Genomic DNA, 144179 nt, shown 5'->3' with positions numbered 1-144179 from the left:
GTTATGACTTACACATTTTCTTTCCCAAACAGAAGCTCTTTTGAATTGAAAGCAGTGATGAACATTCCTAAATCTTATCAGGAAAGACAGAAGCATGAATGATTTTATTTGTAAACATCCAAAAATGAAACACTAGTTAGTAATCTGTCTTGGAAAGCTCAAACTATATAGTATTTTTGCAACATAATGCCATTCAATTATTTTCAAATACTTAACAGATCATTTATGCATACAGTATGCATATATCTAAACAGTCATGGCATTGTCATCTTAACAATTCTGAAGGGGATCGTAATGGAGGCTGGTTACTCCATAGGCCAGACTTGAACCCATATAATCCACCATGTCAAATGCAATCAAATCTGCCTTGTTATCTCCTATGCTTTTTACTATTATCTAGAACAAAGTTCCCCAATCTTTCTTGCTTTACGGACCATCTGGCCAGAGGAGAGGAGATGATTCTGTGCAAGCAGCAGGCATGCGCACGCAAGCAGCTCAGTGGTGAGATTCAAATATGTGAACAACTGGTTCTCTGTGTGGATGCCGCTTCCAGAAGTCCATTCTGGGCTTGGGCAACAAAAAAATTAGCTACCAGTTCTGCCGAAGTGGTGTGAACTGGCTGAATTCCACCACTAACACAGCTCCATTTGCATGAGCAGGGGCACGTGCACCCACCACTTGTGCAAATAGAGGGCATGTGCACACACTCACCCCCTGCTAGCATAAGTGGGGATGCACACATGCGAGTGCTCACTCACCATTTCCGTGGTCCAGTTCTGAACAGTTCAAGGTCCGGTAGTGGGCCACAGCCTAGGGCAGGGGTTGGCTCAGGAATTCTGGGAGTTGAAGTCCATGAGTCATAAAAGAGCCAAGGTTGCCTACCCCTGGCCTAGGGGTTGGAGATTCCTGATCTAGAAGGTGCAAGCTTCCTATTTTTCCTGACTGTCTGGAGCTAAGCCACATGAAGGATATTACAGCAGTCAAGCATTTGCTCTGATATATAACTGGATCTGATGATGAATGTCCACCTATTTTTTCCATTTTGCCTTGGCCACTGGAGTGTACAGGTAGTCCTCAACTTACAACAGTTCATTTAGTGACCGAAGCTACAATGGCACTAAAAAAAGTGGCTTATGACCATTTTTCACACTTACGACTTTTGCAGCATCCCCATTCTCATGTGATCAAAATTCAGACTCTTGGCAACTGACCCATGATGGTTGCAGTATCCCAGGTCATGTGATCACCTTTTGCAACCTTCTGACAAGCAAAGTCAATGGGGAAGCCAGATTCACCCAAAAGCCGTGTTACTAACTTAACTACTGCAGTGATTCACTTAAAAATGGTACCAAGAAAGGTCATAAAATAGGGCAAACCTCATGTAACAAATACCTCACTTAGCAATAGAAGTATGGGCTCAAAGGTGGTCGTAAGTCCAGGACTACCTATACTGTACCTTAAATTGGACTACCTTTGAAAAGTGGCTAGAAGTTGCAACTGGTGCTAGACTGCTAAGAATTATATGGAACTTGTATCATAAGTTTTGCATTGATGTCAGTTTTTTTTAGTGGACAAAATTTAAGGTGTAGCTTTGTGGTGAAGGGGAGACACTAGCTTCTTTATAAATAAGCCACAGCTCAAGACCATAAGTGATTGCAGGCTCAGGGTTAGCTAAGCTTAAAGGCTGCTCTGCCAAAAGGGCAGGTACAGGGATTGAGGAAGAAAGAGATTTTTCACTTGATTAATTTCATTAGAGTTTCCAACTCTAACTATTCTAAAGCTGAGGCAATTGTCTGTCTTATAGCTGTTCTGAGGGCTTCCGGATATCAAGTGGCATAGTTACACATTACAAAAATAAACCTAATGCTAGGCAGACTTATTTCTAAGAGACATATTATATCCATGGCTATCTTGCTAAAGGGAACACCCAGCACAGGAAAAGGGACCATTGCAGCCTCCTTTGGAACTTTAAAGAGGTGTGATTTGGGACATTCTATACAACATGCTCAAAACTGATGAGTATTAGCATACAGTTTTGGCCACCAAAAGACACATGCAATCCTGGCACATATATGTTGAGATCCTTTGTATTCTGCCCAGGGCATGGTATAACTGATTCTCATTATGAAAAATCTATATTCCATGGGAACAATGAATCTAGAATCATGTTTGTCAATTACATCGAGGATAACATTCTTTTCAGTGGCCTTTTGACTACCTAGCAATAGCCTTCTGAGTTATGAATAAACTTCCTGTAGAGAAGGGTCAGATACTTGGTTTGGACTGCTGACACTCTAAAAAGTTTCAACCCCTGACTCTAAATGCTCAAGGCACTGGAAAGAATAAACTGCATCAGCTTTGCTCCATCTTTGGTGTTCAAACTCCACTTTCCACCTTTCTGACTACAAGGAGTTTTAACATTTACAGCTCTATACCTGACTCTCTAAGGATCCACATGTTCCTTTGCAACCAGCACAAGAATTAAGATTTACAAGAGAGGCCCTCTGGAAGATACTCCCTCCCAGGCTTGGCTATCTAGAAGTCAGGACAGGACCTTCTGCAGCATGGTTTTTGCATTCAGTGTGATTTCTCCCACTCTTTTTTCTTTTAAAAGAAGCCAACATTCTTAAAGTTTAATTTTGGGTTTTCTGCATTTGATTATTAGCCACCTTTAATGGTTACATTGTCTAAAAAAGCGATAGATAGATAGATAGACAGACAGACAGACAGACAGACAGATAATGGAACACTTTCTCCCCATATGAAAATATGCCTTTAGTGTATCTGTACTAAGGAATTGCAATTATTTTTAACCTTGCTAAGTATTTATGATTTGTGTTTACATAGAAAGGGAAAAAACAAGTTATTCCTACCACCCAAAGCCTACCTTTTAGTCAGCATGTTTTAGACAAAGGGGTCAGATAAAAATCTGACATCAAGCCAGTTCTCACCGTTTTGCAAGGAGAATCCAGGTCTGTTCACAGATAGAATTCAGAGAAACCAAGGAAGATCAATTTACGGCAATACAGAAGCTCTACTATCTTTGAACCCTGTAACTTCACGAGGAGAATAATTTTGTTGTAACTTGTACATCATGGATATGTAATTGGAGTCCAATGCTGCACAATTGGCATAAAAGAAGTGATACCATATTTGGTCAATGAGCTTTGTAATCAGTCCAACTGTGTTCAATAGGTACAGTATTGTTTTTAAAAAACTGCTGTTTTTTTTCCTTGATAAAGGATTGCATGGTCAGAAAACAAGGGAAAGCAGATATGAAGTGCCCTGTGCCCTGAAAGGAAACAGTAAAGAAAAGAGTGATGCTTCTACAGAGTATGGAAGGATTCATACATGAGCTGTGTCCCTCCTTCCTAAGCTATAGTGAGTGGCATACACAGTTTTGTGTGGTTTGCTGAACCACACAACTTGTCTATTCATTTTGAAAATCATCAAAAAAGTATACTGAATGATTTTGAACAAATATACTTATTGCAAATATTGTGAGGAAATGAAATTGGCAATATCTACTGTATGTTACTTCACCCAGTCTACAAAGCATTTGCCTTTATTCCACATTGATCATACATCTTGTTAATTATATCACCTTGTATAAAATACATTAGGTATTATGCTGTCTGGTATTCATAGCATGATAGGGAAGTTTTCTGGAATCTTACATTCCCCAATGCTGTCTCTGGTAGTTTATGTTTCAAGTCATTATAATCTCACTGTCTGCCTCCCATTCCCACAATATAATCATAGATGTTCAGAGGTGTCCAAAGGGAGGTTAAAAAAAAGTCAAGATGGTATCATAACTGTTAAGTACTCCATTCGCTTGCGAATGATGAATAAACATGGCAAAGTTTAACAGCTCTTTATACTTTAACCAACACACCTGAACAACGGCAAAAAGCACGCAGGCCTCTTTATGTGTCCAGAGACCCGGACAATGGCAAACAAAGTAACAGAGCGTTTTCGCGCCTTGCGCATGCGCGCAAGGTCAGCGCCACAGCTTTTGCAGGCTTAGGACACAACACCCTTCCCCCCTAGATGGAACATACCTGCGCCCACACATGTACGTCATACATTGGAAGAGGGTTATATAGTTCCATTAATCAAATGCAAGGAATGTGGTATACTCGAGTCTGCCCTCAGACAAACCCCTTCAACTTTGTTCATGCAATAAATGCATCCAAAATCAAAAAAATAATACAAAATACTCTACCCGTTATTCAGGGGCCTCATGAACAGAACCCTTGTGACTTAACAGCAACTTCACAAATTCTCTGAGATGTTTGGGTGGGCATTTGGCCCACTGTGACCTTCTAAGGCCAGGAGAAATTGCCTGGCCCACCTGCTCGCCTACCAGGCGAGGCAGGCCAGGGTGTTGCTGCCTCAAATCCCCAGGTGACCCTGGTGAGGGTGCCTGGCCTCCCTGCTCGCCTACCAGGCTATGCAGGCCAGGACCTTGCTGCCCCAAATACCCAGTTGACCTGCCCATCTGCTGGCTGGCTGGACCCTCCAAGTCTAAGCCAGCATACCTTGGACGGGTGGAAGTCCCTGGGTCCACAACGGACCCTTCTTGGGAACACTGTCCCTCAAACCCAAGGCCAGCAGATGGAGAGTGCTGGGTAGCGGAAGTGCCCCAGTACTCTGTGGCCCCTAAGCCCGTGTCCAAGGTGCCAGAGTCAGGAGTCACCTCCATGGCAATCCCCTTTGCTGGTGACCTCCTTTTGGGAGCAATTGCAGAATTGAGCAAGCGCCCCTGCTGGAATTCTTTTTCTCTTGCTGCTTGTGATTTGTGTGGATACCTCAGGTGGGTCTCCCTGTCTGGAGCACTATCTGACATAAATGAATACTATGGATACCCCCGGTGTGACTGCCTATCTGGAGTGATTATGGATGTGTGGGATGACCCCCTATCCTGTGAACTCCTGTTAGGAGCTTATGGAACCTTGGGATGAATCCCAAATAGCCTCAGTAGCGGCTAGTGATGGCCTGTTAGGCCTGTGAAACTGAGCCTCAGAATGCATGTTATAGTCCTCCCCCCCCCAGAGCAGAGCTAGGAGCGGAAGGGTGAAAGTCCAGTCTCCAATGCAGTTTAGTCTATGTGTCTGCGAAGAACGCGGCTGTCTCCCAAGGCAACTTCATATGACAACGGCGCAGAGACCTTGCAGCCCACAGCAGTGACCCAGAGATGACCAGGCCCATAGTTCCATGCCCAGACCGAATCGCCCACTTGGAGTCTCCTAGGTGCCCGCGGTTGTGATACCTGTGAAGCCACCCGGTCAGGGTGAAACCTGTCCAGTTTAGTGATAAGACAGTGACCCCAGCGGAGTTTAGCAGGGCTCTTCCCTGTGGCAGTGCATGGTGTGGTGCGGTCTGCAAGAAGGAAATCTGCTAACCTGTGATGCCAGTTACCATAAGTCAGTTTCTTGAGGGTATCTTTAGTGGTGCGCACCATCCTCTCTGCCAATCCATTGGAGGATGGGTGGAAGGGAGCCGATGTTGCATGCCAGATCAGATTGGCCTGAAGAAAAGCCTGGAACTCAGAAGAGGCAAATTAAGGGCCATTATCTGAAACCAGAACATCTGGAAGACCGTGTGCTGCAAAAATTCCTCTCAGAATCTGAATGCTCCTGGCAGTAGTAGTGGAGGAAACAGGAACAACCTCTAGCCACTTGGAATGGCTATCAACAACAACCAGGAAGAATTGCCCCTGAAAGGGCCCAGCATAATCTATATGCACCCTGGACCATGGGGTTTGAGTTTCCTCCCACCTATGTACTGGTGCCTGAGGCATTGCAGGCTGGGACTGTTGGCACACTTGGCACCCATGCACCTGGGCCTCGATGCTTTATCGAGCCCAGGCCACCAAAGATGGCTGCGCGCAAGCGCTTTCATACTGACTATACCAAGATGTCCCTCATGCAGAGAGATCAAGATTCTAGACCTCAATGAGGCTGGGATCACTACCCTGTTGCCCCATAACAGGCAACCCTTGAAAGTGGAAAACTCATGCTTCTTGTTCCAGAAGCTTTGGAACTCAGTATCTGGGCACTTGTCAGGCCATCCTGACAACACCCATGTCAGCACACGTGTAAGCGTGTGATCAGTGGCAGTTTCTGCAGCCACATCCCTAGCATTGAGGGGAGACTCAGGTAATTCCTGAATGGACATGAAGGGATTTTTTTTTTAATTGAAAATTTTTAGAAGTTTTTACAAAAAACAAAAAAGACAACAACAAAAAAAAACAAAACAACCCTCACCCAACCCCTCCCAAACCACCCCCTCCGTCCCCCCCGAGCTTCCCAGAGCTGAATATAGGCTTAATTAAAATTTTAAAAATCCTAAAAAAAAGTTAAACAACTTATAAAATAATTAACAATAAGATATATATAACAAAAAAAAACATAGGCATTAAAAAGAAAAAGTGCTTAAAAAAGAAGAAAAAAGAAAGAAGAAAAGAGATAAAAAAAAGAAAAAAGAGAAAAAATACAATCTATAAAATATCAAAGTTTATATACAAGTTATAAAAAGGCTAAATGGTATTTTTTTATATCCAATTTGTATTGTGTGAAATTTATCCATTTTTCCCATACGGCAAAAAATTTGAAGGGATTTTATTGTGCTTATGATTTTAGTATGTTTAAGTTTGACATTAGCATTTATTTTATATATAGTTTAACAGCTTTTTATTCTTTAACCAACACACCCGAACACCGGCAAAAAGCATGCAGGCCTCTTTATGTGTCCAGAGACCTGGACAATGGCAAACAAAGTAACAGAGTGTTTTCGCGCCTTGCGCACACGCACAAGGCTGACGCCGCTCAGCCTGATCCCGGGCAGCTTTTGGAATGCCCAGGACCAATGTAACGTCCCAGGCTCAGGACACAACAATAACCATGTGAGCAATGCCCCAACTCTTTTTACATTCATTGTGATCTCCCTTTATATAATGTGATGTAATTAACAACATGTATAATCAATGCAGAATAAAGGCAGTGCTTTGTAGATTGGGTGAGGTTAACACACATATTGCCCATTTCATTTGGGAATTATGTTGTGACTGACCTTAAGTAATCTGTGCATCACCCTTTCCAAAATGCTTTTGCTGTTACTTTAATGCCACATCAGTGCTTCTCTGGCTAAACTCCTTTCCTTTCCCTCTACTTATACTACTCCATCTCTATCCCACTGCACCCAGGGATAACAGTTTCTGTCAGAAGAAAATGGTTCTGGGAGCAAACTGAACCGAAACAAGGGTTTTATGGCACTTTCAATTGGACTTGGATATCAACTGGCAGCTAATATAGGTCCTACACCAGGGGTCCCCAACCCCTGGGACATGGACCAGTACTGGACAGTGGCATACCAGCAACTGGTCCACACAAACAAGCAAAGCCCCATCTGCGGGATGCAGGCAGCACACAAAACCACGCACCGTCCGGTCCATGGAAAAACCTTTCTCCACTAAACCGGTCTCTGGTGTCCAAAAGGTTGGGGACCTCTGTCCTACAGAACAACGCAGTCCGCCCTTTTTTTCCCCTTCAAAAGCCAATAGGAATTGTCCAGGCTGTCTCTGCCCTGCTGAGCCCACCAAAAGTCCCATTCTGCAAACGGTGCTGCACCAGTTGAGTAGTCCTTGACTTACGACCGGTTGAGTAGTCCTCGACTTACAACTGGTTGGGGGTTGCGGCATTAAAAAGGTTGAGAACTACTGCTCTAAGACCATTTCAATGGGGCCACAAAGTCAAATGAATAAATATTTTAAAATTTCTTATTTTTAATTTCTAATACAGTAAATATTGGTAAATATAATTCACTTAAATCAAACTTCTTTGGGGTCTTCCATCATTTTTATGAGTCTAAAAGGGTCCTGAGATCAAAATATTTGGGAACCACTGATTTAGAGCCTTATAGAGAAGAAATACAACCTCAAACTACAAGAGACAAATGATGAATCATTACAAATGAGACCTAAAATAATATGTGGTTTTGTAAGTGCACCTCCCTCCCAGTCTTAAACACTAAACTAAGCATATGCATCTCAACTTTATTTTACTTCCTCTTTAATCTCAGATATTCTAACCTCATATCTCATTAATTATATGATAATATATTGTTTTAATATTTTTTGTTGAGTATGAGGATGATTGAATGCAGATAAATAATTTTACTGACATTTTTGCCTTTTCTCTTCTGCTGATTTAGATTTTTTTCCTTTCTTTGTTTCTCTGTCTCCATCACTCCAGCACCAACATTGGGCTATGGAAGCTCCATTTTATATGCCTGCTCTAGATATCAAGAGTGTTAGGATCAGTAGCATGCGGTGCAATCTAATATTTCTTACTCGGAAATAAAGTTTAATTCTATTAAGGGTCCTTGCTTCCTATTAAGTACATTTAGTCTATACCTTGAGTGTTACAAGCCTATGATCTGACGCTTTTGAATAGATAGGTTAAAGGAGAACAGATTCTAGTTCCTGATAGTTAATCTGGTAAATCCTACAGGAATACATTACTCAACTCAATCCCCTTTGCACTGAACAAGCCACATGCCAAGCACATTCCTGTATAGTTTACAAGATTAATGTCCAGCCACAGACTTTGAAACTTTAACACAACTTTCCCCAAATCAATTCAAACCTATTGTAATTAAAGTTTGCAGCATTCCCAAGCAACATAATCAATATAGATATGTTGTTTATGAAAATCTTTATACATATAAAAGTTGATGACAACGCAGCAAAGTCAGGAATTTGGTTACAATGCCTGTCTGAATCTGGTCAATGTAAACTGATATTTATTCATCAGCTCTTGAAAGCTTTCTTTAAAAAGAACAACTTTGATCTGGCATTTCATGGTTTAGAACTCTTAAGAGGTCTATTTTAGAAGTTATAAGTGTTCTATTGATTTTAATAAATCATTTTTAAAAAACCATTTTGAAGCATTCTAGCACTATCGATGTGCCACAAGCTGTATATTTTCAGTGTTAGACATCTGGTATACTGTGTGTTTACTTATACACACAATAAGTGTAGTACGTGACTTAATACTCCAACCTTAAGTCTGTTAACTCTGTCACTGCACCGTCCTGTGGAACAGCATCCATCACCACCTGAGTTTCCGATGGCTCCAATTCTTTGAAGGCCTTTCTCAAGACATTAAAGACCGGTTCGTCCCCTCAGATCTTAGGTGAACTCTGTTGTCTGTTTATAAAATTGCAAAGACAATGGTGCATCTATTGGTTATCATTGTTATTGTTTTTAATTATTTGGACTGTTAATGTTTTGCTTTATTATTGGTAACTTCCCAGAGTCACTGCACTGAGATGGATGGCCATATGAGTTGTTTCAATAATTTGTTTAAATAAGTGAATAAAAAGGCATCAAACATTAGAAACTGTAGGATCCTCTGTGCGATAATGCCTGCTATGATATTTGTTTGTTCCCAGGGAGAACTTGTTGACATGACCTCTTTCCCAAACAGGAGTCGCCTTTTATCTTGGGCTCTAGTGAAGAATGTTTCCCCCATCCCTACAAACATAAGATATGTGTGAAGTTACTTCTCACACTGATAGGAATGACAGTTATCAAAACAATGAACAGATGTAGGCTGCCTTTCCATCATATTAAGAGGCAGATTTCCCGTCCATTTCATTGGAAAAGTACAAGGAAATGGACAAGAGTTTTTGGTGTCCTAAATTGCAGGTACACATACATGAATGCATACATGCATATGGTACATACATATACATATAGGCATACATATACTGTATGTGCACACATACATGTACATGTATATGTATGTGTATATGTAAAAGTACTTGCTGGAATTCTGTGAAAGGGAATGAGTGATTCTTTAGGGATCTGTGTTTTTAAATAATTAATAAATATCTCATGTCTGGAAGATTCCTAAAATGCTATAACTTTCACTTCCCACAAACTTATGCAATGAGCTGAACTAACACTTTCTTTCTGACTGTGTTATTAAAAGATTCCCACACTGACTTGTTACTGCAGACTCTAAAAATGAAAAACATCTTTATGTAACAAGGCATCTGCTTGCTACTAAAAACTGACGACAATAACCAGAGAAAACATTAAAATGTATCTCTCATCACTAATGTCTAATACATTTACAACTAATGTGCATCTGTGTCTGAGCCTTGTGAATGCAAATAAGATATTACAAGAAAATATAACCAATTTCATCTTAGTCTTTGAGAAAAATAAATCTGTGCAATTCATTTCCCTTTATTCTCTATATATTCTCCTCCAATTTCTCAGTTTACTAATTTGACCTAACTATGTATGGCACAAGTGCATTAAAAGATCAAGTTCTACCAGATGTTTGAGGCTTCAGTTGACTCTAATATTTGGAGATGACTGTTGGGCTCCTATATTACACTATGATACAATGTGCTTTCTTTTTATTTTGCCTTAGTGAGCTGTATGAATCCAATCATAATTCATGAGCCGTGGTTCATGGCAGAGCTGGAGAATTTCAGGCCCAGAATAGTATGTGGCTCATGAGAATCTTTGGAGATATCCCTAGAGATCTCTAAAAGTTGCTGTCATCTGGAGATTTTTTAACATGATAGATGGTAAAGTAATCAAGGGGAAAATAATTAAATATGTGGCAAAAGAGAATATGATGAATAATTTAATTTTTTAATGACATTTAAATGGCAACCTTAGTATTTGTCCTGGCCTCACCCACTATTTTTGAGAATGTGACCCCATCAATCTTTTCAAAAGTCACATACAGTGCTTTTCTCACAAAATCTTGCATATCATGATGTGTGAATCCAGCCAGTTTTGATTTAGTTTGGTCTTACCTGAAAATTTCTGACAGACCAATACCTTTCACTACATTTTATCAGAATATATAATTTTAAGGGATACAAACCAAGTTCTACAACAGAGATGGCTCTGTCTGCTTCAGTGCTATTCTCTAGTCCCAATACCTGCCATATAAAGCAGTTGTCTGAACCCACCCAATAGCAGAACTGGCCCTGTTGCCCATGATTGATTAATTATGTGCCATCAAGTAATCTTTGACTCTTAGCAACCACCTAGATAGATTTTTTTTCCCATGAGCTCTGTTGCACAGGCCCTGTTGCCAGTTCAGCTATCTAATATCCTGGAATATAAATTTCTTACAATATAAGAAGATGACTCATCCTCTTCTACGACAATTGCCTGATGTGGCCATTTAATGTGCAAGAGGAAACCAGCTCTCCCAACCTCAAATGGAAATGACTTCATGACTCAAAGTGATTTTGCTGGAAACTGGAAATAGCCCAGTAAGATTTATTTTTAAAGAGGTTAATAACAATTCAGCCACTGGAGCAAAATAAATAATAAACAAAATCAAGGACAAGATGTCAAGTACTATGATGGAGTCCATTATAGGGGTAGTAAAATGTTAGCATAGTTATAGCATAATCCTAGCAAAATAAAAATGGACAAGGGATTTATTGATAGCTGGCCTGAATTCATTGTGCCCAGCATGAACTGGCAGAGCAAAGAAGCATTTAGGATTTGCTAGACAAGCAATGAATAAACTTCAGAGGCCTCCTGGGGAAAACAACAGAGACCTTTGTTGGAAAATGTGTCATAGTTGTAGGTAAACTGCAGGCAGATAGTAGCCAAAGGGTCAGCATCATTTCTGCTATACAAAATAGGGAATTACTTCATGTCATACAGTGGTGCATGTTGAACGGGCTACCAGTTTGGGTGGTATAAAAGGGAATTAGAACATTTCTGTGGGTAAAGATCCCTGATAAATACTCCTTGTGGTGTTTTGCCAGCACAGCTTTACCTTACTGTCAGTGCTAGAAGCAATTTATCCTGGATTATCAGTTGGGAGTCAGACATATTGCTCTTATGTTCTTCCTTGAAGGTTTGTTATAATCACCTGTTCAGTTACTGTGAAAATAAAATCTTGGATCAAGCAGGCCAAACTCTCTTGTTACATTCAAGGGCATGCCTGTTATTTTGCCCTAGACATATCTATTTTTTCATCATACTTCTCTTTCGAATTGCTTGCTTCAGTCTTTAGTGTTATCTTGAACAAATAGTAATAAACTTTAGCAACCCTTTTCCAGGTTATCTCACAATAACAACTATACAAATGCATAATAGAAATAAGCACAATGTCTTCCTAGCCTGTATGTCTGCAGACAGGATTTAATAGATATGAACTCTTGCTTGATAGAAAAACAGCATGTCAGAGATGAGACCAGGTAGTTTTTTCACATATAACACTGAAATGTATAACTCCCGTCTACAACCCAAAGGGAAATAGGGTAGGGAAAAAATCCCAGGGTACTACAGAATATATTAACTGACCTTTTTGAGTCACTTAGATTGCCTTTGGACTGAGGTGGTATCGAATGATATAGAAATAAATAATAAATACACTTGGATAGCATGTGTTTTGTTAACTTTCCAAAGTCCATCATTTCAAATACTATCATTTATATTCAGGAAAATATACCGTATTTTCCAGCATATAAAACGACTTTCTAACCATGCAAATCGTCTCCGGTCAGGGGTCATCTTATACGCCGAGTCATCTTATACGCCAGAAAATACGGTAAATAGAAAAAGATCAACAGAAACTATGAGTGGAGTATATGAATTTTTCATGAAAGACAATATTGCAGGAACAAAGTCTTTACAAGATCATGTTAAATTTTTTATTTACCCGGGGGGTTGCACCACTACATAATTTTATATGTTACTGTTATATGCTGTTCAACATGATTCAAGCTTGTACTACATTTTAAATACATTAAGAGGAGGTTTGGGATCTTCAGTCTTCCACCCTGCAGATTTCAGCATTTTCTCTTTGCATATGTGTCTGTGTATATGTGTCTGTGTATATGTTTGTATATATTCTTTTGTTCAGTCATGTCCAATTCTCGGGGGCCACCTAGACAAGCCCCTGCAGTTTTCTTAGCAAAGTTTTTCAGAAGTGGTTTGCCACTGCCTCTTTATAGAGTTGAGAAAAAGTGTCTGGCCCAAAGTCACCCAACTGACTCTCCAAACACACATACACATACTCACACTTTTACCAAGACTTCAATTGAAAAGGCTTCCAAAATAAGTTAAAATAATTAAAAGAATACCAAGTCTTTCCTTGCCTGTAACTTTACAGACTAAAAAGTACAATACTGAAAGAAAAAGTGCAGAGATCATATTTGGAATAAAAATATTTCTGTGCTTAAAGTTTAGTAGCTCTTGTCACAACTATTAAGAATGGAGAGGAAAGGTGTGTTGTTACACTCTGCAACTTTGGTTAGTTTATGAGTTAGTGTGCTGTGTGAATCCATAAAACTAATTTAATTCAATAAACCATGGGACTGAAAATTGGGGGCTAGCCCATAAAATGACCGTTGTTCAAATCTTATTATAATGTACTATATGCCAAAAACAATAAATTACCCTGAGCTCTATATGTTTTAAATATCTCATCTAATCTGAATTCAAAAGTATTCTAAAGCATATAATTGTCCCCCCCCCCTTTTCCATTTGAAAGGGCTTCGGAGTATTTATTTACTGTTAAATAGATTACACTATATACAATGAAGCTATGTTTAAATACCTGTTTGTATTCATGAGGTCACAGATTTCAGGATTCACATGAATACCTTTGTCATATGATAATAGTAATTATTACTTATATACAATGAATCCACAACAAAGCAGCACTACTTGTACAACACATCTTTTAAAACAGAGAGGAGTAACTTGATCCCAAAGAGTCACTTGTTGTCTACAGTTCCCATTTTGAGAACCATGGTTTGGGGCAGAGCTGCCCTAAAATTGGCAGCAAATGGCCCGCTTGGTTTGGGTAACCAAATTCATAAGCACTATTATTTTAATTGTGTCTTAAAATTGTATTATATTTTGAATTGTTGCATGCTGCCATAGTGTGTGTTATTGAAGCAACCGATAAATATTGTTAAATAAAATTATAAAAACCCGACTCCCTATTTAAAAGCAAAAATAGTATTAACAATTTATCTGTTAAGCCTCTGCAAAGCAAAACACACACACACACACCCTTAAAAACACCAACCCTCCACAAAGACAAAAATATTCGACCCAGCAGCATGGCAGGACTTCATCCTGCCAGCAGATAGAATTCTATAGCTTACAAAAGCCAAGTCATTAAAAAATGCAGGCTGTAGGTCAAAAGAAGTTGTCCACACATGATTCGTAAGCCCTAAATAAGGCAGTTCTGATGGCCTGATGAAGAAAACGCCACTCCAGAAAAACATATAGGCAAAAGTCTTCAGTATAAATTGTATATAAATAGGAAACAAGTGTAGATGCAGAGGGATGTACGGTGCAATTTGAGTAGATTAGACTTAGAACTGACCTGAAATGTTGGGCATTCACTCCATAGTAGCTAGTACCACCTGAGCTAGAACACAGATGATACCAGATTCTGCCCAGAGACGAGAAGAGAATCAGTTAAATTTTCAGTTGTCATTTTCAATAAATGACATTTAATTACATACATCTATATCTATACATAGCATTATTTGTCCTGTACCCAGTATGAAACTAGGGTTACAAGTGTTACCATGGTTACACTCATACCCTGTCAATGGGTGGAAATCAGTTTTATATAACCAACACCCAACAGCATTTAAGATAGAGATTTACTAATTTAAACAGTTCTTCCCTCATCTTTCCTTTATGAAACAAGACACGGGAATCAAAAGAAAACTGCACAAAATGATCACAGCTCCAGTAGGCTTCTTCTTCAATAAAAGTATCAAGTCATACATAGGTTGCCATAAAGTAGGGCAACCTAGTAAGAACTACTTCTGCAGAAGCACATGGAGAAACAAGCTACATTTATTTATTTTCAATATTGTCTGGTTCAATTAAATGAGGCATTTTCCCTGTACGGCTTAAATTGAAATGCAGCTGTTGGAATTAGAAGTTCTCAATTTCTCTATACCCCTTCATATGTTACAGAACTATCACTCCTAGAATTGCTTGCCTTTGGTTATGCTGTTTTTAAAAAAATATTTTTATCCTGCTTTTATTATTTTTTTTACAAATGACACAAAGTGATAAACATATCCAGCACACCTTCCTCCTCCTATTTTCCCCCCAACAACAACCCTTTGAGGTGAATTGGGCTGAGAGAAAGAGTGACTGGTCCAAAGTTACCCACCTGACTTTCATGGCTAAGGTGGGACTTGAATTCATGATCTCCCACTTTCTAAAATTCACAGTCATTTCATATACAATTACAGTTAGTCCTTGACTTACAACCATCTGTTTAGTGACCATCTGAAGTTATAATGATATTGCAAAAAGTGACTTACCAGTCCTCACGCTTATGACTCTCACAGCCACATGATGAAAATTCACACACCTGGAAACAGGCATGTATTTATGATGGTTGCAATGTCCTGGGGTCATGTGATCACCATTTGTGACTTCCCAGCCAGCTTCTAACAAGCAAAGTTGATATAGTTAACAACTGTAGCAAGAAAGGTTATAAAACTGGGTGTGTCTAATTCAGGGGTAGGCAGCCTTGGCTCTTTTATGACATGCTGGCTCAGGAATTCTGGGAGTTGAAGTCCACGAGTCATAAAAGAGCCAAGGTTGCCTATCCCTGGTCTAATTTAACAACCCCTGCATAGGCCCACCTCCATCATGGATACTTACTGGTGGCTTTAGGCCACTTACTCTCTCTTACAACCAATCTCACAGGACTGTTACTCGGGGGAAGAATTGGAGGATAAAGTGCTGTGATGTTGCCTTGCACTCCAGAAGTTATGGCAGGATATAAATCTAACAAATATTATAACACGAGCACTGATTATAAAGATAAGGCCCATACCCATTTCATGAAAGACATGTATTTCAGAGCCCTCAAATTATGCAGCACAAACCAAGGAGCACTTTCTAGCAGAGTAATTGTCTTCACAGCTTGGAACTACGTTCCAAACTCCAATATGATCAGTTTCATTGAACTTAATTGTTTCCATTTTTCACCAGAAAATGCAGGTACTAAACCAAACCAGATGTGGTAGGAAGGTTCAATAATACAATCAGTTATACCACAGTGATTCCTATTATATCAGCGAAATCATTCTCTTAACTGGTTATTTCTTCTGAATTTTCTGCCAATGAAACCACATTGTATTTATTTGCCATCCTCTTGAGGCAGACAGGATCAAGAAAGAGGTCACTAAGCAACTTGAAAAGTACCATTATGTGGTTAGGGTATTGAAATTTTGCCAAACTCCCGCTCTACTTTAACTCATACACAAAGGGAGAAAACAGACCAACCTACCAAAAATAGTGCCATAAAAAACAGAACAGAAACGCAAGTCAAGAGAGGCAAGAAAACGGTAAGTGAGCACTTGTCCAGCCTAGACAAGTTCAAATCACCAGGACCAGATGGATTACACCCCAGGGTTCTCAAGGAACTGGCAGATGTGATCTCAGAACCATTGAACCATATTTTTCAAAGATCCTGGAGCACTGGGGAACTACCGGAGGACTGGAAAAGAGCTGATGTAGTTCCCATCTTCAAAAAAGGGAAAAAAATGGATCCAGAAAATTACAGACCTATCAGCCTGACCTCAATACCTGGGAAGATTCTGGAAAAGATAATCAAACAACGAATCAGCAAACACCTAGAGGCAAACAAAGTCATTACTAAAAGCCAACATGGGTTTGTCAAAAACAGATCATGCAGGACAAATCTTATTGCATTCTTTGAGCAAGTGACAAAATTAGTGGATCAGTGGAATGCTGTGGATATAATTTACTTGGATTTCAGTAAGGCATCTGATAAACTAGATCACAACCTATTACTTGATAAGATAAAAAAATGTGGGTTAGACAGCATTACCACCAGATGGATCCATAGCTGGCTGACCGGCCGTACTCAGCGTGTAGTCCTCAATGGAACCGCATCTACATGGAGGGAAGTGTGTAGTGGGGTGCCCCAGTGCTCTGTTCTGGGCCCAGTGCTCTTCAACATCTTCACCAACTATTTGGACAAGGGGATAGATGGGGAAATCATCAAATTTGCGGATGACACCAAGCTGGCAGGAATAGCCAAAACTCCAGAGGACAGGCTTAGGATACAGGAGGATCTGGACAGACTTGAACACTGGGCGCTATCTAACAAAATGAAATTTAATGGTGAAAAAAGTAAGGTTCTACATTTAGGCAAGAAAAACCAAATGTACAGGTATAGTATAGGGGGTACCTTGCTCAGTAGTAGTAACTGTGAGAGGGACCTCGGAGTCCTAGTGGACAATCACTTAAATACGAGCCAGCAGTGTGCTGCAGCTGCCAAAAAGGCCAATACAGTGCTGGGCTGCATAAACAGAGGGATAGAATCAAGATCACGTGAAGTATTAATACCACTTTACAATGCCTTGGTAAGGTCACACTTGGAATATTGCATCCAGTTTTGGTCACCATGATGTAAAAAAGATGATGAAACTCTAGAAAGAGTACAGAGAAGAGCAACAAAGATGATTAGGGGACTGGAGGCTAAAGCATATAAGAAAAGGCTGCTGGAATTGGGTATGTCTAGTTTAATGAAGAGAAAGACGAGGGGGGACATGATAGCAGTGTTCCAATATCTCAGGGGCTGCCACAAAGAAGAGGGAGTCAAGCTATTTTCCAAGGTGCCTGAAGGCAGGACAAGAAGCAACGGATGGAAACTAATCAAGGAGAGAAGCAGCCTAGAACTAAGGAGAAACTTCCTGACAATTAGAATAATTAACCAGTGGAACAACCTGCCTCCAGAAGTGGTGAATGCTCCAACACTGTAAGTTTTTAAGAAGAGACTGGACAGCCATTTGTCTAAACTAGGGTTTTCTGCCTGAGCAGGGGGTTGGACTAGATGACCTCCAAGGTCCCTTCCATCATCATCATCATCATCATCATCATCATCATTATTATTATTATTATTATACCTAATCCAAATAAGGCTAAGTTGTTCTGATGAAAAATCTCAAATTCCCGACATTGCTCTAATCTCCAGTTCAACAGCCAACTCAGGAGCAACAGTGAAAATTGAATCTGTATTAATCACCTAAATAGAGATTTCTCATTTGAAAGAAAAGTATTAGATAGAATTTTTGTGTTGTAACTTTAACTGATCTAGTAAATCTTATTAAACTGAGCTCAGGAGACCTGTTTTCTTGGATGGATCATCTCCAATCCTGATTGCTGTTAAAAAAAGTCTGACACTCTGGATTTTTATTCCTCAGATATGATTGGTTGCTTTATCTAGAGTAATCAAGTTCACTGAAGTAAAAAAACATGGAGTGAACAACAAAGGATACCCAGCAAGGCCTTCAGGCCTAAGGCAATTGCTTGCCTGCATTCACTGTATTTATACCACTGTTAGAGAAAGATGGTTAACAATCATTTTCTTTCATTTCTTACTCTTCAAAACAGCCCTCAGTGAACAAGACTAATATTTAACTTTCCATAATTGTGAGTGAACTGAACAAGGTAAATAACAGTATTGATGTTTCACAATAGAGAGCTTTATAAAGCAGCATTTGCATATGCTTGCTAGAAAAATAAGTCAAGTGAACAGGATTAGCCACAGTGCTGAAGTGAAGTATTTTAAATTCTTAGCATAATCTTCCTTAAATAAAAACAGAAAAAACTTGATATTAAGGAAGCTATTTTAAAAATGTTAGTGAAAGTGTTAAACAAGGAGCTAATCCACTTCAGCAGATGTCTTACACAACATAATGTAGCAAAATAATTAAATCTTGTCTAAAATTCAACAAAGTTTTGTTTAAGAAAGTGCAAAGAAGTGCATTTTTTCTTTTAAAAATCTAATAAAACATAAATAATTATAAGTACATATAAAATAAAGTTTATCACTGATTATAAAATCTTTACTACTAATTTTATTTATTATGCACAGGTCTTGATTAATGAGGGTGGATGATAGATTTTAATTAAAAGAGCACATATTATTTATTTAATTCTGGTATTTTATTACAAAAAGGAGCAAAAAGTGCAACAAATTAAGATTGTCTTTCCAAGAATTAGTATTACTTTGTTACATTGTATGAATATGTATGATTAAATCTCAATAGATGTTTTTGAATGAAATTTGAAAGATTTACTCAAAAACCTCTACCTGGATTTAATCAATTATTTCTGCTTCTTCCTCTATCCAAATGCTTTAGTATCCAGGTAGGTTGGCAAGAAGTGTTCAAAAGCTGTCACAGAGTGCTATATAGGCCTGCCTCTTGAAAGAGATATTCCATAAAGATATGAACAACTACTAATGGTTTTTATTTATGAAAATCTCCCAAATGATAGAACCTAGGTTATTGCTCAGGGTAATGATTTCAAAGAGCAAAGACAGATGATAATATCAGCTCTTCATAAATACAAATAATCTGGGAACCTTTAATTAAAAAAACATAATATAACCAGAATCCAACTTTTAAGCAGATCACAGTGGCTACATTGCATTAAAGGTCAGTTTAGATCAGGGCTGTCCAACCTTGGCAACTTTCAGACTTGTGGACTTCAGTTCCCAGAATTCCCTAGCAACCTGGTTTAGTTTTTCCTTTCTCCTTGAATGTAGGATCCATAACCTCTTCTTTTCCCAACAGTAGCTGATGAATCTGCTAAGCAGACCCATTTCTTACGAAAAGAAAATCACAATTGCCAATAGGTATAGCTTCCAAAATATGTTTAGAATGCCAGATTATTATGATAGCCTTCTCGGACATCAAAAAAATGACAAGATTTGAAAAACAGGAAATAGCAATCTCATCTTTCACTGATTAGGATAGCCTGTTAAGATGCAGCGTAGCATTACCATTATTGTTCTTAATGGCAATTCTGGAACATATAGTCATTCTGCTTTCAGCAATTTTATTTGGCTGAGGGAGTAAGAACTAGAATGTAAATATCAGCATCTGTGCTGATTCTGTAGCACTGATTCTGTGATGCTCTTCTGTAGCACTGAAAACTGCTATATTTAAATATACTTCTCTATTTCATATATGTATGTTCCTTGTGTTTCTTCCAGAAAACATTAACCATGGATACTAATTTTCCAGTAAGTATTATTAGAATTGTCTGAATAGATACATACATTACCTTTGATTTTACTAAAACCAATGAAGCAGACATAAGGAAATGAACTACTTGTTGATCACATACATCTTTTTTGAAAAATATATTATATTTGAGAAATATATTATTGACCAATTCTCTTTGTCTTTCCTTTCGTCATTCATTTTAGACAAGAATCAAGTTTTCAATATATATTAACAACCTAACATGTTAACGTGCAAGTTGTCTTTTGGTTTTAATATATGAAGTATATGTTTCTTAATTCCCAATAGAATTCCTTTTTTAAGTGATTATGACATTTTGAAAATATTTATCTTAAAAAGAAAATGTGAGAACTACCTTGGCACCAATACTTTTAAAAGCAAACATATTCAGTTATTGGGCTGAAACTAAGACTTTTGGATAAGCCTGAGATTTAAATTATTTGAAATGCCTTGTTTATAATATCCAACTGTAGCACACATTCACATTGATTGGTAAATAAGGACTGAAGTGGCTTGAAGCATTGAAGCTGTGGTCACATGATCATGATTTCTGACAAGCAAAGTCAATGGGGAACCTGGCAGGAAGTCAGAAGTCACTCCTACTCCCATTGCTTTTTGGCCCACCCATAGCAATTCTGTTTATCAATTTAGGTAAGGAAATATCTCTGAAACAATGATCCAATGAGTCATGGATCATCTAGCATGTGTGTATGAAATCAGTTACACAACACAAATGCACTATGTGGAAAGAACAGCATGATAAAGTCAAAAGGAAGATAAAGCTGGAGGGACTGCCAATTAAGGTTGGGGGAAAGTAAATGTAAGAGCAAGCTAAGACAATTTCATGGATTTTAGGAAGTCAGATATAGTCTACTTACCAACTTATAACTGGTTCTGAAGGTTGTCTGCCCTATTTTTAGAAATAAGTTTTGTTGATTAATGTGAATTACAGGGATGGCTGTGGTACATAGACATCAGCAGCAGAACAGATTGGCTGCTTGATAGTAAAAATGCTTGAAAAACATCATACATTCATAAGTTACTTTTATTATTGATAAAAGCCAATTTATTTATGAAATCTAGACTCTCTCCAGTCCAGCCTTTGGGTTCCGTGGCCCTGAATTCTTCAGTTTCCGGACTGCATTTTGCATATCAAATGTAAAAAGCACTGCTAGCTTTTACAGAAGAGGAAATGAATCCCTGGAAGAAGATGAGGAGTGGGCCTGAGAGAGAAGCAAAAAGAAGAAAGATGAACATTTTGAGTCACTTCTGTACAACATCAGACCAAGTATCTGTGAATTCAGAGCTAGGAAGGACTACCACTTTTGAGCAATCTAGTAACATTCGACTTGCAGATAGGGATGAAGGTAACTGGTAATGGCGGGATATTGGACATGAAATACAAAATATCTGGAGCAATTGAAAATTGAATACTGACTTCCTTCTTAAAGAGAAAACAAACTTCTGTTCCTCTGACCACTTAATTTTTATTTATAGACTAATTTTCTGAAATTGCTTGCTTGGCCATTTGAAACTGTGTTCTGTACTGTAACTTTGTATTTCCTTACCTGCTTTCCCTCGGAACTACTGCCCCATAATGTTTGACTCAATATCCTGATCTACTTGGACAATTTATCCAAATACTGCCTAGATAGGTGCCACTCAGTGTCTGTCTACATGAGCACTTTTCCTGGACATTACATGCTATCAGCTGGGTATTTCTGTAAGCACTTCAACATGTGTTGCAATGGTTTAGTTTGTTAAGGAGAAATGTTATCATAATTAAACATGGTAACTTTTGATTTTATGTATGTATTTATTCATGCATAGTGTTGCTCTGGTTTTGGCATGATTCTGCTTTCATATTCATTTTAATATGTTTTCTTTTCCTTTTTCTATGTAGTTTTTTAAATATAGATAGTAATTTAGTCTTTTTTAAAATATATATACATTTTAATACAATTGTAACCTAGTTTATATAGGTGTTTAGATTATATATAATAATAGAAATAAATAATTATTTTCAAGAAATATTAACTGTAATTAACATTTAATAAATAATCAAATGTTTTTCAGGGTTATTTATTTTATCATGCATTTATTGTTGAAAACACTTTTCTGCTTAATTAAAGCATTTTAGTTAAGCTTAACAGTCCTTCATTGGTGGCTAACAATAGGCTATTGATTCATGATAGACTTTTAAACTTAATTAATTTTTAAAAATACTTCCCTTACATGAATGTTTAAATTAGATCCATGATAACCTATTACTCTATTGCAGCGGTTCTCAACGTTTGGGTGACGGCGACCCCCGTCACATGGACGCGCTGCACATGCCGGCGCGGCCCCCTCCATGGTGGCGCGCATGCGGGGCCCCAATGCGCGGTGCCCATGCGCGGCACGCATGCACGGCACAGTGCCCATGCGCGGCACGGTGCCCATGTGCGGCACCCATGCATGGCACGGCCCCCATGCACGGCGTGCATGCGCGGCACCACCCCCATGCACGGTGCGCATGCACGGTGCCACCCCCATGCACGGTGCGCATGCGCGGCGGCGCCCCCTGAGGGGGGAAAATGGCGGATCGCATTGTTTGGCAACCCCCGTAAAATGGTCGTTCAACCCCAAATGGGGTCGCAACCCATAGGTTGAGAACCGCTGCTCTATTGAGATTGAATAGTTTGGAATTATGAAAGTTAAGTCTCATGCATATGTAAGGCGTCAAAATAAAGAAAACCAATTTTAAATATCAGCTATCAATGTATATGTACCAATAAAGGAGGATATTTGTAGCTCGGGGTTGAAATGAGGGCTCCTTGCAGCTCTCTGAGCTTGGTTATTTTCTTGCAGGCATTTCATTACCGAAACTAGGTAACATCACCAGTGCTAAGGGACAAGGAGGTTTCAGTTTACTCTTGATTTATCACAATTACATTGTGTATAATAAATTTTCATTACAGAACTTAATTTAGTTCAGTGCAAAGCCTTCAATTCCACCTTGCTGGCTTCTTCTATTATAGAATGGAGAGTTTGCTTTCAATTGCCTTATCTCTGTGAGCCTTTAAGACAATAGGCTAGATATTGAGAGGTCATGAATTCTAGTTCTTCCTGAGACCTAGAACTAACTGGGTAGTCTTGAGCAAATCACGCTCTCTCAGACCTAAGAAGGAGGCAATGGCAAATCACTTCCAAAATTTTGCCAAGAATACTGCAGGGATTGTCCAGGCAGTCATCAGGAATCAGTACTGACTTGAAAGCACTGGGGGAGGGGAGGATTGGGGGATTAGGTAGAACGACTAGAAGTCTTTCAATGTATTCTTTTTACTGGTCAATAAGGATCAAAGTTATTGACTTTATTAAAATATAACTTTTTTCAAAGTTAAATAAATCTACACACAAATAAATGATCATGGTTACATAGCTGTTTTGTAATTCTAGTAAATATCTATGGATTCTCACTGAAGTGGGGATCTTTTTTTTTCTTCAAATGTTTTTGTTCATATCATCTTTGTTCCCAAAGCTTGTCAATAAATAAAGTAGTTGCTGAAACAGGAAAGCTGCCTATATATTTCTTAACCAGTTTCCCAATATTGACATACTCAAATTCATATATTTTAATTTAACTGGGCTACATCCTGAAATGCAGGCCAATGCTTATTCACCTAAGAATAAGCCCCGGTGAATGCATGCCCCCCCCCAACAAACATGCACAGCACTCTGTTGTCAATGACTCGTCCCACTGTGATCACTGAGCTCGACACCAAGAGCAGTGTCTGTGGGCCAGTTATCTATAAACAGATGCACAACCAAGACATTAGTGGTGTCTGAAATTATGTCAGATGCCTCTAGTAGAGTACATAATTTTAGATGAGAGACAGGTTCATTTTCTTCTGTTTTGGGAGGGAGGATGTATGTGTTCCTGCATATTTTTAAGAACAAGAGGTCTTAATAAGAATAATTTCTAACAAAGCCATATACTTTTGTTGTTAGTTTCTGCATATAATGTTCCACTATAGAGATATTAGTAATATAGACAATGGAAAATACTAATCGAAAAAGACCCTGATATTGGGAAAGACTGAAGGCAAAAGGAGAAGGGGATGGCAGAGGATGATATGGTTAGATAGTGTCATCAATGCAGTGAGTTTGGGCAAATTCAGGGAGAAAGTGGAGGATGGGGGGGGGGCTGGTGTACTATGATCCATGGGATCATGAAGAGTCAGACACAACTTAGCAACTGAACAACAAAGACAATGTTGGAGGAGAATAAATGTAAACATGGCTGAGTTTCATGAAATATTTGAGTTATGATGAGTTTCAAAGGGATGGTTTGCTTTAATGCAGGTTTGTGCAAAGAACCCCTTCAAAGCTGCAGTGTGAGGCAAATCAGTTTCCCTGTTTTTAAAAGCCCAACCAAGTTGCTTCCATGCAAAATCTCATCAGGCACATACTCAGAAACTTCTTCCAATCTTTTCAATGAAGCAAAGTGCAGCCACCAGGAACACCCGGGCAAAGATGCACTATGAAACAAGTTGCAACTTCCCAGCCTATCTCCCAAGTAGCCTGCCATATCACTATATTTCAGTGCTCAGGAGCTTAAGCAAAGCTGTGCAAAATGTGAGTCCAATAAGGCCAGCAGCATAGAGGGGGACTGTCTTTGGGATAATTAGAAGACAAAGAAGAAAGCACAGTGCAACTGGACCAAAGCACATGATGCACTGCCTGAAATGTGATAGAGAAGCTTACTTCTTCAGGATCAGTTCTTGTTAGAGCATCTAGCTCATTAATGATGTGCTAATCATAGCACGGAGGTGGAAATTAAAAAAATGACTCATTGCTTCTACCACCTTTGTATCAGTTGTTAAGATGGAGAACTGCTGGGATTGCTCCAATAAAATGAACTCTAATAAGCTACATTTTGTCATTTTACTGGATAAAATAACAACAAAGGGACAAGAAGGGGAAGAGTATGTCCTAGCTTGCAATATAAAAAGGGTTTTTTTTTAAGATGGTGCAAGATTCTTGGCTGGTTTTGCTGCAATTTACACATATAGCTTTCCCTCTGGAAATCAAGCATGCCAACACTTCTTGGGCCATTAAGAAGCCTGAGATTCTGCAAATATGTTATGGGATCAGCTTTTTTTGGGACACAATCCAATTTCAGTTATGCCTTACAATAAAAATCTTTACTCTTGTTTTAAGATTGAAGAGACTTACAAGGACTGGCAAAAGGATGCTATTATAATGACCCAAATAACACTGTTTCAAGAACTACTACATTTTATATATATTTTAAGTTTAATTTATATTTTATTTAGAAAGTTAAAATACAAATTCAAAAAAAATACAAACAGCAACAGCAAAATAATAAAATATAATAATAGACAAATAGACAAAACATTTTAAAATGTGCATTGAAAAGGACAAAAAAACAAAACCACTCTGTAATACTTTTGGACTTTGTATTTTAACTTTTTGAATAAAGTATTAAAATTAAAATATATACAAAAGAATTACCATTTACTGGGCAAAGATAGAAAATAGTTATCAGCTATTCTGGAGGATATATTTTTTATTCACAGTAGTTGGGAATGCAGTCTTTTATCTGCTCATTTCTACAGCCAGAATATGCAGGGCAAGTTGATCATTGTAATAGATTTGATTGCAACCATTCATTTCACTGAACATGAGCAGGAAACCATTGTGGGGAAAAGTGCCCATTTGGTTTTTAATGCTCTATGTTGCATAAGGCAAGCAAGCAATCTAATGATTGTAGCTAAGAAGAATGTCTTGAAATAGACCTGTATCATTTTCAGACTGACCTTTTCATACTACAGTGAAGAGTTCTCTTGCTACGCCACCTCTGATAAAATCACACACAAGGCAACCATTTTATTGATATAATCTTTCAATGGTAATACACACACACATACATACATACATATCCATTAAGAAGGCGTCAGTCTTGGGTACCTTGTGGTTAGATCTTGTCTTCAGTATGGCTGTTTAGAATTCTGGTTATAACAGAAGCTTCACAGGCCCCATGATTAAGCCTGTTTCTTGGCCATCATTGCTGCTGTAGATGTTTGTTCAGCTCAAGTAACTATAAACCAAAATCTTTTTGCATTCAATTTTACAAGTATTAGCATGTACGCAAGCTAGCATCCTGTGAATACCTGTAAGTGAAACATATCTGAGAGATATCAGGTGGGATTGGAAATAGGGAACTTAGTCTTTACATGGAAAACTCTTCCAATTTTATAAAGTTCTAATGGATCCATAGTTTCAGACTTATTAGAATTTTAGCACTCCAGGTTCATTGGTAAGGATTATTTATCATTTTCACTCAAGTTGACTTATTTAGTTATTTTTACATTTGTGACCTGCTTTTTAAGCTCAAGGTGGCATTTCCCATTCTTCTCCCTCCTTTGTTTTCTGCAACAACCCTGTGTGGTAATTTGGGTTCTGTGAAGATAGTATCTTTGTAGATCCTATTATTAGACAGGGAGACTTATGTGTCAACAGACAAATGTCATTTTAACATCTGCTGATGCTTATGTTGTCTGAACTAGACTATTGTTCAGTCAACTGGCTTTCATGCACCACAATAGCTCTTTTGGGAAAAGTCTAGATTAGGGGAGCAGGGGTATCTATGGAGATTCTCAGTCATCCAGGTCACGGTTGTCCCAAAGGTGCTTTTAGAAAGGCAACTGGACTTCCTTGGTTTTTTTCATTGAAAACATTTAGCTTCTCATCCAAGAAGCTTCTTCAGTTCTGACTGAATGGTGGGGAATAGAAGGATGACCAAATGACTGTAAGAACATAAATACTTCTATTTCCCACCATTTGGTCACAACTGAAGAAGCTTCTTGGATGAGAAGCAAAGTGTTTTCAAGGAAAAAAACCCAAGAAAGTCCAGTTTTCTTTTGAATCGCACCTTTGGGAGGAGCAGAAGGAAAGGCAGTCAACCCTGTTTACATATTCCAGCAAACATCATATATAAAAAAGTGTTGTGCTGCTTACCTGATATACACAGATATTGCCATTGTGATTGCAGTGAGCAGACAGCAAACACAATAGCAGTATTTTTTTTTTAATAGACAGACGCCAGATGCGACAATGAGTGAATAATAGGAAACATGGAGGAGAGTTGAACTGTGTATAAAATATAGCTTGCTTTACCCAAGTTAAGCTGTCTGGGCATTGAGCAGACAGTCAACTTCTATTGAAATGAAAATGAATTGCCCATCCAGTTGACTTCTGTATATGAAATGAGATGACACCACCTAGCCCTTTGCCTCAACCATCAAAAATTCTGAAGTCACCTTGCATTGTGTTAAAATAACAATCTGACAGGGCATAGAATATACCTTTCTTTGCATATACTCTGCATGGCCAAGAATTGTTTCTCCATAACTTCTGAATATATAAAGAAAGGTCTTCATGAGAATAATTATAGATGGACAGATCTTTTTAGTATTACACAGCTTTTCATACATCAGAAATAGACTCTGCTCCATGTGAGATCACTGGAACATATGAAGAATACTCATGTTACTATGTGTTACATTACAGTGTACACTCCAGACATTGAATTCCAATTTACATTAGTCCAGCTTGCATAGTAGTCAAAGTTGATGGCCCGCAGATTAATAATAATAAAGGACAAAGGGCATTTAGACTAATGGCATAATGTTTTGTATATTTTATAGGAAATAATCAAATTTTTCATGGTAGTTTTCACTATCCCACAAAGATATAAAAATAATTTGCATAACCTATGTGTTTTTCGGCAAGTAACATTTAGTTATTTCACCACATTAAGTTCCATATAGCTATCATGAACAACTGTAAAGCTATAGTGTGTCCAGCAAAGTGTTTAAGCTCCAAGAAGTAGCAATGAATTCCATACATTTCTTGATATGATGTGTGAAAATAACATTTAGTAGATCACTAATCTACAGGAATTTTATGACTTAGTGCTCACTACAGTTAAAAACATTTTTTACACATCATGTGACAAACAGAATGATAAGAACAGGCATATAATAATCATGTTGGTTAATGCCAGAAGGGATCTTAATCAACTGGAACAATACAAGATATTGATTGGATTCAGTTTGGTAGGCAGAAGACTTTGACGAAAGAAGCAGAGCATTCCTGGATGATAGAATACAACATCAACAAGCCTAGTTTTAAATACCAGAAAAACCAAAGAGATCATTGTCGATTTCAGAAAAGGCAGGCACAGCCATACTTCTCTGTGCATTAATGATTCACCTGTGGAGATGGTTACCAGCATCAAATTCCTGGGTGTGCAGCTAACGAGTAGGCTGGCTTGGTCACTCAACAGTGAGAAACTGGCAAAGCAGGCACAGCAGCGCCTGCATTTTCTGCGTTGCATGAGAAAAGCACATCTTCCTTCCCCTGTCCTGACACTTTCTACAGGGGATGATCGAGAGCATCCTGTCATACAGCATCACAGTCTGGTTTGGAAGCATCACTGCTTCAGACAGGAAGGCGGTGCAGAGAGTGGTGAGAATGGCCAAAAAGATCATTGGCAGTTCCCTCCCTCCCATCCAGGACATAGCACAGAAGCATTGCTTGACCAGGGTCCGTAAGATTATCTGGGACACTACACATCCTCTTCACGACCTGTTTTCCTTGTTACCTTTTGGGAGGAGGCTTCATGGTATCCGTAGCAGAACATCCAGATTCAGCCATAGTTTCATTCCATACAGCATTAACCTTGTGAACTCTCAAGCTTCCTCCTTCCTTTATATATTCAAGATGGACAGTATTTAATATTTATTTGCTATGTATATGTAGGGGTGTGGGTCTATACATATGTTGTACATAGTATGTTTTAGGTGTGTGTCATGTATGTGTTTCACTTTGAGAGCGGGCAATTAAATTTCATTTTTGAAGTGTGCCGTTGTGCCCACAGTAAAAAAATGATAATAAAGGTTATCTTATCTTATCATATCTTAAAATAGGAAAGGAGGAAGAAAAAGATTACCTAAAACTTTCTTTAACATGACAGAGGAAATTGGGGTACAATATATTTGGAGAGAAACTAAACCAGAAAAATTACAATATACATTCTACTCGAATAGTTATAAATTTTGGTCCAGAATTGACATGATTTGGATGATGCCTGTATTAAGATCCAATATGCAAATAAGAATCAGAAAAACTGGCACAGCAAATTAAAAGAGCAAAACAAAATTTTTTTGAAAACGCAAATAAACCAGGAAGATGGCTAGCCTACAAACTTAAAAAAAGGAGAAAAAAATTGATAAACAATTTAATAGATGAAAAAGGCTGTTTGCAATTCAAAAATGAAGAAATAAAAAGATAATTAAAAAATATTATGAGAAACTGTATGATATAGAAGAAATTTCATGGGAGAAAACGATTCAATATATGGAAAAAAATAATTTACCAAAAGTCTCAGAAAACTTCAAAACTATGTTAAATGAAAAAATAACAATGATAGAATTGACAGAGGCTATAAGAAGACAAAAAATGAAAAAACACCAGGACTAGATAAGAGATAGCAGAACTGAAAATAAACAGAGAAAAAACTAAAGCGATAGTTAAAAAACTTATAGATAAGCAAAAAAAATGTCAGAAAAAATAGAATTACAAATAGTCAAAAAGGTTAAATATTTGGAAATATATCTAACAGCAAGATGTTCAATGATAAAAGAAGACATCTATATAAAATTATTAAATCAAATAAAACCTGACCTGGAAAAATGGAAAAACTTGCAACTGTCAATACTAGGAAGAATTGCTACGGTGAAAATGAATATATTACCAAAAATATTGTTTTTATTTATACTCCTATAAAACTGGAAAAAAAAATTTTTTTGAACACTTAAATTCCTTAATTTTGAAATTTATTTGGCAAGGAAAGAAAGCTAGAATTAAACTGAAATGTTACAAGAAGCTAAGGAAAATGGAGGTTTTGGCCTGCCAGAGTGGGTTTTATATTATCAAGCATCTGTACTAACATGGATAAAAGAATGGATAGCTCTTACAAAGAAAACGTTGTTGTATTTGGAGGGACATGATTTACAAATGCAAGTGAGATACGATAAAGATGTTAAATTGTACGGATTTTATAAAGACCAGACCTTGTTTGATCAGACATTATTAACCTCTGATGACAAATTAATTAAGAAAATGTATAACTTTTTATTGAATTTAAAAATGGAAAATGAGCAAGTAAAAGAAACAATAACATGGGCAAAGAATTTTGGATATAATATAGATTTAGAGAAACAGCAAAACCCGTGGGAAAGAAATTATAAATTGACAATGTCAACCTCTTACAAAGAAAACCTATATAAAATGTTTCATAGATGGCACAGTGATCTAGAATAGCTATTAGTCTGCATTAGCAAGTAATTCACTGAAAGCATACAGGAAAGACAGAATCAGATACATCACTACAATACATTATAACACCCTCCCCCGCTTGATTGAGTCATTTTTAAAAATTCACTGTAACTCATAGCTGGAAAATTTATGACATCTCCCTTTTAAAATTTAATTAGAATCTGAAAAAATCTATGGTAAATATTGCTTGTCCAACTTCACTTGTCATAGTTTAAGATTTTATAAATACCTTGCTTTACAGGTTGCTTTTTCTAAATATCAGAAGAAGAGATCTCTCTTCACATTCAGTTAATACAGCTAAGCAAAAGTCCATATATATCAATCACCCTTGCACAGCCAGATCATTGTGACACACATTTTGATGTGTTTTGATGTTATTCCAGAATCTGGTCTTGCCTAACTATGATCCCAGTCACCCGATTTTTCTCTTCAAAAACGAACTTTTGTAGCATATGCCTACATATTTTAATCCTTTTAAGACAGTGTTTCTCAGCCTGAGCAACTTTAAGATATAGGCTGGCTAGGAATTCTGGGAGCTTAAATCCACTCATCTTAAAAGTTCCTGAGGTTGAGAAATGCTTCTTTAAATCATCTCCCTCTTTCTCTCCCTCTCTTTCTCTCCCTCTCTCTCTCTCTCCTCCTTTCTCTCTCATATAAACAAGTAAGTTTCAGAATGAAGTGGTATCATTTAGCTCCGGATTCTCACTTTTTCACCCAAACTGCAACCCGAAACCCACTTATGCATCGAGTGCCGGGTGGGTGTGGCTCATTGACTGGGTGTTGCCAATTGGGTGGGTGTGGCTGTGGTGGCAATGGCAGACTGGGTGGGACTAAAAAATTCAATCAATCAATTCCAACTTTGCAAGATTTTTTTTTTTCCCCGAGAAGTTGAAATTGACTGAGTGGACCTTTTTTTTTTTTTTTTGCACACGGCGGCGGAAGCCTAAAGCGAAAAGGTTTTATAAAACCCAGCTGAAGGTCTGGGACTGGGGCAACAGTGCACGTGCCCACAGAGAGGGCTCTGAGTGCCGCCTCTGGCACCCGTGCCATAGGTTCACCACCACTGTATTATACAGAATTTTACTTAGTTATAAAGTAGAGTTAAAAGGCTGTGTCAGTATTGTATTGCCATCTTTTCGGAGGCACTGAGCCTACCTGAAATTTTACAAGCCAGTCATGGAGGCATGCCCATTTACAAAACAGCCACAGTAGGTGAGGACAGCTAAAACTGTTTATAAGAAGGCACACTGGTGAGGTTACTCATAGTTACCTTTTCTAATTATTCAGAATACTCCCCATCAATCTATCAGCTGGCCTTTGTACATTTTTTTCTGGGCAATTGGGCACATTTACAAGCTATTCGTATTTCTAAGAATGTGCATGTGTGTATTCTGGAAAATAAACATGATACTGGAGCCTGATATATTGCACTGCTATATGCCTATTTTTTTTTAACTGCTTGCATTGAAAAAGATCTGCTAAATAAGTACAAAGTGGAGTGATCAGGAATATGTAGACTGATTGAGGCCTAAAGGAGTCATGCTGGGAATTACAGATTTCTGGGAAAAGATAGATTTTGAGAAATATGGTAAAGCCCAAACAGTTAATGTAATAAGATGACAGAGGTTGATAGAAAGAAATTTAGGAGAGATATCATGGTGGAAGGGATATGATAAGATCTATATTGCAATGCTTCTCCTCAACCATCTATGAAGGTATATCTATGAAAATGAGTCCTGGGAAACTTTTTCTCGGAATTATTTACATGGTTACCATGCCAGAGAAGAGGCTATGCAAATCCCCTCAAAGCCAGACTTTATGGGCACAGTGTCCAAATTCCTTTCTTTTTGCATGAATCTTAGTTCAATAGCTTAATTATGCAACTGCAGTTGTGTTCCACACTGGAACAAAAGGAAGGAATTTTGATTGCGTCGCTGAAGAGCAGTTTACAAGCCTTCAGTTTCTGCAAAACAAGGATGGGAGGTCATACCATGCAGATTCAATTCAGAATCACCAAGGAATAAAGATGATCGTGCCCTACAACTTAACATTATTTATAAACCAGAGCAAAGAAATATTTTTCTCTTTTAGATATTCTATTTTTACAAGCTCTGTGTTAGGAGCCCTTATAAAAATAGAATATCTAAAAGAGGAGACATATGTGATAATCTTCTCCCAGATAAATGTGGGGTTAGATTTTTTTTAAAAAAAAAAAAAATTACAAGAAGATCTGAAACCTGGTTTTGTCCTGTGGGTCAATATAGCTCTATCCCATTTAAATCAGAGTATAGTTTCTTCATTCCTTGTCACTGATCTCTGGTTTTGTGTTAGTTTTAGAGAAGGAGCTTATTTCCCTTCCTAGCCAGCATAGAACATGGCAAATTGTATGACTTATAGCAATGATCTACATCAGATCCATCCCTTTTACTGCCATTGTGAATCAGTCCCTCCTTACTACAGTTTTGACTGTGGATGAATAAAGCTATGTACTTTCAAAGGAATAGTATTTGGTGTAAGGCAGGCTAGTTGCAATTTATTTATTTATTAATAAAATTTATATGCCGCCCAATCCCTAGGGACTCAGGGCAGCGTACAAAATTAAAACAATAAATATAACAATAAAAATGAGTGCATTCATACAGCATGTCTCAATCGTATCCTGCCCCCCCCCCCAGGGACATCAACCCCACGCCTGCCAGAACAGGAGAGTTTTAATGGCTTTCTTGAAGGCCGGCAAGGTGGGAGTAGTTCAAATCTCGGGGGGAAGTTGATTCCACCACGTTGGAGCCACCACAGAAAAGGCCCTTCCCCAAGGGCCCACCAGCCAACATTGTCTGGCCGACAGGACCTGAAGGAGGCCCAATCTGTGGGACCTCACCGGTCTCTGGGAACTATGCGGCAGTATGCGGTCCTGTAAGTAACCTGGTCCTAAGCCATGAAGGGCTTTAAAGGTGATAACCAACACCTTGAATTGCATCCGGAGACCCACAGGAAGCCAGTGCAGCTCACGGAGGATAGGTGACACATGGGTGTACCTTGGTGCACCCACAATCGCAATTGTTTTTTCTGCAGTCTTCACTATCTATTGAAATCTGTACCTGTGCTGTTCAGTTGCTGTACCAAACCAGACAGGCACTGGTTCCCTGATTAAGAGGAACAAAGATCTTCTTATATGTTATTTTACTCACCTGGCCCTCCTCCTGACACTGGAGATCTGGGGAAAAATTGTATTTGTGCATAAGAGAAAATCATTGATGGATAAGTGACAATATGACTGAAAGTGAAAATAAAGGGGCCAGAGGGGACCACTGTACAGTTTTAATTCCAACCTCACTCACTGCTGCCATATCCCCACTCATCCCTACTTTGAAGAGGAAAGTGCTACTTGAAACCAATAGAAAGTCAGGCTTCAAAAGTCATAAACGGCAGTGGGATCAAGTTCAATTGTTAAAGTGCTATCATTCATATCCTGTCATTGAGAAGAAAAAAAATGAAAAGTAACATATTTTATAAACTATATGGATTAACAAAATAAAATAGAAAAAAATGCTTTTATCTGTTGTAAATAATGTCAATTTCCCCTCCAGTATGAATATACTGATATTACATAACTGTACATAGGTATTTAGGTAGTACATTTTCCTATGCCTTTATTTACATTGTTTTCCTAATACCCTAATTTCAGATCAAGCCTTCGAGGCAGCTTGTTTGCCTGTAAAATGAATTTGCCTGACACGGGAACATAACCCACCAACCAGGTGGAATTGTATTGTTTCTCCAGTCACCAGGATATGTTAAAACTCCCCCTTCCCCCCACCTTATTTAATTAATGTTCCTTCTTCCTGTCCAATTTGTCACATTTAACCTATAAGCTAAAGGATGAAGGTTACTTAACATCATATATGATAATCTCTTTTTTAATATGCCATCACCTGTCACAATGTCATGCCAGCATTTCAAGAACATCAATAATAGAGTTTTAATTGATTAAAAGTCCTGTTATTCCAAACCTTTCAGGCTAGTGTTGGAATAAGGTGACTTTCCAATCTAGAGACATGAAACGGCAACTTTCACAGCACTGGGTGTTGATCTGTAGACTGGATCAGTTGACTTGGGATGCCAGAGATATGTTTCTGGAGGTATTCCCAAATATTCCTTTTAAAAACCTGATCTGTTGCCAGAACATGCTGTCCAGTAACAAATTGCTGGCAGTCTTCAACATTTTAGAATTTACACACATCCTAAAAGAAAGAAAGGACCAATTTCTGCCCGGCTGTAATGTCTGCAAAGAGTAGTCCCATGTTACAAGGAAAGGTACAAGCAAAAAGAATAAATGATTCTAAGCTTTTTTTATTAGAAGACAGGAAAAATCCTTTCTGGTCCTATCTAAGGTCTTAGGGAGCAACTAATTCAAAAAATTCAGAACACTGCCACTCTTGGTCAGCTCAGAGGCATTCTGCTCCAGGAACCTGAGTGACTGAACAACCCCCACCCCCCAATCAACCTTTATTTAGAACCTTGAATCTCTCATTTTCATGTCAGTTGAATGATGATATAGTAACAAGATATGTCTTTCTATGTGTGCATATGAAGCAGCCTTCAGAAACAGGAGAAAGTAGGCCTGATTAAAACAAGTGTCTCCTTTCTGCCTAAGTAGTATCGGTACAATGTAGAAAAGTGAGGATGTCAAAGAAATTACCATCAAGCAAATAAGGTTGCCTATTGGCACTAAGAAAAGTCCTTCCATGAACTTTTGCTGATTGAATAAGATGAATTTCTCTTCTGCAGCTCATCTGCAAGAGGATAACTGACTTTTGCATGGAGATGAGGATCAGTGATCCTGTTTCAATTCCGGGAAGGGTAAAAAAAATTAAAGGGGGAGGTTTAAAAGTATATATATTGAGATTTCTGTAGCCTTACGCATATTATGCATATTTATCCAACAGTAATTGTAAGAGTTACTGTTAAACAGAAGAACACTGATACGGACATCCTCTAAACTCCACTGAAGATGTTACCTAGCCTGGTAACGAAATATTTGGAAACCAAACCCAAAAGTTCAGAGAATGAACTTTCACCCTCAACTTTAAGAGTCCCCACTGGATTTGTTTCTGCATAAATGAGTATAGGTCTGGTTAACAAGAATGCACATCTATATAGAATAAATCCAACTGATTTTTTTTTTAGTGTGACTCATTTATGAGTATGACTAAGCTGTATATAAATGAAATGACTAGTCTTTTCTTCTATAATTAACTACCATATGACTTTCAGCACAAGTTAAATTCAGCCATTCTTTTTAAAGGAAAATAGTACATAAATTCATTAGTTTATAAAAATATATGGCTTTTGAAAACCATCCAGTTGACTAGATATATTGGCGATTGGTCATATAAACATAGGTGACTGGAGGTAGGTAACATCACTGACAAACATGGGATGGTAGAGGATAACATCCTTGTTTTTTTACTCTAGACTTGAGACATCTGCATGTCACATGGTATCTATTGTATACTGACAAGGCGCTTCTACTAATTCTGTATATCAAATTTCTTCATGGACTAGAAGTTTGGAAAACAGAAGTGGTAGTGCTAATTCTTTCATGATTTAAATATGGTTACAATTTTCACTGAACTTTGCAGGACTTATTTATAAATATGTATTAGATGGTAGTGTAAGACTACAACTTTAAGAGAAGGTTCACTGAGCAAAATATAAGTGAATGTAATTGTGCTTTTGATAATATTTCATGGATAGAATCAAGATTGTTTTTGATTTAAATGTTCCAAACATCGACCTTGGCTTGTTGTGTGGAACTCAGTACTTTAAACTGGGAAAACAGTGTTGTTGGAACAGCTGTGGGAAAGGCTAAAAGAGAATTAGGATAACTGTCAGCAAAAAATTGCCATCAAAGGAGCTTTTTGCTAGAAGCTCTTAAACAATGTTGCTCTGATCGCTATTTTCTTTGAAAGCACATAAGAAAAACAACACTTCATCTTACAGACTAATGCATGGACAAGAATGATCTTATGCGCTGCCCCAGATTCTTTCTCTTGCACACATATGACTTACTCCCTACTCATCTGTTGAAATATTCTATAAACTGAGGTAGGAAATAAAATTTTTGTGTATTTCATTGGAAGAGATTGATGGCTAGCATACCATTTGCTACTACTGGAACTCTTCGTGTCTTCTTACTTACTGAGCCAAATTTCATTATCAGATCCCTAGGACGTGTTTGTGGTCAAGATTATTTGTGTAGCAGAGAGAAGTGGCTGCCTGAACTCTGCTGAGGACCTGGGGTTGGTAGATGGGGCCCAAGCTGATCAGCACTGCCGAGGAAGACCAGGTGGGTGGCCAGTGGTTAGATTGGGGCAGCCACCAAGGCTGGAGCTCCGGTAGGTGGCTGGCTGGAAGAAAAAGGGAAGAGGAGGGGAGAAGAGAAGAGGAGAAGTAACTGAAGGGGAGGGGTTTGGGGTTTTGGTGCGAGAAAAAGGGAAAGAAACGGAGGGAGAGCGAGGAAGGAAGTTGGCTTGTTTTTTCTTCTGCTTCTGGGCAGGCAAGCTGGATGGAGAGGGAAGAGGGAAAGAGAGAGGTTTCTGTGGGGCAAGCCAGACAGAGAGGGAAGAGGAAAGAGAGAGGTTTCTGTGGAGCAAATCTGAAGGAGAGAAGGACGGGTGCCAGTGGGGCAAGGCAAGACAGAGAAGAGGAGATAGAACAAGGGAGGTTCCTATGAGCTGCTGAGACAGACTGACCATCATCACCTCACGTGAGCTGCCTGCGAGAAACTGACCACCATTATCTCACTTGAGCTGCTGCTGACAGAGATGTGAGCTGCCTGCTGAGAGAGACCAACCACCAGCACCTCACGTGAGCTGCCTACCTAGAGACTGACCATCATTATCTCATGTGAGCTGCTGCTGACAGAGACTGACCATCATCACCTCATGTGAGCTGCTGCTGATAGAAACTGACCATCATCATCTCATGTGAGCTGCCTGCTGAGAGAGACTGACCACCATCATGTGAGCTGCCTGTGAGAGACTGACCACCTTTATCTCACGTGAGTTGTTGCTGACAGAGACTGAGCACCACCGCGCCACAGGTCTCGGCCAAGCAGAGGTGTCCAAGTAAGGGACCCCTTGGACCAGCAGCCACACCAAGAGAGTGCCAGGAGAACCCGGACTTCAGCGATCCTTTCGGGGGCAGTGCTACATTTGGATAGTCTTTTTTCCCCTCCTCCTTTTAAATCAGTGGTCCATCTATTGATTTGCAGCAATAGGGCTGTGCAAAACATTCAAAATAAGTGCTTAAGTACATGTAGAAAAGCAAATTATGCTCTTTTCCTTAATTGATCAAGGCAGCTGTTGTTGGAGAAAATGATTTCAGTCCATTTCTGGACAGCAAGGTCTAACCTGATCAAAGACCAGTGAAGCAATTTCTTATAATCTTAACAGAAAGAAGTTTTCTTTTTACAGAATGTATATGGGAACAAGGCAGATGAGAGCCAGTTTGATGTAACGGTTAAGGCACTGGCTAGAAACCAGAAGATGTGAATTCTAGTCCCACCTTAGGCACAAAGCTAGCTGGATGGTTTTGGACCAGTCTCTCTCTCAGCCATAGGAAAGAGGCTATTGCAGGACTTCTGGTTCTGGTTTGCGGCATCTCTAGTCGTATGGAGAGACTTGTCTCCTCGTCAGCTAGCTTTTCCTCTGCCGGCAGACCCTTATGTAGGTCCAAAGTCGCCCTGGAGGGTGCGACTTCTGTTGAGGAGGCTCTGCTTGGCTAATGAGGAGCGGCAGCTCCCTCAGCTGTCTGAGCCATCTCTGAGGGCCGATCACCCTGCTGCTTCAAACCACAAGTCAAAGAACATCTAAGCTGTAAGAAACCCCGTGGTGAATCTGGGTGAGACTTTTCTTTGCTATTCTCTCTATTCTATTTTGTATTTGCTACCTGAAAGAGCCTTGTTGGAATTACTTCCCTGGCTTCAAAAAGGCAGCTTCTACATTTTTGTGGAGGCTATATTTAATATAATTTAGGCTTCTACATTTTTGGGGAAGAAAGGCGTTCTATAAAAATATAACAAAATTTTAAAGATTATATTTACTTTTATATTTTTTGGGGTACAGAAAAAAAAGTCTGTTCTTTTCCTCTTTTTCTAAGAACTGTACTATCATGCTATGCTGGAAGATTATTTCTTTTTCATATTATACTTTAAAAGATAGAAAAAGAGAAACGGCTTTGGGAAAGACCTTTTTTAACTTACTGAGGACATCTGGTGGTAAAAATTTAATACTGCAACTTCTGGTTACTTGATTTGAAGATAGCTGACCTTCAAAATACTTTTGAAGAGGAAAGTTAAGCTGGGTGTGGGAACTGTGGAGGTGGATATTGCCTAAATTATATTAAATATAGCCTCCACAAAATTGAGGCCTTTGAACTATGGCACCGGAGAAGACTCCTGCGAGTCCCTTGGACTGCAAGGCGTTCAAACCGGTCAGTCCTAGAAGAGATCAACCCCAACTGCTCTTTAGAAGGCCAGATCCTGAAGTTGAAACTCAAATACTTTGGCCACCTAATGAGAAGGAAGAACTCCCTGGAGAAGAGCTTAATGCTGGGAAAGATTGAGGGCAATAGAAGAAGAGGACGACAGAGAATGAGGTGGCTGGATGGAGTCACTGAAGCAGTAGGCGTGAGCTTAAATGGACTCCAGAAGATGTTAGAGGACAGGAAGACCTGGAGGAACATTGTCCATGGGGTCGTGATGGATCGGACACAACTTCTCAACTAACAACAACAATGGTGGCTTGATTAGCCGATTGTGCATTGTTGTGGTGAAAAGGTATTCTGTAGCCATACCTTTTAGGAGTCTCTGGCTTCAGCTGGTCCTTTCTATGCTGTTCTGGCATGAAGGCTGATCCTGTAGGATAATTTGCAGGCTCAGGTACCTTGGGTAAGGGGGGTCTGCTATCAAAGGTGCAGCTTTGCTTGGAGCATTTTTTTTTTTTTTTTTTGTAGGCTTGAGGCTTGTCGTTGGCCTGTAGTGGTGCTGAGTAGTAGCTTTGGCTTGCTTCTTGAAGGTTGTCTTTTTCATCGAGGTGAGCATTGCTGCTTGTCCTGGAGTGCTGATAGATGTACTCTGAAGTGCATTGCAAAGGATCTTGGGGTTCAGATTCTGGCCCAAGCACGTTGCTGCATTTACTGCATTCATTGTCAGGATATACAGCTCTCTCTAGGGCTTCCACTTCAGCTATGGCTGCTGCTACTTCCTTCTCTATGGCAAGCCATTCTAGGTTCACTTCTAACAGGGCTTTCTGCATTCCCAGGGATGCCTCTAATTGTGCTCTCCTTTTTCATTTCCATCTCTTGTTCAGCAAAGGCTGCTCATGCTTTTGCTGCTTCAGCTTTTGCACTGGCAATGGCTAGTGCATTACTTGCTAATGACTGTTTGGAAGAGCTAGAGATTTGGGACCTTGTCTTGTATGAGACACCCAGCTCTGTGACATGGTGTCTTCTGGAGGTGCTCGACTGTGTAGAGATTGCTGTTCTGGGAGTGAGGGTTCATGGGTAAAGGGGTTGGGTTAGCTTCAAAACAATAGATTCGTATTTGCTCCCCAGGCCACGACATGCGGCTAGAGAGCAACAACAATATGTATGTATGTATGTATGTATATATGTATGTATGTATGTATGTATATACAAATTATATGCTGGAGCCTGACGCATACTCATCAGTATATATTTTCCAAATGATAAGGGAATGTTTAACCTTGAAATAATTGGATAATTGGATAATATTTGCTTTAATTTAAATATATGGTATATATAGAATTACTGTTACAAGGCACAACATTGTTGAATGTTTCCTTGATATCATACAGAATTTTATCAGTAATCCTTCTGAATATGTTTTAGAAATGATATGGTGACCTATCGGGCAAAAATACATTCTAGAAACATTTAGGCACAATAGTGTTAAAGGATTTACAGTATACATCATAATCTACAGCAGGTAGAGACCAGCCTAGCCCAGGAAATCTGGCAACCAATGAAGAACAGATTTTTTTTGTCCTCTTTCCCAGGTCACATTTTAAAAATGATTTCAGTTTCAGTTTATTATAATCAAAGATCAAAGTGAGAGGGGGCAGCTCCATTTTGCTGTAAGCTTTTGATCTTTTCATGGGAGGGTACCTCTTCACCTACCTACTTCAGTCAGATAAGAAAGCCACCCTAACCCGGAGAAGGGCTGGAGAATCAATAGAAAATAGTTATCCATAGACAAATGGAACTAGATGAAATTAAGATTTTCATTGCAGCTGTATTTTAGGAATCATCTCAGCTGTGCCTTGTACTTTGTTCTACCAATATTTGTTCTATAGGTCGTCCTCAACTTATAACTACAACTGGGACCGGAACTTCCATTGCTAAGTGATGTGGCTGTTATGTATTTAGCTAATTCATAAGGTCTGTTATAAAAAAAATGGTTAACTGATTGTTCTATTTGAATTATAGACTGCCTGTCTGTATTACTTTAAGCTTTTGTTTTAGGCTGGAATGAGTACTTTAAATTGATTGGGCGCCTAGTGGCGGTCCATATAAATATGAATCAAGCAGCTGCTAGAGTTCGCTTCTGTGAGAACCTAATAAAGAACTGTTATTTCAATTCCGTAACTTCAATGCCTCGCTGTTCCCACTACACAACAGTGACCATGCCCAATTTTATAACCTTTTTGACTGCAGTTGTTAAGCGAATCATCACAGTTGTTAAGCAAATTGTACAGTTGTTAAGCAAACCTGTTTCCCCCCATTTGTTTGTTGGAAGCTGGCTGGGAAAGTCTCAAATGGCAATCGTGACCCCAGGATGCTGGAACGATCCTAAATACATGCTGGTTGCCAAGTGCCCGAATTGCAATACTGTGACTGTGGGGACGCTGCAACAGTCGTAAGCACAAGAACTAATTGTTAATTTTTTTTCAGAGCCATCATAACTTTGAATGGTCATTAAATGAATAGTCATAAATTGACGGCTATTTATACCTGTATTTTGTGTGTTTGTGTATGAAAGAAGAGGCACTGAGTTAAATACATAATACCCCAAAGTCTTCCTTTGGGGTATTACTTGTTAAATATAATCTGCATAATAAAAGCCTTGTGCCTTCTTTTGGAATCCATACTCTCATTCTGACAGATAATTTAGCCTACTACATAATCCAAATACCCAGGGAAACTACAGACAAGAAAAAAGTTGGGGCAGAAGATTGTTTCCCCTCACTTTTTCCTCTTGCGTAACAGAGCAGAGATAGATTAAAACTCAAATTATGACAGTATACTGAACAGGGTTTCCATAGGAATAGGTGCAGGTAATTATAGATGGAAGGTCTTCCCATTATATCCTGTACAGTCCCAGGGGGGCATCCAGCCTATTAGAATGTATAGCTTTCTTGAGATTTACTTGCATTTTTTAAGAATAAATCCTTGTTCTATTAATTCTGTCTCTAGCAGAATCTATTTGGCTTTAAGAATATTCTTCCTGTATTAACAAAACACTTATTCCAAAAGTTCAGTCCAATACATAACATGCTTGAATTGTATATGAAGCTAAGTTTGCCATCTAGTGGCTGTGGATAAAAAAGCTAAAACCAATGCATTTTTGTACTAAAACGTGAAAAGAACATAAGAAAATATAATCAAAGTACTTGTTTACTCAAGTATTTTCTATATGCAAAGACTGTGTTGCTTGCTGTGTCAAAACAAAGTTCTTTGATCAGGTATTTCAAGATTTCAATTACACTGGCTGGGAGTTTCTTCAGAAGACACACAGCTGATATGGATAATATTTAATATAAGTCTCTACATGAACTGAAATTTTACATTTTCAATCAGAATATCAAATTGTTAACCTCCCAAGTTACAAAAAAAATAAAGAAAGAAGGCGCACTATTTTTATAGTCATGAATGACACAACAAAGACATACTGGCTTGACTAAATAATATTAATTAGACTTCACAAATAATTCTTTAACATGGCCAAGTTTACACATAAATGGACAACAAAGAATACTCAAAGAACAATGATTTATTATGATTATATGCCATCAAGATGGTATTGATTCTTAGCAACTACAGAGATAGATCTTCTCCAGGACAATTTGGCCTTTCAGGTCTTCCAATAGTGCACCCACCACCACTGTAATCAAGTCCACCAATCTCGTTGCTGGTCATTCTCTTCTCTTTCCTTCCATCTTTCTCATTGTTATAGACTTCTTAACACTTATCTCTCTGGAGAAATTTATAATGCTAGGAAAGATAGATAGATAGATAGATAGATAAATAGATAGATAGATAAGAGAAGAGAAGAGAAGGGAAGGGAAGGAGAAAACAACATGTAGCAAGATGGATGGATTCAATTATATTAACAATGGCTATATTATTGGATGACGAGGAGGAGATCATCCTACAGAAAATCTATTTATATGGTTATGAACAGTTGATATTAATTTGATGTATTTAATTGGTTAAGCTCAGACCATCTACTTTATGCTTTATTATGTTATATAAACCACAACAGTCTATGTTTTATAAGTCAGGCCACAAACCCCTCATTTTGATACTAATAGCTGATCATTACTAAACTAAGTTGAGTTAAGGAGACATACAGTATATAGCCACTACAATGTTTACATTATGATTTTGTACAAATTAACTGAAAACCTTTAAGTATATCTTTTGCTTGGTCATATGCAAGATGAAATATCTAATACTGTACTATAAGTATTTTCTTCCTTTTATCTTCTGAGACATGCTTAGCCAATGGTACAAATGCTTGTTTTAGAGGTATAGGATCCTATTATTTCTAATTGTGGAAAGTATTTATCAAGACTATTGTGTTTAACATTTGATTGTGTGGAAGGTTAGTTCCAAATTCTTGAAGAACAATTCTGCTGTGGTCAAAGAGTTAAACTGAAAATACTGTCTTACAAATTCACTGCTCTGTGTGTATGTAAGAAAATGGAGGAATGCTATTCAGTTTTGACACAAAATGAACTATATAATACAATCTTAGCAAATAATTTTATGATGTTTTTCTTTCATTCAATCATGTCTGATTCTGAGACTTCCGGGACAAGTCCCTGAAGCTTTCTTGGCAATGTTTTCCAAAGTGGTTTGCCATTGCCTCCTTTCATGAGCTGTGAGAGAGTAATGGCAAAAGATCAGCCATCTGGCTTTGTACCCTAAGGCAGGTTTGTAGCCTGATGCCTTAACCAGGGGTCCCCAACCCCCAGTCTGTAGACCAGTACCAGTCCATGGCATGCCAGCAACTGGTCCACACAAACAAGCAAAGCCCCATCTGCGAGATGCAGGCAGCACACAAAACCACGCCCCCTCTGGTCCACGGAAAAACCTTCCTCCACTGAACCAGTCCCTGGTGCCCAAAAGGTTGGGGACCTCTGCCTTAACCGCTAACCAGTTTGTAATCTGATGCCTTAACCTTTACACCGGACTGGCTCTCAATATAATGATTAGGAGCTTGCAATTGCACAAAATCTCAAAGACATCCTAGGAATGGGAAATTTCTCTTCCAAGATAATTTCTGTTTTCAAAATGAGACATTTTTTAAATCCAAGCGTAGGAAGACTTTGAAAATAAAAAGAAGGCAGTAAACACATCTTCTCTGGTATATGGCTTTATTCCTGTCTGCACTGAAACAATTTATCTAACCATGACACTTTTGTGAGCTTCTGTTACAGTAAGTTGCTGACTATTGTGTCAAGTATCTGGAGGTTTGAGATTCATTGCTATGGTGGCCAGAGGCCTGACAGCTGTGAAGATAAAATCGTTGTTTTTTTTAACTAATTAACAGTTTATGGAGATTCTCAGTCATAGTTGTCCCTAAGTTGCTTTGGGAAACATCTTCAAAGAAAAACAAAAAAGTACAGTTGCCTCATGAAAAGCATCTTTGGGGGTTTGCTAATTAACAGTTTCACCCCTGCTTGCTTCCCCTGCAGTATGCACATATGGGAAGAACTGAAAGGAACAAAAGACTTTCTGGTGGCTTGCCCTGTCAGTCTTGGTGGAATGGTCTTGGAGGTTCTTTGGTTGGGCTGTTTACTGTTACCCTGTTTGGCAGTTCCTTGATTGGGGTATTGTTTATTTCTTAGTTGTTGGTCTGATGTTAATCTTGGAAGGCAACAGAGAGACCAAAGACTCATCATTTCATCTCTGAGCTACAAATATTCTCCTTTATCAGAACAAAAGGAAGAACAGAATAGTGTTAGCTCATGGTTCAGGCTCTCCATGCCCAGCTAGCTGATAAGAAGGAAGTGACTGAAAAGAACAGTAGCTCCTTTTATCTTTCAGGAAACAAAAGCCATTTAATCTATTTTTAGCTATCTGTCTGTCTGTCTCTCTCATAGTAACAACCTCTCCCCAACACACACAATTTTCAGTTACCCTGAAATGGGTTCCTGTGAGAAACAATGGAAGAAATATTGCTCATAAGCAACTAAAAGATGAGAGGAAGTTCATGGGAAAGCTAATCTCAAAAATTATATATAAACTATGATAGAATATTTTATTTGAGCATGTACAGATTTTTTTTTACTTTTTACTGATTACAGGCCTTGAAAGTAGCTAACTCAGGGAAGTGAAATAAGGTGTAAAGTGAAATAAGATGTAAATTCTTTTCTTACTATATATTTTGATTAAGATTATCATATATAAAACTCAAATGGTAATAAAGATAATAGGGAAATAAGGAAAGGGAAAGAGGGAAAAATGAGAGATAGGAAGGAAGAAAAATAAATATTGATTTCCAATTTTTTCAGTTCAATAAACTACAAATTAAAATTGTAGCCTCAGCTTAGTTACTATAAGCCATTTCTATAACAACTAAGTTAATCTGCAAAACACAAAATCAAGATTACATTTTTTAAAATAATATCTTATTAATTTTCCAATTTTACATTTAAGTATTTAAAAAGCAGCATGTTGGCTGGATAAATCAATAGTTCAATAACATACAAAAATCTTTAGTATAAATCTCAAGTTACAACATCAAATATTTCCTCTCTTTTTCCCTTAATATCTACTTTCTTGTATTTAAGCTAATACAGTTCTTGTTATATCAACTAAGTAAAAACATCATTATTACATTTATCAATAAATTTTTAGCTTATACGTATCTTAATTACTTTCACATTCAATCTTTACAGACAATCAATATCCTGTTATCGATTTTTTCCCAATCTTTAGTTTCCCATCAATATTCAAATTTAACATTTGATATTTATAATTTCCAGGCTTTAGGTAACCAAAGTTTCCCTTATCTCAATTCACAACAGAATCTAATATTCAAAATACATATCTTATCTATTTGAATATAGTCTTGTTCTATTTCCTAAAAGTTATTTATTTTCCACCATATTAAATCATCTAATTAATAATACAGTATCCCCTTTAATAAATCAAAACCATTATATATATTGTCTGGGTTAATCAATAAATCAAACAGTCATAATTAAGTTGCAGCACAGAAGTGTTATACAAATATATACACAAGAATCTGGTCAACTAATAATTGCTAGATAAGGGTCAAAGAAATTCAAAGTAGACTGGACTTAGATGGTTTGTAGTAATATAACTCTAAACTGATGACATATTTAACTTCACCCTCCCTGCCCCCCAACTCTGCCTGCTCTTCTACATCACGGCTCAGGATAAACTAGGTAAGGAATAAAATATTCAAATCAATAGATAGTTGAGATTAAATACATAAATAAATAATCCTGAAACTATAAAAAGAATTTCCTATCTTTATTTATGGTGAGATGAGTCTCTTTAAGGGATTTGAAGTGCTTCTCCCCAGATTTTTCTCCACCTCAGCTAAGCTGCAACTTATGAAATTTCTGTTGAATCTCAATTCCTTTTTGTGAGATAAAAGTATATCCATTAACAATATTAACATAATATCTCTATTTGAAGTTGCTAGCAAATAATGTTATTATTTCCCTTTCATGGTCTGTTTACTGTTCACTTTGTGGTGCCTCACTTGCCATTCTGCTTAGATCATTTAGATCTTTCCTAATTTTGGAATGTTTCACATTTTATTGGAAAAATGTGGAGAGTAATCTTTCGAACGCTTCTCAAATAAAACTGTTGGGAAACCTGAAGCTTTTAGTCCCAGTATTTGGTTTTTTTCCCCTGCCCACTGAAAAATACAGTATAAATCAATTGCAATAAAATCCGTTTTATGTTGATTAAGATTCTCAGTCATCTAGGTTTCTTGTGTCCAAAAAGTCCAGTTTCCATGCCTCAACTTCCAGACAAAATACCTTAAAAAAAAATCAAAGAAGTTTAAAACAGCCATGCATTTTGCTATCCGCCACAAAAAGCAACTACATGTTAATTTAAAGTAAAGAGTCAACTACATGTTAATTTAAAGTAAATAGTAAATAGTAAAAAAAAAGTTACTGGCAGACCTTCTGCCCCAATCCAATCCCTTAGAAGTGAAAAGCCCTTCACTCCATTTGGTTAAAGCAAAGGATTCTTTTACTAAAGGTATTGGTTGCAGTAAAGTCAAGCAAGCTCTGAAAGCTCCTGTGCTCACTAGATACAAAAAAAGGTATAGATTTTTGCCCACACCCATTCCCCCTCCTGAGACCACTCTGTTCCTGATCAACCACAGCTCGCCAAGGTGATTTGAGAATTCTAAGATGTTTGGTTATAATCCACATATTTCTCAGGGTACCTGGCTGTGGGATGCTCGTACAAACAAGATCTGGCTACTCTAGTCCTTATCACCTGTTTTTCCCCCTTCCCAATTTCCCATCACATACATAGCTTTATTGCCATTTCATCGTTCCACTTTCTTCCCCCTTCCAGCTTTTGATGGCAGGACGTCTATGAGGTGCCAAACTAAACCAAGCAGAGCTGACATTCTGATCCCCTTGATAGAGATGTTAGTCTGCAAAAGAAAAAGAAAAAGAGGGGAGGTAGAGATACACAAAATTTCTCAATTAACAAAACAGTTGTGGAATTTTTCAAGCAGTTTGGAGGCTTTAATATGTTGGGAGTTGACCCATTCAGTTTCTGAGAGGGAAAAGTCTTTCCAGGCTACTAAATACTGTTTTTCCCCCTTTCAACCTTCCCCCTTCTTTCCCCTTCCAGCTTTTGATAGCAGGATGCCTGTGAGGCACCAAGCCAAACCAGGCAGAGCTGACAAGTTACTGTTTTTTTTAAACTACTAATAAGAATAAAGTACTTAAGACTTAAACAATGTGTTACGTATGTCAAGCTGATTGTCACATTGCCACAAATAATGCCAGCCTGCATTTCAAGTTTCTCTGTCTCATGCAAAATTTTGAGGTAAGTGAGTTGATCTCCCTGTCATGCAAGAGTTTATTGCAGAACTCCTGGAGGAAAGAAGGAAAGTGGCTAAAAGTAGGAAAAACAGAAAGCAGACATAGTTCTCTGAACACTAGATTAAATTTGGAACTTTCAGGGAAAAAAGAGGAAGTCTTGCAAATTTGAGTAGAAAGGGAAATTTGATGAGGGCTTCCTATGTAAATGCTTTAGTTAGGAACTACTCCAAGCTTGATTTGTTTTATGTGCAATCACATCTTTCTTTCAGAAACATTTAAGAGAATTGGGTTTTCTGCTGCCTTGAACCTAACCTCAGAGTATGCCTGAAAATATGTTTTGTTTATTGAGACTCTTCAGGTAATCTGTATGTAGAGTTTATCCATAATTGTATTGCATTGTGTTTTTCCCAAATGAAGTTTACTTTTCTCTATCCCTTGTGAGATTGGTTTCATTTTCCAAAAGAGAGAAGATGGAGTTGATTTTTTTTAGTCACATGTCTTGAGGTTATACTGCTATAAGGTGGAATTATTTTTATTTTCACATTTTAATTGTCAGAAATATAGTATAGTGAAAGAATAATCTTTTCCATATAGCACAATCAGAAAAGGATGTGTGGGAAGTCAGCTCCCCAGAGAAGGAAATATTAAAAGGGCAGACATATATATTTTCTTCAAGGATCTTAAAGAGACAGAAAAGCATGCCCAGGTCTCCCTCCCCCAAGCAGAAGCCAGCCCTATACAAATGCAGATGTAAACCATCAGAAAGGCCCCAGCTAGGAGATCAAGAAGACAAAGACACCTAAAAACCTGCATACCCCACCCAAACTCTAGGAGTCATTAGCTCCAGGACCAGGGAAGCAGGATATGATAATAGGATTAACCCATCACCGTAAAGAATGGCACACCTCTCAGGTCAGAATAAATGACACAGGAAATAGCCTCAAAGTTCATGCCACAGGAACAGGAAACTATTCCAAACAAAAGGCTAGAGAGAGTATAAAAACCTACTACCCATGTGCTCAGCCCTTCTTTTCTCTGGTCTTTCCTGCAAGAACCATCTTTCTGGCTCTTCAATAAACTGCAACCTTCTTCCCAAAGCAGTCACCATGTTGTTTATTTATTCCCGGCTTGGATGAACCAGGATGAAGACTTTAATCCATCAGATGCTATCTTAGGAAATTCAAGAAAGATAAATGAAGGAATTTTAAAGCTAGTATGCCTAAGCAGGAGGCATAAGATTCAAAGGGTTTCTGGGGCAGCCAGTTTGAGAGTAAGTCTTACATAAATTTGAGATAAGCTTCTAGAACTTTCCAGAAATCATGGATGCTCTTCCAAACCTACCTTAGATTAATCTGGAAATTAATCTCTACCTCTACTTCAGAAATCAGAAAATCTTGAATTATTTTTGTGGACCAAACTGAAAGAGTTGGGTGAAATGTCCTTGCTCTCCTTATGGAAATCTTTTGTTCCAAAAAATACATGAACTTTCATACTTCCTTTCCTTAAATCAGTAACTTAGAAGGGAAAAAAACCTTCTTATATTACCACTTTTATTCTCAAATACTCAGAAGCATTTGGAAAACAGGTGATATTAGGTTATGGGATTAGAAATAAATCAATTCAACATGGGAAACACAAAAGTACACAACTATTTTCAAACCAGCTCAGGAATTTCATGTAGAAGAGCATTGGATCTCCTATAGTTTTATAGGCTTTCTACTTCTCTGTACAGCACACGTAGTTGATAAAAAAAAGTATGAGAAAGGGAAAAAGTGTGCACATCTTATATTTCAGGGTTTTATATCTATGAAGGAAAGCCAATAAAGGAGATGGGAAATATTTCTAAATTAGACTGTTATTTTGAGATTGCAAATTAGATTTGATCTAAGAATTTTACAAGCATATATTTAGCAATTGTTTGGAATGACAGCCTACCTGGCCAGCATTATTATTCCAAAAATGCTCTTGCTTTGGACGGGGTATTGCTAGGCTACAAGTGGCAAGGCCCTTTCTGGTTGCCAAGATGAAGTGCCTTCTACTCATCATTGAGTCTGTAGAAGACGGTGAATAATGCAATAAGTGCAATTTCAAACAATATTTGTGAGGGGCTCTGTCTAGGTAATCCTTGATAAATGTCACTGCTGAAGATGACAGTAGCTGCAAGCTTTTATTTTATATTTGTAATTGTTATAATTTTATTCATTTACAACATAAAATATGAAAATACAAAAGCAAATAGTAAGGGGCAACAATGGGAAAGGAAAAATGAAAAAGTGTGGAGAAGGGGAGGCGAAAAAACAAAAGACATTGACTTCTGACTCCCTCTGTTGTAATAAAATCTCAACTTTTTACATTTTTATAGTAGTATGACCTAACCATTTTTGTATCAACAAATCAGTCTAATCAGTAAAACTCCAAATCATGGCATCATTTTTTTTCCACCTCAAACACAAAATCCAGAAACGCTTTCAAAGTATAAACAAAGTACGTACAATCTTTTATCAAAACAGTCAATTTAGCCATTTCTGCTCATTCGATCAGCTTTTGTAACCATTCACCCCATGGTGGGAATTGAAGCATCCTTCCATTTCTGTGCATAGAGCAGTCCTGCTGTGGTCACCATATATAAAATCAGAGCTCCCAAAAAATTTTCCAAGTCTTTTTCCATTAGACCCAGAAGGAAAGTTTCTGGTTTAATCTTTATGTTCACTTTAAGAATTTTTTGCATTAATGTATGAATCCTACACCAATATTTCTTTGCTTTATCACATGTCCGCAAGCTTTTATGATAGTAGAAGAAAATATTGATATACTGTCACTACTAAATAGCGTGTTTTGGAGGGTAAAGAATCACTTCCTCGCATAGCGTTTGGTTTGTGGTCTAGATGAGGAAAGCAAAGAAAACAAGGCTAGATCCAATTTCTCAATGTTATAATAACTTAAACTTGGTGTTAATAACATTTGCAATAATATTTTATTCAATATTAGCAAATATCTGTTGACACTGGGGTTTTGTCTTTTTGTGCTGAACATTATAATTTTGCTCCCAAAAAGTACATTGTCTCTAAAGAAACAATGATGCACAAGTATTCTTTACCTCATTATACTGAAGCTATGTGCTGCAAATACAAGAGATATTGCAGGATGTACCAATTTCAATTCCTGTAACTGTTTCCCATTATTTGATGAATCTGGGCCAAATTAAACACAAGTATGAAACCAGTTTCTCCTTTCTCTCTAGATTTTTATATAAAATAATTGAAAAGTAAACTAAGTAAGGAATGGTAGAAACTATCTCCTCCCAGTCTTAGGGGGTTTTTTTGCCCAATGTCCTCTTATCTATTCACTAGTTCTCTAAGCTAATTCAGAACAAATCCCATTTGTACAATTTTTTTAGTTTTTCCGAAGTTGTCATCCTCTCATGACAGTTTCTCCACTTTGCTCTGACTGATAGCTTCCTCATATAAACAGGCATCTTGTCTTGTCTTGCCTTGCCTTATCTTGCCATCTTATCGTATCAGTTTATCAGCTTACAAAACATTCATTCTAGCTGCACTTATTTTGGGGGGGTGTCTTACCTTAGGACCACCACAGCTCCCACAGCTCCCACACCCTGACACCTGTCGTGCTGCTGCCTTCTTCAGCAGCCGATTGCCACTTGCAGCTGGACGCCATGTGGCGCGTTGCACCGTTACCGCACTAAGGGGTAGGGGGAGTGAAGCTGTCCCACATGCCCCACACCCACTTACTTTACCAGTAGGACCACTGCAGCCAGGCCTCCCTTGCCCCAACACTTGTCAAGCAGTGTGGCTCATCGCGCCAGAGTCGTCACTCACAGCAGGAGGTTGCACAGTGCTTCGGGCCATTGCTGTTACTCACAGCAAGAAGCCGAGTGGCTTTTCAGGCCATTGCCATCGCTTGCGGCAGGACACTGCATGATGCTTCAGACCATTTCTGCAGATGTGGAGCTCATGGCGCAGCTTCACCCCCCCACCCCTACCCTTCCCCCCAAACTAGGGCTTATATTAGGCCCATCCTGGAAAATCAAGTTGGGGCTTACTTTTGGGGGGGGCTTACTTTTGGGGAAACATGGTATGTAAAGGATAATTTAAGGTAGGCCACTGTTCAGCAATCACAAAGTGTAGCTCCCATATTTGATGGATTTTCTTTCATCCTCTTTCATTTTTTGCCTATCAAAAAGGCATTGGTCACTTTCATGCACCAGTCAGTCAAGTTCACTTATTTTGGCTATCTTGTGCTCTCTACTCTGGGATAGATTAGGTTGACAGTTGACATTGATGGTTTACTCTATTGCCTGTGCTAAGAATAGAATAGAATAGAATAGAATAGAATAGAATAGAATAGAATAGAATAGAATAGAATAGAATAGAATAGAATAGAATAGAATTCTTTATTGGCCAAATGTGATTGGACACACAAGGAATTTGTCTTTGGTGCATAACCTTTCAGTGTACATACAAACAATAAGTGATAAATCATGATTATAATCATCATAAGATACATTCATCAGAAATCATTAGATACAACACTTAGTGATAGTCATAGGATACTAATTAAGCAATCAACATAAATCATACTAGGATACTGAATAAAACAATTAATATAAATCATAAGATACAAGCAATAAAGCTATAGTCATAAGAGGATAAGGAAATAGGTAATAGGAAAATGAGAAGAATAATAGTAATACAGCTCTACTAGGTAGTTTGACAGTATTGTGAGAATTAGTTTAGCAGTGATGGCTTGCGGGGAGGGGGAACGACTTTCCTTGTGTCTAGTTGTTTTGGCATGCAATGCTTTATAATGTCTTGAGGGAAAAAGTTGAAATAATTTATGTCCAGGATATGAGGTAGATATTTTCACAGCTCTCTTTCTGGATCATGCAGTATACAGGTCCTCAATGGAAGGCAAGCTGGTAGCAATTGTTTTTTCTGCAGTCCATTGAATTCTGTGTCTGTCTTGTTTGGTTACAGTGCCAAACCAGACAGTTATAGAGGTGCAAATGACAGACTCAATAATTCCTTTGTAGAACTGTATCATCAGCTCTTTGGGCAGTCTGAACTTTCTGAGTTGGCACAGGAAGAACATTCTTTGTTGTGCTTTTTTATGACATTTGTGTCCATTTTAAATTCTGAGATGTTATAGAACCTAGAAACTTGAAGGTCTCTATTCTTGATATTGTGATTTCTAGTATTGTAAGAGGTGGTAGAATAAGAGGATTTCTCCTAAAATCTACTATCATTTCCACAGTTTTGAGTATGTTCGGTTCAAGATTGTTCTGACTGCACTAGAAGGCTAGTTGTTCAACTTCCTGTCTGCATGCGGATTCATTGTCTTGAATGATACATTCAAATATCAATACAATGTATGTATCCACATTATAATCACAAGAATATCACTCTAGTCCAGGGGTAGGCAACCTTGGCTCTTTCGTGGATTTCAACTCCCAGAATTGAAGTCCACGAGTCATAAAAGAGCCAAGGTTGCCTACCCCTGCTCCAGTCGATTATATCTGCAGGGGCAAAAACTTTTGAGGCTTGATATTGTAAGAAAGGAAACATCCCCTTCCACAGTCTGCAAATAAATGAAAGCTGCCTCCTTCAAATCCGATCCCTAAAAGGTCTATTTCCCTGGTTAGGTGAATACTATGCACAGTTCAAAAACAGGCTTCGTGTATTTTTAAGCAACAATTGGGGAAATTTTCAGGGGTAAAATAGTTCGCTGTTTCTACAGGTTCAGTGTACGATTGATTTACGCATGCGGTGTATTTGCACAGGCTGCTTGTGTGTTCAGTGGAGGCGGGGCTGTTTTACCGAGATAGAAACTGCAGACAAGTTTTTTTCTTTCTTTTTGAAATGTCCGTACTTGCTCCTTCAGCGCCCAGCCTTCAAGTTTTCTTCTGCAGTTTCCTTTGCCCCGGATTGCCGAGAGAGCGAGCGAGCAAAAGTGGTGTGAATACTTTCCCCTGCAGCCTCCGAAGTTGTTTGAAGAAAGAGAAGAGCAGTCTAACGGGGAACTTAAAAGAGTAAAGCTTTTGTTTTGGCGCGGGACAGACGACCGGAGAGGGAAATTGCTGTTGCATATTTTTGACTCGGGATTTTAGCTTTCTTTTGCACCACCGCAAGTCCTTATTTAAAGTTCGAAACTTTTTGCCCTTCCCTTTTTAGAAAGAGATTGTACGGCTGCATGAGAAGGGGCAGGCGCGCAATTTATAGCTGCTGTTACACAGCCTCCCCGAGGTAAGAGGAATGTGGGAAAAATAAGGAATTGTTCCTCCTCTAAGAGCTTTGTGACCACAATTTCCAGCAGGCCCGGACCCGTGGCCTTTGGTTCTTCAGCAGGGAGAGCCCTGCCTTCTTTGGCAGTTGGCTGAAATACCTTTTATTTTAAGGGATTGAGGCTTAAGGGATTGGTAGCACATTTCGAAAGAAAACCCCAGACTATTAAAAAGGTAAATGGGGAGAGAACTTAAAATAAAGACTTGATGGTCCCTGTCTTCCTGTAAAACAGCGTTTTTCAAACTTGGGAGTCCACACCTCTTAAAGTGGCCAAGTTTGAAAAACTGCTATAAAGTGAATTAGTGCCATTAAATCAGTATTTAGCCCCAAGAATAGTCACCTATGAGTAAAGAGGTGCATAAATCGGTGTCCTAATTGGAAATGGTTTAGTGCAGGGTTTAAGTGAGGGCTGAGATTGGATCTATAATGCTGGGTTCCCTCTGGAAGTTGGGGGCATGTCTGTTTGCAAGGTCCATTGGATACTTTTCTGGTAAGATTGTATTTCATTTTGCTACTGAAAGAAAACACGTATCTATTTGTTCACTGGTTGTTGCTGCTTAACTCTGGGTCAGGGGTGTCAAACTTGCCATGTCATGTGACGTGTCGTGATGTATTGCAACTTTTTCCCCATTACCAGAGCTGGGGTGGATGCAGTTTCGGCATGACACATCCGGCCCATGGGCTGGCAGTTTGACACCCCTGCTTTGGGTTGTGATTTCTACACCACAATGGGTTAATATCACATATGTATCAGACATTTATTAGCTACATGGGTTTATTGAAATCTTGGCAACCCACACTTTTAACCCTTATTCAGTTGACAGCAGACTGTTCTCATCTGCCTCTAAAGCAGATTGAGGTCAAAAGAGTCAAGACAGCGGCTACTGCTGTGTGATTGAAGTATGTGCTCCAATATCATAAGCACAGATGAAGGGATTGGGTGGTCTTGGGCACTGTCTTCACCTTTTTTATTTTTGTAATTTGTAAGCTGGTTTGATCTGGGCTTAGGTTACTAATACATCAAGATACTATTGGTAGTGAACCTTGACTTAAGATGCATAAATCAGATTTGTATGCCTTGATAAACAGGTAGCATTTTTTCTTCTTCTTTCACAATCTGCTCACTAATGTAATAGTGAAAGGGAAATTTGCTTTTTAAAGAAAAGACCACCCCTCTCAATAGGTGTGGAAGGTATGGCAGGGATAATACTGTAATTTATAAAGTGCCTGTCAATAGAGGCTGTCATGTTGAACAGTAGGTTATGTTGAACTTGGCCAGGGACCAAAGAAAAATGGATTGGAACACTAATTTCTAGCATTCTATAGCCAGAAGGGCATTCAGTTTGCTAGGAATTCTGGGAGTTCTATTTCCAACCAATCAGGAGAAACTTGGGTTAGGAATGGAAGAAATAGGGCATCTCTCTTCCAGCTCACATTAGACTTATTTAAATATTTAATTTTGGGGATAAGTTCCTTTTGAAAATGTTCTTCTCATTGGAGAAGGTAACATTTTGCAACTTTTTGCAGCTCTCTTAATCCTTTTGGAGTGCTATTTTGTAGTGTTTTATTGCCCTTGCCAGAAACTCTGTGTGCTTCATTTGCATACAAATCATCCCCAGGGAAAATGGCATTGGACAGAATCCAAGTACTAGTGATGATTAACAGCACTGAAAGGTAGGAATAGAAAGTGGCAAGGGTATGTGATAGGATAGCCCAGAGCAAAATCCTACAACCCAACCTCCATAGCTTCACCACAGATAAGAATAGCCATTTAGGCTACCAGATAACTAAACTGTTTATATAGGAATATTCAAAGAAAAGAATGTAAGGAGGAAATGTTTAAATTTATGCATACTGATTCACACAAGCAGGACCTATATATAAAAAGAACACTGGAGCGTCTGGTGAAACAGAGAGAGGAACTTAAAACAAATGTCAAACAATTGAAAAGTATGGATAATGTAGGTTTTTTTTCCCTTTTATTTTCAGAATTGAGCAGAGCTATTCCGTGCACTTGCCACCTGTGAAAAAACAGGATGTGCTTGTCCCTGCTTATTCCTGATCCTCAGAGCAATCAAATTAACCGCAGGTCTATCATAGCAGGTGGCCCAGCTTGAAACATTTTTCAAAATGCTTTTATTTTCATTCTATTTTTCCCCACTTCTGCCTTAGCACTGCAATCACACACCAAATCAAAGAAGAGAGGAAATAGACATTAAGACAGACTTTGTTCATGGGGAAAAATCATATGGTTGAAAAGAGTTTCTGACTTAGCACTCTTTAGGCTTAAACCATTTTATATCCATCCTTTATAATGAAATTTACTAATAAAAGGACAAAAGAAAAATGTTTGCTCCTTCTGATTAGAGGAGCTTGGTGAATGAAATATTTGCTTTTAAGTCTCTATACAAAAGTAGCTTTTCAGCTAATTTGCAGAAGTACAGTTTTATACATTCATCTGGGAAATATGAGAGATTGATACATTTTGTAAATTGAACCATGTACCTTGATCTCCAAGAGAAACATGGATATAAGGGATGTAAATGAATATGTTTCTATTAGGTTTTCTCTTTTCTGTGCAAAAGAAAACATGACTGAGTTTTGGAAAGAACCAAACAACGTTATCAACTTTTTAAGTACAAACTTCTTTAAACATTACAGATAGTTAGCTTCATTGTACACTTGAGATATAAATAAACATCAGGAAAATTACTTTCTATCTCAGTTGTTTAATTAGCACTGAATCATTTTCTGCTCTAATAATAAAATACTTCAAAAAAGCCAACTAGAAAATAGTAGGAAATCCAGATATCAAAGGGAGCAAAAACATAAATATAACTCTCCAAAGCAAAAGATGTAAGGGATACAGATCAGAAATGTCTAAGGCCTGAAGTCTGCAAAAATCAGAGCCAGACAGAAAGTTGAGTAAACGCACTATAAGCATTTTTTAAAATTGAAAATTAACAAAAATGGCATTTATATATTGATAATTATTTTCTTCCTATTTGCAACAGTTCATTTAGTGCCCATTCAAAATTACAACAACACTGAAAAAAGTAGCTTATGACTATTTTGTACACTTATGATCATTGCAGCATCCCTAGGGTCAGGTGATCAAAATTCAGACCCTTGGAAACTGACTCATATTTATGATGGCTGCAGCGTCCCAGGATCCTGTGATCATTTTTAATGACCTTTAATAACAAGCAAAGTCAATGGGCAAACCAGATTCACTCTAACAATTGTGTTGCTAACTTAACAACTGCAATGATTCACTTAATAACTGTGGCAAGAAAGGTTGTAAAATGGAGCAAAATTCATTTAACAAATGTTATCGATTAACAACAAAAATTTTGGGGTTGTAAGTCAAAGACTACCTGTAGTGTGATTTATAAAAGTGGAGATGAAGCCGTGGGGAACTCTTTTGTCTCTGGCAAGTGCTGGTTTCCTGCATTCTTGTCACTGGGATCTGGGGCATTGGAGGATAGTCAGGACGTGGTAGAATAGAATCAATAGGCTCATTTTCACGAGCTGCTATTGAAGTTGTAAGTTTGCATATTCCTTCACAGAAATGGATTTTGATCAGGATGTCCTTCTTTTTTTATTTTTTATTCTGGATAAGAAAATAAACCCAAGAAATATAGCACCACCCTTAAAGAAAGTGATTAGAATAATGGCATAGTAACTCCTAAATTAAAAAAAATATATGTTACTGAAAATATAAAGGCTTTTAACCTGTATAAATTGATTAAAATACAGCATCTCAAAACTGACATTTTTGATACTTAGCTGTGCCATACTTATTGGAAAGCTAAACTGAAAAGAGATGATATCTCCTGACTGTTGAAAAGAGGTAGCAACTTCTTCTAGCTAGAACAGTGGTTCTCAACCTTTTTTATGCCGCGACCCCCAACCGGTCGTAAGTTGAGGACTACTCAACTGGTGCAGCACTGTTTGCAGAATGGGACTTTTGGCGGGCTCAGCAGGGCAGAGACAGCCTGGACAATTGCTATTGGCTTTTGAAAGCCAATAGAATTAGACTCTGTTCAAGAGAGTCTATTCTATTGACTTTCAAAAGCCAATAGAATAAAAGGGAGTAGCACAGCTAAGGAAAAGGGGAAAAAAATGGTGGACTGCGTTGTTTGGCGACCCCCGTGAAATGGTCGTTCGACCCCAAATGGGGTCCCGACCCACAGGTTGAGAACCACTGAGCTAGAAGCAGATGTTGGCCTCTGGAGACTACAAAGGTCATTGGAAATTGAGTTAATTATTTTTATTTGGGGAAGGGGAAAATGAATAAACTAATTTTTTGGGGGGAGGGAGTATTATCCAGTGCTTTCCCATCTAGAAACTAAAAGCTACTTACACTTTTATTATAAAAGATAGTATTTTTATAGTAACCAGACTAGAAACCTGGAGATTGTAAATTCTAGTCCTGCCTTAGGCACAATACCACTTGAGTGATCTTGTGTCCTCTCATCTCTTATTTATTTATTTGTATCTTGCCTTTATTATTTGTACAAATAACTCAAGGTGACGAACGTATCAAACAACCTTCCTCCTCCTATTCCCCTCCCCACAACAGCAACAACCCTGTGAGGTGCATTGGACCAAGAGTCACTGGCCCAAAGTCACTCAGCTGACTTTCATGGCTAAGGCTAGTCTTGAACTCACAGGCTTCCCCTTTCTAGCCTAGTGCCTTAACTACTAGACCAGGGGTAGGCAACCTTGGCTCTTTCATGACTTGTGGACTTCAACTCCCAGAATTCCTGAGCCAGCCATGCTGAGGGGACAGGGAGAGGTTTCCATGCTGAGCCATGCTGGCTCAGGAATTCTGGGAGTTGAAGTCCACGAGTCATAAAAGAGCCAAGGTTGCCTACCCCTGTACTAGACCAAACTGGATTTCTTAATCTACATCTAAGAAGAAGGAATCAGCAAACATCTTATGCAGGCAGTTGCTAGGAGTCCTGAATGACTTGAAGATTTTTTTTTATTTACATATAAATGAACATTATTTGCAGAAAAAAACCGCTAACCCTTTGCTGGAATTTTGTGGTTGTCTATATTTTTCAGCTGAGATCTAGAAGCCCTACAAGGTTCATGGTCCTGCATAGATGAGTAAAATAAAGCTAATATTACAAAATGTTTCAAATCCTGTAACTTAAACAGGAATATTGTCTGTTTGTTCTGTCATTCATTCTTCCTCCAACTTCTCTTGGGTATTTGATTTACTTGATAGCTTTTTGCTTTTCACCAAATTAATTGCTTGCAAGTACATTCAAATTAATAAATTGTGGTTTGCATTAGTATATCGAAGTAGCATCACTGTATAGATCATGATTTAATGGTCTTTATTCCTGATTTCTGAGCTTGTACAAATCGAGACTGAGGCGACAAATATAAAAATATGTTTTCCCATTTAATTTAAATTTAATTTTTCTTTTGTGTTTATTGAAGTAAAAAAATGGAGGGAAACATTCCTAGTCAGATATCTTGTCTTAGCATTCGTGTTTTCATTTTTCCTTGGAAGCAAGTGGGAACAGGATAAAGACTATTGCAGGAAGAGGAAAGTCAGCTGAGGACCTTACAGTACCTTATAGTTATTGATTATTGATTGATTGATACAGCTACTGAGCTCTATTTTCATTAATCTGGAGATGTTTGGCAGTGTCAAAGTTTCATGACATTTGCTTTTAAAGTGATTGAAAAGCTAAAATAGCAGGGCTCTTTTGATTGCCTATTGCCCCAAATCATTTCTAATATACCAATATTCTGTTTTCTCCACAGTTTAAAGTTTTAATATTTTTGAATTTGCTGTTCAAAAATCATCACATAAGTTGATTATTCTTTTCATATAAAGTAATGTAGCCCAAATACATGTGCAGACTCTGGGAACAGAGATAAATAGGGATATTGGAATTATGTTTTCTGATTCAAAAATTTTTGGAAACCCCCCCCCCCACATCTATCAGTACCATTGCATTTACCTCCTCCTTGCATTAAACTGAGTGAGAATATTTACAGTGGAATTGAAATTTTGTTGTACAGGTAGTCTTCAAATAACGACCTCAGTTGAACTCCAAATTTCTCTTGCTAAGCACATTTGTTAAGTGAATTTTGACTGATTTTATGACCTTCCTTGCCAAAGTTGTTAAGTGAATTACTGCAACTGTTACATTAATAACACAGTTGTTAAGGGAATCTGGCTTCCCCATTGACTTTGTTTGTCAGAAGGTCACAAAAGGTAATCACATAATCCTGGGACACTGTAATCATCATAAATGTGAGTCAATTGTCAAGTATCTAAATTTTGATCATGTAACCATAAGGACGCTGCAATGGTCATAAGTGTGAAAAACAGTCATAAGTTACTTTTCAATTCTTTTGTAACCTTGAACGGTCACTAAACAAACTGTTGTAAGACGAGGACCATCTATACTTGTAACTTCTGGGCCAAATGTTTGAAAACTGAGAAATACTTTCTTCATTAATAGTGATGAATGAAGCTAATTTATACCTTCTGAATTGACAGAGGAATAATAGGTGGTAAAGATTAATATAAATAAGATATCAGGCTATGGCATATGTAAGAGATGACTTGGAGTATAAGAGGAATAAATAGTAAAGAGCACAAAGTAAATAGCAACAAAGATGATTAGGGGACTGGAGGCTAAAACATAACGAACGGTTGCTGGAATTGGGTATGTCTAGTTTAACGAAGAGAAGGACGATGGGGGATATGATAGCAGTGTTCCAATATCTCAGGGGCTGCCACAAAGAAGAGGGAGTCAAGCTATTTTCCAAGGCAGGACAAGAAGCAACGGATGGAAACTAATCAAGGAGAGAAGCAACCAAGAACTAAGAAGAAACTTCCTGACAGAACAATTAACCAGTGGAACAACCTGCCTCCAGAAGCGGTGAATGCCTCCACCACTGGAATTTTTTAAGAAGAGAGTGGACAGCCATTTGTCCGAAATGGTGTAGGGTTTCCTGCCTGAACAGGGGGTTGGACTCGATGACCTCCTAGGTCCCTTCCAATGTTATTACTATTACTACCATTACTATTACATATTAATAAATAAAATGAAAGTATGACATACAGTCACTATATTATGATCGGTGGCAATCCATAGATCTGCAATAGTTGCATGTAATATTTCTGTTAGCTCAACAGATAGACCAGACTAAGAAAAAATGCCATATGTAGTAAGTGAGGACAACTTTTAATGTAACAGCTATAGTAACAGAGTCTGGCAAATTTGAATGTCTTTTTCCCTCCCTCCCTTTATCTTCATCTGAAGTAGAGAGAGGCTTTTTGAGATGTTTTCTCAAGTTATTTTCTTAGGCCAAACTCCAAACCCATTTATCTGATCCTTGTGACTGGTCCTCTTGTTTTTCAAGGATGCCCTCCCTATGCCCACTAGAGTTCTAACAAACAGTGATAAGGAGAATAAACAGATAGGAGTTTGGGGGAAGATTATATATAAATAAGACCCAGGGAGAAATTATTCTGTTAGGTGACATCAATTGATGTGTGTGACTGAGATGAGTCAGAATACTAAAAATAATAATAATATAGAATAAAAGATTAGGCCATCTGCAAATCCAGAAATGAATGAGAATGGTGACTGGGTAAACATTTTATTCTGTAGTGATGCATAAATCTGCACATGTGAACATGGAAAATAAATAGATCCAAAAACATGATTGATTTAATCATTTATGATGCAATATTGAGATAATTCATGATGGATATAAAGATGATGAGTGGTTCAAAATATGGGGCAGACCACTCTTTGCTAATGTCAAGAGTGGGTTTGGAGGAAACCGATATGGAAGAAAAGAAATGTAAGAAATAGAACAAAATTACAGTAACCACAGACAGAGAAAATAGAAGTCCTGGGTTAATAATAGAAGGTAGTTTAATCTCTCTTGATAGAATAAATGGAAAATGGGCATAAAGAAAGAGACTAGGCCTGAAAATTACTGTCTCAAACATCAAGGTGCATGTAGTCCTTGCTTAACAATAATTAGGACTAGAATTTCTATTGCTAAGCAAAGTGGTCATAGGGGCAGTGTTACATGACTGTGCCACTCAGCAATGGCAATATTGGTAATCTCCAGTTGCTGTTACTAAGTGAGGACCACATAGGTTGCTAATGACTTCCAACTTCCTACCACCTTCCCTGTTGACTTCTGCTTGTGCAAAGCTGGCAGGGAAGGTTGCAAATTGCAGACACTGCGGCAGTAAAAAAAATCTAGGCCAGTTGCTGACTGCTCAGATCATGATCATGTGACTGCCAGGACCCTGTGATAACTGAAACTTTGAGGACTGGTTGTAACTACCATTCTTCAGTGCTATAGTTTGAATAGTTGCTGCACAATTGTGGTCACTAACCAAGGACTTTCTGTAGTTGGATTTGATAGATAAAGCAGAGTGGATTGTTGCAAATTACACTCTTAACAAAACAGTAGAACGATTGATTACATGCCATTAAGTCAGTGTTTACTTTTCGCAACCATATAGGTAGAATTTCTCCAGGATGATCCCTCCCTAATTTGATCCTTCAAGACTTCTGATGTTGGTTGTTTATAAAAATGGGGAAGTACAAATGTTGATAGAACAGAAATGAGTAGTATCTGATTATGGTGAGGAATGAATTTTGAAAGAAGTGAAAGTGTCTGTGTATAAGAGCTTGCATTGGCTCTTATTATATGGAAGTGAGAGTTGGATATTTTAGAAGAAGCATTAAATCAGTAGAATGCATGAGGAATGGATTACTTAAGATTTGTGTATGGCTAAATAAGAGATGACAAAGTTTAGAATAAACTGGATAGCCCAGTCCCTTTTGGGTCACCATTTCAGAGATATTTCCTTATCTAAACAAAGAAACAGAATGACCAAGGACAGGTAAAAAAGTTGTGGGAGTCAGAGGGACTTCTGACTTCCTGCTGGTTTCCCCATTGAGTTTTCTGGTGAGAATCTGGCATCAGAAATGGCAGAAATTCCTTTCCTTTGTAGTAGGCAGTTAAGTGGCTGCTGATGGGTGAGGAAGGGGGTGAAGGAAGTCAAAACTAGCTGGGGAACTGTCATGGAATATTGAAAATTAAGATCACATGACTACAGCAAAAGCATAGCAGCTACCAGTAGCACTGAAGTAGCCACAATTTGCCCAAATTTCATGCCCTCAGGAGTCATGGGTCCCAAGTTGTGGATCACATTCTGTAAATTAGCCTGTTGTGTCCTAAGCCTGCAAAAGCAGGCTCGGGATGTTGCATTGGTCCCGGGCATTCCAAAAGGTCGCAGCGGGCCAAGTGCCCACCAAAACATCTTAGAGAATTTGTGAAGTTGCTGTCAAGTTCCAAGGGTTCTGCTCGTAAGGGCCCTGAATAGGGGTAGATTATTTTGTATTATTATTTTTTATTTCGGATACATTTATTCCTTAACAAGTTGAAGGGGTTTTGCCTGAGGGTAGCCTCGAGTATTCCACATTCCGTGCATTTGATTTGTGGAAGTATATAACATTCTCCCAAGGTATGACAGACCCGTGTGTGTGCAGATATGTTCCATCTAGGGGGGAGGGGTGTTGTGTCCTGAGCAAAAGCAGGCTCGGGACGTTGCATTGGTCCTAGGCATTCCAAAAGCTGCCCGGGACCAGACTGAGTGGTGCCGGCCTTGTGCACATGCGCAAGGCGTGAAAACGCCCTGCTACTTTGTCATTGTCCGGGTCTCCGGACACATAAAGAGGCCTGCGTGCCTGTTACTGTTCTGTTCGAGTATTGATTAAAGAGGAATAAAGAGCTGTTGAACTTCGCCATGTTTATTCATCATTCGCAAGCGAACGGAGTATTAACATAGCCCATTTGAGTTATCCTGGTTCAAAAATGCTTGCTCTATGATGCAGCATTTTGCCAGGTTAAAGGTCATGACAAGAGTTTTAGAGAAAGACAGAGGCACATTGAATACAAAATTAGGAATGAAACAAGCATACTGAAGTGGTTTGATCATGAAAGCATGATGTTGGAATTACTGGGGAAATATGTGAAGGAAAAGTGAACGGGTTGAGAAAAGGAAAAATGAAAAAAATATAACTGGATAAGATTTATGTGAACCTGAAGAAGAGAAAGGATGAAACTTGAACCAAAAGCTGCATGAAGAAAGAAGCAAATACAGTATTCATGCTTAGAAAAAAGTATGGGAAGACTTAGTAAATTACATCTAGGAAATTAGCTGTAATTTCCTTCCTTCATGCTTTATTTCTTGGGTTACTACTTATTCCAAAAGAGAATTGTGTCTGTCTGTTTATCTATCTTTATGTACACAGTACATTCAGAAAGGAAACATTCATTTTAAATAACTACTTTTTCCTTTCAGGAAAATGAAGAAGCTTTTGAGGTGCTGGACATGCTTGCCTTTCATCCTTTGCACTATCCCAACTAATTGTGGATCAACTCAGGATATCTGTAAAATCACAGATAAAATGGCAGACTGTACTCATTTAAAACTGTCTCAAATTCCCTCCAATCTCCCAACTGACATAACAGCCTTGGATATTTCACATAACCAGCTGAAAACACTGCCACCTAAAAACCTTACGAAGTATAATCAGCTCATTTATTTAAATGTGGGATTCAATTCCATCTCTAAACTAGAGATGCACTTGTGCCTCAGTTTACCTTTGTTAGAGGTGCTGAGGCTGGAGCACAATCAGTTGCGTATATTACATGGAGAAGTTTTTACTTCCTGTACCAATCTGAGAGAGCTTAATTTGGGATTCAACTTTCTGAATGCAAAAAATGATCTTTTCAAAAATCTGAAGGTAAGCCCAAGCTTTGACCTGCTATTTTGTAAGTCCATATGATTGAAGGTTCTACAACATTAAGGTTAGCGTGACATGACCATATGTGAATATGACTTGACTGAGTTATACTAGCATTGTCTCCCTAAATAATTATTATTTTGACTGATATTGATTCTCCAGCTTTTTTGATGGAGCTATTTCCTGGAAGAAGAAAAGATCTCTTTAACAGAAATGGGTTTAATACCTTCTGTAAACCCTCTAATTTTTTGCTATTTAATGATAGAAGAGTTTATGTTTATTGTTCTCAAATGTCTCCTTTTATCCATTGTTTTCTTGTCCCGTGCTTCTTGTTGTTTCATATGGTGCATGATTGGCATATAGATATGCTGCCTGTTCTGAGTCAGAATTAGAATTGTGTACATAAATGAAGATAAAGATACTTGTATGGGATGTGTAAGTATTGACTATGACATTCCCTTGTGTTTATACTGCAAAGTATATAATATGGATTCCTGTCATATAGCATGCTAATTTCTGCAGAGTTGTTTCTCTGGAATTCTGTCCTTGCTATCTAAATTGATGCAGATTGGAAACTGATGCTTTTCTGCTTCCAACTGTCATTCTGGAAACCACTTCCTAGCATTCTTACTGCATCAGGATTCTAATTCTAAATAAAGGACTTAAAAGAGTCCCCTCCCCCAATCTTGGTGATTTAGTTGTTCACAAATTCAGGGATAGTCTTTGTAGAACAACTGAGCAGAAATACACTGAACATTAATGATGCAATCAAAAAACAATGCCAAAATGGTAGAATGAAATAAGTTCTCTTACAATAAATCTGTAAGATTGTTGCTGGTTGAACTCTCCCCTGGCCTCATATCACCTTTTTTCAATCTAGTATCTACCAGGTCTGCTGGGTCTGCAGTTCACAATTCCCAAACATCTGAATGTTTCAACTTATATACGGTCATCTTAGATTTTGTTTTCCTTGACAACATATTAGGCATTCCACAAACTTAGTCATTTCATGAAAAAGTAGTAAGCCAGTAAGAAGATATAAGTGCAGTTTATACCAAAGGTTCGCAGCAAAGGAAAGGGATTCTAGGGCAACACTAGCTGTTGCCAAGGAAAGGGGTTCTATATGCAATTATTTTAAGCATATGATAATTGTCATATTCGAACATAGGCTTCTTAAACTTCTCACTATGTGGGGCATTCCAGTGGCTTATTTGAAGAGTTGGTTTACCATACCAGTATAGCAAATGAGATTTAGATGCTGAGAAAAGATGTAATCACAATGACACATAGGATCATTATAAAAATAATATTGTTAACAAGAAAATAAGCTGGGTTTGTGTAAAAACACACAAACTATATACATGCCACTGAGAGTCTGTGGATTTCAATAGGGTAGAAATGTGGAAAACTTAAGATAGATAGAGAGAGGGGGGACTGACAGACGGACAGACAGACAGACAGCAGAGACAAACAGACAGTCAGAAAGTTTGAAGAGATTCACATTCTCTGGAAAATCCCTAATGAAAATGGGTGTGGGCCAACAGTTAGCTGTTCTGTTATAGGAGATGCCCATAATGCAATCTCTACTGAAGTCTCGTGAATTTCTTAAAATCAAAGACAACTCACCAAATAATCATATGTTGAAGACCTCAGGATCAGTTTTATTATTGTTTCATTTATTTGATTTGATTTAGATGGCCTACTTAGCAAAGCAATTCCTGGTGGCAGGCACAATGAGAACATCAGTATAACACCAAGTAATAGAAATAATTAAAAACGCATAATAACAGAAGAAATGCAAAGAATGACAACCAAGGATAAACGCAACAAAAAAGTTTGATTTATAATGACTTAAATTTCATAATTTTTCAAACTTTGCATAGGTAGGAAGAGAGAAAGATAATGAATTAATGCTTCTCAGTTTTCCAGTAATTTGGAAATATATTTTGGACTGTAATTATCAAACTCTCCAGGTCCTGGCTATTTCACATGAGAGTAAACTGTAAGAAACTATCTAGATCAGTGGTTCTCAATCTTTTTAATGCCGCGACCCCCGACCGGTCATAAGTCGAGGACTACTCAACCGGTCGTAAGTTGAGGACTACTCAATTGGTGCAGCACCATTTGTAGAATGGGACTTTTGGTGGGCTCAGCAGGGCAGAGACAGCCTGGACAATTCCTATTGGCTTTCGAAAGCCAATAGAATAAAAGGGAGTAGCACAGCTAAGGAAAAGGGGAAAAAAATGGCGGACTGCATTGTTTGGCGACCCCCGTGAAATGGTCGTTTGACCCCAAATGGGGTCCCGACCCACAGGTTGAGAACCACTGATCTAGATTTGTTCTTGTTAGTGTTGCACATGATTTAATTATGGCTGCACAGAGCTTTAAAGTTTTTTAAAAATGCCATAGAGCATATGGATGATACTACTTAAAGCAGCTTGCTTTTTCCTGGAGTGTGCTTTTGGCTTCTAAATTTAAGGTTTTCTGAAAAGAGCTGTATGCATGCCTTGGCTGTGCTGATGTATCAGATCCAAAGCACTGCACAGCCATAGTTTTAATTAGAAAGCCTATAATGAATAAAAGACTTGCAACTCCTGAGAGGAATGTAAAATAGATAATTTGCTTTCTTTATTTTCTTTTTCTCTTTGCTAGAATTTGACATTCTTGGATGTCTCTCGTAATTCCCTAAGTTCTACAAAATTAGGGTCTCAGCAGCAATTAGAGAATCTACAAGAGCTTGTGATGTCTCAAAACCAAATTACAGAATTAAAGAAAGAAGATCTATACTTTCTTCGTAACTCTTCATTAAAAAGATTGGACCTTTCATCTAACCCCATAAAAAAGGTAAACAAAAACATCATGCCTAGGGTCTTGGTGGCTTGAAAGAATATGGATGAAAGTTACTTAGGAATAAACAGCATCATCTGTTTCTCTCTGTCTCTGTCTCTGTCTCTATCTCTCTGTGTGTAGAAGACAGAGGTCAGAATTATTGGCCATGATGATATTCTTGAATGTACACTAGATATGGAGAAGAAACAGGAAAAGTTAAACTGATAGCTACAATTTACGATTTGTTGTTTTGCCTCTCAACATTTCTCTGGAAAGGTTTACACTAGGAAAATGCAGTGACTCAGACAACGAATTGTGTGAAATTAGGCACAGGAAACCTATCTGAAAGGAACAACTACCATATAAAGCAGACATGTCAAACACAAGGCCCGGGGGCCGGATGTGGCCTGCGAAGTGGTTTCATGTGGCCCGCGAAGCCATCCTGGAAACAGTGAGGGAACGGCCCCCGCTGCCTTGGCCCTGGCCCAGGCCAGCTGGGAACCAATGTACAATTTTGTGGTGGCCATCTTGGCACTTGCCCTGGTGGACCATGCCTTGGCACTTGCCCCAGTCCAACCCCCTTCTGCCAGAGACCCTCAGATCTGTCTCACTCCTGCTCAGGCCCCCATAGGCACCCTTGACGCGAACGATGTAGAGCTGGCCACACCCACCCAGTAGGCCACACCCACTCCATCCATGCCCACCCAGTAGGCTGCACCCACTCTGGCCACACCCACCAGCCCCCCCCAGGGCAACCACAATGCTGATGCGGCCCTCAGTGAAATTGAGTTTGACACCCCTGATATAAAGAAGCTATCTCTACCTGGCTTTTAGAGACTCTGGAATGGAATCCCTTTTAATCCCTCAGTGGAGCTAGCAGATTGCTTCCTGCAGCTCTTCTTGATAGCAACTTCTGGACCTTGAAATTGTTCTTTTTAAATTAAAAATGGCTTGGGTCTTATAAGGTGGGCCATTAAATGAAATCTCACATTGTTTGCATGAGAATCCACATGCATGCTACTTAAAAAATAATTTTGTTTTTTATTTTTTAAAAATCCAGACTCTGCCAGCCCCTTTGCACATGGCACCATCCATTACCTTAATTGCATTACAACCTGAGTTAGGTATTGTCTAATTTGGACCTCAAGTTTCTGTGAAAATTGGAGAGAGAACAATTTTTAATAATTTATTTGTTTATCAAATTTAGAAACTGCCCATCACCCTCACAGAGGGACTGGGTGGTGTACAAATAAAATATAAAAACATAAAAACTGTATATAAAATTTAAATATGAGGCAAGCATAGTTAAAATTCAACATTAAAAGTCAATTAAAAGACTTGGCGGGGACTTTCTGGGCACTAATGAGCTCCACGGCTTTGTGGTCCTCTATGAGCCCCCTGGGAGATGGCAGAGCCAGGTTCTTAGATATTTTGAAAGGCCAAGAGAATAGGGGCCCACCTTACATCTAAAGGGGGCAGAATGTTCCAAAGGGTGGGGGCAATGGCAGAGAAAGCTCTCTTCCTGGACCCCCTCCCCAGGTGGAATTCTTTAAGTGACAGGGTCTGCAACATACCTTCCCTGCCTAATCAGGTGGGGTGGGCTGAAGTAATAGGTGGAGTCATTTCTGTAGGTAAACTGGTCCCATGCCAAGAAGAGCTTTAAAGGGATAACCAACACTTTACATTGGACTGGACCAAGCTGGCATCCAATGCAGTTTGCACAGCAGAGGTGTTACACGCACCGTTCTTTGGGATCCCAAGATTGGTCACAAGGCAATATATACCAGCGAAACTTCTGTCTACTTTTCAAGGGTGGCTCCATCTAGAGTTCATTGCAATAGTCCAAGCAGGAGATGACCAGGCCTGAGTGACCGGGCACATTGACTCCCTTTCCAGGAAGGGGCATAACTGGTGCACAAATTATGCACTGGGAGAGTTGGCTCAAAATTTGGGGGTGGTGATGGTGGGAAGACTCAACATTTTTGTTGCTCAGTGTTTCTGTCATGTGGAATAATTTTAAAACATTTTAATTATTATTTCTAGTTTCAACCAGGTTGCTTCCATGCTATTGGAAACATATATGGCCTTGATCTGAACAACATTCCATTGGGACATGATGGCACAGAGAAACTTTGTTTGGAATTATCTGGCACAAAAATACAGAACCTTTCAATGAGCAAAGTACAACTTTCACGGATCTCCAATTTGACCTTTAGTGGAATGAGTAAAACAAACCTTACCATTTTAAACCTATCAAATAATTATTTGTCTGTTATTGAAAATACCTCATTTATATATTTTTCAAATTTAAAAAAACTAAATCTAATGAATAACAATATTACAAATTTTTTTTCTCATTCTCTTTATGGGCTTCACAATTTGAACTATTTGAACTTAGAAAATTCACATGTCAGAATAATTAATTCAGCTTTCCAGTGGCTAACTCATTTGAATTACCTTATTATGGATGGTAATAGATTTCTAGAGATTACTCCTCATACATTTAAAGGTTTAGAAAATTTGAAAAACTTGAGTTTATGTCAGTGCAACATAAATTCAATAACAAATATGACATTTGCTTCACTTGCAAATTCTTCCCTGCAGTTTCTCAATCTAACAAAAACTGGAATCATTTCTATCAAGTCCAAAGCTTTTTCTTGGCTAAGGCAATTAAAAATGCTTGATTTAGGTTTAAATAATATTAAGCAGAACCTTACAGGTCAGGAATTTCAAGGTCTTAGTAATATTGAGACTCTGTATCTTTCATATAACTATCAGTTGAATTTGACGAGTGAATCATTCACTCTTATTCCAAGCCTTCGAAAGCTGAGAATGAGAAAGGTACGTTGCAGTAATCTTGCAATCACCCCCTCACCATTTCGTAAATTAAAGAATTTGGCAATCCTGGATATGGGTAACAACAATATTGCTAACATAAAGGATGATATATTTGATGGACTGCATCAGCTTGAAATTCTTGACCTGCAGCACAATAATCTGGCTCAACTTTGGAAACACACCAACCCAGATGGTCCTGTTCTCTTTCTCAAAGATCTTCACAACCTTCGCCTACTGGATTTAGAATCAAATGGCTTTGATGAGATTCCACACAAGGCTTTCCATGGCTTATATTTATTGAGAAGCTTGAATTTAAATTCCAATCTCTTAAATCTGCTTCCCAGTTCTGTTTTTGATGATCTTACATCTCTGAGTTTTCTCTTCCTCCAGAAGAATATGGTCACAGCTGTTGATGAAAAAGTATTTGGTGCTGTTTTCAAACATCTGAAAGTATTAAATATGGCTTCAAATCCATTTGACTGTACTTGTGACAGTATAACTTGGTTTGTTAGTTGGCTCAATAGCAACAAAACATATATCCCAAATTTAAACAGTTATCAATGCAACACTCCACCCAAATATCACTCTAATTCAGTAGCACAGTTTGATACTTCTATATGTGATAATGTCCCCTTTAAGCTAATATACATTTTGTGCACTACTTCTGTATTATTCCTCATCTCTATAGCTCTGCTTGTTCACTTTGAAGGATGGAGAATTAAATTTATGTATACTGTGGCTATAAACAGAGTATTAGGCCTCAAAGAAATAGATAGACCACAACAGCACTTTGAATATGATGCCTACATCATTCATGCCAAGAAGGACATGAACTGGGTATATAAGAACTTCATTACCCTTGAAGAAAATAATCAACCAGCCATTCGATTTTGTTTAGAGGAACGAGATTTTGAAGCTGGAATATCTGAATTTGAAGCCATCATCAATAGCATACAGAGAAGTAGAAAAATCATATTTATTGTAACTAAACATCTCTTAAAAGATCCCTGGTGTAAAAGGTAAGTTGAAAATATTTAAATAATTGCCATTCTATTTGGGTTTTTAGGACATGTATTTAATTTTATAGTTGGGTCTATGAATCGTCAGGATTTCCAGCTAAGGAATCCTATTTTCTTATGTTTAAAAGAAGATGGTGGGAATCCTTCAAGTTAATCATATATTCTACGTATTACTGTGGAAATATTGAGATTTTAGATTGTACCAGTTAAACAGCACAGATTTACTTTTTGTGTCACTGATCTTGTTCACAAAATACTAGATTCCGCTTTCAAAAAATAGAGCTGATTTTTGTTAAATTTCAAGACTGCTCTATTATATTTAAGAGAATTTAAATTTAGCAAGGCAAAAGTATATTAAGTGCATTATAAGATATATTATTTATTACTTCTAGTGCTTAATTACAGTATGAGTGATACAGCTATTTGAGCAGGAATGCTATCATAAATTAACAGTCCTGGATAAATTCTTGCAAACAGGAATATTTACGGGAGTATAAACTTTGTCTAGTAAAGAACTTTCTTTCCTATCCTTTGCACCCAGGTCCTGAAATTTAATTTGGGAAAGGAGCTGTTTTCAGGCTTTAACAAAGCTTTGGCAGGGGCTAGAATTACAAATCTAAGATCACAGTGTGAAACATACAACTTGTGTCACTTAAAGAAAAGTGCTCTCAGTATGTTATTTCTAGTGGAAATATTTCAAGTTGGCAGGGAAATCTGTCTGGTTCACTTCTGTATGTGAGATTCACAAATGTGTAATTTTTAAATCTTTATAAGTAAATTAGAACATGGTTCTGTATTAAAAGCTACATTTTCACAACTTTTTTGATAAAGTTCACAACTCAACAGTGTGCACATGAAGCATATATTAATGAAAAATAACCCAATACACTTCATACAAGGGAAGAACTATTTAAAACAAATTCTAGGAAAAATGCATATAAAAATGATCATCGATTTCTACCACTTGTACCTTTCAATCAGAATTATGCAAAACTCCTATTCCCATTCTCCATGTTGTGTTGCTATTTTTCTATTTATATAAAAGGCACAAGAACTGAATTCTTCCAGTCATCAGGCATATAGTGTATTCAGAAAGTACTCAGACCCTTCACTTTTGTCAATTTTGTTATGTTGCACCCTGATTCTACAGTTGTTGAAATTCATTTTTTCCTCATTAATCTACAATCAGTATTCCACAATGACAAAGTGAAAACAGAATTTTAGAAATGTCTGTAAATTTATTAAAAAGAAAAAAACTGAAATTGGTAGAAGTATTCAGACCCTTCACTCAGTACTTTGTTGAAGCACCTTTGGCAGAAATTATAGAGATTATTGAGTCTTTTGGGTATGACACAACAAGCTTTGCATACCTAGGGGATTGGGGCATTTTCTGTCATTCTTCCCTGCAAATCCTCTCAAGCTCAGTCAGGTTGGATGGTAACCGTTGGTGGACAGCCATTTTCAGGTTCCTCCAGAGATGTTCAATAAGGTTCAAGTCAGGGCTCTGGCTTGGCTAGTTTAGGACATTCACAGAGTTGTCCCTAACTGTTGTCTTGGCTGGGTGTTTAGGACTGTTGTCATGTTGGAAAGTAAACCTTTGATTCAGTCTGAGGTCCTGAATGCTGTGGAACAGGTTTTTATTGAGGATATCCCTGTACATTGCTCCATTCAGTTTTCCCTCAACCTGACCAGTCTCCCAGTCTCTGCTGCTGAAAACTGTACACAACATGATGCTGCCACCACGCTTCACTATTGGGATGATATTGGGCAAGTGATGAGCGATGCCTGGCTTCCTCCAGACATAATGTTTATAATCTTGGTTTCATCGGACCGAAGAATCTTGTTCTTCACAGACTCCTTCGGGTGCTTTTTTTTTTTTTCAAACTCCAAGCAGGCTTTCATGTTTTGTACTGAGGAGAGGTGTCTGTCCAGCTACTCTGCCATAAAGCCCAGATCGGTGAAAGGCTGCAATGATGGTTGTCCTTCTAGAACTTTGTGCTATCTCCATACAGGATCTCTGGAGCTCAGTCAGAGTGACTAATGGGTTCTTGGTCACCTTTCTTACTAAGGTGCTTCTCCCCAGATTGCTCAGTTTGACCGGATAACTAGCTCTTGGAAGAGTCCTAGTTGTGCCAAACTTTTTCCAGTTGAAAATTATGGAAGCCACTGTGCTCTTAGGAACCTTCAGTGCAGCAGAAATTTTACTGTAGCCTTCCCCAGATCTGTGGCTTGCAATAATCCTGTCTCTGAGCTCTTGCTCTCCTACAGTATGCATTGTCAGCTATGAAGCCTTCTATAGAGAGTTGTGTGTCCTTCCAAATTGTGTCCAATCAATTTAATTTACCACAGGTCAACTCCAGTCAAGGTGCAGAAATATGTCAGCAGCTATCAAGAGAAACGGGAGGCATCTGAGATAAATTTCAAGTGTTATTGCCAATGGTCTGAATACTTTTGCCAATGTGCTATTTCAGTTTTTTCTTTTTAATAAATTTATAGAAATTTCTAAAATTCTGTTTTAAACTTTGTCAATATGGGGTACTGGGTGTAGATTAATGAGAAAAAAAATGAATTTCAACAACTGCAGAATCAGGCTGCAGTGTAACAAAAGGGCTGAAGGGGGTCTGAATACTTTCTGAATGCACTGTAGATGCAGCCTTCACACAATAGTAGATGTCACATAAGTCCAAAATTAAACCATATCCATATTTAATGTTCTTTCAGTGTCTACACCTGCACACTTATCATTTTTCAGTATTCTTAACAGCATTTACATTATTCTTTTCATCACTTTCTCCTTGGATATTGAGAAGGATAGTTTAGTTTGAATATTTTTTGCACTAAACAGACAATTGGACTTAGTGGCTTAAGAAGTTCCTTTGAATTCTGGGATTCTATGCCACTAAATAACTTAAGTCTTTCAAATGTATTACTGATTCTAAATGATTCAAGAGAGTTAACGATTCATAAAGATATATGTCTCTAAAACTTATAAGTAAGTCTACTCAGCCAAAGCATGTCTTTTTTTTTTCTTCAGGTTCAAAGTGTACCATGCTATACAGCAAGCTATTGAACAAAGTCGGGATTCTGTTATACTTATTTTTCGACATGATATTCCGGATTACAAGTTAAAGAATGCACTTTGTTTACGAAGAGCAATGTTCAAATCTCATTGTGTCTTGCAGTGGCCTGTGCAGAAAGAACGTCTGAATGTCTTTTACCAGCAATTGAAATCAGCACTTCAATCTAGTAGTAGGATAATATGATTTGTTTTAAGAAAAATATTGTATGCATTTCTGGGTAATTCACTCAGTGGTTAAAATACCACACTAAAAATATGATATTGGAGGAAAAAAGGTCAATGCAAAACCATTCTTCCAGGATTTTTTTCTTTTGTCCAAAATAGGAGAGTGTTGTATCCAAGCATACAAAATGAATGAGCCACATTTGGGAACATCAAATGTCTGCTACAAGAGAAGACAGTGAAAGTATTTTGGAGGTGAGACCAAAAAATAGGGGTATGTGCTAAACAAAAGTGTATTTGATTTTAAATCCAAAACTAATCTCTCTTTCTCTTCCATGTGGCTCATATTAAAACTTGACTACCGATCTTTTCAGCAATTTCCTTTCGCTGCTTACCCACAGCTGCCTAACTCCTCTCTCTTCACCTATATGCCAGTCTTTGCTTTAGCCATACCTGGGCACCATCCTTCCCGCTGGTCTTCACATAACCTTCCTTTTCCTATTCTCTAGCCACAGTGGGAGGCTGCCATCTTGCCATCTTTTCTGACTGCTCAAAACTAACTGGCCTATACACAGCAGTTTATGTATAGAACAATTTGCATATTCCCAATACTTCATCTCTCTCCACTTTCTTACCCAGAAATAGGAGTTGCAAAGTAAGTTAACTTCTTGTCTTTGCTGCATAATCTTACTGGAAAAAAGAAATGTAACAAGAGTAGAATCCTAATATCTGTTGCACTAGAAAAGAGGGTTTGGTGAAAATACAATTGATACAGCATGTTTAGGTCTAACCAGTTTAAGTAAAATATGATAATACTTGCTAGTAGGAAAGAGCAAAATATTCCTTGCCTGAATTGTTCCAGGTGTGGAACATCTGCTTTTGAGTAGTCAGAGCAACAAAAACACATATTTTAGATATTTTCGTCATTAAGATGGATCTGTTTTGTTCCAGATATGGTTTGTTTCTCGTGAGGCAAGTAAATGGGAAAAAAAGATAACAGGTTTTCTAACTTATGCCAAATCTGAATTATCTTTTTTTAAAATTAATCAAAGATGTGTATTAAATGAATAATGGGTAAGTAAGTTAATGTTGTTATATTTGAGTGATTGTTTATAAAATTAGATACTGATAGTAGTGGCAAAACCAACAAATACTAAGCTATTTCTCAACAAGCTGTAAAACTTGAAAGGATGATAATCGGAGCATTTAAGTGATAAACTTTTTTAAAGCATTTGCTTTGAAGAGTTACTATATGGTAAGATTAGAAATTAATCATTGTGCTTATAGTTTTAGAGAAAAAAATCAATATATAATACATAGTGCAATATAGCTAATATGTATTAAAAACAGTGCCTTGCATATCATAGCAATTGATTTCAAACTATGAACAGATAGTAAATTGAATATACGTTAGCCATAATCTGTGATGTAAAAAAAATGTTTACCAGTGTCCTGTCTTGGGACATATGCAATGGGATCTAAAAGGGGGTGTGGCCTGACCATGCCTCTTATGGACAAATTGCTCTCTTAACAAGAGATCTGATTCCAGCTAATTTATCACTGTATTTAAATTTATCTTCTCAGACATAACTGGTGATCCAAATTGGTTCTTCTATGAACAGCACGATTCCTTCTATTCATGAGATACACCAGGGTCTATTACTGTTACATGCAAAAGAACATGTAAAATGTTTAGATCTTACATCTAGTAGCAATAAGGTTGTTCTCACATTTTGTTTCTCTTCCTCGCCTAGTAACTAAGGATAAATACATTATTATCTTCCTAATAATAATAAAAAAAAAGTTGGAAGGGACCTTGGAGGTCATCTAGTCCAACCCCCTCTTCAGGCAGGAAACCCTATACCCTTTCAAACAAATGGCTGTCCAGTCTCTTCTTCTTTTTTATTAAAAGTTTTAAAAAATTTATTACAATATAAACCCTCCCACCCCTCTCCCCTTCCCCCCCTCCCCCACTTCCCAGAGCTGATTACAGGGTAACAAATAAACAAACATAATCTAACTAACATAAATCAACTATACTATCAATCAAAACCATAACGCACTTTAACTTTCTCAAAACAAATATTAACAAATTAAAATAAAAATAATAATATAATTAAAACTATTAATAATTATCTAAAATCTACTCAAAAGCAAGATAATACTTTTCAGTTTCATATTTCTTTTGAATATAATCAATCATCTTCTCCAAACCATAATGTATCTTTCTTGTGAATGGTCCTTCAAGTAGGTGGAGATTTTCGCCATTTCTGCTAAATTAGACACCTTAAGTATCCATTCTTCCAAAGTAGGCAGTGAGTTTTTCTTCCAATATTGCCCCACCAATAATCTTGCAGTCTCTTCTTAAAAACTTCCAGTGTTGGAGCATTCTCCACTTCTGGAGGCAGGTTGTTCCACTGGTTAATTGTTCTCACTGTCAGGAAGTTTCTCCTCAGTTCTAGGTTGCTTCTTTCCTTGATTAGTTTCCATCCGTTGCTTCTTGTCCTGCCTTCAGGCACCTTGGAAAATAACTCCCTCTTCCTTGTGGCAACCCCTGAGATATTGGAGCACTATCATGTCCCCCCTCGTCCTTCTCTTCATTAAACTAGACATACCCAATTCCAGCAGCCTTTCCTTATATGCTTTACTACTACTACTACTACTACTACTATTATTACTATTATTATTATTATTTTCAATGCCATTGAATGGTCACTAAATGAATAATTGCAAATTGAGGACTACCTGTACTTTCAATTGGGGCTGTCAAGGCTTAATCCAAAATCCATATTCTAAGCACCCCTTTGCTGTTAAATCAAAAAACTATGTATTAATTGAGTATTGAATGTATTTTAATCAACAGCACATATACTTCCAAGATTTATGGCTTGATTTAGAAAAATCTTTAAATTGTGTTATGCTTCTATTCATGTTAACATTTTTATAGAAAAGGGCATATATAAAATAACAATTGATATGCATATTTATTTAGATAAATGTGATCTTTCTGGTAATAAAATTTAGAAAGAACAAAGAAATGTTTTTCCACAAACTGATTTCTCATATATAAAAGTGGGACATACTGGAGGGTGCAATACAACTTCCAAAAACCTGCAGGAAGCAATCCAGTGATGTGTTGATGTTGCCAGGAGGACAGGAATGACATTTTTCCAAATTTTCTGCTGGAGGGAGAGAGTTTTAAAGTGACAATGGAATTTCTCTATGAAACTCAATATTAATCTTGGGTGGTACAGTGACCTGATGTATTATCATTCTTATTAATCTAATTCAGAAGTGTATTATTGGATCAGTTTCTCTACACTGACTTGAGATATGTTTCCATACAAACAATAATAATAGAATATTCTGTGATTATTAAATATGAAAGTTATCATTTATAGCCTTATAAATTAAAAAAAATCAGCTGGCATGAGGTGAAGCAAAGTGCCAATTTTAAGCATCCTTATTTATGCACACGCTGAAGAATTACTGTTGGGAAATAATATTCTAGAGCAGTGGTGGCAAACCTATGGCACGGGTGGGCATGCAGTGGTGGCGAACCTATGGCCTCTCTGTGGGCATGCACACTGTTGCCCCAGTCCTACAGCTGGGTTTTATAAAATCTTTTTGCCTTAGGCTTCTGCTGCCGTGTGCAAAAAAGCAAAACAAAAAAAGGTTCGATCAATCAGTCAATTTCAACTTCTCACAGGAAAAAAAAAGATCTTGCAAAATTGGAATTGACTGATTGAACTTTTTAGTCTGCCTTTACCACCACAGCCACGATCACCCAATTGGCCACACCCAGCTGGCATAAGTGGGTTTTGGCTTGCAGCTTGGGCTCTCAAGTCTCTAAAAGGTTCGCCATCACTGTTCTAGAGCATCTTAAATGTTTTTTAAATGCTAAATTGTGTCACTACAGAGCAACCTAGGATATTAGAAATCTTTGGCAGGATGCATTCTGAACAGTTTGTATAAGAAGTGACTGGGCATCTCCATGGGGAAATGGGTGCATTTTGGGAAGAAGCCAGAGGACCTTGTGACAGCCATTTTGTGAGCAGGGTCTAAAAAGCCTAACAATGCTGCCCGAAACAGCTATCTATTTCAGCAGAGTTACTCGTAGACACTCCCATCAATATTCTAGGCCTCCTGAAAAATTAACCGACTCTCCAGGATTGGTTTCTTTTCCCCAATCGTTGCTACGTTCAGATTCGATGAGCTCTGGGAAGAGGAAGGAACGGAACGGCGTAAAAGCACCGGTAAATGCGTATATTACAGGCACACAAAAATGGAAATAACTGCTAAAGAGAAGCTGTCTGTTTGCCAACGCAATCCTAAAGCCGAGCCTTCTCACAGAAGCCTTCTCTTTCGGGCAGAAAGAAGAGCGAATGGTGAGGCAGGTGGAGCTAAATTCTAGTCCCGCATAGAGTTTTCCAGTGGGCCTCAAATGGACGGCTCGCCTAAAGATGTGTCCGCGAATAAAGGAAAAACAACGCTACGTCCTCGGTCCCCTTTGCGAACTAGGCTAGCTAGTTCGGGCGGTTATTTCCAAGAACTTCCTCATTCAAAGCATCCGTCGGAGGCGAAACGACGGAGAGACCGGTCCATAAGAGGGGGCATGTCGGGGGCAGGAGGAAGAGCAACGCGGCAAGGCTTCTCTTCTCCACCCCCTAATCTTTTTTTCCTCAAAACCTGGAAAAAGCACAGCCTCGCGCCCCTCGCTCCAGATGGCGTGAGCGGACTGCCCGGCGCCCAATGACGACCTCTCTGCTCGGTTTTTGTTTAGCTTAGCAACCGCCGCTCCCTCCCTCGGTAGGCGCCTGGGTAGGCAGAAAGGCAGGCCTACGGTATACGTAACCCGGGTGGCAGGCTGGCTCTCCCTCGCTCCGTCTCCAGCCGTCTTCGGTGCAGACCCGCAGAAGGGAAGCCCCGCGCTGGCAAAGAGAAAGCGACAAAGCCGCCCCAACCGCGACGCCTCTGTTCTGGCCGCCGCGCCTGCCAAAGTCCGTCTTGGCGCCGAGAAGCGGCGGCACCATGAAGGTGGCGGTCCTCGACCTGGCCACCGTCTTCGCAAAACTCTTCAAGCCAACCGCCTCTTCCTCCTCCTCGCCCTCTTATTCGCCCGCCCCCGGCGCCCCTTCGCCGAAAGTACAGCCTCTTCTCACTGCCTCGGCGTCCGCGCTGGGCGCCCCGTCTTTGCCCGTCCGCTACGCTGCCCTGGCCTCTGCTGGGGGAACCTCTATTACAAGCGTAGCAGCGGCGGCTCGGGCGTTCCCCGGCGGCAGCGGGATCGGGGCCACGGCACCGAAACCTTCGACGGGTGGCAGCTGCGCCAGTGGAAGCAGCTCTCCGCGTTCGGCCAGGGAGCCCGGGTCTTGGGCCGCCCCCGCGAGCAAGCCGCTGCTTTTCGTCACTTTGCCCGACATCGGCGAAGAGGGCGCGCCGGACGCAGATCCCCAGGAAGAAACTGCTGTGCCCAGGCAAGTCGAGGGACCCCCGATTTCCTGGCCCTGCGCGGGAACTTTATAATGGTTGACTTCTTTCTGAAATGCTGGTCGGTATTACTTTACAATCAGGTGCTTCGTATTTATCTGATCAGTCCCAGAAACAAGAGCATTCTCTTCACAGTTGGGAAAGAAGACAGAGGGATTTAGGTATACCTCATAGTGAAGTACCATTTGCAGGATATCTTTAAGGATGCATGGCATCCAAAGTTTTCACAAGTCCACTCCACTTGGTATATTAGATTGTCTTCCCTGTGCTCATAGGTAGGCTCTTGTATAGAGTTCAGGAGACCATGGTTTGAAAATCCAAAGTTAAGACTCAAGAAGGCCAGGATAAATGAACCCTGATACTTTAGCAACCTGTTTGGGGATCAATAGCAATGACGCACACTCTTACTTAAATGGTTCAAAAGACCACAAGAGCATCGCAGGATAAGGGATAGTCTTGCTGGTCCTGGTGTTCCATTTACTGTATTGAGATTCAGGCCTCAAAAAGAATCAGGAAATGGAAGAACAATCTGTCATGTTGGGTCAAACTGAAACTGCATTTAGGGGACATGTCTGTTGGTGTCTAAGTAACAATCCTTGAGGAGCAGGAGCCAAGAGGATCAAGCTTTCACATTGATGTTATTGGTGAATTTTATTTTAAAATTCCTTGATGTTTAAAAAGAAAATATATCATTATTGGTTTAGCAAAAGCATATATCTAGAATTTTGAGAACTAAATTATTGCAGAAAGAAGTGACTGTTTACTGAAAACTTTCCCCTCTCCATCAGTTCCTAATGGATGTAGATTGCATATTGGACTATAATTCTAAAATTAGTGGAAACCAGCCCTTGCTGTGATCAAGGAAGACCTGTTGGGTGCAGTGATGCATTGTCTTGATTCTCTTTGCTGTGTTTCTTTATGTGTGGAAAATAGGTAAGGTTGTCATGGAGATAAAGCAAATTTGGCATTGTTGTGCTGTTCTGGTGATGCTGTAAACTATTACTAAATAAGTCTCATTGACCAAAATATATTTTAGTTATCCATCATTAGTTAGCTTTCCTCAATCCTCTGTGCAGATGTAGATCTTAGCCTGCTACTTGGTGGATGAACTTTTCTTTACTTGCAGAAAGTTTTTTTTTCTCCAAATAATATGATAATGGAGGGTCCTCTTAGATTCCCAATATTTCTTTTATTGGTGGCGAGATGTGAACTTGGTTAAATACAATAATGGCCCTTGTTTTCCTTGTCTTTTCTTGTTAGAATTTCCCAATCTGGAAAGCCTCCTTTATCACTTCAAGCTCCAAATTTTATTTTATGTTCCATTATCCTTCAGTGGGGTAAAGGTTTATAGTTTTCCTGTTATTCCTCAAAGTAGAATTTGAGTAGTCACCTTATGAGATCATGTTCCATAATTCAAGGAATGACATTTCAGATAAAATATAAAACAGGCAGCCCCTCCTACAGCTTTAGCTGTATTTCAGTTTCACAACAGCCCGACAGTACAGCATCCCTTTAGAAGTGCTAATAGAAACTATAATTGTGAAGTTTCTTCTGTGTCATTACAAATTAAAGGCAGAGAGAGAGGAGGAGGGAGGGAGAGGGAGGGAGGGAGAGAGTCTGCAAAAGTTTCTGACTACTGTACTGGTTGAATTGCAACTGCTGGCATGTGAAATTGAACATGAGCCTAAATTTTTGCTAGGAGTTGCTTTCATCAGACAAAAAAAAAAATCTAAATATTATTTGAATCAATTGTTTTCACCAGATTTATAAATAAGATACTTACATAGGATTCAAAAACATAAAAAATAGTGTTGTACTTTTTAATTTGCTGAATTTTGTTATCAGTTTGAATTAAAATTTGATACTAAAATAGGAAGTTGAAACTATACCAAATTTCAGATTAATACTTTAGAAGGTCTAATTTAATGCTAATAACAACAAAATTTTTCCCATAAAGAGGTCACTATTTTGTCTTTTAATTTGAAAGAAAGTGGTGATGATTGATCTTAATAATTTTAGAATGAGATGGGACTGCTTATATCTGTTATAAAGAAATTGTTACCTAGTTTTTAAGATTATAAACACAGTTGAGGAATTCTGAGAGTTGAAGTTAATGTATCTTAAAAGTGTTAAAGTTGAGAAAGTGGTCTAGTTCAATTAATCAAGAATAATCTTGAATATCTTTGCCTGATATTTTTCATGGAGACTCTTAACAATCGCATTCTGAGGATTTTCAGAATAAACTGGATTATAATTTATGGGATTGTTTTTATATATTCAAGAAAGGGCTGTAATTTTTATTTTAAGAAATCATTTACTAGGAAGCAAGCTACTGACTTTGTTCCTTATCTCCCTTCCTTACCTAGATGTCTCCTCTTTATCTACCTAGTTTATCTTGGGATATTGCTGAACACATGGCATATTGCCAAAAAACCCCACTGTTTGGCTGCATCCTTCCACCATTTCTAATTTTTAAAAGTCTGTCAGAATAGTGCAGAAGCAATCTTAAGATGAAGCTTATTTGTTCCAAAGCATGACAATATTTATTATTTAAAATTTAAAGAATCTGAACAAATAAGGATGTTTAATAGGTTCCAAGTAGAATATCAGTGAGCATGTTAATGTGGCCAGCCATTGCAGTCTATCTCAGATTTTCAGTCAAGTCAGTTTCTCAGCGTGAAATTATGTGATTTGATTGCTTATGTCACAAATCCTTAGATGTAATCTAATCTCAGTGAACATTTATTAAGCAATTTGGTTTTTTATTTCAATTTATTTGAATTGCATTTGGCCCATGGCACAATAAATAGAAAGATCTTTTAATGAAACATTTTATTTTTAGAACCATTCCCAACCTTTAATTTCTAAATCCACCAATAAACACATTCAGCTGTAGTAACATGGATTGCCCTTGAATTAGTAACAATTCATATCAGTGGATCTAAATGTAATCAATTGGGATCCCTTTACAATGTAGCAGTTTTATACAGATGAGTTTCTCTTTTATATTTTATATCAACTACTGATTTACTTTTAATAACTCTAATAAGTACTGTTATTATGACTATGTTTTTTTACATTTGGTTATGTTGGTTATGTTTTACAGAATCAAATTGGTATTCTAATTAAAATTTTCTGTAAGGAACATGCTTGACTGCTTTTTTAAAATAAAAAGATATATAAGAAGAAATAAGATACACCTCTTAGAAAAGGAAAGGCTATACTATCACATTAGCATTTTTTTAATTAGACAATCCCACTTAAGCTTTAGAAGAAATGTCCTAATGAAATATTTATCATCATAGTTCTTCTTAGCCCAAGTTCCAAGTCAAATTTATACAGACTTCAGTCTGTGCTCTCCTGGTAGCCATGTGTGCTAGGCATCTGTTTATCTGATTAAAATCTTGTTTAATTGTAATGAAGAAATTATAGAAGGAAAAGCCTGTCATAGTAATAGTCCCCCCAAAACTAATCTTAATAAACAAGTTTATTGATAAAATTTAAAATTATTCTTCTCTCACATATTGTTAAAAACACAAACATCCATTATATTTTGAAGCAGATTTAGTTATAATGAATTCACCATTCATGTTATCCAAGCACTGTGATATCACTTAAATAGCATCACTTGACTGGTCCAGTTACAGCAAAGTATAACTGAGTACCATCAACTTACTGATGATATCTAACTGAGCTGACAGCTTCTTTTTTTTATTGAAATTTTTTAAAATTTTACAATAAAAACCCCTTCCCCAATCCCTCCCACCCCACCCCAAAACCCTCCCCCGTTCTTCCCAGAGCTGAATACAGGCTTAACTAGATCTTAAAAGAAAAAAAAGTTTTAAACCCAAATAAACCTTAAGCAAATATAATTACACTCAATAAACAAATTGTAAAATACTTTAACTCCATTATATATGAAAAACAAAAAAACAAAAGAGAAAAAATAAAAAAATAAAAAAGAAATAATAATAAAAAAATAAAAAATTAAAGAATAATAACAATTACACTTCTAAATAATATTTTAAACTTATATAAGTTATTCAAAAACTAGATAATATTTTCTTATATCATACTTATATAAATTTTATACAATATAAGTATGATATTGTATAAAAAGATACTTCTCTTGCGATTGATCTTTCAAGAAAGCCGAAATTTTTGCCATTTCCGCTAAATAGGAAACTTTAAAAAACCATTCTTGCAAAGTAGGCAAAAATTCCTTCTTCCAATATTGCCCTATTAACAACCTAGCCGCAGTAATTAAATTTAACATTAAAATAATCTCTTTATCATCACAATCAGAAACAATACCCAACAAAAACAATTGTGGAGTAAATTTTATCCTTCTTTTAAAAATTCTTTGAATATTCCACCATAACTTAATCCAAAAAGCTTCAATATTTTTACATGACCACCAAATATGATAATAAGTAGCATCTGAGCAACCACATCTCCAACATTAGGCTGCAGTTTGGATACATACGAGACATTTTTTGTGGATCAAGGTGCCATCTATAAAACATTTTATAAAAGTTTTCCCGTAAGTTTTGGGCTTGCGTGAATTTAACATTCCTCACCCAAATAATCTCCCAAGTATCTAATAAAATTGGTTCATCAAAATTTTGTGCCCACTTAACCATACAATCTTTAACTAGCTCTGCTTCTGAGTCCAATTCCACCAAGACACCATAAATCTTTTTAATGTGGGTTTGACTTTGATCTCTAATTTGTTTTAACAAATTCTCATCCTCTCTAAGCAAGCCCACCTTATAATCTATCTTCCACCTTTCCAATAGTTGTCTATACTGAAACCATGAATAAATAATATTTTCTTGTGCTAATTCGTCCATAGATTTTAATTGCCAATTTTTACCATCCCACTTAAGTAATTGTATATAAGAAGTAATATCCATCTTAACTCCTCTCCTTATTCCTTCTATTGCATGCCATGGAATAGCCCATAATGGAATTCTTGAATCACTTCTATAGTATTTCTTCCAAACTCGAAGTAAAGAAATTCTTAAGATATGAGATCTAAAGACCCTATCAACCTTTTTATTATAAATTAAATAGGCATGCCATCCAAAAAGTAGATCCCATCCCTCCAAAAGGAGTATATCTACATTTGTTAAATTGACCCAATCACTAATTAATGTTAAAACCACAGCATCATAATACAATTTCAAATTCGGTACCTTAAGTCCACCTCTCTCTCGTATATCTTGTAAAATTTTACGTTTTACTCTTGGTTTTTTCCCTGCCCAGATAAATTTATTGATACCTTTCTGCCACTCATCTAAATTTGCTTCTTTCTTTAAAATAGGTATCATTTGGAATAAAAAGAGAAATTTTGGCAGAACATTCATTTTAATTGCTGCTATTCTCCCCAAAAGGGATAATTGCAGCTTTTTCCAATTATCCAAATCCTTTTGTATTCTAACCCACAGCATTTCATAATTATTTTTATACAATTTTGAGTTGGAAACAGATAAAATAACACCCAAATATTTTACCTTATTAACAACCTCAAAGCCTGTCAATCTAACCAATGTCTCCTTATCCAAATTGGTCATGTTCTTAGGCAATATTTTAGTCTTATTGTTATTAATTTTAAAACCTGAAACTTGTCCATATTGATTTATCAATTGTAACAACTCTGTTACAGAATAAGTTGATTGAGATAATGTAACAACTAGATCATCTGCAAAAGCCCTTAATTTATATTCTTTTTTGTTAATTTCTATTCCTTTTATCTTCGATGATTCCCGAATTTTAATCAATAAAATTTCCAAAGTTAACACAAGCAGCAATGGAGACAATGGACAACCCTGTCTAGTCCCCTTTTCAATTGGGAATACCTCTGATAAACCTCCATTAACTATAAGTTGTGCCGTTTGTTTTTGATAAATAGCTCGAAGGGCCTGTAAAATTTTATCTCCAAAATTCATTTCCTCAACCAATCTTAACATAAATTGCCAGTTTAATTGATCAAAAGCTTTTTCAGCATCTAAAAATATCAATCCTGCAGAAGTTTGATTGTTCTTATCTAAATATTCTATTAAATTAATAATTTGTCTGACATTATTTTTCATATACCTTCCAGTTATAAAACCAGTTTGGTCCATATGTATTAATTGGTTCAACACAACCATAAATCTGTTAGCTAAAATTTTCGAAAAAATCTTATAATCTACATTCAAAAGAGATATAGGTCTATAATTCTTTGGTAACGTAAGATCTTGGTCTTCTTTTGGAATCAAAGATATAAAAGCTCTGCCCCAAGACAAGGGAGTCTCTAAACCCTGTAATATATTATTAAAAAGTTCCCTTAGACGTTCTATCAGCTCATCTATCAAAGTCTTGTAATAAATTGATGTCAGTCCATCAGTACCAGGTGCCTTACCTAACTTTAATTCTTTAATTGCTTTCACAATTTCCTCCGTAGTAATTAGTCTATTGATTTCTTGTTTCTGATCTTCTGTTAGTTTAGGAAAATGAACATCTTGTAAATATTTATCTATATCTAAAGCCTGTACTTTCCTACCCATATATAATTTTTTATAATAATCTAAAAAAGATTTCTTAATCAAGTCCTTCTGAAATACCAATTTACCTTTATAATTTATTTTATCTATAATTCTCAGCTTCTGTTTCTTTCGCAATTGGTAGGCCAGCCATCTCCCTGGCTTATTAGCATTACAAAATGTGTTATGTTTCATGTACAGTAAGTTAGTTGCAGTCTGATCTGCCATTAACATATTAAATTGCGATTTAAGCAATTTTATAGATTTCTTAATCTTCTCATCTGTAGGATTCAAAATTAAAACTTTTTCTTTTAATTTAATCTCATCTTCCAACTCCTTACGTTTCTGCACCTGTTTCTGTCTATGAATCTTATTCATTTGCATCAAAACCCCACGCATATAAGCTTTACCTGCATCCCATACCATTGACATTGAAGTACCCTTATGCATATTTAAAACAAAATATACTGAGCTGACAGCTTCTAATAGACTCAAATAGGAGGGGTGAAAGTATACTGCCCTGTGGCCAGATGAGAGATCACGGATATTTCATGCAACCTCTCTTCTCTTATCAACACTGACTGGTACCAACCATGGAGAAAGGTGGAGAATCACAGTAACATTGTACCTACTACTTGCCACAGTAGGTCCAAAAGGATACCAGGATCAGTGGTATTGAAAACTGCTGAGACATCAATAAAATCACTTTCTTCCGCCTGGCTCCTTCACAAGACATCTAGAAGTGCAATCAGTTCTATCTCTATACTATGACCAAGGGCCAACTAGAAAAGGTCTAGATATACTCCTCACCAACAATGAACATCCAGATGAGCAGAGATTAACACCAACATTAACACAAGACCAATAGTCAAGAAGTAAACAATAATTCAATCAACAAAGAACAACCAACTCAGACAAATAAGTTAACAGCAAGCAAGAGCCTAATCAAGAAACCACCAAGAATGCACTCACCCACACTGACATGACAAGCCACTAGTATATAAAAATACAGTAAACGTCATTCCCTTATAGCACTGATGATGTTACCTAATTTGGTAACGAAATGTCTGCAAGAAAACAATCAAGCTTGGAGGACCCTACATTTTAATCCTGAGCTATAAATATTTTTTAAAGGTGTAGATCAGGGGTGTCAAACTGCCAGCCTGTGGGCTGGTTGCATCAAGCAGAGCCCATGCCCACCCTAGCTCCAGCAATGCGAAAAAAGTCACAACATGTCATGACATGTCATGTGACGCGGTGAATTTGACACTCGTGGTGTAGATAGTTCATTTTCTTAATGGTACAGTTTTCTGTAATTGCAGTCCAGCCACCTTCTCAACAGCCATGTCAGCCATCAGTTTGGTTTTCATACCACACCCAGGTTTCAAATCAGACTGCCCATGGGACCAGACAGCATTCTGTAATTTCAGCTCTATCATTTTTCAATGAGGTTCCTCCAAAACAGAAGGTTGGAGGCTGGAGGGCAATTTTCCAATTACAGTGGATTTAGTCTCTCTGATGATCTTTAACTGTTGTGATCATGAGAAAACAGAGTTTACCTGCCTGTTAATAGATCAAAAACAGTAGTTAGGACAGAAGACAGATATCAACTGTGCACTCTTGTACATGTATATTTATATGAGATCTCCAAAGAAGATGGAAAAACATTTTTATCTTTGTTAATTTTAGGGCTGTGAAATAGAAGAATTTTCTTCTAATTTCTTGTAGCAGATGACTTTTTTTTTCCAATTCTAATACTTGTTTTCTCTAATAGTTTTCTTGTGAAGCTGAGAAAAGGCAGACAGTTCTTATCAGAGAAATGACCCAGTGATGAACAGAAGGCTTATGAAATTAAACCAAGCTCACAAACAATCCACCTCTAGTACACAGGATTGCATTAACTCTGAGTGACAAGCTATATACATTAATGGCATCTCCTATTATGAAACATTGGTCTTCCTCTCTTGAAAGGAAGAGGTTTCTGAGAAAGTAATGTATTTTATTTTCTGAATGGAGCTCAACTTCAGCAGTTTTAAAAGAAAATAGTATTCATATACTATTTCACATTCATGTAGTTCTAAATATATTCCAAGATGTCCTCCTTTGGCTATGGCAGCAAGATTTCAGTTGTGTGTTGTTATTCATGATTACAGAGGAGAAAGTAATAGAGAAGCATACTTGTAGTGTTTTGCAGGGGCAACTTGGATTTCATTGAAAGGGAATAATAAATATGTTTGAGCTCAACAAAGTCTGTTATTATGCTTGCATTATCATGAGCCCAAGCAAAATTGACTGTACTGAATCTTGATATCTTCTGTTAATACCTCTCTTATCTGTATCTTAAAGTTGCTGTGAGGAACAATGCAAGTCTTACTGCTTTTGTAGCAGTTTATAAATCTGGAATAGACATCTGCACAGTTGGATTTTTTTTAAAAAAATCTAGTTAAAGTCATTGTCAGCTCAAGTGTATTCTGTTTATGACAAGGTTTTTGTGCCATATTTAAAAATACAATTTGAAAATGTTACTGCTATGTAGTTATATACAGAATTATTCAGAATTGGAAAGTGCTATGAAGAATATTTGTTTATTATGCCTTTAATTGATAACTTTTGCTTTGCTTTTTTTAAGGCAGTATTTTCTCACTGTCTGAAGTGCAGAATTCCTGAATTGATTTTACCCTTCCCTTCTGTAGCAGTTATGTTTCTAGATATCCCTAACTAATTAAACACTATACCCTATATATCCAATGAAGAGAATTCTGATCCCAAAAGCTTACACCACAGTAAATACATAATTTTAAACTACCACAAGGCTCTGTCTTTTGTTTATGTTTTGTGAAACAGCAATTACTAAGTTAGTCTGTTCTATCAGCAGGAAGTAACATTTAAAATGTTGATATAATGAGACCCATCAGTGTTCATCTGATTCCATGGGAGTATGAAACCTAGTTCATTCAAGTGATGAATGTGGTAGAAAGGATTTGCACTCAGTTCCAATCTATCTTCCCTCATCCTAGCAGGGAGTCCTAATCAAGGTCCAGTTCTGACCCAGGCTTTAATAGCACAGATATTGGTAAGCTAATGAAGATATTCTTAATATTTGGAATTTCCACCTTATTATAAGACTTGATTCTCATCCATTCTTAGATGCACATGGACCTTTTCCAAGATTTTTATTCAACCCATTATCTCTTTTCTTTAAGGGATACCTGATCTTGTTGCAGTAAATGTTTCCTATCTGATCCTAAAGAAATAAAACACCTCTACCAAGATACTAATTAGTCTCCTTTTTATAACAGTTAATTAAGTTGATTGCATTTTCCTTGCCTTTCATCAATTATTTACATATGAAATATATAGCAATCATTTTCCATTGACACATTTCCATATATAAGTACTATCTATAAATATTATAAATAAAAATGAGCATAATAGAAACATAAAATTAATATAGTAATTAATACCATTTCTTTCAAAAATTTATACTCAGATGTTCTATATTTCATTTGCATGTTCAGGGAGTGTTCAACTTATGATCACAAAACAATGCAGTTGTTAAGTGAGTCATGCCCAATTTTATTACCTTTTTTGGTATGGAAATTAGGTGAATAATGTGATTGTTGAACAAATCTGGCTTGCCCCAGGGACTTTGCTTGTTGGAAGCCCCTGGGAAGGTCACAAATGGTGATTGCAGGACCCCAGGATGCCACAGCTATATATGACGGTTGCCAAGCCCCTGAATTTTGATCCTGTGACTGCAGGGATGCAAGGACCACATAGACATGTGACCAAGTCCCTTTTTTCAGTGCCTTTGTAACTTTGAACAGTTGTTAAACAAATGGTTGTAAGTTGACGACTATCTGTATAGTTTGAATTACTTTCATTTTCATTTCTTTTTTATACTTCTGTTTAACTACATTTTTTAGTTAAGGCAGGGCTTTTCAACCTTTTCACCCATTGTACCACTTTTCGGATAAGGCCATATCCGAATACCACCACTCGCCTAGCAAGGTATCAAAAACTTGACCAAAAAAAAAGAAGGAAAAAATGAGAAAGTACAGGTAGTCCTCGACTTACAACAATTCACTTAGTAACTGTTTGAAGTTACAACAGCACTGAAAAAAGTGAATTATGATCATTTTTCACACTTATGATTGTTGCAGCATCCCCAGGGTCATGTGATTTACATTCAGATGCTTGGCAACTAATTTATACTTATGACATTCACAGTGTCCCAGATCATGTGATCAATGGCCAGGGGCGTAGCCAGCTGATCACTCAGGTTGCAGGGTGCCTGTGGGGGGGGAATCCATGGGTCTCTGGGATGGAACTGGGGTGGGTGCCTGCCTTCCTTCCCTCCTTTCTCTCCCATTGTCCTTTCCTTCCTTTCCTTCACCTCCCTTAGTCTTTTCCTCCTTCCCTCTGTCTCTCCCATTGTCCCTTCCTTCCTTCCCTCATCCTTCCTTCCTTCCTTCCTTCCTTCCTTCCTTCCTTCCTTCCCTCCCTCCCTCCCTCCCTCCCTCCCTCCCTCCTTCCCTTCCATTGTTCCTTCCTTCCTTCCCTCTCTCATTGTCTCTTACTTCCCTCCCTCTTTGTCCCTTCCTTCCTCCCCCCTCTATGCCCAAGAAGGGACAAGGAGAGGGGGACAGGCTGCCAGCATGGCTAGTGGCTGTGCTGCTGGTGGCCATGACGACATGCCAAACCTGCCTGTGCACAGGCAGAGGCAAAGGACAGCTCCGCCCAGCTCACTTGTTCACGCTTTGCTGGAAAATATGCAGCTTGCTAAGTTAGCAGAAGCGCCAGGATCAGCGCCGGGCTACAGATAATTCGCGGTTCTGCTAACTTAGCAAGCGGCATGTTTTCCAGCAAAGCTCGAACAAGTTTGCTGGGCAGGAGCCCAGGAGAGCAGCTACAGCTGATCTGCGCTTCTGGGCTGCTCTGCAGAAGCACGGATCAGCCCAGATCCTGGGCTCTTGCCCAGCTCGCTGCACAAGCGAGAGTGCAGGGGCGCGGAATCGGCGTTTCTGAGCACACGCCGATTCACACCCCTTCATTTTTCTGAATGAAGAATTTTAGGGGGTGTAGAAAGCGAGACAGACTTATGGCTGTATTAAGACCATAGATGTAAGGAGAGTGGAAGGGAGGCGAATTTGGGGTGGATCAGAAAACATGGGGGGAAGGCATTAGGAAATAAGCACCGAGGTACATGGTGCCTTGCAAGGGATTCCTGAGTGTTCTGCAATTGTTTTTCCTATCTCTTCTGTGCGAGAAAAACTTTTGCGGCATAGATCTGAAACCAAGTGAGGTTCCTGTGAGGTGGCGCAGGACAAGCTTGGCATTTCCTCTCTCCCAATCCCCCTCCTCTTCTTCACCCCCTTCCCCGGCCTGCCTGCAATCTGAGCTCATGGCTCCGTAGCTTTTCTTTGCCAACCTAGCCAAGCTTTCTTCTGCCTGCCCCATTCCCGGGAGTGCCGAGGAGGCACGGAAGAAACACGTGAAGGCGAGAAGTAAAAAACAAAACAAATGCGGAATTCCAGCCAGCAGAGGCTTGGCAGCCTGGCTGCTGAGTAACAGGAGAGCTCAAAACCAAGGAGAAGAAGGTGGCGGTTTCCTCTCAAAGGGGGCTGCTTTTCTCTACCCCTTCCCCTGGGTTTGTGGGGGAGTTTCTCGTCTCTGACGCTGACAGCTGCTCCTTCGAGCCCGTCGTGATCTCTCACCCCCTTTGCTTCTCCCCCGCTTTCATGAGGATTGTGCCCCCCCCTGGGAAGCTGATCATGCTTTGAATGTTAGGAGAGGAGGAGGAGTTTCTTCCTCCTTCCCTCCCGCTCTCTCTGTCGAGCCCTGGTGGGCTCGACATGAACGGGTGGGGGAGGGGTCGAGGACGACATGCGGGGTGGCAAAGGAGACCGGCGGCCGGTGGCAGACCTCCCAGCTGACAAGCACAAGTTCGGGGAGTTGCCAGCTGATGGGCACAGGAATTCGGCGCTGCGGCGGCCTCCCCTTTGCTGACCTGCGTGCACGAGAAGAAGTCAATCCGGTTGCTGCACAATGAGTCCCTGGGGAGGGCGGGGCCTTCCTCTGCACCTGCGCTCTTCATGCGCCTCCTGCAGGGCATATTTGGTAGAGTGCGTGCAGGCTGCCACCAAGCAGCATATTTTCCACAAACAAGTGAGGTGAGAAGGAGCGGAGCGGTGGGGAGGAAGGCGACGCCGTGGGGGGGGGAGGGAGAAAGGCGATGCCTAGTACCACCAGCCAGGTGGTCGCATACCACCAGTGGTACGCATACCAGCGGTTGACAAGCCCTGAGTTAAGGTGTTGAAGGGACTTTATTGTGCTTATGATTTTATTATGCTTAAGCTTGATATTAGTAGTGTTATTTTTAACCACTTTATATTAATCCTAGTAGTGATACTTTGTAATCATTGTATATATAACATTGTTTATGTGCAAGCAGTTTTGTAGGTGCCTTATATTGGGAAATTATTTACATAAAAGCAAAGGTCTCGTGCTAAATATACAGGATATTGCTTACATGAAAGAAGCAAGGTGAGATTCAGTGGCCCAGGAAATAGGGAGGGGGAAGGTGAGCAAGGCTAGATTGATGTGTATGAGTCATCACCTTGGAATTTGTTTTTCTGTGCTTCCCTACTCCTGGTACAGAGACTTGAATCTCTTTGTTCTGAAAGGGTATAAAGAATGCAAGAAATCTTTTCTGGGTGTGCCTTCATCCCTCTAAGCAACCACGAAGAGGAAGTTGGCTACCTGGCTGTATTTTGATCAAAATAAAGTTGTTTTCTTGCTGAAACCTCGGCTCAGAAGTTTCTTTGGCTCTTCAAAATTCTTGAGTAGCCCAGAGGAGTTTGTGAAGCTAGGTGGAAAACCTTACAGAATCAATATTTTGTTCTAATATTGGTTTTCAAGCAAAACTATTATTCTGGCACTCAGTCATATAAACTAATTTTGAAAATTAATAGCTGAACATGTTGATGCTAGAATTCCATTTTATAACTTTACAACTTACTGGACAGTACTTGGGCTAATAATGTTATTCTGTAATTACACTGTAGTGAAAATACTGTTCCATCCTCTTTGGATTGTATTAAATCAATCACAAGTTTATCATATATTGCAGGTATTGAATTATGCTTCCCTCCTTCTGTCTAATTGAAAAAACAAGGTTAGGAAGCCCATATTAAGGCATTTAGTGGTTTCTGACAACCATTGCAATTATAGTATTTTATTCCTTTTTATTAATTTTTCACTTGCATTACATAGACACTGAACTTTTTATTTTGTTCCTGAAACTTGTGTAAATGTATACTATTATTATAAATATATATTTTATGTAATCAGCTTAAAATATATATAATACAACTCAAATATATATTTTAAAACAGAATTTAGCATAGAAAATGATATTTTTCTTGCATGTATGCTTGACATTTCTATAGGAAAAAAAACAAAATTTGTTTCTTTAGGTCAAACCATGAAAGTTGAGAATTATTGTACAACTGAAATCTGAGATTGACAAGGACCCAATTCACCACAAAACATTTGTCAGATTGAAGTACAGAATTACCTTTTAAGTAGACACTCAAATTGCAAAGTTAAACTAAGCCTTAATATTTCTTTTTCATGTGAAATATAATCCCAGCTTTTAAAAAATGAACATTTTAACAAAACAGAAACTAACTTAGATGACATTTATTTTATAATGATTAATCCAATTCTTGTTTAAATTGCCTTTAAAAAATTAACATCAAAAGGCTGATAAGAGAAATGTCAGGCCAGATTTAATTAAAAAGAGGAATGACAGGAGAATGGCTGTAGTATTCTGTGGAGATTTTGCTGCAGTCTAATATGTATATAAACACTGACATCTAGTGGTGGCATTGCATTATCTCATCAGGACAGTTTAAACATATTTCTATCATCCTTTGCTTCAGGGATGTGTTGTTTTGGATGTAGAAATCTGAACTGCAATGAAATTAAATTTCAGTGAAAGGTCTGTGCCTCCTCGTTTCTTAAGTACAAGTAACCCTCGACTTAACAACAGTTCATTTAGTGACCGTTCAAAGTTACAATGGCAGTGAAAAAGTGACTTATAACCATTTGTCACACTTATGACTGTTGCAGCAAGATTTACATTTGGATGCTTGACAACTGGTTCATAATTATGATGGCTGCAGTTTCCTGGGGTCAAGTGATCACAGTTTTCAACCTTCTGATAAACAAAGTCATTGGGGAAGCCAAATACATATAGCAATCATGTTACTAACTTATCTACTACAGTGATTCACTTAACAAATGTGGCAAGAAAAGTTGTAAAAAGGGGCAAAACTCACTTAACAAATTTCTCACTTAGCAACATAAAATGTTGGGCTCAAATGTGGTCATAAGTTGAGGACCACCTGTATTAAGATTAATCATAAGAAATGTTCATCATAATCTATATCAGAATTGGAAAAATATCATTTTATTCTTTGCCTTACCCAGAAAAATATCTATGACCAACTTATTCTCAGTTCATTTTTTTATTGAAGGATGATCTCAGAAGCTGAATCTATCCCAAACCAACAGAATTCAGCCACACAAATCCAGGGAAATGATGAAAACAATTATTTGAATTATTTATAGATTTTGCACCTGAAGAAAGAAACTTTGTATTTTGTTTTCACTATATGTGACACCATATCCATGAATTCTACCTATATGCAGTGCAGCAGAAGTATAATTAAACTGAAATGAGCTTCATATTGGGTTTGAGATCGTTCAACTCTTCCCCCTTTGTGCTGTTTTACTAACCAAAATTGCCTTTTGCCTACTGCTGCTGCCACACATGGTCAAGATATCAATAGCTCTTGTGTTTCTTTTAAGTGAGAAAAAGAAGAGGAGAGAAAAGGGACTAGCTGAAAAATTAAACGTATAATTAAACGATCTTTTTCCTCTTTGCTGCTTTATGTCATTTCAATTAATAAAAACACACCAGTTGCAAACGATGTCAGTGAGTCTTAGACACAACTTAAATTTTGTGAAACTGTGGAGGCTGGCAAGTCTGTCGCCAGATGACCTGTGTCCTATTGGGTTATTGTTTCAGAGATATTTCCTTACCTAAACAAAGAAATGGAATGATTACAGGCAGGCAAAGAAACATGGGTGTTGGAAAGACTTTCAACTTCCTCATTGACTTCCCTTGTAGGAAGCTGGCAAGGGGTGTTGAAATGAGAATCACGTGACCAGGGGGGTGTATGACAGTGGAGCAGCATGGCAGCTCAGCAGCACCAAAGAAACCACAACTTTGGCAAATTTTAATCCCACAGATGTCATGGCTCTCAGATTTTGGATGCATTCTTTAAGTTAGTCTGCTTGAGGTACATTGATTCAAAAATGGTTGCCCTTTGATGCACTGTTTCATCCAATTGAAGGTTACACACAATCAAACAAATATCAGATTTTTTTTAGTAGTATATAGTGAAGGCCAAATGTGGCTCTTTTAGGCTCATGCCTTGGCATGCATATTTTCCAATGAGATAAACCGAGACAGTTACAATTTATCAGAATATTTCAGACAAAAGGATTCCTCTCATTCAAAAAGAGAACCCCAAACTTTAGCTTATAACACCTTTTGTAGTTAGCATAACAAAGAAACACTCAAGGGGAAAGTTGATTGGACAGGATAACAGTAACCTCCCCTTTGCATAGGAAATCAGTTATATGTAGTCAAGCATGTTACACATTTGCTTCCCATAATATCACAAGTTCATTAAAATCAGAAGAGGCTTAAATTGTAAGGAAAAGTTTGTTTAGAGTTCACTAAAGAGATAAACCAGACCCCAATTTGTGCTAACAATTTTTTTCTTATCTTCAGATAATATTTAGCCTGTTTATTTCTTCAATTTAGGAATGTTAAAAGCTATTCCTAAATTCCCGTCTGTATTGTAGTGAACAGAGAAAATAATCAATCTGAAAATTTATCTTTTCAGTTTAGGAATGTTAAAAGCTATCTAACCAATCCATATAACTATCCTATATTCCAATCTGTAATGAACCAACATTATTTTAAAAGAGAGAAAATACATCAAATTGAAATACAAAATAGAAAATAACTGTGCTAGTTAACAAATTACATAATCCATATCATTTGTCCTTCAATAGATTGGGCTGGCACTTATGTCAGGCAGAAAATCATTCAGAAACTTTTTTTCTTTCATTGACCAATAAATATATATTCAATAAAATGAAGCAAAGTTAACACCTAACATCAAAGACTTTTGGCAACCATTGATAGGCTAAACTTACATATAAAATAGCGGAATTATGCTATTTTTAGAGAGATAAATTTATCCTAATTGTGTAATAAATAATGCAATTAAAATCACCAAAGTATCTTGGAAATTTAGATAAAAGGGGGATAATCAACTGCTGAGGAATGCCCCTGACAACACAAAAGTACATGCGCTGTGGTTTTTAGGGTACCCATGTAACTGGGGCAATATATAAGGAATCCTATATTTTCCTTCCAAACTATGAGGAGAACATTAAATTGAGCTAAAGATAGGACTCTCCTGAATTTGGAGGCTATGATTGATATAGAAATGAAACTGATTTAGATGCTAAAATTTGATTATTTACAATTACATTGTTAGAAAAAGCAGCCTTCTACGTTTAAGATACTTTGTCTTAATATTGTTCTAGCCCAGTGATGGCGAACCTTTTAGAGACCGAGTGCCCAAACCACAACCCCAAACCCACTTATTTATCGCAAAGTACCAGGGCTGCATCAGCGTTGTGGTGCCCTTAGGGGCTGGGCGTGGGCATGGCCCACTGGGTGGGCATGGCTGTGGTAGTCACAGCAGAATGAGTGGGCATGGCCGGGGTAGGCATGGCCACCTTGATATTGCTCGTGGGGGGATGCATGTGGGGGCTGGGCAGGATTGGGGGAGATCCAGGGGGTCTCTGGTGGGTGGGGTGGTGGGCAGGAGGCTCATCCTGCGAGGTGAAGCAGGGGGTAGAGCGGTGGTGCCATTGTTGCGGGGCAAGGTGAGGCAGGGGTGGCTGCTGCCTGACACCATCAGTCCCTGCACACACCGGCCAGCAAGCGCATGGGGGTGTGCTCTACCACCTCTACTCGAGCTTGCTAGCCAGCTGCTTTGCCTCCTTTGTGCTGGGTGGGGCTACCACTCCGGGCGCCAGCGGCGGCCTAATGGACCTGCGCAAACTGGCAGCGGTGGTGGCAGGTGTGTCCTCAGAGATGGCTTTGAGTGCTACCTCTGGCACGCGTGCCAAAGGTTCGCCATCACTGTTCTAGCCTGATCTGACCTTAAAGTTAAGATGGTATCACTGTAAATTTAGAAGCTGTTTCTCAAGATTTGAAGCTTTCTGCCAATATTAGACAGGTCATCTACTAGGACTGTGGTATAGTTTTAGCCAGTAAGTAAAAATATTTATCCAGAGAATGAATTCAAGTTTATTGACTCCTAGGATAATATCTTAGCCAGTTCAATGGATTGGCCACCAAAGTCTAGCTTGTCTATTCTGGGCATTTGGACAAAGTGCAATTCTTAGTTTTGGAGTAATTTATTATTAGTTCCTCCTATATACAATAATGCACAAGTGATCTCAAGGCTCTTTTAAGGCCAGTGGAAGTCAATGACAGAATTACTGCATCATCAGCATACAGTAATAAATTTATATGAGAGGTAAAGTTACTAGGATGAGTAACTAATTACTTTATATAACAATTGAATAAAACTAGCATGAATAAACATCCCTGTCTAACTCCCCTCCTTGCTGGCATTTGCTTTGTGACATATCCTTGATTACAGTGCCTGACCTTCAGTCTTGCATTCTCATGTATTTTAATGAGCAATAAAAATGTTGTTTATTCTTTAACTTATGCTGCAGTTTAGATCTTGATACTGTGTCAAAAGCTGACCTAAAGTCAATTACTGCTGCATAAAGGGATCAGCACCAGGTCTAGATTGGAAGACTGGTTTCAGTGCATTTATCATTAGGGATCCACTGGGTGAATAGGTTTGAATTGGACATTTGGACATTTATAGTGCATGGACACTGCAGAGGTAATATATTTCCTGGGTTCATATTCAAATGACATTCCATCAATGAAGAAAGACATTCTGTTTATTTGAAATTTTCAGAAAAAGGGAATTTGAACATTTGCTTCGTTATAGCTATAAATACAATTAGTATTTCCCATAAGTGGATAGGGGGTTTGGGCAGTTAGGTTAAAGAGAAATGGGACATAAAGCGTCAGAAATAATATTTACCTAAAAGAAAGAATATTCTGCCCAGAAAAGGAGAAACAACTTCCTTATGTTAAATTCAACTCCTGTTGATGACATGGGAAGCAATAGCAGGGAGTCTCTATCTTCCGGGATGTTTGCTTTGACTTTCCACCTGGCCAATAGCCCAAAGATTTCCTAGTTCTCTCTCATGTAAATACCAATCAGGTTTGACTACATTTTAGCTTCTTTAATCCAGCCAAGGTCAGGGTTGTGCTAATCTTTAAAAAGGGCTGGTCATTCCAGCGTAGCTAAAAGTATGATAAAGAAGAAAAGGATTTATTTTAAAATCAGGTGCAGGTTTTCTTTCAAGTGAATGTGGTTCTTTTTCTCTCTCTTATACAATGAAACTTGATTTTATTTATTACCTTTTTTTTACACTAACTCCTTGTAATTTGGGGGTTTCACAAATAAAAACAGAGAAAACAATAAGGCCCCTTCAATGATTCTGTGGACATCCCATCCCAATGTCTGGAGGCTGTTCGGGACTGGGTTTAATTCAACTCTAGCAAGATGAAATGACTGTGGGTATTTGAATTCACTGAAGACAAGGGTTTTCTATCTCTGGTTCTGGATGGAGTTGAACTTCTCCAAACAAATGCAGTGTGCCGTCTGAGGGTCCTCCTGGGCTCCTGGCAACTGGTCAAAGAACAGGTGGCAGACTTGGCTAGGAGGGCTTTTGCACACCTTTGGATGGTGTGTGTCCATCCCTTGACCAGGAGGCCCTGATTACAGTAACTCACAGCCTTGTAACCTCCAGATTACACTACTGTAACATGCTCTACATGGGACTGCCCCTGAAGACCATTCAGAAACTTCAGCTGGTGCAGAATCCAGCCATGTGGGTAGTAAATGGTGCCAGATAAATGGCACATATAATACCATTCCTGTGGTGAACTGCCCTGGTTATTGGTGTGTTTCCAGGTGCAATTCAAAGTGCTGGCATCACCTTTAAAGCCTTATATGGCTTGGGACCGGGTATCTCAGGGGTCACCTTTTTCAAGAATCTCTACCCATCCAACCAGGTCACGCAGAATGAGCATGCTTCAGTTGCAGATGCTGCAGATCTCATCAGCAAAGAACGTCAGCTGGTGGGGTCCAGAAGAGGAGCTTTTTCTGCAGTGGCCCCTGCTCTGTGGGATATCCTCCCTTCAGAGAGCAGAATGGCCTCAACCCTATTAGCCTTTCGTAAGGCCCTAAAGATCTGACTATGTTCTTGAGACTGGGGCACTGCATGAAGAAACAGTGTGTGTGTGTGTGTGTATTTCTGCATTATGCAGCCTTCTTGGCTGGACTCATGCAACTCCTGATTGCTTAAATATGGTTGCATACTGTGTTATGGGACTGTACTCTGCATTTATTACCCTGTAGATGTACATGATGATGGCAGATGGCAGTAAGGAGTATTTCCCCCCTCCAGTTGGTTATATTAAAACGGAGAGTGTCTTACCAAGTGGCTCTTCTGCCTAGAGTTCAGATTATCCATGCCAGCCCCATTGACAATGACATGGAAAATATCTTCGTTGAGTACAAAATGTAACATGGAAAGGCTGATTTTGAGATACTTTGCATATATGTTATACCCTATTTCTTCAAAAGGGATGTTAACAAATGAAACTATGATATAGGTTTACTAGTCCTAGAAGGGGAAACTGGCAGAACTCTTGTCAATTTCACCCTTGCTCGCCAATTAAGTGCAACAAGTCCTAGTAGCTATAACTGGCAGCACCTCAAAACATCTCATGGAATATGCAATGTGGCATTAGGGTAGCATGACCTCCTTTCCAAGTCATAAAAAGAGTAAAAGGCACAGCCATGCAGAAGCCCTTGTCAGTGGAAAATCTGTAATGCCCTTATTTAGCAATTCAGAATCAGCAATTCAGCTCTTATCCAGTTTATATCAGCCATTTTTTGTTACAGACAGATCTACCAGCCTTTTGAAAAATGACTGAACACATTTAATAACAAGACTAATGATCTTCCAGAAGATCTATATGACACTGGATATAAGGAATGCTATTTTAATTCATTTATTCATTTATTTGTATCTCACCTTTTTATTTTTGCAAATAACACAAGGCAGCAAATATATCCAGCACACCTTCCTACTCCTCGTTTCCCCACAACAACTCTGTGAAGTGGGTTGGGCTGAGAGAGAGAGCGACTGGCCCAAATTCACCTTTTGTGGGTAAGACGAGAGACTTGAATTCATAGTCTCCCACTCCTAAGCCTGGTACTTAACCTATTGACCAAACTGGCTTTCTATGAGGAATGCTATTACACCCATATGCCACTTTGTGACTCTTGGTTCAGACATTACATAGGCAGAGGCTTCATCACAAACCAGATGTCCAGTGTCTTTTGTTCCCAAGTGATGGATGGCAGTTCCCAGTGACCAGGGGGGAAGAATACTGTGTATCATAGAACATTTTTATGTTAAGACCTATGTTGAAAGAAGACAAAGCAATTTAGTTTAGTTTAAAAATGAAACGATTAAGGAGGAATTTAGGCTTTTTCCAAAGTAGGATGGGATGAGAGAAGGGCTGCAGGGTGGGGTCACCTCTCTAAAAATGATCAGTAGGACAACTTTGTGCTTCAGTTAGCAAGACATAAGAACGAGCATAAAAGAGTCCCCAGCCTATTTAATTTCTCTTCTTTGTTGATATATGCAGTGATATAAACGCTGCCTCGCTAACCTAATCACAAATTAATGATGAATATATAAAAGAAGTGTGTGTGTGTGGTGTGTGTGTCCTTTTTAAAAAACATTTTGTGGGAGGGGCAGAGAAAGGGGGTCATGAATTATAACAAAAACTGGAAATGTGAGACATCCTTTCTCATTTTCAAAATAAACTATTTTATTGCTGACCATTATAGCCAAACAGCAGATAATATTCTTAGTTTCAAAAATACAGAAATCAATCATTTTTTGCAGAAAGGTAAGATTTCAAATGCCATGGTGAAATGTGTGGATCTATTTTCCCGTTTCTTGTTCCCTTTGATTTTGATTGTTTTGGAATCTTTCAAAGATGTGTTAATATCTGGTAACAATGTTTTGAAAAGAGAATTGTGGGAGAGAATATACGAAGAAACAAAACTGGAGAAGACCGTGGGGAAAGCTTAAAACTGCAGCCATTCCTTCTTTCTCCTCCTCTTTCATTTACACTCCCACATCACACACTTTAAGGCACTGGCATGCATGCATATTCGCTTGTCTCTCTTTGGGAAGGAGACAGAAGCCAACATGCAGAAATGAAAGGATTCTCTGGGAATAAACAAGGATGAGACAGAGATAGCCGAGTTTGTTCAAAGGGAGGAGCGGGGGGGTCTTCTTGGACTGTGTTTTTCATGGGCTTTGCTAATGGGGTACGATGTCCTTGCAACCTGCCTGGTGCTGCTAGCTCCCATAAGCAAGAGACGGAGCCAGAACTGGTTATCGTAGGGTAAGTCAGAAGGGACGAGGATGCAGATGGGAGTGGATGCATGCGTGTATAGATGTGAATTCATTTTGTGTGTATTCTACAGGGCTCTAGTTTTGATCATTCTCCTGCCTGCATATATTTATAGCATTTCGTTTCAGCTCCTCTATGCCCCATCCTTTGTGAAGGGAGGGTTAAGGAAGCAAGCTTCTCTCCTGTAGCCCTTTTTGAGGTTGTGGCTCAGTTTGTATGTTGGTGGGCTGCTTGCTTGTGAACAATGCATTTGCTGTAATGAGCTAAATATCACAGTACAATTCTGAAGATATAAGTTAATACCCTGTAAACAGGAGGGCTGTCAATATGACTGAAAAGTCTAAAGACAAAATAGTTTGCTTTAGGTGACATTTTGCATTATTCTTTCATTAAGGGGGTCAGGTTCATTACCTCAATAACAATTTTATTTAGAGCAAATATTCCAAAATCAAATGGTAACAAAACCCCTTCTAATGTAAACAGTGTCGCATAGTGCAGGCCAATCTGTCTAGATAAAAATTGGGTTTGGCTAAGAGTGTTAAGTTTTATTCCTTTTCATATACTGTACTGTGATAATCTATATACAGTTTTAATACAAGAAAATATATTTCTGAGAATGAGTTAATGCTGTGATTTAATAAGAAAGTAATATATTTTTTCCTTAACATGTCCTCTGGAAGAATAGGTTAATTAGTAACAATTTTGTGAGCCATGGTAAATATACAACTTGTACTTCACAGATGTTTATCTAAAAGGCAACATGTAAAATTTTTATTTTTGTGAAAAGTTATTCATGTATTATTCAGCACCAAATGTTAAATATACTGGTAACTATCCTTTAAGAATGTTATCAGTTTTATTAATTTGTATAGCACTTACCCTAATGAACAAAAATTTAGATATATTGGGAGAATGATAGAATTATAGCTCTTTATGCATCATGGCCTATCAGAATTATTATAGTTGCCATGCCATAATTTCTGGAGAACCATTAATTCTACAATCTGTGTATGAAGTGCATTTATATAGCTTGACTTTAAGGACTTGATGTTGGATGCTACCCTTTCTTTATATTCAGTGCACCTATAAAAGAAAAGTGGATACCAAAAGCAGGTACTTTTTATTTCTTTTTCTAACCCCATTTCTTGATTTTGAGAGGGAGGGGCAAGGTGGATGAAATACAATAATTACTGACTTTTATCTCCTTCAGAAATAAGGAGATAAGCATTATAGTATAATACATGAAGTTTTACTTGGTTTTCATAATTTTGCATATCTATACTGTTTGTGAATGCTCAAACTATTTCATATGCATTTTAAAAATTATATATTTTTTCAAAAAAATCCATACTATTATTGTTTTATTATTTTAATGTGATATGCTGTAATGTTATGTGCTATAATGTTATCCGTAAGTGACTAGTTCTCAGCCCCTTTTCCTTAGGAGCTAGTCAGGACTGCTGTGCACAGCCTCTCTGCCTGACCATCTACTGCAGGGTTGGTGTTGGAGCTCCTGGCTAATGGTTCAGGGGACTTCAGTCTGCCTTCCCTGGGAGTTACAGTAACTCAGGAGTTTATGGAAGCCATGACTTCTGTGGGCCTGTCCCAAGTCATCCAGGCTAGGAATAACAATTACCTACCTGGTTTGGTGTACTTGTCACAGCAGTGTCTTTGTGATCTAGAACTGGTTGATCTGTCCCTGGTCCCCTTGCACAAGCCTATTACAATCTGATAGCTATGGACGTCTCTAAGGTCGTACCCCTCTGCAGAGAGGTGGGACCTATTAATTGGTCTGCCCTCAGTGACTGATGGACTTCAAAGGATTTCAGAAGGAGCTGGGAGTTATAACTGAAGATCCGCTGCATAGACCTGCTGAAATCCTAGTTTCACCTGGAATGGGAGTGTAGCTGATTATGCCTAAGTGATCTCTCTCGACCCATGGATCTCATTGGGCCCTGTGGTATGTGGATGAACTGAGAGAGATGAAGCAAGTGTCTAGGGCTCTGCTGGTGGAAGACACAGAATGAAGTCTGTAGCAAGAGATCTGACCCTCAATCCCTGCCGTGCTGGGTCCTTCAAGGATCAGTGCTTTCTCTGCTCCTGTTTAACTTCTGCATGGAAATGGGTGAGATCATCTGTCACCATGGGGTGAGATGTCATCAGATATTATCAGATATGCTGATAATACTGTTCATCAACTGTAAAAGGAAATGCACATTGTGCAGTTATGAATGAAAAAAGGCCTAAATTAGAATTAATTGCATCTAATTCTTTCAGAAAAGGGCTGTCAAAAGGACTTGTGGACCATCCTTTCCAAGCAAAGAATGAATATTGCCTTCCAGCGCCTTTTACAAAAAGTGTACAAGAAGCAATTGACAACTACTCCTTGTATGTATTAACTTCTGAAATCGTATTTAGTATTTAAGTATTTAGCTAATATTTATCTCATTTTATTGCTAAAAAGTGAATAAATGCATAGAATAAGTTGATATGAGAAGACAGATTTTACTTCAAAGAACACATCACTTCAACATTCTGCTTCCCCGTGCCATCTCAATCTAGCATGGCAATTTTAAACAGTGTAACATCTTCAAAGCCATTCATAATGTGGCTTGAACATTTATCTGGAAATTAAAAAGTCACAAACTCTAGAAGGATGATTTCCCTCCTGTGACTTGAAATACCATACATACAGCATTGAAATATTGCTAGGATTTGACAGTAGAGATGATAGTTCTGGGTTAAAGCCTATGCTTTGCATGAGATGGTTCCAGATTCAGGTGGTTAGTGTGTGAAAAATGTTTGCCTGAAACACTGTATAGTTAGCACTGAAAATGATCTTAAAAGGAAACTTCCACAAAATTGATCTTGTTAAAACATCCATAGCACTATGTACAGTGTATTTTGGAGGCCTGTAATTGGTGCTGGAATCAAGAGACTATTTTACTATAAATATTTGAACAAATAGATTTAATATCTATTTCTTCAATAAGGACAAGCATTACGGTCCCAGTAAGAATGGGGAATAAAATGAGCAAGGAGATGGATACAGCATCATTATATAAGACCTGCCATTTTCTACATATGTGATCTTGATATACTGTAAAAATGGCTGGGCTTGGATCTCAAAGCCATTTTCACTATCCTGCTCATTTTATATCCTCCACCTCCAGACACCAGTAGATAAAAGGAAACAAAGATACAATTAAAATAATGTCAGATTCCCTCCTTTAACACTCCTGTAAGTAACAGGTTCTGTTACTTTAATAGCAGTCGCACATTAATATTTTGTGCACTTTTGGCCTCACCTTTGTTTTCCTTTCTGTCCTGAATATGTATATGTGCCTACACCTGAATGAACCTGTTAGCTTTTAACATGCCACAACATTCTACACCTGTGGTTGCTGACAGACATGGCACTCCCTAGCCCAGGGGTAGGCAACCTTGCTCTGTTATGTCTCGTGGACTTCAACTCCCAGAATTCCTGAGCCAGCATGGCTAAGCATGGAAACCTCTCCCTTTCCTCTCAGCATGGCTGGCTCAGGAATTCTGGGAGTTGAAGTCCATGAGTCATAAGATTGCCTACCCCTGCCCTAGCCAAACTTCCTGTAGATCGGGTTAACGGGTTTAAAAACTATCCTGGTGGCTATACACATTCAAATTATTACCGAGAAGTCCACAGAATTACCAAGAATCAAGGTAGATCCAAGAGAGAGACCTGAAAAACTTTATTTACATATGAAAGACTGTTTTGGAAGATATAGTTACAAACTAGTTACCAGAAAAAGTCCTGTTAAACTCATAAATGGATGAATAGATAGATACTTCCCTCCCTATCTACTGCTTAGAAGTTCCATTAATTTTGCTAATTGTATTCCCAAGACTATAACACATAACTACTTAGGTGTACAGTTGAATTTAAATCCATAGTACACAATATCAAAATCTGTTATAAGAACAAAAAATACTTTTTAATTTTTTTATTTCATTTATAGAATCATAGCTGCAATTCTACATGGCTTTAAAATGTAAAAACTAAAAATTATAACAACTTATAAAATTGCCAAGCATCCACTCTGGGGAGTGGAAATAATGACATTATTTACATAATTGTAAAATGCATATCTCAGGGAGTAGAAGCAGTGTTACTGACATCTGCTCCTCTTCCACCATAGATGCCCAGGAGAGCATGTAAGTGTAAGACTTACGTAAATTTGTTCCTTTACAACAAATCTGACACTGAAGTTTGCATTTGGAAATGAATATGCAAATATATATTTTACTATCCAATGAAATAGTCATTGCTTTTTGCCATGTAAGCCAATAACATATGTATTTGCTACAATAGTAGTAGACGTAGATTAATTATTAATCTTTTATTGCCTTGGGATCTACTGGTCATGTTTTATTAATCCATAATATTACATTTAAATTTTGTTTCTATCAACAGGCCTTCTGTTTCATCACTTTCACCAAGTGGACAAACAACACCCACAGGTTTGAATAACTCCTGGTCAGGAATACAGAGCTGTACCACTGGCCCATCTACTGAAAGAAGTTCTGTTTACTCTTGGGGCGATGACGTAGGTCAATCTTCAGTAGTAAAGTTGGTATAAAATGTGTTTAAAAATATGGTGGAGATTTTTAGTAACAGCAAAGCTTAATATTTGTTTGAATAAAACTTACTTTTTTTAGATAGATTCAGAGTCTTGTCTCTTCTTACTTTCAATTTGGTTTCTACTAGGGTAGAAACCAGGATACCCTGAGTTCTAGTCCCACCTTAGCCAACAGGATGATATTGGACCAGTCACTTTCTAGCACCCCTAGAAAGCAGGCAATAACAAACCACTTCTGAAAAACCTTGCCAAGATTATTTCAGGGATTTGTCTAGGCCAGAGGTATCAAACTGCCATCCTGCGAGCCAGTTTCATCATACCGAAGCTGAGCCCACCCCATTCCCAGCAATGCAAAAAAAGTTGCGATGCGTCGCGCACATCATGTGACACGACGAGTTTGACACCCATGGTCTAGGCAGTTGCCAGGAGTTAAGACTGATTTGAAAGCACAAAAAAGAATAATACCAAAAACAAAACTCCAAATTAACATTAAATCATGGTTTTCTCTTTAAGACTATGAAGGAATATAGTTTATATTTATCAGTGTTAAATGTTTTTTTTCATTGTTGTCTTATAAATTTTCTTACCTAGGAAGAAAAATAAAATAAATATAAGTACATAATAGTAAAAGAATGTGCAGGTAGTCTTTTCTTAGCAACTATTTGTTCAAATTTATAATGGCTCTGAGAAAAGTGACTTATAACTCTTCCTTACGATTGTCAGAGTGTCCCCACAGTGTCCCCATGGTCATGTGATCACAATTTGAGTATTTGGCAACTGTCACACATTTTTATTGTGTGGTACGTGATCAGCATTTTCAATAGCCAGCTTCTGACTAGCAAAGTCAGTGGGGAAACTAGCAGGAGGTCGCAAGTAACTGATGTGATGTTTCACTTAATGTCTCCACGTAATTCACTTAATGACCACTAGGACTTCTGGGATTGTTGTTGCTATGTAGCATCATGTGATATTTCACTTAATGACCATTTAACTTAGTGACAAAGTTGCCTGCCCCAATTATGGTTGTTAAGGAATGACTACCTGTATTGATGTCAGGATGATAAGCAAACTTTGAGAAGAGTGTACATGTCCTATGCTTGTTTGAGCTTCTTAGAATAAACTATGGGTTATTTGAGCTCCTCCTTTATTTTTTCTAATCTTCTATTTCTGCTTTTAAGGTTACCTTGTTCTTAATTATCATTGTGAACATAAATTCCTCTGATATTATTTCTTTTAGATACTGCTGATGCTTGTTGTCCTAATTCTGCTTTTTTAAACATAATCATCAATGATGAAAGGCTCTTTCCATGTAGCCTTTGTTCTACACCACATTAAATAATTCTTGTTGTTAAATAACTCCTGTTGTTCTTCACAAGTCCTGCATTCCTTCTGAATTTACTCATTTTAAACTTTGTTCCATTCATTCTGTCTTTGGCTAAGCACGTCTCTCATTCTCTTTCAGCTGATTCGTGTCACCAGTCTTTCCTATTTAATATTATCTTTTCCTGCTTCTAATTTATCTCACTCATCTTGCGCATGTATTTCCTTTGGTCACTTTTTGTCAGTAATTTTTCTTAGTCCTTCCTTCCTTCCTTCCTTCCTTCCTTCCTTCCTTCCTTCCTTCCTTCCTTCCTTCCTTCCTTCCTTCCTTCCTTCCTTCCTTCCTTCCATCCTTCCTTCCTTCCTTCCTCCCTTCCTTTTATTTTAGCTGTATAAGAAAGGAAAAGCTCAAAATAACTGAGACCCAGCTAAACCATTGTGTCATCAAGGCCAATCTGTAGAAACCTACATGCAAAACACAAAAGCAACACTTTTTTCCTGCCCTGGATCCCAGCAGCTGATATTTCAAGTCAGTTTGTTTCTAATTTTGGCAGAAGAATGCCACCTCCTGAATTGTTCCATGAACGTCCTTTTAAACAGGATTTAATTTTTTTTTTGCTTTTTCTTCTCCTCATTTCCTTCATTTATTCTTGTTCTTTTACTGATGTTCTGATCCACTTTTCCCAAAACTTATTGTATATTTGAGGCCTTGTTCATTTCCTAAATTGATTGTTGTTCCTATTCTTTGTTACATAATCTAACTTTCATTCTGTTATTTACCCCTTTAATTCCCAACCCAATGAATCACTGGAAATAAGTTACGTAATGGGGCTTACTATGTCTGCCTGCCTATCAGTAGGATAGCAATACCAATAGCACTTAGACTTATGTACCACTTCATAGTGCTTTTACAGCACTCTTTAAGCGGTTTACAGAGTCAGCATATTGCCCCAACAATCTGGGTCCTCAATTTACTGACCTTGGAAAATGCAAGGCTGAGTCAACCTTGAGTGGTCAGAATTGAACTGCCGAACTGCAGTCAGCTGGCAGTCAGCAGAAGTAGCCTGCAATACTGCATTCTAACCATTCTAACAATAACTTTGAAAAACAAGCAGATTGAGACCAAATTTAGTATCATGAGAGAAAGCTAAAAAAAAAAAAAAAAAAAGCCAGATCTGTCTTGGTGTAATTGAGAAAAATGGAAGAAATCGCCCAGGGCATTTCTATAGGAGGTGCAATGGGGGCATTGCCTTGGAGGACTGATGATTCTCAGCTCACGCTTCTGTTTGGTCACCTGACCCAGAGCAGAGAATGTGCAGCTTGCTTTTGAGTGCATAAGAAACAAACTCATTGTAAGGGGAGGGGAGCAGAAACAAACGAACACATACGCTGACACAACATATTATAAAGTAAATAGTCCTTGTCTATATAGCTGCCTCATTTAGTGATAGTTTGTAGTTATGACAACGATGAAAAAATAACTTTAAGACTAGTCCTCACATTTACAGCAGGTTTGTAAAACAAAGGAAACCTGAAGTTTGTATGCACAGTCATGGTTTTGCTTAGTGACCACTAAATGAGGGCTATCTGTATTTCACTATACAGAAGATTCCACCTATGGTCAATTCAAGGAATGTTCTGTTGCTTTTTCTAATTTAGTCTAGTCTTTTTTGGTTTCTTGTGCCCCAAAGGTATTTTCTCTTAAGCTTCTTTCCATCCTTTCATTATTTCTCTGTTTCTTTGTTCCCATTTGATGTATTCAGGTTTTTTTTTCTTTCCCAGATTATCTAAATCTGGTGATGTGCATATGTGAACTTCTTTCCCAGATTATCTAAATCGGATGATGCCCAGATGGATTGAATGGATATGAAAGGGCTTGCAGTGCAACACACTCCTTAGATGAATTCAGGATAACAAATACTGTATCTTCATCTTGAAGCTGCTAGAATCAGGCCCAGAATGGTGCTGTAATTCCATAACATCACTGGCCAATATCTATAGTACTGTCATTTTATTCAGCTGCAATGCTATGTGGAAATAGTGTTTGAGATTCTTAATTTTAAAATCCACAGGAGTTTGATAAAGCAAATACCCAAAGAGTGCATCAATTGTTTTGGGATGTGGATGAAGTACTGTTTGAAGGAAAAGTGAGCTCTCAAACTGAGAATCTAAAGACAGAATGCAAAGACTGGACAAATAGATCACTTCACTTAAGGCAAGTCTATAAAAAAAATTATTTTATCTGAGGTCTTTATTTTATCTTAGATTATTATTTTCTGCATGTATTTTTACTTAATATGTTTAACTTGCCTTTTTTGCACTGGCTTAAATTACAAGTCTCTTGTAGTTTGAATCATTGCTGAGTTATACAGCAGTAGCTGCCATACTATGTTTCTGGTCTTATATCAAGTTGAATTGAACTGCTCTGCCTATATTCAATTTCCTTACTTCGTTATCATATATTCTTTTTACAGGATTTTGGGAAAACAACTTCTTTTTCCAAAAGATGATGGTTTTCAGCATTACCAGAGCAGAAGTTCTAGTTCTGTTTATTCAAAATCTCTTCCTACTTTGGGTGAAATCAACACCAGTATGAAAGAGTATGTTGTCATCAATTTAATAGATATTTATTCATTGAGGTATATGATTGACATTTTAAGATTATGTCTTTTTGGCACTCCCAATGTATTAAACAAAAACATTCAACCGAATAGAAGCAGCATATTGGTAATTCATGCACCAAGTGCTTTTTTAATAATGGGAAAAGGTACTTTTAAAATAGATTATACAGTAATTAAATTTCAGAAATATTGCATGGGATAAAATAGCAGAATTTGCAAGAAATGAAATAACTGTTGACACATAATAGTGATTGTTATGCATATTATATTGTTAGGTTTATATTTTGTTGATGCAGGGTTATATGATTAAACAGGAATATAGAGAACTAGACAACCCACGACCGTTGGGTCATTCTTCTTTCCACATGTAATATAGGCATGCACTCTTTCCTTTCCTCTTACAAAACTCAACAGAATCCAGGGGTAGGGGTAACCTCTTTAACAAATTCTTCAATGCCCCCAACAATGGCAGAGTTTGTAATGTACTTCCTTCACTGGAAAGGTTCTTGAAAAATTGGGAAAACTTTTAGATAAGTTTCTATCTTTAAAATATCCCATGTTGAACTGTATAGCATAGTCAAACATCAGAAAGTGTTCATAACATTTTGTATCATGTCATAAAATGCTTTCTGAGGATGTTTATGTCATAAAAAGTTTTACAAATTTGCCAAATTTCAATTCCATGAGAGTCACGGGTTCCAGAATTTAAATGTATTTTGTAAAGCAAGCCCTTTTGAGGTACCTTGTTGCCCTATGATGCAGCATTTTGCCCAACTACAGTAGTAATAGTATGAGGTAGTCAGGATACTCATGACCAAACAATAATCAGAAATGTGATAGAGATGCTTAACAAAATTATAAGTTAGCATCTGTACTAATGTAATTGGAAAACATCTGAGTAGAGATGAGGCATGTTCTGTAAGATGTTCAAAGCATACTAAAGATTGTAAGAGGCTAATCTTCATTAGAATGTTACTTTATGAGTAGTTTTATTCTTATTTTTTTGTTGATGTAAATTGTTTTTTCTATGTGTTATGCTTGGAAATTTTAATGAGTTACCTTAATAGCTTATAGTATTACTCTTTAAAAAAAATAGCATTTTTTTTCTTGTGTGTACCATAATTTAGGTTATGCATCTCAGGATCAAAACTGATACCAGCAGCTTTTCCAGTGCACAAAGCATTCAGCTCTGAATTATCAGAGATTTCTTTATCTGAATCACCTGGATATTCATTCTTGGAGGAAGAAGTTTATGATGCAGAAGGAAAAATGGAAGAATATCTTGCATTCGACAAGAAGGAACTGTAAATGTTCAGTTTTAATAGCTTTCATGAGAAATAATTATGACTAAAGAAAAATTAGACTTTTTATGAAATTGTCTACATATATCTGACTTATCTTTGCTTGTATCTTTAAGCAGCATCTTTGGTAGCAGAAAATTGCAGGCAAAATTCTTTTGTCTTAAATCAGTGAATGTCAATGATTGAGATTGGTAATATGTTCTAGACTGAAACTGTTTTCGAAATGAAACCTTCACCTGCTTTTTCTTCATAATAAAGTTAGCTAATTTAAACACATATGGTTAAAAGCTAACAAATGTATTTGTCATTTAACAATCAAAGAAGTTTTTAAGATCAGCTAGGCAAAAATTAAAAGTTTATTCTACAATAGATTGTTTGCATGAGCAAAGCAATGTTAAAAAGTTCTACCAATTATTTTGGATTTGATCCCTCTCTTTATAAGCAATTAAGCTGCTGAAGAATTTCAATTCAATCATGCATGCTTTTCTTAGTTTTATTGGAATTAGTCATTTAGGCAAAAGAACATGAAGTGAAATGTCAGAAACTTTTACTCTAAAATCATTTGTCTTGAAAATTGCTGAGAATATATGAAATATGTAAAATACTAACCCTACTATGATATTAACATTGCACTACTTCCTCAGTACATATAACAGTTTTTCTGAAAGGAAGTAGAAATTTTCTATTGGATTCTTTGTGATTTATTTAATTCAAAATCAAATAATGGAAGAATATTTTGCAATATTGTCTATATTGTTAGTGAGTGATCAAGTGATGGATACTGAAGGCCAATTTGTACAATACAAATTGTAATAATCATATTTCCTGTGTGTATAAAATACAGCTTTTATGTGCCCATGCATTTACCACTGAGACTTGGTAGAGTTTAAATGTGATAAAATCATAAGTTATAATTTGGTAAGTTCTGAAATAATACTGTGGGGCAGTACTTTGATCAAAAGGTACTTTGATTACATTAACCATGTTGTTATTAATAATTAATAGTGCTTAGTATTAAAACTTTAATTTCCTTCTTTCATTAGTGATGATGAAGATTTGGAGCAAAGGAATCCTCAACTTGCCCAAAAACAAATTAAACATGGCATTCCTCCTGTTTCTCCCAACTCCTGCATCAAAGAAGCTGTAACTGCTGAAGTGTTTGATCAAATCTGGAAGAATGTAATTAAAATATTGGAAGAATTAATAAGAAAATACTGGGAATCATCTATTTCAAGTAAGTAGAACATTTTAAAGACAGGCTGAACCATTCTACCTGGTTGACTTAATCAAGCAAAAGGGACGAGAGTCAAGTGGGTTTAGGACAACTCACTGTGGCTATCTTGCCATGGCCAACTTGCTACAGCCATTTTGTTGTGCCTCCTGTGTCCATCTTGCCACAGCGGTGGGACAACTCATTGCAGCCAACTCACTGTGGGACAACTCATTGCGGCCAACTTGCTGTGGAACAACTCGTTGTGGCCAACTTGCTGTGGGACAACTCATTGAGGCCAACTCGCTGTGGGACAACTTGTTGTGGCCAACTCACTGAGGGACAACTTGCTAGAGACAACTCCATGCAGAATAACGCAATGTTATCTGCCACTGTTTTTTTTGATATTATTTCCATTTTTGTCAATGGAAATAATATCAAAGAAACAGTGGTGGATATCATTTATTGCATTGATTTATCCGGCTTGGAATTGTTCCACGGTGAGATGTTCCACAGCAAGTTGGCTGTGGCAAGTTGGCCTTGGTGAGATGGCCATGTCAAGATCGCTGCGGTGGGTTGGCTGCAGAGAAATGACCATGGCGAATTGGTTGCAGTGAGTTGGTTGTGGTGAGATGGCCATGTTGAAATGTCTGTGACAAGTTGGCCATGCCAAATTGTCCCATTCCAGAGTGAAGTATGACTGGATTGGTCTTATCTTGCCAAGAATTTTGTCCACGTCCTTAGGGTGGATGAATGAAAATTATCCATAGCAGTTACTAGTGTTGCTGGGCAACTAAGATCTGTTATAACCAAGAACCCAAAGTTGGGGCAAACATGAACAATTATGTTTGTGGGTATCTACCAGACATGCCACAGAAGGCAATGAAGTTTCCCCTTCCATTTTAATAGGTCCTTGATTACAGACCTCACACAGGCTCTTCTGGGTGTGCCAATGCATAGGCAGTGGCAAAGAACAGTTGCTTTGTCACTTTGAGAGTCTTCAGCCTATCATATGGCTCTGTTCAATGATACCGTATCCTTTAACTCCATGAAAGAAATCCTTTAGGCTCACAAAGCAAGGATTGACACCCCAGAAGCTATTGGGTCAATTGCCTTTAATCTCTGCCCTAGAGATCTACTAGGGATCTACTAGAGATCTACTAGTGCAGAGAAAAAAATACCAGTTTAGGTGGAAATTGTTCCAAAGTAGTCAACAGTATTCCCTTTCTGTGTCCCTATGGAACACTCTCTCCCCCCTGAAGTTGAGCAGGCCTCTATTCTCCTAGCCTTCCATCAAGCTTTGAAGACCTGACTTTTCCCCAAAGTGAGGATATATGACAGTGGTGGCGAACCTATGGCACGGGTGCCAGAAGCGGCACTCAGAGCCCTCTCTGTGGGCATGCATGCCGTTGCCCCAGTCCTAGGCCTTCACCTGGGTTTTATAAAACCTTTTCGCTTTAGGCCTCCGCCGCAAAAAAAAAAAAAGGTTCAGTCAGTTTCAACTTCTCACAGGGAAAAAAAAGATCTTGCAAAGTTGGAATTGATTGATTGAACTTTTTAGTCCTACCCAGTCTGCCGTTACCACCACAGCCAACCGCCCAATGGGCCATGCCCACCCAATGGGCCACACCCACCCAGCACTCGACGATGCATAAGTGGGTTTTAGGTTGCAGTTTGGGCACTCAGTCTCTAAAAGGTTCGCCATCACTGATATATGACTTAGTGCCAGATTTTAGTTGGTTTTAATGTTTTAATGTGTTTAGTTTTGTAGTTTTATTATGGTTTTTATATTTGATCAGGAGCCAACTAGAGTTGGTTTTTAAATCAGTGACTATATAATTGTTTAAAATGAAATAAATAATCAAATAAATAAATTATATTCCTCTAAACCATTAGGAGATTAGGATTTCCTTTAAATCTGAACCCCTTCATGCATATAACACCCTCTCTATCTGAACAAACAAAACAACCTTCCCAACCTTGGCCCATGAAGTCATAGAACATTGATGTGCTGTTGACAGAATAGCTTCAATTTTCTGTCCGTTCCCCTAGAACAGGGGTAGGCAACCTCTTTTATGACTCATGGACTTCAACTCCCAGAATTCCTGAGCCAGCATAGAGCCAGGAGTTGAAGTCCAAGTCATAAAAGAGCCGAGGTTGCCTACCCTTGCCCTAGAAAAACCACCTATCTATCAACCTTGGGAAGCAGAATTGTATCATCCTGGCAGCTGAGTAGAGAAAGTGACAATTATAAATAATTATTAATAATACATTGCTTCCAAAGTTGAAGCAAATTAAGAGGGTTCTGATATTGCCTGATTCATGTATGTATATTTACTATTTTTATGTAATAATGATCTAGAAAATGACAAGTATATGGAGAAATCAAAAATTACTGGAAATAAGTTGTCACATATTCCAGCCTCCCATGCTACGGTAGATACATCAAGTGTTCCTCCATCCAGAGGGTCAGAGGTTCGATCCATGTCTTTTGGTCTGCATTTTGGACAATCCCAGGTAAAATAATATCTTTTCATCAACATATCAAAAATCTTCATGGTAAGAATGAACAATCTTTTTTTCTTCATGTATTTTGTTGAATATTCTATTTTACTTGGTTCCCTCTGTCTCCATGGTTCTTGGGTGCTTAAGCCTGGGACAATTTTCCTCATCATTCTTTTTTTCTTTTGGCCTTTGAGCAACATGGTAAGTTGCAATATTATAACAAAAGACCAGGGTAATTTATCATCATGTCTAAAGCTCAAATATATGCATGTATGAATAAGCCATGCAAGAGACATTAATACTAATAAAAATAAATTAAATATTAATTTATTTATTTCATATTTTGAATTTAATTTCATTACTGCTCCATGATACCATTTTATAAGTTTGCAACAGAACATATGTAATAATATTTTAAATAATTTAATTATTACATTTATTCTGTGAATAGTGTCTCAGAAACTAATAAATACTAAAATAAGTTTAAAAACTGTAAGAACTCAAAGCCCAAGTGGATAAGGGGTTAAGATTCACATTATTGTATTTACAATAAATAAAAACATGTTTGCCATACGCTAGAGAGATCATAAAGATCATACTGTACTAAACAAAATTGTTCTCAAAGCGTTGACTATTTCTTAACTGTTATATGAATCATTTTATTCACCTAAGTCAATGTGCAGTGCATGGGGCTTTTACAAAAAAGATGCTGCTACAGAACTTTTATATTTCCCATTGTTATACACAGTGAACCCAATCAAGAACAGAGTCCTTCATGCTTTCTTTAGAATTTTAAAAAAATCAGTAGGTTGAGCTGTATATAGCAATTATCTGGTGGCTGATGGCTGCTCCTAATATTTTGGGGAAAAATAAGACTAAAAATAAACTGGACAATAATATTCCCATGCTTGGTCCCAGGGAGATTTGTTTCCTCTTCTTCCTTCTTTATGATAATAAGACTATTTTAGGGAATAATTATATTCTGATATTGAATGACCTTCATCCTGATTGAATGACATATCTGTGTTTCTTTCTGTTGCTTTCTTTAGGCCCACCGTTTCTCTAGCAGTTCACATGACAATTTAAATGGTGTCATGACAATTCAAGCTAAACCACTACAACAGAGATATTCAAGCTTCATTGAAAAGTATGTTTTAAAGTGATCTTATAAAAGTACACTTTTGTATAGGCTGCATTTATCTATTTATTTCTGGGCTTATTTATTTTAGTTAGATGGTTAAAGTGTATTAGGATTATAGATTAGATTTATAAAATGATAAAAGGAATAACATACCTGATAGAAATAGAACATCAATTTTATTTTTATTCAAAACATTAAAATAAAAACTCCAAAAAAAGAAAATATATAAAAACAAAACTACACAAAAAGAATGCATAAAATGAAAAACAAGACATATACAGACACACACACACACACACACAATTGACCCCTCTAGTTGAATACTGATATACTTCAAAGATAATAACTCCTTCCCTTTTGCAATGCAGACACACAATTTATAAATTTCTAGAAGTTTACCCAACCTGCTTAGCCTGACATCTATCTACTATACAAAAACATAGTTCATAGTTTATAGATAAAGGCAACAGCTAAATTAAACTTCAAAATCCTGTTAATACTATAGTCTATTTATTGTATGATTAATTACATTTTGGGAAGATGGGAGAAAGTAATTTGGGATTAAAAATATGCATGGCCAATTGTGTCTCTAGACAGTTGCTTCACACTTTTTATCTTGGTTATCATGAAAGGATAATACATTGTTCTTTGCTCAATTTATTATGTTTTACTCTCAGAGAAAGGCACTTGTGAGTTTCTTATCTCTGATGCCAGAATCATTAATCAGATTTGAAATTTATCATTTCTTTATTGGGAGATGCTGATCCACTTATTATTCAACTTCAGGTTGCTGAAGACTTTAATCTTATATATGTGGAGTGATGTTTGATTGAAACTGTTTTTCAGGCGTGAACAAGAAGACAAGCCACAAGGTGTGGGTTTCAGTATTAATTCAGCAAAGAATCGAGTGGGGCGAATGACTGACAGCAATGTCTTGTCATTACCTCGAGTGTTGCCTGGATCCTGTAAGAAAACAGTGGGCCATCGTAGGTTACCATCAATAGCACAAGATCAACTTCGTTTAAAGACTCCCAATGTTTACAGTGATGAGGTCCTGCGAGGAACAAAATTGTAAGTCCTTATTTCTGTTCTTTGCTACTGTAGCTTCAATATCATGTTGAGTTCACATAATAGCATTTGGACAGCACTGAGAAATAATGTTGTGATTCTGTAACACAAACACTGCATTTAGAAGAGAACTATATAGTCTAAAGATGTTATTTTATCCTTCAAGCTATGAAAATAAGGCTCATTGTAATCTTAGAAACAAATTAATTTAAAGAATGTAACTGAGCCTGCAAAATTTACTCGTTTTTAGTACTGCAGTAAATTTGTCTCATGCAGATCTTTTTTTGTACTTGTAGCACAAAGTAGCACAATAATAAGAGTAATGAAAGAATCCTATATGAGGAACTAAGCAGGTATGAGGAACTAAAGTAATAAGATCCAGATTTTTAAGTGGGAAGATATGCATTATGAAGATTGTGTAATATTAAGTGGATGTCTTGTGCTTCAAAAACAATCTGCCTTCCCAGTTTGGCCACGCCAGATTTGCTAGGACTATAATATCCAGAAGTTCAGTTTTTGAAAGTCATCGTATTAGGGAAGATTGACTTAATATTTCTATATATGCAACAGAACTGTTATTTATTCACCATACTGGGTTAAGAAGCAATCTTGTAGCAGTTTAAGGAACTGAAATAAGAGTTAATTCCTGTGTCCATGCTGCTTTCCTACAGATGCACTACCTTAGATCGTTTGCCATCTCCATTTACACCTGCTATCCGGAACAAGTTGCCACCCATAAATTCAGACACGATTGATCAATATCTTTCAGTACCCGGACTACGCTTAAGCTTTGTAAGACAACTAAATTATTTGTGCTGTGAATTATTGAATACTTGTTTTCATATCTATCTAAAGAATCTAGGGTGTGCACATCAAATAAAAAAACTGAACTTGATTAAAATACAGTGTGATCAGGTATTGGGTGAAGTTGCCAATAAAACTTTTAATCATATCTTTGCATAATCCCAAAATGTATACATCCACCCACATATTCATAATTTATTTCAGCTATGAAACTTACCTTGAGTCGTCTTACACAATACACTTTTCCTCTGTGCCTAATAGGATTGTTGTGAAGTTAAAATGTCTATTATATAAATTATTCAGATATATAAAATAGATCTATATATGGAGATGATGAATGCTGCAAAGACTAAGAGATTGGATAGCAATCTCCAGTGACTTTGAGTGCCAAGAGACAAAACGATCAATCATTAAACTCGCAATTGCAGCAGACCTTTTAAAAGGACACTGAGTATGCTAAGTGTACTTCTAATCACTTTGGAAACTGCTTATTTAAACATTTTAAAGTCTTAGAAGTCTTTGGAATGACAAGTTTGAAAAGTCACCTGGTGAGCCTATCTTTGTTTCTGAACAACAACAAAAAATTTTTTAAGAAGTTAAAAAATGTGAAATAAACAAAAAATTGTTTTTCCATCTTGCTTAGTTTTAGTTTTATTATTTCTTTTACACTGACACTCATTTTCTTGCTTTGAAAATTCACGTAATGAGCCTGTACACCTTGCATTAAAAACATGATGTTTGCAGTTATGAAATCCAAAAAGTTAATTGTAGTCTACAGATTAAAAGGCCAGCTATCTTAATATCATGAACTACTAATTCAGACAAAATGCATCCTTTGGGATCAGAGTTCTCTTTCCAATCTGGTTTTCTAGTAGAGACTTGGAGCTGCACTTGAAAGTAGATCTTGGCACACTGCAGATTTTTGTGTTAGCAACAGGTGGTAAAACTGGGTAGATTATTCAACTCCAAATAGCTCCATTTTAACTGTATTTGTAATACTATTCCATTGGCAAAAGACTATGTTAATGTTTTCATTAAAACAATAGGAAGTCCTTCCCATGCATGGCAATTCCATATTTTGAAAAAAAAATATCAGGAATTTAGTACATGTGCTCCACTTACACAGCTATTTACACAGCCTATAGCATTCTTTAATCACAGTTATTATTTCTAGTCTTGAGCAGAACCCTATGCAATTAAAGTTTTCTCTGTTCGTGCTAAAATACATTTCATCTGAAGTTCCTTTGAAAAAGTCTTAAGTGGGTAATTTTAGAATTTCTTGTCTAGGTGCTCAGAAGCTGGTTGAAAAATTAGTTATTTGTGAGGAGGCAATAAAAAGTCAATTGAAAAACAGTTACATTGACCACCAGGAAGCAGGATATGACCAGCTTCATCCTCATTAGAATATACATAGCCAGACCTTATTCTATGGAGTTCAAATCCTCTCTTGGGAATTTTGCTCATCAGTCAGCAGTTATAGGTGACTATAACTATGACAGTGCATTAGCTTTCAGAACTATTTGAGCCCTGGTGCACAACAGTGTTGCAGGAAGGGATACTATATATAGACTCTATCCGTCTATAGTAGTCCTCAACTAATAATCATTCATTTAGCGACCAAAGTTACAACTGCACTTAAAAAAGTAACAACTGATCCTCACACTCACAATTGTAGCAGCATCCCCATGATCACACCAGCATCCCCATTATTAAATTCAGGTGCTTGGCAATGTGAATGGCAGTGTCCTGGGTTATGTGATTATTATTTGCAACCTTTCCAGCTGGCTTCCAACAAGCAAAGTCAATGGGAGAAGCTGGTTTGCTCAACAACTGCATGATTCACTTAACAACTGTGGCAAAAAGGAAAAAAATCAGGCAAGACTCACTTAAGAATCATTTTGCTTAGCAATTCAAATTCTGTTCCCAGTTGTAGTCAAGGAATAGATATGTACAGAGATATCTATTCCTTAAGCTTGCAAGGAAACAGATGTACAGATGTTACATATTGTCACAGCCCCTGGATACAATAATTGTATTTACTTCAACTGCTAATAATATTTTACATTTTTCTACCCAGTAATTGGTTGCTTCTTTTGTCTTTCCATTTTCAGCATAGAGGAAAACATGTTCATAGCAGAATATCCAGTGCAGTACCTCATGGTCTGGAACGACGACCCCATAGAGAGCGAACTGTCTTAATAGATCAGTTTTCAAGGCCCAACACAACTCATACATTCCGGGTAGGTTTGATAGTTTGTAAACATGGGATGAGAGTCAATTTGGCAGTTAAGGCATCAGGCTAGGATAATGATGGTGAACCTTTTAGAGACCAAGAGCCCCAAAACTACCCCTGCTCTATCCCCCGCCCCACCCATCCACAGAGCCACCCACTGCCTCCACAGCCCGCCACATATTGCCCAGGCGTCCCAGCAGTGCCATGGCGCCCCGTAGCATCATCTGTGCATGACGGGGCGGGAGGGCAGAGTCTTGTCCCCACTGCCCGGCTGCCATGTCCTTGGCTGCGCTGCTCTGTGTGGGCCACACCTGGGGGCAACTCTCCTCCGGAGGGCTGCTGGTGGGGCCGTAGGGGGAGGGGGGGCTAGGGCAGCGGTGCGTGTGCCCACAGAGAGGGTTCTTAGTGCCCCCTCTGGCATGCATGCCATAGGTTCACCACCACTGGGCTAGGAACTGGGAGACTGAATTCTAGCCTCATTTTAGGCTAGAACTTCATGACCAGCTTCTTGACTTTGGACCAGTCATTCTCTTGTAGTCCCATGAAGCAGACAATGGCAAATCACTTCTAAAACCCTACCAAGAAAACTGCAGGGACTTGTCCAAGCAATTACCAGGAGTCAAAACTGACTTGAAGGAACGATTGCCGCCCCCCCCCAAAAAAACCAAAGTTGCATGTGTGAGATAACAAATGCATATTTCATCTCCTTCTATTGTTCTCACATATATGTCTGGAACTTGCCAGTTACTCATTTAATTTTTTCCTAATCTTAATTTGTTATTGTATATTAACCAGTGATTGCAGTTTATACACAGTTTGCAAGGTATATTAATAAACTAGATTGTTTATCAATAACCATGATAAACCATAATCCCTGGGTTGTATTCAGTTGCAGTCAAGCTTGCAAAGCAATGGTATAATTTGTACTGTTCTGGGGCACACATAACTGCCCGTGCCACTACATTCTGCACCAGCTTCAAGGATAGCCCTAAGTAGTATATATTATAGTAATCCATCCAGGAGGTTACCAGGACTGACCATAGCTTTCCAAATCTTGTTCTTACAATGAAGCTATCAAAGCATGATGAAACAAGGGATGTGTTTATCAGTTGTCTTATCACAGAGCCAGATCCTAATTAGGGCTATGAGTGAATGATGGGTTCTGTGACTAAGGGAGAACTAGACCTTGAATCTCCTTGCTTCTGATCTAATATCTTAATCACAATTATCAAAAGAAGCAAAGCATTCTATTAATTTAAAGCACATATTTTTCAGTCAGATACACCTCAGAAAAAGTCACCAATTTCTATGGATCTTGCTAATCACTTGTGGACAGGCCAAGGAGTAGTAACAGGTAAGACCTGTTTCATTAAGTATATTTTTCAAAAGTGAGTATAAGACTACATCTTTTTGGATTATAGGATTATGTGTGATTTCAAAATTATTACATTTAACATGCTGGCATTTATTGGAGAAAGAAGTAAATTAAGCAATTTTTTTTATTCCACCTTTAAGTTAAATGCTAATGATAAATTGGCATGACTTAAATGTTAAAAAATTGCAGCATCAAATCAATTTCTGCATTTTCTTTACAAGCTTGATCTTGACCTTCATTTCATCAGTATACAACCCTTTTACCCAGAGGGAACTTTCTTTAAAAAAGTAAAGTACAACTAAAGAAGTATTTAAGATTTGATTAAGATTGTAAAAATTAAAGAGTTCAGATTGCAAAGATAGGTCTGAAAAGGAAGATGTGGACTCCTTTTCTAAAAGTTGAAAGAGGGAGAACAATTCCTGAGGAAAAACAGCTACGTTAGAGCCAACACCGGAAGGAGCCTTTTCCTATGTGCCCAGCAAAGAGATCTTAGAAAGCAAGGCGAGTTTGAGAGAGCCTCTCCTACTGACCTTAGGGTAAGTTCATATTGAGATAGGTGGTCCCTTAGAAAGCCAAGTTCAAAATTCATTAAGGCCGAAGACCAAAGCCAAGACTATTAAATTGGAAAAAATGATGCTCAACCATGCAAATCTTTCAACATGGTCTTCTAGTATTATGCACTGCTTAACAATCTGACTGGCAGCATCTGAAGTTTTGGATGCATTTCAACAGTAGTCCTGCATTGAACACATAATAATAATAATAATAATAATAATAATAATGATGATGATGATGATGATGATGATGATGATGTTGGAAGGGACCTTGAAGATCATCTAGTCCAACCCCCTGCTCAGGCAGGAAACCCTATACCATTTCAGACAAATGGCTGTCCAGTCTCTTCTTTAAAAACTTCCAATGTTGGAGCATTCACCGCTTCTGGAGGCAGGTTATTCCACTGGTTAATTGTTCTAACTGTCAGGAAGTTTCTCCTTAGTTCTAGGTTGCTTCTCTCCTTGATTAGTTTGGATGTAACTAAAGATACAGACAACTGCTGTGGGGGGTCGACTCCATATGGCTCATTTGCAGTTGGCACACTAGATGTAATTATGCAGCCACTATTGGTGTTGGAAATGTCTGTCTGGAGAGAGAACTTGTTGAGAGGAAATACAATCCTACCCACAACAAGCTGAACTTAATCCAGCAACCTGAGGATCCAGGATGAACAATCCTTGATAGCCTCTGGACTTAATTTCAGCTTGTTTACTTTGTCCAGCATTATTGAACTTAACAATTGGCTAAGAATTGGCTGTTTCCTTGGAATTAAACATTTAAGAGTAACTGAATACCTGCCATTTACATACTTAAAGCATCTGAGTCAGTGTTCCATATAATATCTACCAGTGATTTCAGGTAGATATTGAACAGCAGGAAGAGAACACAGAACTTCAACATCTGCCATCACAGTCCTGCGACAGTAAATACAGTAGATAGAATAGGGCCAAAAGGCCCAGCCCTCCTAAGCAGTCCAGTAAAATAATGTTTCTGTAATCCACATAATCTTCTAAGCTGGCCAAAGCAATCCTGGTTTCATACAGAATAGAATTCTTTATTGGACAAGTGTGATTGAACACACAAGGGATTTGTCTCCGGTGCGCTCTCAGTGTACATACAAGCAACAAGTGATAAATGATCATAATCATCATAAAATACATTCATCATAAATCTTAAGAAACAACACTGACTGATAGTTTTAGAATATTAAATAAGCAATCAACATAAATCATACTAGGATACTAAATAGAACAATATAAATCGTAAGATAACAAGCAACAAACTTATAATATAATAGGAAAGATGAGAAGGATAATAGTAATATAGCCCTACTAGGTAATTTGACAGTGTTGTGGGAATTAGTTGTTTAGGAGAGTAATGGAACAGGGGAAAAAACTGTCCCTGGGTCTAGTTGTTCTTGTGTCCAATGAGCTATAATGTCGTCTTGAGGCAAGAAGTTTATGTCCAGGAGATGAGCGGTCTGTAGATATTTTCAGTCGTCTTTCTGGCTCGTGCAGTATACAGCTCCTCAATGAAAGGCAGTCTAGTAGCAATTGTTTTTTCTGGAGTTCTAACTATCCATTGAAGTCTGTGTCTGTCTTATTTGGTTGCAATGCTAAACCAGATAGTTATAGAGGTGCAAATGATAGACTCATTAATTTCTTTGTAGAACTGTATCTGCAGTTCTTTGGGCAGTCTGAGTTTTCTGAGTTGGCGGAGGAAAAACATCCTTTGTTGTGCCTTTTTTTTATGCTGGCCAAAAGCTTGAGTGAAATGGTCAGGTTCTTTCAGATGTGTTGGAAATTACAGGATACTACTTCCTTGATTAATTTAACCAGAAATATTGCACTTGAGAGTTCTAAATCAAGGAAATATTTTGATGGAATGGGGGTTTGACTCAGAGAAGAAGAAAAGGAATGCTGAACAGTTACAAAATAGATATCTGAGGCCTGGGAAACAAGAGAAATAAATTCAAAACAATTTGCTTTGATTGTGATATGAAAAACCAGAGAAGGAAGTTTTCAAGTTTCTGTTGCAATACTGAAACCTCACTGAAGTACATTCCAAAACTCCTGCCAACTCCTACTTTGAGAAGCTGACAGTAATGGATTTCTCTGTTGTTGAAGGATACATTTTTGAGGAATACAGTGTAATGATCAGCTGCTAATCAGTTTATCAGCTGAATATCCATTCGGATTATAGAAGAAAACACATTTACTAAAGAATGCAGTATTGCAGGCTAACTCTGCCCTAGCCAGTTCAATCCTGACTGTCTGAAACTTGACTCGGCTTTCCGTCCTTCCGAAGATGGTAAAATGAGGACCCAGATTGATAGGGGCAATATGCTGACATTTGTAAACCGCTCAAAGAGTGCTGTAAAAGCACTATAGAGCGGTATATAATTTTAAGTGTTATTGCTATATCTCCTATCCTGATTTAATATCCAATTGGCCTTCAGCAATGCACTCTGTAATGATCATTTGAAAGGTACAATTGGTGCAAAATGCAGCAATTAAATAATCTATTTATTATCTGGCACTATGTGCCAGGAACACATTGGACCAGTGATGCAGAACTGGCTTGGTTGCTAACATGGTTCCAGCTGCAATTTAACCTATCTAATCAGTTGAGATACTTGCAGAGCCACTTCATCTACCCAGAGGAACTGGTGTGCTATATGCATTCTGGAAAAACTGTTGATTTTCTTGAAGTAGGGTGCTGAGGCCAGACAGTGTTTTTTTCTGTATACTACAGCTCTTGGATAGAAATATCATTCTTCTAGGGATTATATGTAAAGAACAGCAACAATAAACAATATTGTTTTCCTCCTCTTTCTGCATCCAGACTATTTATTGTTATTTTAAAATTTTCTAAACTTAGCTGACCATCTATGCAACATAACTGGCACCATGTCAGAATACCTTTTCGTTCAAATATATTCTCCCCAATAAGTGAGATGCATATGAATTGAAAACCATTTTCCAAATAAAAGAAGGTGAACTGCAAAACTCCCACAGGCTCATCTGATGATGTGTTGAAAGATAAGCCATAATGATGTCATTGTTTTGTAATATTGAAGTAAATATTTACATATGATCATGTGCATAACATTTCTTTTCAGTTTATTTGGTTTAGCTATTTCTATACTTATTTATTTAACACTGAGGTCCAACCAGAGAGACTTTGAATGGTGCACTTTGAAGCAGATCAAAGGGCACTCTGATTTGTTTGAACCTGTAAAGCAAATACCTGTGTCCTTTCCCATTGACATTTCCATACTTGCCATCTCTCCATCTACATAGGGGATAGAGAAGGGCTGCAGAAGGAATCAGTAATGAGAAATTGTCCTCAGCTGGCACTGCAATAGAGCCAGCAACACATACTGTATAATAGTGTTTCCCAAACTTGACAATTTTAAGGCATGTGGACTTCAACTCCCAGAATTCCACAGCCAGCGTTGAAGTCCTCATGCCTTAAAATTGTCAAGTTTGGGAAACACTGCTGTATAAGAAGCCCAGCTAGCAGGCAAAATACTCCTTCCTCTCCCCGGGAATAAAACAGGAAAAGTATGGCAAAACCAGTGGAAACCTGGTATTGGATTACAGCAGCAGCAGGGATTGTGGTCACGCGATTGCATGGTTTAGGAATGACAGGCATTCCCTATTGTCATTGTACCTGCAAATGCACAGGTCTTTAAGCGGGAAGTGGTAGGATTCACAAGTAAGGAGTGTGGGGGTTAGGTTAGGCGATGGGGAGCCCCATCTCAGGTTGAATTTGAGTTAGGGAGTTTCTGTGGCGCAGCAGGTGAGGGAAGAGGGTGCCGGTGCATGTCAGCACAGGGAGGACAAGAAAAAGAAGGCAGAATCCAGTGTGCAGGAAGGTGAGGGAAGTGACTGGAAGCTTTTTTTGTGGGCTTTCCCATTGACTTTGCTTAGGGGAAGTTGGCAGGAAACGTTGCTAATTGTGATTAGGTGACTGCAAAATGCTGCAACTGTTGTTAAATGCAATGTGGTTGGCTAATCCCTGACTGAGGGATTGCTGGGGCAGCTGTGTGCATGAGGAGCAGTCATAAATACCTCTTGTTTAGTGTAGTTGAAGAGTCTTTGAATGAGTGATCAGTAAACAAATACCACTGTATTACACCTCTCGGTGACAGAATTAATGGCACATAGTTACAGAACCTGGTTGTCTTTCCTGGTTGAAATTGGCCTTCTCTGTAGCACAGAATTAACACTAGAAAGTAAGCTTCTGAAAAAAAAATCAGGGTTATATTTTCTGGTTGCAGTGGACTGTATCTACTTAAGTCTCTATTGCCTGATTTTTTTTTTTTCTTACAGGTTCACAGTTCCATGCCAAGTCATTCCAGAAAAATCCATCTCTCTCTAGGAGAAGATTTCAAGTTGCTTAATGACATATAGGAGCAAGAAGAGGAGAAAAAATTATTGGCACACAGTCAAAATCCTGAATAATTCAGCAATCCTTAGGAATAGTGAAATGTTATCTCTGGGTATTCAGTATCTGTGCATATTGCCTGAATGTGGAGTGCCATTTGATTTCTAAAAGTATAAATTTCTACTAAACTGAGTAAGAAAATGGCCTTCATGTTCTTATTTTCTTATGTGGACCAATTCACAATTACAGCTAAGCCAAAGGCTTCATTTTGTGACTGAGGATCTTTGAACATAGGAACTGGTCGTGGCTTTTGCTTTCTTCTGCATTTTAAATTACCTTTTCTTCCCTGAAAGGGTTGAACATTTCTGTATTCCACTGCAATGTGTTTCATAAAAGTCTTCTGATATAAAAAAACATACTTGTTTAAAAACAAAGAATAAAACGAAACATGACCCTCACCACAAAGTATTGCCCCTATGCAAATAATTCTTATCTAAAATTTAGCTTGCTTCCTATATAAAAAGGACGTTGGAGTTGCATCGCTTCCTTATTCCAAAATCCCCTGAAACATGCTTGTGGGGCCAGTTAAATAGCTTTTTAGACTAACTGATTAGAAAAAATACAACTACATTTTGAAATGCATTTCAAAGTTTGGACTATTCAATGCCCTCTGCATGGGGCTATGCTTGAAGGACATTCAGAAACTTCAACTGGTATAGAATGCAGCAGCTCAGGCAGTTCTTAGGGCCCCTAGGATGGCCCACGTATCACCACTGCTCCCTGAACTACACTGGCTGCTGGTTTGCTTCCAGATGCAATTCAAGATGTTGGATCCCAGTGGGGGAGCATCCCAGTGGAGGTGGTTGATGATTTAAGAGGCAATCCCGCCTCCCCTCTGTGTATCCTGTTCCCCCCTTCACATCTTTTAACTATAATTTTATCTTTGATTGAAATTTCATTTTTATTGTTTTAGAAATATTTAATGCTTTTAATGCTATAAGCCGCCCAGAGTTGCTTTGAAACAAGATGGGCGGCAAACAAATCTGATAAAAATAAAAAATAAAAATGCACTTAAAGGTTACACATGCTGAAAGCATACATCAACAAGAATAAAAACCAAACTCTATCTTAATATAATCCCATTGTGTATATCCTTAGACAAGCAGATTGACAATTTGTAATCATGTAAATTTTTGTGATTTTTCAATGATAATAATTAAGGTTATGATGATTGATTTGGGATCTTTGGATTTGAAAGGAAAAGGTGCTTTAGCCCTTTTATACCCACATAGCACCAACCAGCCAATTGTTAAAGCTCTGAATTCTGTAGCTGCCCTTAGCAACTGTAGTGCAATTCCAAGATTTGATTTGAAGAGTTTCATAAGGTGTTATGTGTAAAACCCTAATAATCATTACAAATCGGGAGTGCTCAATTTGTCGTGGATTCTTTCCAGATTACCTAGGTGGAGCACTTGCATGTTTACTAAACCACCAAACTAATCATTGCACCAGCATGTTGCAACATAATTTGTATGTTAACTCTATTAGTAAGTTAAGTATTAAGACAGTGCAGAAGGTATCAAGATTCTTTCCTGAACAGTGTTTTAGTTAAGAAAGATTTTGTTGTACCACTTGGAAACAGAAATCCTTAAATATGTAGAAATTAGAATTTAAACTTCCATGTAGAAATTAGAATTTAAACTTCCATGCTGAATAGTCCCCTTGCTATAACTGTTTTGGCCTGTTTCCCAGTTATAAAATGTCTTCAAACAACATACTATTCTAGTAGTTTCCCTTTACCATTTTTAAAATGTAATCCCTAATTCCTTTTTTGCTGTTTATTCAGCCTGTGACTGTTAAAGAATGATTCACAGAGCAATTTCACTTATTGCCAATTATTAATAAGAGCTAGAAAATAATGCAGATGCATTTATTTATGCAGAATAATAGGTAGATTATCACAAACTGAGCCTATTGCTGAATTTTCAGATTTTTATTTTCTAACAAATTTAATGTAAAATGTAAAATCAAATATTTTCCCTACTCAGTCAGCAGCCCAATTAAACATATGCTTCAAGATCCAATGGATCTGTGAAAATGTATATAAAATGTTAAAGTTTAAAAATTGCTTACATTTGTATTTTTATGAAAGCTTGCCCAATTTACGCTTTCCAAATATATATGTGTAATTTATATGTTGATTTTTAAAAAAATGTTAAGTACTATAACATGATGAATGCATACATTTATTAATAAAAAAGCAGTTCCAAAATTGTATATATTATAAAAAAAATCTGTGTTAGCTTTAATGCATATAAAAATGTATAAAACCTTTACCAAGATACTTTTAAGAGCAAATGTACATATAGAAGTGGCAAGAGACTAAAATAAGATACAGTGATAAAATGAGCACATGAAAATTATGATGAACTCACTGCATCATCAAGAATCATGTAGGCAGTTTTATTGCAGCACCAACAAGATTTTAAATCAGACCAGATTCATGCTCAAGCAATGTGTTTCTTTGAAAATTTTTATTTAAAATTATGACCATTAGATAGCATCTAGAGAATTTCATAATAAAAATGTCATCATTAAGTGTGTGTGTATGTGTGTGTGTGTGTATACACACATATATATTACACTTTGAGAGTATATGCTGAATTTCTATGCCAAAATGACAAATTGTGCATGTGCATCTTTGTATTTCTCATTCTCTCTGCAGTTATAAACTAAGTCAGTGGCTCCCAACCTTTTTTATACCCCGCACCCCTATAATGCTTCTGATATATTCTTTTAACAGTAACTCTTTGACTTGGAAGCTCAGGAGGATGAACTGCAGCCCTCTTCAAATGAAAATATTTCAGTGAGAGCAGTTTGAAGCTGGTTGAGGTGTTCAAGAGTGTAACGGGCTCTATGGATGTGCAAATAGCAGGATGTGGCTGTGAAAGCTATTTTATTAACCAGAGAAGGAAAAAAAGAAATTTAAATAGCTTTATCTTGATTTCAGGAAACAGCCTGATTGCAAAAACTTTGACTATAAGTTATCTTTGTTTTGAGAAAAAAAAGGCAAAACAGGATTTCTCCCGTTCTCCCCGTGACCAAGTGAGTGAACTAATTTGCAGGTTAAATTACTGTGTAGAAAGATCCTTGAGAATCATTCATTTTTCTTTCATGTTCTGATCTCCTGATTTGCCCAGAAAGGAAAATCAAGCTGTCCACACTGACAGTAGAATAATATGACACAGTGAGTTATTGTGAACAGTTTGGTGAATTTGAACTTCGACTGAAATCAAGAAAATGGAATATATGCAATGTGGCCCCCAAACCGATGGTGTCATCAGCACTGGTGAAGAAGAACTGAAGAAAGTAAAGCAATTCAAGTACCTCAGCTCCCTCATATACAGCAACTGTGATAGCTTTATAGATGCCCGCGCTGCTATCTATGCCCCTTGGAGGAAGTGATGCCAGGTGACTGGGGTCCTGTGTGATCATTGGATGCCTCTATGCTTCAAGTCAAAGATTTACAGAATGGTAGTGTGACCAGTCACTCTATGGATCTGAGTGCTGAAAAGAGCAGACTCTACGTGTGATGGAAATACAAATGCTCCAATGGTGTCTTGGACTAACATGATTCAACCACGCCATGAACGACAATATCCCATGTTGACTGGGAGTTGTGCCAATTATAGCAAAACTGCAAGAAGTAAGACTTAGATGGTATGGACACTTCATATACAGTAAAGAAGACTCAGTGATGAGGATAGCCATGTGTCTGGACCCTGATGGCCGGTGACTGTGTGGCAGATCCAAGTAACAGTGGATGGATCGCATCAAGGAGGACATGGAATGTGTGGGTGTCACCCCTGAACCCACCCTGGATCAAGCCAAATGGAGATGGCTGTGCTGACAAGCGGACCATAGCATGGGAATAACGCTAGGAAGAAATTACTGTGTTTTCATCTCTGTATAGAGAAATGAGCACTAGACATTTGCCCTCAGTCAGCTGTGCACTCGCCTTGTATCTCTGTACCCTGAGGTCTTCAGGCAACTGAAATATTGGGGGGGGGATATTTCAGCTTAAAAATGGAATTGGGTAAATTCAGGAGATATTTGAGAGAGGATGTTCTTGGACTATGTTTAAGAAAGCAATCTGATGCAAATTTCCATTAATGGAGACTAGCACAATGGAAGATTAAAAAACAGGCCTTTGGTTACATCTAACAAACACAGAGGACCAATTAATAGCATGTTGCTGTTATTTAAATTGGACAGAAATTTCATTGGGATTAAAGTACACTGGGAGGATTAACCTTTCCTTCGATAAACAATCCCAGAAGTCTCTTTCTAACCTGTAGATGTAGCTGTAAAAACTTAATCCTAAAATTGTGATATAAAGTGGGAAACCAAAAGATAAAAAATAATACAATAGAGAATAGGAAAAGAAACTATATTTGTTTACTGAGAAATAAACACTTTTTAAATTGAGTGATAAAACCTTTTAGCTGCCACTGTGTTTGCAATAGCAAAATCCTTGTTCATAAATGTAGATGTTCATAAAAACTACCAATCAACTTAACCCTTGTTTATATACAAGCTCTTTTGTGCTGCTGTTCATATTATAGCACCATGAGGAAATGATTTTACTATGATCTTGTAGAATATAACTTGTAAAAAATTAACTCTGTCTTTCCATATGGCATCATTTTCTGCTCTCAACTGCTGGAAAGCATTTGGAAGTTTGTTGTGTAACTTTTTCTCGACAACCTCAAAACAGAGTTGGCAGGAAACTTTATGTGCCAATCAGCACTCCCTCTGTTTCAAAATTAATTAGTATCAATTAACATTTTTTTCAAATTTCCTATAGACCTACAACCTCTCATAAAGGCTGAAATGTAAGTTTATGTGGAAAATGGATGTGATAATGATTCAAATGGTTCATTTGAATCTAGAAGATGGGGCAGCTTATATAAACAGGGAAGCTCAACCCGAACATACTGACTACAAGGACAGAAATATTTCACGGTAAGTTGCTCTGAATTCAAGGGTGGAGGCAAGAATTTCAATAGAAAATATCCCATTTCCAAGCATTGCATAATTCCAGTACATAAATTTCAAAATATAAGTGCTTTGATTTCATCTGTACTGCAGCCAAGTTGAAATAAATAAGGTTGGCTGGAACCAAGGAGAACAACTATGGGGACCAAGACAAATGCCATTTCTGGAAGGTCTAACTGGAAATCAAACTTCCTGATAGTACCTAACATTTTCCCCTGATTTTTACAGATCTTCCAGAACAAACTTGATAGTTTGAGGCATGCTGATGAAGCGAGGTAGAAAAATAGGAAATGAGAAAGAAAGCCTCATGAGTGAACTGTCCCCTGGAACGTAAGGGTAACATATTTCAGGTACAGAAATCCAGTTAATCATTTGATGAGAGTCAGAATCTCCTATTTTCTATTATGCACATTTTTGTGACTCGCACCACTTCCATAGAGTACCGTAATTCTTATTTATTTTTATTTTAATTCTCCCATGCCATGGAAAAATGAAGCATTAAGTATAAATTGTACAGCAGTGTGCTCACACAGTGATGAAAATTTACAGAAGTGAGGCTACTGTTACCCAATACTTGTTTACATTCAAAACGTAGTCCATTTGGTTTGTTTTTGTTTCCAGTCTGTTTATACCTTTGAACTGGCAAATGTGCTTGGATTATTAAAATAACATTTTATATATTGCTAGCCATTAATAGAGAGTGTGTTCCTCCCACATACATAGTACTCTGCAATAAATTTGTAAGCTTTCTGTAACTTAACACAGCAAAACAGGAATTGTGCACCCGATTCTGCCTGTTGTTTTCTTGTTTTGAATTATATTTATAATGTGAAGTCACCGTAAAGAGTTTAACTAATGATAAAGAATAGGTCACTTATTTAACAAGAAGCAATATTTGAGGGATGTATGTCCAAGAACAAATTTTAATATTATCAATAATATGCTGTTAAACTAGACTGCCAAATATTTTTTAATAAATTTCAAACAAATGTATTATGCAGACACTTAAGAACTAGCAAACAGAAACAGTTAAATGATGTTTTCAATTGCTTTTTAAAAAATAGATCTTAAAAGCCTTGCTTAACTTGTTCCTAGGTCTTAAGGAATACTTATATTGCATTAGCAAATAAAGGCTAAACAAGAATGCTAAAATCATTCCAAATTACATAGAGAATGCTTCCTGAACAATATATTCCTTTGCATAGTTTCTAAACAGATACTGGATTCACCCAATTTCTGTTTAGAAATATATATTCATTTACTAATATTTGAAATATTGTAGAAACTCAGATAAATGTTTGTTAAGTTACATTCTTCATCGTTTCTTGTCTACAGCATCAAAAGTGTAGTAAAATTAAGTATAGTTAGCAAAGATGGCCATAGGGAGAGGAAAAAATTCCCTCTGCAATGCCTTTTTCTGACCTATAGCAAATTACAAAAAGTTTGCATGTTTTCAGTTTTTCAAAAGCTCTTGCATAATGTATACTTTTCAAGATCTCAGAAAGTCTATGGAGATTCTCAGTCATCCAAGTCATGGTGTTTTTTCCAAAGGCAACTGGACTTTCTTTGTTTTTCCTTGAAGACATTTTGCTTCTCATCCAAAAAGTGTCAGAACTGAAGAAGCGTCTTGGATGAGAAATGAAACATCTTCAAGGAATGTATGAAGATGTATGAAGTGTTTTTAATTGATTTGATTTTACACTGCTTCCATACAATCCCACCTCAAAGTGTTATATAAGATTTATTAATAAAAATAAGAAATTAAAATAATGTAAAAAAATCATTATAACAGGGTTGTGGTAAGGAAAGCAAAACAAAATTAACCATTTACCTGGCATTCAGACCAAGACAGTCTGAATGAAAGGATAAAATATAAGCAGGTACTGAAAACTGTGAAATAATGTTGTGGAAAAATTGGTTGTTATTCCCAATGTTGTAACCCTGCATCTGCCAACTCCCTTGCGTGTTCACTGTGCCACTCATTCTGTGGCTTCACTCTGCAGTGCCGCAGTCGCTGCCACCACCACAGCCCACTGTGAAGGGTAGAATTGGGCATATTGGTCCAGGTGGCTGATGGCCTGGCTGAGAAACAGTGCTAGGCGGTCTGGATCCCCATCAAATGTAGCTTGCAAGGGCGGAGGACCCCAGGACATGCCTTGGGGCCCAAACCCCATGGGCTACACGGAACCCTGTGAAGTGCAACTGGCCTGCTGAGGGTCCTGACCAATAGGACCTGGACCCTGCCGGGCTGACGGACGGGCCACTGGAACCTGGCCCCTGGCAGGGCCCCCACCAGGCCCCAATATCATACTTCCTTCCCACGATGTCTGCGGTCGTCCAGCCGAGGCAGCCAGGGATAAGCTCTGTTCCAAAGCTCTCACCTGCAGAATATCGCGTGCATGACTAAGACCGGCATACAATCTGAACTTTAGGCTAGCCAAACGGAATCGGGTTTGTGATGTCTGAGCTGGCTGAGACCCTGTTCACTGCCAGCCCACAGCCTTAGCTCCAACCTCCCAATGCAGCCATGCAGGGGCATCCTGGAATCTGGCCTCTCCGAATCTTTCTCACAATACGTCCATTGTGTAACTTCCCGGAGCTGTAGAGTAACTCCACTCCATTTCCTCATCATTGGTCAACTGCCTCTCCTGCCATTCAGTCAACTGGGGTCCGCGAACGCCCGGCATGGGCAGTTGGCAGGCTGCAGGAGCAGTCACAGCCAAACTGTGCCACCAATCCCCTGAGGAACCTGTCTCCTGCACCATCCCTGAGGCCAACCGCGCATCAAATGCCGGCACATCTAGTGTGGTCTCACACAGCTTGTGGCATACCGTTGGCTGAGCGCTGTCCTCCACAGGCTCTGGTGTTGCCACATCTGCCGCAACTCTACCACTTCTCCTGCAGCCACCACTGGCTCAGTGCCCTCAGCCATCTCCCCTGTACCTGCACAATCAGGAACCACCAGTGAAAATGGGGGGGGACAGGAAAAGAGGAGCGCTGACTTTCTGTCAAAGGTCCCAGCCCCAGACCTGAGCCCAACAGAAACACAGTCAGTCTGGGACCAAGGAAAACTTGGTTTATTCAGGCTGGGAAAGTAAAGGCACACTTTGGCTTACAAAGTGTTAACCAGCAATCACAAAATAAAGTCAGCGCTGGGAGCTACTCTCTTTTGTTATCTGTTTTCACATGACCCATTTCTTCAAGTCCTTCTATCCACATGATTGGTTCAATTAATTATAATAGTTCTGGGTCAGTTTTCCAATAACACTGATAAATATTTTTCTACAACAATGGTAGGTAGCACAGCAGTTTCAGAGAAAAAGTATCAGAAAAAGATAGGACACCTTTTATAGTGTATTTTTTATTCATCTAATTAAAAAAATGCCAATATTAATTAGGATGCTATGGCTTCATCACAGAAATCATTGAAGAAACATAGTAGCCAGTCAACAAAATCAGTGCTTGAGGTTGGCGTAATGATCTTATTTAGAAATCATGACAAACTAACTCCAGACGAAAGAGAGTATACACTAAATAGTTTGTGTACTTGCAAAACTAGTTGATATGAGCAAAAATATTAATTATAGGACGCTGAATGCTAACATAATTTGAAGTAAGATAGGATCTGGAATAATTAAATGAAGTCACATATGAACATCACTGAAATAAAATTGACTACGCAAGCAAAAATTCAATCAACAAAAAACTGCTCAGTTCATGAACTCCTTATAAAATTACACCTTAAAACTAAAAAAAAAAAAAAAAATCAGACCATAAGATATAATCTCATGAATATTCTCTATAGTTATTTGATCAAGTTAGGAAAAAAGATAAATATTGCTAACAAAAAAACTATGGGAGATGATGAAATGCCAGAACTATTTCGAAGTGTAACTTGTGCTACTTATACATTTTCTAGCATTAGATGAGGGGTTGGTCATGATCTGGATTGAATCACTCGTATTTTTTCCAAGGGAAATTGTTCTCAAATAGTGCTAATGTGCACCATAGATGGTTTGTCAGAAATATTGTATGGGCATTTTGTGGGACTTAAAAGAGATATATATTGAATAACACAATAAAAATTATGGTAAAAATTATGGTAAAGAAATATTAAATTAACTAAAGCAGTACCATATAAAGAAAACCTATACAAAATGTTTTACAGATGGCACATGACATCTCAGTGAGACTAGCGAAAATGTTTAAAAATACTTCAAACAATTGTTAGAAATGCAAACAAAGGCCAAGTACTTATTACCACATCTGGTGGACATGCCCTAAAGCAAAAAGGTATTGGGCTAAAATACATTTATGGTTGGAGAAGATGACTAAAAAACAAATAGACTTTAAACCAGAACTGTTTTTGTTAGGAATAATAGGAACCAAGTATGAGAAAAATTGCAGATATCTAATACTGCATTTATTAACAGTAGCAAGAACTGTATTTGCCCAATATTGGAAAAATGAAAACTTACCAACTGAAGAAGTACTAAGAAAATTTTAGAGTACGCAGAAATGGATAGATTGAATTTAGAGATTAAAGAGAAAGAAGACTCAGTATACTTTAGAATAGTGATGGCAAACCTTTTAGAGACCGAGTGCCCAAACTGCAGCCCAAAACCCACTTACGTATCGCCGGGTGGATGTGGCCCACTCGGGTGCAGCTAGAGTGGGCTTGGCAGACTGGATGGGAGTGGCCACTGGATGGATGTGGCTACAGTAGTCATGGCAGATTGGGTGGGCATGGCCGGTGTGTTGGTTATAGGGAACACCTGTGGGAGCTGGGCAGGGTTGGGGGAGATTCAGGGGGTCTCTGCCGGGTGGGCTCCCCAATGGTGGCTCCAGGCTGGCTGGCCTTAGGCCAGTGATGGCTATGCGTGCCGCCTCTGGCACACATGCCATAGGTTCGCCACCACTGCTTTAGAACATGGGATAACTTTTATCAATGGCTAGAAAAACAAGTCAGTGAGAAAGGAAGGCTACTGAGTGATTAATACTGTTTATGATAATTAACTAAATCTATTATTCTTAGTTACATACATGTACCCAGATAATATGCTGTTTGCTAAATATTGAAAATGTTACCTGGGAAAACCCCAACCCTAACTGTTGAGTCCGTGGCGGGAAACAGACACGAGAAGCAGCTGGAGTTCTCAGTTTCTTTTATTCAGCGTTCAGCTTACAGGAAGATGGCTTCAGCCTCGCCCAAACGCCTCGCAGCCTCTTATATAGGCAACTCCCGGGTAAATGGGTTACTTTTCCCGCGCCAGCACCCGCGCATGCGCACGGCGCTGGCGACAGCCTGTCTGGTCCCGGGCAGCTTTGCACCTGCCCGGGACTGCCTGCAAACGCCCGAGCCGTTTGCAAGGCTCGGGACATAACACCCCTTTCCCCCGGGCTAAAACTACTACCAACATACAACATTTATTTTATACGACAATTTGCTCCCCAGTGCTCCCACTGTTTACTGGCTTTTGCCTTGCCAGCAATGTTATGTAATCTTCTAGGTACTTAGGAGATTTCTTTGCTCTCTGTGACCTTCTTAGCTCTGGGTTACTGGCATAAGTCCCCTGACTGGAGGGAGGCGTGAGCCTGTTCTCTCTATTGTGCCCTGGTGTCTTCCAAGGACTGTGCCCCGATGCCTGGCCTGCTTGCTTGCCCACCGGGCTCGTCAGGCCAGGGCTTCTGTTGCTTTGTGACCTGGTTGTCCTACCTAGCTGTAGACCCTCAGGCCCCTTGAAGTGATAGCCACTGCTGGGCGTCTCTGTAGAACCTCCTAGGTCAGTCCAAGACCTGTCAGGAGGCTGTCCATTCCCTGAACCCCATTCTGTGCTCGGGCTCGTGTGGGTTTCTGTACTTTCCCAAAACTCAGGTGTTCCCTGATTTGTGCTAGGGGTGTTGTAGTCGGGACTTGGCTCCTCGACTAGCTCTGTGTATGTTTGACCCCCTGTAGGATTTGGGGTAAGGTCAGGCCTGTGGTGGTCTCCCATGGAGAATGAGACACGCAGACAGGTATCTCGGGATGAGAGCCCAGAGCTGACTCCAGCACCCTCTTTTATTGTTACTAAGGTTTTTACATCACACAGCATAATCAAAAGACGTATATAGGGGTGGTTACAATGTATCAAATAACAGACACTCTCCAGATACAAGGCTACTGCAGGTGTTCTTATCAGAGTCTGTCCAAAAGGCTGATGAATGTATCCTGTGTCTGAAACAGTTATCTCAGGCCCTTGTGGGAGATGCCCATGGATAGATGCCCATGGACATTTGTGCAATTAGTCCCACATCTCCTGCTTTTCTGTTTTTTCAATGTTACTCACTTCCAGTTCCAGAAGGGATCTTGATTCACTGATTAAGGCGTCCTTCCTAGTGGAGGGCGTAACATTTTTGCACATTTGCAGGAGGGAGGGAATACATTGAATGCAACAACATAGCAATACAAATAATATCAAAATGGTTACTATAATAGAAATCAAAGATCGTAGCCAGGATCCATCCGGTAGCCAGGACCAAAGGGCACCCCAAATATCCACGGTGCCTGATCCATCGCTGCGTAAGGGATTATTTTGGAGCAAAGATTCCATTTTTCTAGCTGTAGCAGAAATATTAGGTTGAAAATCATGTATATACATACAACAATGAGAATGAATTAAAGCACATACACCGCCTTTTGCTGCTAAAATAATATCTAAAGCATACCGATTTTGCAAAACTACTTCCCTTATTTCCCCCATTTCTTGATTAATCATTTTAATGCTGTTAATTGTTTCATTAAACATATGAACAGTCCAATTGTTAAGCAAATGAAGGTCTCTATAGTTCATGGCAACTCCTAGATTGGGTAGAATCCCTCTGCTGATTTGAGTCTCTAAACTACCACCCAATGTTAGGGGTGGATCCGAGGAACCAGTATCACGTTTGTTCCGCAGGCGTCCATCAGAGAGATGAGGCAAAGCATATACAGCAGGAGTCAAAAGGCCCAGTGTACAGGTGCCTTTCCAATCCTTAGGCACCTGGCAATAGGCTCTACGGCCACATAGTAGCCACATATCGGGTAACTCATAATAACCCTGGTGAGACTCATTAGCAAATGTTATTATGGATTCCATGTCAAGGCAAGCCATGTAGGTACTGATGTTTGTCCATTGATTGCTTTGATAAGTGTCATTTACCTTAGTAAGGTTGCTTTTGATGGATTTGCATTTCTTTGCTGAATTCCATATAATAACTTGTTGACAATTACTATAAGTTCCCAAATAAATGGCAGTACGGAATAGTCCTGTGCTATAAAAACAAAATCTGGCAGGTTCCATTATACGAGCGCCCACAGCATATGTCATATTCAATGTCTCTGTAGTTATGCTCCACAGCTGCTTCCATCCTGTTTCATTGAATGGAATGGCATGGAAAATAAGACCACCACGACTGTCACCAGGAATTTGCATGCAGATCCAACAGTTCGTGACGTTAAGTGTAAGAGCAGTGCGCCTGGCATCCCGTACAAAAGCATTAAAAGCCCACAGTCCCTGATCCTCATATGCCTGGCTGAGGTGGTGTACGTTGAGCCATATAAGGAAACACAACGAGCTGGAGTCCAAATGATCTCGCCATGGTCGTCTATTGCAGCATAGCCTCGACCCCAAGTAATGAGGGAGGCAGGCCCTTTCCAGGTGGGATCAGGCAAACGTCGATAGTATACCTGGGGGCGTGAAGAATCTGTGGGAGAAGCAGAAAAATGCCTGCTTGCGGCAGTTGAGCCAGGGGTGCCAGAAACATTCAAAAAGTTTAAGGTAAAAAGTACAAGATTAAGAGTGTTTTGTATCCCAGGCAAGCCGGGGGTATTTTCCCCTTTCTTTTTTGCATGCATATCTAGAGCCCTTTTTACGGTCTGATTGGCTCGTTCCATGATCGCTTGACCAGTGGAGTTATATGGAATGCCAAATTTATGAATAATAGACCAGCGAGAGCAAAACTGCGCAAAGGAGGTGCTGGTATAAGCAGGAGAGTTATCAGTCTTAATTTCTTTTGGATTGCCCAGGGTAGAAAAAGTACGAATACAATGATTAATAACATGTTTAGCAGACTCACCCCTTTGAGGGGTGGCCATAATAAAACCTGAATAGGTGTCAATGGAAACATGCAAATATTTCCAAGGGGCAAATGGTAAATATTGCGTAACATCCATTTGCCAAAGTTGACAGCTCTGCGTCCCTCTTGGGTTGACCCCTTGAGGAACAGAGTGTGCTTGGAGGCTGCAGGTGGGACATTGTTGTATGATAGCCGCAGCCTCGTAGCTGTTAAAGAAAATTGTTTCATTAAAGCCTTCTTATTTTGATGAAAATATGAATGGCTGTCCCATGGAGTTATGGGAGATAAAACAAGGACGGAAACGTCCTGGTGAGTGGAGGCGGCCGAAGCGGCAGCATCCGCCTTGGCATTGCCTTCGGAGATAATACCAGGGAAAGGTTGGTGACTTCTAATATGAGCAGGAAAAAAACAAGTAGAGCGGGAATGAAGAAGGGATTGGAGTGTGAGAAATAGACTGAAGAGAGAGTCATCCAGTGAGGGTGACACATATGAATCAGATAAAGAGGTGAGAACTTTATATACATAAAGACTATCTAAAATAAGATTAGAAGGTTCAGAAAAAAAAGTTTGTAAGGCCAATATTGTAGCAGCAAGTTCAGCACGCTGAGCAGAAGTTTGAGGAGGAGTAATTTTTGTGTGCCATTGTTCACTCTCCTTCCATACACATGAACCATAAGTCTTGCTACCATCAACATACAGGGTGACAGCGTTAGGAATGGGAGAGGAGGAAATGGGAGAATGCAGAGAAATTGAAACATTATTAAGGAGTTGGAAGCGAGGGTCAGAGGGAATATGACAGGAAACAGATCCTGCCCAGTCAGCAAAAGAAAGTTGCCATACATCTGAAGAGTGTAATTGAAGCAAGTGCCTTGGGGTTGATTCCCCTTTTGGATTGCAGCTGCAAGAGTGTCCATTTGAAAAGCATTGGTTCCCACAATGCGACAGGCTTTAAGAAAGTCTGCCAGAGTGGCCGTGGGACTGGAAACAATTGGTTTAAGAATGGACTGGCAGTCTGCATTTGCATATTCATAAGCCAATTTTATGAGGATTTCATTTGCTGCATCTCTGTTTGAAATTTGATGCTCAATGGCAACTTGCAGGCAATTCACAAAGTCTGCATAGGATTCAGTTGCAGTTTGGCGAATGGCAGAAAAAGATTGAATCGGGCTGCCAGACTCATCAACACGAGCCATGGCAGAAAGAACACAAGCATTAATGATAGGAAATGCAAAGGGAGTAAAAGTTAGAGCTTGAGCATTGAGGGTAGTAAAATTGCCTTCTCCAAAGAGTTGTTCTGCTGTGTATTGTGAACCTGGGTGATTAGCTCTCTTTTGTGCCTCTCTTTTATATTCAGATTCAAAGACTACGTATTGTGTTCCGTTAAAAAGCATGCGGAACAGATCTTTCCAATCTTGAGGCAACATTCTATATGCACTAGCAATTGAATGTATCAGTCCTCTAGTATAGGGACTGGTTATGCCATAATCTTTTGTAGCCTTTTTCAATTCTCTGATCATAGCCAGGGGAAGTGCCTCCCAACCCACTATTAACCCTGTTAGCAGTCTGTTGGTAATTAACAGGGAACAACTCTGTCTCGGATAGTTCAGAAACGCTTAAATCACCATTGTTTAAAGCCTTTTGAAAAGCACCACGCATGATTCCAGGAGAGAGAGAGAGAGAGGAGAGAGGAGGCAACGTGGCAGGAACAGGAGAGGTTGTTTGCTGTTTATCAGAATCCATAAAATTTGCAGGGACAGAAGGGTTAAAACCAGCTCCAGGGGGTAAGGGAGTGGCCAACATAACAGACGGATTTTTATAAGGTGGAGGATCTAATAAAGGCTGATGAGGCAATTCAGCATAGGTTTGAATCAAAGTATAGGCAATTTTCCAAAGGCATAAAATCTCTACAGGGGCTCTTGGAGACTGGTGGAGAACAGTACCAATTTTCCTCCATGTATCTACTTTTAAAGATCCAGACTCCGGATAGGATGAGCAGTTAGCCCATACGTAAGCAAGCAATTTAACAGCCTCAGATTTAGAAAGGTGACGGGTTAATTTCTGTTCCTGATCAGTAAGATATTTTTTCCTGCCAAGTAGCCTCAGCTCTTCCACATGCTGCTTTTGAGCGTGAGACATTCCACCCCCCATACTTACGAAGAGGAGTCAGTTGCCAGCAACTTCCTCGGGTGCACCAAGCCTATTCCAGGCGATAAGTAAAGAGTTGGCAGGGACGTATCCTTCAGTGGATCACGTCGGGGTCACCAGATGTGGTGGTCTCCCATGGAGAATGAGACACGCAGACAGGTATCTCGGGATGAGAGCCCAGAGCTGACTCCAGCACCCTCTTTTATTGTTACTAAGGTTTTTACATCACACAGCATAATCAAAAGACGTATATAGGGGTGGTTACAATGTATCAAATAACAGACACTCTCCAGATACAAGGCTACTGCAGGTGTTCTTATCAGAGTCTGTCCAAAAGGCTGATGAATGTATCCTGTGTCTGAAACAGTTATCTCAGGCCCTTGTGGGAGATGCCCATGGATAGATGCCCATGGACATTTGTGCAATTAGTCCCACACAGGCCAACCTTGGGAATTTTGTGCCAGCTCTCTTGCGGGGAATGATTTGTTGGGATGCCCCCGGGTATCCTCCGTTACTGGAGTGCTGTGTGACGTGTGTGGAAAGTGAGTATGCCCCCGGGGTGACTCCCTGGCTGGAGTAGGCGTGAGTGCCTGTTGTGTGGGTAAGCTCCATGACTTCCTTTTCGGAGCAATTGCGGAATCTTGGGATGGGCCGTTTGTGGCTCCCTCAGTGGAGATGGGCAGTAGCTCTTGCCCTTCCCTTTGCTCCAAAGGGTCCCCCTCCCCCCCTGGAAAAGACCCAGGAGTCTCATCAGAAAAGTCCCGCCTAGAGCGGAGTTGGTCGATGTGCCGACGCAGGACACGACCGTTGTCCAGGGCTACCTCGTAGGAGAGAGGACCTGTGACCCTGGAAACAGAAGCGGGGACCCATGTATGACCAGGCCCGTAATTGCGAGCCCAAACCGGGGCACCCACAAGTAGTTGTCTAGGTGCCCTAGGATGTGAGGTAGATGAAGGCAGTCTGTCCGGATGCAACCGGTCAAGTCTAGTAGTAAGTTGGCGCCCCCAACGAAGTTCAGCTGGACTTCTCCCTGTAGAAGTGGACGGTG

General features: G+C 38.3%; 2 protein-coding genes and 1 long non-coding RNA gene across 7 annotated transcripts; 2 read left to right on the top strand and 1 right to left on the bottom strand.

Moving 5' to 3' along the window:
* Positions 1 to 53705: 53705 nt before the first annotated feature.
* TLR3 (toll like receptor 3) lies at positions 53706 to 76817 on the top strand. The gene is made up of 5 exons (XM_039362430.1): positions 53706 to 54136; positions 64551 to 64995; positions 67648 to 67839; positions 69868 to 71681; positions 74716 to 76817. The coding sequence occupies exons 1-5, from the start codon at positions 54084 to 54086 to the stop codon at positions 74942 to 74944; spliced, it is 2733 nt and encodes a 910-aa protein (XP_039218364.1). The 5' UTR covers positions 53706 to 54083; the 3' UTR covers positions 74945 to 76817.
* Positions 76818 to 78705: 1888 nt separating this feature from the next.
* Positions 78706 to 133912, top strand: FAM149A (family with sequence similarity 149 member A). 5 transcript variants are annotated; one of them, XR_005559021.1, is made up of 15 exons: positions 78708 to 80399; positions 104971 to 105081; positions 107144 to 107276; positions 110702 to 110844; positions 111104 to 111229; positions 112378 to 112554; positions 113595 to 113785; positions 116124 to 116278; positions 117316 to 117413; positions 118254 to 118478; positions 119147 to 119267; positions 121391 to 121519; positions 122788 to 122866; positions 127780 to 132859; positions 133121 to 133912. XR_005559021.1 is itself a non-coding variant. In XM_039362431.1 (14 exons), exons 1-14 carry the CDS (start codon positions 79954 to 79956, stop codon positions 127848 to 127850), a joined length of 2205 nt encoding a protein of 734 aa, XP_039218365.1. In that variant the 5' UTR covers positions 78708 to 79953; the 3' UTR covers positions 127851 to 133912. The 5 variants fall into 5 exon arrangements, 4 of the variants coding, with proteins under 4 accessions (XP_039218366.1, XP_039218365.1, XP_039218367.1 ...); XM_039362431.1 differs by having other exon boundaries at positions 127780 to 133912; XM_039362433.1 differs by lacking the exon at positions 78708 to 80399 and adding an exon at positions 102160 to 102684 and having other exon boundaries at positions 127780 to 133912.
* On the bottom strand, positions 113586 to 119889 carry LOC120316643. The gene is made up of 3 exons (XR_005559022.1): positions 119497 to 119889; positions 118352 to 118461; positions 113586 to 113720 (listed from the first exon to the last, which is right to left on the bottom strand). It is a non-coding gene; the product is annotated as an uncharacterized LOC120316643 (long non-coding RNA).
* Positions 133913 to 144179: the final 10267 nt, after the last annotated feature.

This window comes from Crotalus tigris, unplaced genomic scaffold (assembly GCF_016545835.1).
Source record: "Crotalus tigris isolate CLP2741 ecotype Arizona unplaced genomic scaffold, ASM1654583v1 scf7180000019463.280638, whole genome shotgun sequence".
Taxonomy (NCBI): domain Eukaryota; kingdom Metazoa; phylum Chordata; class Lepidosauria; order Squamata; family Viperidae; genus Crotalus; species Crotalus tigris.
The sequence above is the reverse complement of the archived record's forward strand: the minus strand, read 5'-3'. Positions and strand labels throughout refer to the sequence as shown.

Excerpts from the sequence above, each read along its gene's own strand:
- TLR3 (XM_039362430.1), top strand. The coding sequence starts at position 54,084 with ATGAGAAGGGGCAGGCGCGCAATTTATAGCTGCTGTTACACAGCCTCC. Across the intron at positions 64,996-67,647 it reads ATCTTTTCAAAAATCTGAAG|AATTTGACATTCTTGGATGT; the intron begins GTAAGCCCAAGC and ends TCTCTTTGCTAG. Across the intron at positions 71,682-74,715 it reads AAAGATCCCTGGTGTAAAAG|GTTCAAAGTGTACCATGCTA; the intron begins GTAAGTTGAAAA and ends TTTTTTCTTCAG.
- FAM149A (XM_039362431.1), top strand. The coding sequence starts at position 79,954 with ATGAAGGTGGCGGTCCTCGACCTGGCCACCGTCTTCGCAAAACTCTTC. Across the intron at positions 111,230-112,377 it reads ATCAACACCAGTATGAAAGA|GTTATGCATCTCAGGATCAA; the intron begins GTATGTTGTCAT and ends ACCATAATTTAG. Across the intron at positions 113,786-116,123 it reads CTGGGAATCATCTATTTCAA|AAAATGACAAGTATATGGAG; the intron begins GTAAGTAGAACA and ends ATAATGATCTAG.